At 33.8% G+C, this 144179-nt stretch overlaps 12 protein-coding genes across 17 annotated transcripts; 3 read left to right on the top strand and 9 right to left on the bottom strand.

The window, feature by feature from the left end:
- Positions 1-6142: 6142 nt before the first annotated feature.
- LOC141686444 (putative mitochondrial protein AtMg00820) lies at positions 6143-6541 on the bottom strand. The gene has a single exon (XM_074491479.1). It carries the CDS (start codon positions 6539-6541, stop codon positions 6143-6145), a length of 399 nt encoding a protein of 132 aa, XP_074347580.1.
- Positions 6542-7720: 1179 nt separating this feature from the next.
- On the bottom strand, positions 7721-9436 carry LOC141686853 (uncharacterized). The gene is made up of 2 exons (XM_074491946.1): positions 8356-9436; positions 7721-8035 (listed from the first exon to the last, which is right to left on the bottom strand). Exons 1-2 carry the CDS (start codon positions 9380-9382, stop codon positions 7998-8000), a joined length of 1065 nt encoding a protein of 354 aa, XP_074348047.1. The 5' UTR covers positions 9383-9436; the 3' UTR covers positions 7721-7997.
- Positions 9437-9862: 426 nt separating this feature from the next.
- Positions 9863-11392, bottom strand: LOC141686443 (ubiquitin C-terminal hydrolase 12-like). Its single transcript, XM_074491478.1, has 3 exons — positions 11157-11392; positions 10493-10647; positions 9863-10008 (listed from the first exon to the last, which is right to left on the bottom strand). Exons 1-3 carry the CDS (start codon positions 11390-11392, stop codon positions 9863-9865), a joined length of 537 nt encoding a protein of 178 aa, XP_074347579.1.
- A 14141-nt stretch (positions 11393-25533) lies between these two features.
- On the top strand, positions 25534-26196 carry LOC141686442 (uncharacterized). The gene is made up of 2 exons (XM_074491477.1): positions 25534-25870; positions 25961-26196. Exons 1-2 carry the CDS (start codon positions 25534-25536, stop codon positions 26194-26196), a joined length of 573 nt encoding a protein of 190 aa, XP_074347578.1.
- A 9322-nt stretch (positions 26197-35518) lies between these two features.
- Positions 35519-37458, bottom strand: LOC141687150 (MATH domain and coiled-coil domain-containing protein At3g58370-like). The gene is made up of 6 exons (XM_074492319.1): positions 37293-37458; positions 37094-37220; positions 36787-36956; positions 36221-36524; positions 35942-36056; positions 35519-35859 (listed from the first exon to the last, which is right to left on the bottom strand). Exons 1-6 carry the CDS (start codon positions 37339-37341, stop codon positions 35767-35769), a joined length of 858 nt encoding a protein of 285 aa, XP_074348420.1. The 5' UTR covers positions 37342-37458; the 3' UTR covers positions 35519-35766.
- Positions 37459-49307: 11849 nt separating this feature from the next.
- Positions 49308-55134, bottom strand: LOC141686441 (uncharacterized). Its single transcript, XM_074491476.1, has 9 exons — positions 54873-55134; positions 54094-54207; positions 53542-53670; positions 53162-53269; positions 51215-51347; positions 50823-50992; positions 50333-50639; positions 49886-50043; positions 49308-49798 (listed from the first exon to the last, which is right to left on the bottom strand). Exons 1-9 carry the CDS (start codon positions 55132-55134, stop codon positions 49611-49613), a joined length of 1569 nt encoding a protein of 522 aa, XP_074347577.1. The 3' UTR covers positions 49308-49610.
- Positions 52112-62851, bottom strand: LOC141687508 (uncharacterized). The gene is made up of 13 exons (XM_074492807.1): positions 62714-62851; positions 62481-62610; positions 62195-62364; positions 61626-61932; positions 61161-61318; positions 60966-61087; positions 60274-60630; positions 59864-60021; positions 58442-59785; positions 55054-55146; positions 53542-53670; positions 53029-53406; positions 52112-52368 (listed from the first exon to the last, which is right to left on the bottom strand). Exons 1-7 carry the CDS (start codon positions 62760-62762, stop codon positions 60445-60447), a joined length of 1122 nt encoding a protein of 373 aa, XP_074348908.1. The 5' UTR covers positions 62763-62851; the 3' UTR covers positions 52112-52368; positions 53029-53406; positions 53542-53670; positions 55054-55146; positions 58442-59785; positions 59864-60021; positions 60274-60444.
- A 386-nt stretch (positions 62852-63237) lies between these two features.
- LOC141687507 (uncharacterized) lies at positions 63238-67500 on the bottom strand. 2 transcript variants are annotated; one of them, XM_074492804.1, is made up of 12 exons: positions 67312-67500; positions 66970-67099; positions 66670-66850; positions 66242-66545; positions 65977-66140; positions 65644-65810; positions 64918-64981; positions 64697-64829; positions 64436-64605; positions 63926-64232; positions 63526-63680; positions 63238-63428 (listed from the first exon to the last, which is right to left on the bottom strand). In XM_074492804.1, exons 4-12 carry the CDS (start codon positions 66367-66369, stop codon positions 63238-63240), a joined length of 1479 nt encoding a protein of 492 aa, XP_074348905.1. In that variant the 5' UTR covers positions 66370-66545; positions 66670-66850; positions 66970-67099; positions 67312-67500. The 2 variants fall into 2 exon arrangements, with proteins under 2 accessions (XP_074348905.1, XP_074348906.1); XM_074492805.1 differs by having other exon boundaries at positions 64697-64826.
- Positions 67501-72598: 5098 nt separating this feature from the next.
- LOC141683164 (PHD finger protein ALFIN-LIKE 4-like) lies at positions 72599-84330 on the bottom strand. 2 transcript variants are annotated; one of them, XM_074487851.1, is made up of 6 exons: positions 84206-84314; positions 83977-84174; positions 83800-83832; positions 82665-82893; positions 74115-74247; positions 72599-73216 (listed from the first exon to the last, which is right to left on the bottom strand). In XM_074487851.1, exons 2-6 carry the CDS (start codon positions 84071-84073, stop codon positions 72944-72946), a joined length of 765 nt encoding a protein of 254 aa, XP_074343952.1. In that variant the 5' UTR covers positions 84074-84174; positions 84206-84314; the 3' UTR covers positions 72599-72943. The 2 variants fall into 2 exon arrangements, with proteins under 2 accessions (XP_074343952.1, XP_074343951.1); XM_074487850.1 differs by having other exon boundaries at positions 83977-84330.
- Positions 84331-85158: 828 nt separating this feature from the next.
- LOC141687306 (uncharacterized) lies at positions 85159-86951 on the bottom strand. Its single transcript, XM_074492536.1, has 6 exons — positions 86603-86951; positions 86377-86491; positions 86107-86288; positions 85912-85970; positions 85616-85765; positions 85159-85522 (listed from the first exon to the last, which is right to left on the bottom strand). Exons 1-6 carry the CDS (start codon positions 86820-86822, stop codon positions 85385-85387), a joined length of 864 nt encoding a protein of 287 aa, XP_074348637.1. The 5' UTR covers positions 86823-86951; the 3' UTR covers positions 85159-85384.
- A 148-nt stretch (positions 86952-87099) lies between these two features.
- On the top strand, positions 87100-91492 carry LOC141686920 (omega-amidase, chloroplastic-like). Of its 4 annotated transcripts, none has more exons than XM_074492019.1 (10): positions 87101-87340; positions 87843-87959; positions 88268-88492; positions 88936-89029; positions 89475-89549; positions 89883-89961; positions 90218-90305; positions 90470-90550; positions 91065-91147; positions 91235-91492. In XM_074492019.1, the coding sequence occupies exons 1-10, from the start codon at positions 87119-87121 to the stop codon at positions 91311-91313; spliced, it is 1143 nt and encodes a 380-aa protein (XP_074348120.1). In that variant the 5' UTR covers positions 87101-87118; the 3' UTR covers positions 91314-91492. The 4 variants fall into 4 exon arrangements, with proteins under 4 accessions (XP_074348122.1, XP_074348120.1, XP_074348123.1 ...); XM_074492020.1 differs by having other exon boundaries at positions 87103-87340; positions 90218-90233; XM_074492021.1 differs by lacking the exon at positions 91235-91492 and having other exon boundaries at positions 87100-87340; positions 91022-91138.
- A 36966-nt stretch (positions 91493-128458) lies between these two features.
- On the top strand, positions 128459-130315 carry LOC141686440 (serine/threonine-protein kinase STY46-like). The gene is made up of 5 exons (XM_074491475.1): positions 128459-128671; positions 128770-129051; positions 129259-129769; positions 129872-130014; positions 130124-130315. The coding sequence occupies exons 1-5, from the start codon at positions 128459-128461 to the stop codon at positions 130313-130315; spliced, it is 1341 nt and encodes a 446-aa protein (XP_074347576.1).
- The last annotated feature ends 13864 nt before the right edge of the window (positions 130316-144179 follow it).

Here is a 144179-nt window from a genome sequence, read left to right as displayed (position 1 = left end):
ATATTGATCGTCGTTGCATATAACATCGATAAGAAATAACCATTCATAACGATCAGACATAAAATTAACTTCCGTTTTTAAAAAAGGTGATATTGGTTATAGACGAACAATACAGGTCGTCTACAACAATCAACAGTCCAAAATTTTAAAATTTTTGTTTATAAAATTGCTAAGTATATCAAGGTATCATATAAGTATATCAAGGCGACAAAAATCAATAAGTCGCATAAATTTTAGGACCGGTTATTAATTTATGGAATCACAGTTGAAAATGAAGAAAACTCTAGACAAATTTACTAAAAAATATTACTGATATATTATTTATAATTTCCGCTAGTTGTGGATATGATTACTAGTAGACCTGACAATTCATTCGTGTCGTATACTTTCGTGTCGTATATTTTCGTGTTTTGTGTACTTGAATGCCAAACACAAAACCGACTTGTTTAGCGTTCGTGTACATTCGTGTTCGCGTACTTTCGTTTCGTGTCGTTTCGTGTCGTGTATGTCGTGTTAATCGAATATTAATAAATATTAAATTTAATATCAATATAAATTAAATATAAGATTTTTAGGTAAAAAAATTATAAAATATATGAAAAATATATATTTAGATCTCAATTCTATACAATATAATGAAATCAAATAATATTTTCAAAATAAATATGCTTACATTTATTATAATTCTACATATATTTATAAAAAAAAATAACATTTAATTATAATATTTATTTATATCGTATACTTCGTGTCGTGTCGTGTACTCGAGGATTAAACACAAAATTGACACTAAATCTTGACTGTGTAGTTTCGTGTTCGTGTACTTTCGTATCGTGTACTAAAAATGTATACACAAATACAGAAACTAAATTTTCGTGTCATTTCGTATCGTGTAAGTCGTGTGTAAAATTGTCGGGTCTAATTATTAGTCATTTAAACCATATTACGAGGAGGAGCTTGAACAAAATAATGTTATGCAATTGATAGGCAGTCAACTGTCGCTTTCTTTGTTGCTTTCGTTGGCAAATCCAATTGTAATTTAGTTACAGGGCACGGATCATAATTTTTGCATCAATTTTTTTCAACCCGAATTAGGCAGGGCACCATTCAAATTTCAAGATATATGTATGCAGCTTGCTCAGCCACTCATATTATGCCACCAAAAATAGTGACTTGTTTGGTGGCTTATCATCTCACTTGAGTAGCACAAAGACACAAAATGACTTTTCTTCACTAGTACAACTATTTCGTTTAATTTTAATACGAGTAGTTCAAAAATCCATTAAGCTAATAAGGATTAATCAAAAATCAGAAATTAATCCAGAATATTAATCAAAATAAAAATTGGATTTTTTTTAATCTTAAATATTTTTAATATATTTTTTATAATTACATTAATTATCTATTAGCAATTTGAAATTTTCATATTATGGCTAATCCATACACTACAACAAACAAGAAACAGGGCTTCAGACAACACTTACGCCGATGATATCACATTATTCAACGATTTTTGAGGTGTTCAGACAACGATTTATATCAACTGTATGATTCGATTTTTCTTGTAGTGATAGTAGTGCAGTTTAGCTTGCCTGTTTCCCAGTAACTTGTGTAGCGGCAACATATATAAGAAGATCCACTTGATCATCATCTTCACCAAAATCTCCTCTCCCAATTAGAATTGGCCTAAGATAGTTAAGCCACCTCAACCTACAGCTTTTCCTGCATCTGTTCAACCCTGTATTACAATATAAGTAGCTAATTATTTTTTTCAGTTAAAATACCCACACATCTACTTTATCTTTGACAAGAATTCAATCCCACCAAAATTATTTTGATGTTTAAAGTAATTTTTTTATCTCATACATGCATAGTTTCAAAATATAGTTTTTTTCATCTAACTAATATCTAAATATACAATATTGTTTATCTTGGATACTTTAGCTTAGGGCTCCAAATAAACAGATTTATTCGTAAATAAAATTTGGGATTGACTCATTTAAGTGAAATTGGCTCGATTCGTTTTTTTAAATGAGTCAGTCTTGAACATTTAAATGAACTCGGATGAGTAAACGAGCCGAGCTGAGCTTTTTGTCTTTTCGACTCAGACTCAGCTCGTTTAGCTCGGACTCACCTCGAATTCGGTAACTCAACTCAGACTCGCCTCGAACTCGGTAACTCAACTTGGACTCAGCTCGTTTAGCTCAGACTCACCTCGAACTCAGTAACTCGACTCGGATAAAGTCTATATAAATTACAAATAATAAGTTATTACTAATTACTTAAATATTTTATTAGTACATTTTTTCATTATGTATTAATAATTTAATTATGTTAGAAATTTTGTTCAGTTTTTCTAGAATTTAACACTTAATTTGTTCGTAAGGAAACTATCAAACATAATTATCACAATATATTCCTCTCCATTATATTATGGAGTTTTGGCTTAAACAAAACATGACTGGACTCTTTTCGTTTGCAGCTCCATGTTAGCTGCTCATCATTTCCCTTCCTTTTCCCACTTCCATACTTACACATTTATCTATATATATGCTTGGTTGTTCATTTGATATTAATCACCGATTATGGCATTATGCTACTTCTGCATTCATCACTTTAGAACTGCACTGAACATGCTCTAATAACTTAAAGAAAATAACTTGTTGAAGGAGAAATATAGATACCTGCTCTCTGAGGAACAAGGTGCCACTGTCCTTCTCCATAAGTGTGGATGCAGTTTCTGAGAAGAGTATCTTCACCTGAACTCCATGCACCCTTATGAAGCTTCAAAGCTTTAGCACTCTTCATGGCCTTTGGATGCCTACTGCAGTAGTTATTTGCAGACTGAAAAGAGAAAGACCCAAGGCACCGTATATATACCTCTATTCACTTCAATGTGTGGTCTATTTATTTATCCGCTAGTTTTACGGATAACCGTACACGTGGCCAATCATTAGCTTTAATCTACAACGTGCTTTTTTTATGGCCACAGCATATACTGGCATTTATTTTTTACTGAAAATAGACTGTACTATTTATTACTACTTCTTTCCTGTTCTGTTTGTCCTTTCTTAGGGCTGGTACTGCACCACTGAAAAATAATTTGGCCACATTATTTTTAAACGGTGTTAAAAGTTTATAAAAATTGGTCGATTTTTTTTTAAAATTATCGATAAATTGTTTAAAAATCATTTAAAAATATTTATTCGGTTTGATCGATTTTTGATAAATTATTGATATATTATCCGATTTTTTAAAAATCGTCCGATAAATTACAAATTGATACCTGAACTGAATAATTCCGATTTTCGAAATCTGTAACCACGCTTGAGACAACTAATTAGATATAAGACGCAGGAAATTTGTAGATTTAATTTACAAATATAAAATATTTATAATTTTACTATCATAATAAAATCTCTGATTACTCTAGCATTTCCCATTTCTGTAATGTCCTAATTCTGTATGAGAGGACCAATCTGTCTTATGTAATGTCCAAATATTTACTATGACTATGAAGTATACTACCACACACACAGAGATGTTCTCTCAGGAACTGGGTGCCATTTTTCTTCTCCATCCTTCTTTGTAGCAGTTTCTGAGAAAAAAGATACTCCCCTGTGCCAACCATTTCTTTAGGGTTTCCTTTTTGGATGTCCCACTCCCATTAAATTCTTTACATTTCAAAACTTATCAAAAATAGTCAATTTGTGCCACCATTTTCCCACTTTTCCTCCATTTTCACACTATTTTTACTTCACTATCTCCCTTTTATACATTAAAAATTAATGTGTCCCACCACTTCACCCATTTTTCTTTTTTTTTTTCACTACTTTATACATATTTTTTAATTTCCGTGTCCAAACCAAATATAAAGAATTGGTTGGAACGGAGGAGTATTACTTTCCTCGGTAAAAAATGGGAGAAATTCTCAAGTAATTACTTCTCCTATTAGAATTGCATGTGGTACAAGTAACTGTCTCACTAAAGTGCCAATGATTAAACATCTCATTTATGAATTTCTGGCATTATATTTTGAACTTCCACAAATGTGAAATCCTAAAGGATCTCCTTGACCCCTTTAGCCAATATTGTGTGATCAGTAAGAAGATGTGAACAGTCATTGTCTAATTAAACGACAGTTCCTGACTAGAACCTACCAGAAAAAGTATTTTGAAAATTTTGTTCTCTTCCAACAAGTTCATATAAAACATGATATCTATATAAAACCCGTTATGTAGTACAACAAAATTTTCGACCGTAGATATTTAACAATAACACAAAAAAACTATAATCCTCAGATTATGTTGAAAGGGTGAAGGACAAATTTAGCCTATTTTTATTCAAAATTGACAAAAATAATTCTGAAAAGTTGGCCTACTTTAGCCGATTGGATATCCAACTGTCACTGGAGTATCCACTTTATACAAGATACCCAACTGGCAGTGGAGTATCCCATATATGAAATACCCAACTACCAGTGGAGTATCTTATATAAATTGGGATACCCAACTGACAGTGAAGTATTCAATCGGCCAAAATTGGCCACTTTTTTTAGAATGACTATTTTTGTTAAATTTTTTCAAAAATCGGCTATTTTTGTCATTTTTTCATATTGAAACAACTACTTGGATAAAAATCCAGATGTTTTAAGAGAAATTTCTGATTTCCGCCTTTATCTCGACCTTTGCTTGTAGAAGTACATGTTTACAAAAGAGAAAATATATTTCATTTTACCATACTTTTTATCCTTACATGAATCCATATATATACTACAGACACCTTACAATCAAGATACCTATAATCAAGCTAATGCAATCAATCAAGCTACCTACAATATCAATTAAGATACCTACAATCTTGTCCTATCTTTGACAATATCAATCAATATCAATTAATTCCATAATCGCAACACTTCCCCTCAAGTTGGTGCATAGATGTCACACATGCCCAACTTGTCCAAAAACTTTAAGAACACTCGACTTGAAACAGCTTTTGTTAGAATATCTGCCAACTGATCTTCGGAACGAATCTTAGGTAACTCGATAATTTCCTCATCCAATTTTTCCTTAATAAAGAATCTGTCTAGCTCCACATGTTTTGTTCAATCATGTTATACTGGATTATGAGCAATATCACGAGCTGCTTTATTGTCACAATAAAGTCTAATCGATTGCGTAGGCAGATAACCCAAATCCCTCAAGAGAAGTCTTAGCCACAACACTTCACATATTCCAAGTGTCATACCTCTAAATTCAGCCTCTGCGCTTGAACGTGCTACAACATTCTGCTTCTTGCTTCTCCATGTAACGAGATTACCACCTACAAAGGTGAAATATCCCGAAGTAGATCGTATGTCATCTATCGCTCCAGCCCAGTCAACATCACTATATGCATGTACACTTTTACAATCAACATTTTTTGTGAACAAAATGCCCTTTCCAGGAGCAGACTTCAGATACCTTAGAATACGCATAACTGCATTCATATGTTGTTCTCCAGGATTATGCATAAATTGACTAACAATACTCAATGCATAGGCAAGATCTGGTCTAGTGTGTGCTAAGTACATCAATCTTCCAACGAGCCTTTGATATCTCTTTTTATCAACCGGCACCTGATCAGTCTCATCACTTAACTTCAATCCTTCTTCTACTGGTGTATCAGCTGGTTGACATGCTGACATACCAGTTTCTTGTAACAAATCTAAAGTATATTTTCTTTGAGACAAGAAAATCCCTTTATCAGATCGAGACATTTCGATCCCAAGAAGATATTTTAAGTCACCGAGGTCTTTCATTTCAAATTCGCTTGACAAGTAGCTTTGTAACGCCTTCATTTCATCAGGATCATTTCCTGTAACCACTATGTCATCAACATAAACAATAAGGGCAGTAATCTTACCATTTTGCCTTTTTAAGAATAAAGTATGATCCGAATTACTCTGATGATAACCAAAGGACCTCATGGCCTTCGTGAATCTTCCAAACCATGCTCTCGGAGATTGTTTTAGCCCGTACAATGCCTTTTTCAATTTACACACTTTACGACGAAACCCTTCAGGTATCATGCATCCTGGTGGCAAATCCATGTACACTTCTTCAGACAATTCACCATGTAAAAAAGCATTTTTTACATCAAATTATTGCAATGACCAATTCAGATTCGCAGCTAGAGATAATAAAACTCGAACTGTGTTGATTTTAGCTACATGTGCAAACGTATCTGTATAATCAATTCCATAGGTTTGGGTGTACCCTTTAGCTACTAGTCTTGCTTTGAAATGTTCAATTGTACCATCTGCTTTGTGCTTCACAGTATAAACCCACCGACATCCAACTGTTTTTTTACCTAAAGGACGATCAACAAGTTCCCAAGTTTCATTCTTCTGCAAGGCTTTCAACTCCTCATTCATGGTAGCTTTCCACCTTGGGTCAACTAAGGCTTCCTGCACACTGTTAGGAATAGATACAGTAGATAATTGATTTACAAATGACTTATTTGATTTAGACAAATGATGGTTAGACACATAATGACTCATTGGGTATTTAACTTTACTTCATAGCTCAGGTTCATATGTGGGCCTGGGAATACCTCTAGTTTGACGCGGTGGTGGTTGTTTTCTCGGTGGTTCAGATACTATAGAAGGATTATCCGTAACAGGCGATTGGTTTGGTGTATCAGTTGCATGTGGTGCGAGAGATTCAGATGGAGACTGTTCCACAACTCTATCTTCTGTATCTTCATCATGTTCATCACTATCAGTTCCATGTGATGCTATGGGTTCGGATGAAGGCTGCTCCACAACTTCATCACTATTATGGTTTTCATTTATACCACTCAAATCCAATTCACCATTATTCTCATTACCAAGTTCCATTTCATTTCCATTTAGATTGTTACCAGGTTTATTTTCATTCAGATTGTTACAAGGTTCATAGGATTCTCCTCCTATAGAGATGAGGAACTCATAGTCTAGAGCTTGAACTTCTTCCAAGTATCCCCCTTGAAGTTCTGGCTCAGAATAAAAATACATCGAGTCTTCATGAAAGACTACATCCAATGTAACAAACATTTGTTTGCTTGGAGGATGATAACATCGGTACCCCTTTTGATAAGCAGCATATCCTAAGAAAACACATCGTAAAGCTCGAGGTGTCAACTTATCGCGTTGATGTTGATGCAGGTGTACAAATGCTACACAACCAAAGACATGAAGGGGTAAGTTTGGAATGTCCGGAGCTACAACTGCTTCAGTAAGAGACTGGAATGGTGTTTGAAAATTAATAGTGCTGGACAGTACTCGATTGATCGAATATGCTGCAGAATTAAGTGCATATCCCCAATAAGATAAAGGCATATGTGCTTCTATTAATGAAGCACGAACAACCTCCAATAATTGACGATTTTTCCGTTCTGCCACCCCATTTTGTTGGGGTGTATAAGGACAAGTAGTCTGATGGGTGATTCCATGGGCTTCTAAATACTGCTTCAATTCAAAACTCAGATATTCACCTCCATTGTCACTCCGGAGTACCTGAACATGTGCATTGTACTAACTACAAATCATTTTATGAAATTTTTGGAATAACAAATTTACTTCGCTTTTGGATTTCATCAAACATACCCAAGTCATCCTAGTACAATCATCAATAAAAGTAACAAACCAACATGATCCATCCAAAGTAGGGAATTTAGATGGTCCCCAGACATCAAAATGTATAATCATAGAAGGAACTGGACTTTTATTTAGATTTAATGGAAATGATGTACGATGACTTTTTGCAAGTTCACAAACTTCACATTTAAAACTAGAAACATCAAAGTTCACAAATAAACTAGGAAATAATTTCTTTATGTAGCCAAAAGAAGCATGCCCCATACGTCGATGCCATAAAGATATCTCAGATTTATCCTTTGATCCATCAATTGTTAAAGCTCGACCCAAGTTATCTAGACTTTTGGGCACCAAGTCTAAGTAATACAGCTTCCCTCGCCTAACACCACAACCAATCGTCTGCTTTGTCCGGATGTCCTTGAATACACAAAAGTCAGGCCAAAAAATGATAACACAAGATAAGGAAATGGTTATTTGAGAAACTGATAAAAGATTATAACTCAAAGAGGGAACAACCAAAACAGAATCTAAATTCAAGGTATTAGTAAGAGACAAGGATCCTTCCCCAATTATCGGAATTGAGTTACCATTAGCAGTGGTAACAGATTTTTGTGAGGAAGGTTTAATAGGAGAAATTTGTCTGGAATCAAACGTCATATGTTCCGTAGCACCAGAATCAATTATCCATGCACTATTAGAAACAAGTGTAGAAATATTTAAAAAATTATCATCATTACCTGCTGCTGCTGCCAATGCCAAGAGCTTTTTATGATCATCATCTGTCTTTGTTTCAGTAATTGCAACAGTAGAGGCATTCTTAAAAATTTTCTTCCGGGAATCACGGTTATGATCCCACCATTCAGGATATCCCACAAGTTCATAGCATCGATTCTTTGTATGACCTGTTTGATTACAATAGGTGCATTTGTATGATGATTTGTCACCACCATTAGCATTCTTAGGATGGATGTTTTTTTGTTTGTCTTGTTGGTATTGAGAATACCAGTTTTGATTAGACCGGTTCTGAATCACCATGGCTGAAGCTTCAGCATTTTCCAATTGTCCGTTCATCACCCCGCGTCGAACATCTTCGCGACGGACCAGAGCATAACACTCTTCTAAATCAGAGATATGATCCTTCCTCAAGATTTCACCGCGCACTTGTTCAAAATTGTCATCTAATCCAGCGAGAAAGATATGAACCCTTTGTCTCTGAAGCGACTTTTGGTAGGATGCAATATCTTTCTCATTTACCATAACCACCTTATCACGATGATCCAACTCACCAAAGATTTCAGCCAGTTCCCCATAATATATAGAGAGCGATCTACCATTTTGTTTGGCGGAGAAAGCCCTCTGATTCAAGGTAAAAACTTGTAAGTCATCAGCTCCATCATAAAAGGCTTTAGACAGAGCTTTCCAAATATCTCGTGCGGTGCGTAAGCGAATGTATCGCTTCATAATCTCCGGTGACATAGACATCAATAACCATCTTTTGACCTTCTGATTGTCTGAATACCATTTTTCATAACCATCTTCTTTCTCTTTAGGCACCGTTGATGTGTCACGAATGAAAGAGAGCTTTTCTTTCTCAGCAATTTGCATCTCTAACATTTGAGACCATAGTTCATAGTTGGTCTCATTCAATACAATTCCTGCATTGAATGATGAAACTTCATGTTGAATAATGATAGGGTTTGAATCTGACTTGCTCATGGTTGATGAATCTTCGTGTTGAATGATTGATGAATCTGACGTGCTCATGGTTAAAGGTTTCAGAAAAAGATTTTTTGTGGCTCTGATACCATGTTTATAAAAGAGAAAATATATTTCATTTTACCATACTTTTTATCCTTACATGAATTCATATATATATATACTACAGACACCTTACAATCAAGCTACCTATAATCAAGCTAATGCAATTAATCAAGCTACCTACAATATCAATTAAGATACCTACAATCTTGTCCTATCTTTGACAATATCAATCGATATCAATTAATCCAATAATCGCAACAATACAGTACTCCCTCTATTTCATTTTATTTATCTCTTTATTTTTATGCACACATCTTAAGATGCATTGACCACATAATAAAAATTATTATTTTTAAAATTTTATTTTTGTAAATAAAAGTTTAAGTTATATATTTTTATTCAGGAAAAGAAAGTTTTAAAAATTATTATTTTAACTATACGGTCAAAGTACCTAGAAATGAGTGCAGAATAGTAAAGCGACTATTAAAATGAAACAGAGGAAGTATTATTTAGTATAAAGCCCTGTGACTCTCTTTTGAGCTTACTCAACAATATGAGTTCATCGGTACCCCAGACCTTACCTACCAAATCGCTGTCTAAATCCGTAGTACTAAACAGCGTGTCTCCACCTAAAAAGAGATTTAAAAATTAGATTAGGGAAAACTATGTGCCCGTTTGAGAAATCTTAAAATAAGTAACTTATGACTTAAAATGAATAAGTAAGTGATAAATATAAAAATATTTATAATTTAAATAAGTGTTTGGATAATTTTACTTAAAAGTCAGAATTTCTTTTTCTTAAATGAACTAAAATAAATATTTTAAATATAATTATCTTAATTATCGAATTTGAAGTTAGATCAATATTTAAAAATATATATTTTAAAACTGAGATTAATAAATCAATGAAAAATCAAAATAAGTTGAGGAAAAGTAGGTCATTACTAACATTCAATTTATCAGCTTATAAGTTGGATCAACAAATAAGCTGTTACGGACTTCTAAGTCATAAGTGACTTATAAGCTCCGCGTCAAACGAACCCTATGTTACATGTCTCTTCTTCGAAAATTAAGCAGTTTTCTTTAGACATGTAAGCATAAACTCTTACTCACCTGACCATGAACAATGATGGTTGTATTTTTGATTCTTTACCACCAGGGAGAAATCTGCCAATACTCTCTTAACGGTTGGAGGACTCGCAACCAACTTCAAATCCAAGCATAGGCTTTTACTTTTGATATTTCCGTCAAAATTAAGAACAAAACGCCTTCAAGTCCAGCAGTAGAAAATAATGGTCAATATATAAACAGCCTTAATAAAATAACTAGGTTCGCAGGTTACAGACTTGCAGAAAAACTGAAAAAGTGAAAATGATAGAACTAGTATTCTACTTCTCCCTCCGTCCCGGTGAGTTGTTTACGTACATTGTTTGCACGTATTTCGAGGCTTCAATAAAGTATAGTTTCATAATATTTTTTTTTTAATTTTTTTTTCTGAATAAAAGTTTAAACATGAAACTATTTTTCAGAATATTTTTTAAAGAAAAAAATTATGAAAGTATACTTTAAACGAGCATTGAAAAGCATGCCGAAAAGTAACGTAAACAATCCGGTGGGACCTAGGGAGTATGTAATTTAAAACTAGCCATAATTTTTTATGCACCTAGCAAAGAACAGTTTGTTTTATAATTTCATTGTGTTTCAGTGATACTATATGACAATATATATGTTCAGACTGTAGCACCCCTGTGATATAAAGAAACTCTGACAAACTAACCATTTATATTCTCCATCAACAGCAGTAAATACTTCGGATTCAAATCTGTCTTTCCAAATTTTGGAGAACTTGGGGATTTTCCAGTTGAAACAAACTTCTTTAGGATCCTTGATCATCTTAAAAATCTCGCCTTTTCCGTTGTATATAACTTTATAAACTTCAACGCTAAATACACAAGAATCATCAATAAGATATCCATTTTCTGCACTACTAAAAGTGTCCAAAATGAGACGCATTACTTTCATTCACAAAATGATATCAATTTTATTTTAAATAATTACGGTAATTTGAAACCCATATCTAACACCACATATGCACACATACATATGCAGGTGGCAGAAAGTGGATTTGGTAGGTTTTGATTTGGTTTGGTTCATATTCCAAAACCATATATAATCCTTTACTTGTACATTTTTGTTATGGATTCGGCTTTATTTATATCGTTATGGTTCGACATATGGATACATGCCATGATTGTCATGTTGGTCGACTAGTCGCCGACTAGTCGACTAAGCGGCGACTAGTCGACTAACAGGTCATTGGATGTTGACTAGCTAAATGTTGATATTTCGGTCGCCTGGTCGACTAGTCGACTAAGCGGTCGACTAGTCGAGCTGCTCAGTGTAAAAAAAAATCTGCATAATTTTTTTTGCATATTTGACATGATTGTAAATATTTTTTTTGTTCAGACAATTGGTATTGATTCATTGTTACATATTTTACATGACTGCAAATACTTTTCTTTGTTGTACTAAATTGTTAGATGATTGCAAGTACTTTTCTTTGTTGTCATTTATTAACTCTTCTAGCTTTTTGATCATTCTCTCCAAGTGTTGGATTCTTAATTCCTTAGATTCTGAAATAAAACAGTGTGGAAGGAGTTGGAACTTTGAACCTAGAATTTAGAAATCTAAAATACATAATATATCACATTTGTGTGTGTGGATATATATTTATATTATATTTTTAATTTATAATAATATATTATTTTTTGTCGACTAGTCTACGACTAGTCAATGACTAGTCGACTAGCGGGAGGTCCGTCAACTCGCCTCGACTCATCGACGTGACAACCATGATACTGTACATACATTGTATAGTCAAGTATTTATCCTTGTGGTGATTATACACAAACATTTGGTAAGTTACATAAGCCTCCCAACCAGAACGGAGTCCGTCTGTGATAATGGTTAAATATACAGATAAATGCCCCGTACCCCCTCTTTTTACATTTCCATAGCGAGCTGAGTTTCGAGCCGCGCATAATTCGAGCCGAAGTTAATAGAGTCGAGCCGAGCCGGCTCGTGTTATTAATCGAGTCTAAATCTCTGCTCAAACTCGACTCGTTTAATTGAAAAGATTTTTTTTAACAGATACATAGAAAAAAATGAATATATATATCGTATTTGTACCATGTGTGATCACTAGCATGAAACGTCGTTGATTTATATTTCTCAATTCCTAAATTCTTGAGCATTGAAGAAGATTCTATTTTGATCAAGCAATGGGCGGGCACTGCATCTCGTAGATATCTTACGACTCCTGATAAAAGAATTAAATATCAAATATGCTAATTTCACTTTTCCATCACAATGTCGATTTATGATTCATGCATAACTATGTAAACTAAATATAATTAGTATATAAATCCCCGTGAATGAAACTATAAGTGGGGCAAGAAATAATCTTAAACGTCAAATAGATTCACACACATCTTATTTTAATGTTGATGGAAGATCTATTAATTGATCTATTACCACAGTATTAGGAATACTGGAAATATATTTTTAGCCTCTATTTCCCAAGCAGTATTTGCAATTTATTTTTTCCTTGTGCTGCATGTTATACCCAAAATTTGGCATTGGAGTGACTCAGATCAAACGCGGGTTAAGTACAGTCAAGACCAGTATTACATTGTGGAAGGTTAGGACGCGTCCATGTAATTGGGATGCGTCTACATGTTAGAAGATGTTTTGTGGGCAGGTGATGGTGAAGCATGGGTGTGCATTGCTTGGGATGGACGCGCCCAAGAGACGTGGACGCGTCAACCTTGGTGAAGACATTTGGCAAACATGGTATTGCAGCAATAACAGCTGGAGGACGCGTCTGTCTTGCTTAGGACGTGCCTTATATAGTGGAATATTATGCATTAGGGGTTTTGAGGAGGCTATGCAGGTTTCATGAATGAGAGGACGCGCCCAGGATCTTAGGACGCGTCCAGTGCCTAGTCTATGTATTCTCAAAGGTGATTTTTGGATAAAGCTTGCATGGAGGGGAGCAGTGGAGATTATTTTTACTAATGTATTTGTTGCAGGTACTCTTTGAAGAATTCCCTCCTTGAGACGGTCAAGGAGGGGGATGTCCGTGAAAAGCTTGAAGGCCTCCAGGGGTATGCCTGATGATTGAAGGCCTCCTCCTGTATTCAGCGGGTGTCCTCGTTTGGGATGCGAGGTTAACGTTGGTGTGTGCTTTGGGAACTCTGTTCTTGTATTCAATGGGTGTCCTCGTTGAAGAACTTTGGAGTCATCCTGCACTTTGCACCCAAGAGCTTGGGATCACCTGTCCTGTTATCTGGTGGGTTATCCTCATTCGGGGGACAGGGATGCTTCCGGCACTTGGGGTGAACTGTGGCTATACCTGCGTCCGTAAATTAAGGGAAATAGCTGTAGCGGAGTGTTATCCTTGCGCAGGGAGATGCATTATCCGTGAAGTCCTGCGATTACGGACAAGCCTTGGGCCTTTGCGGCTGGGCCTCATAGTTGGACATTCCTAAAGCTAACGGAAGATGGACTTTGGATGGGTTTCTACCGGGCCTAGGAATAAGAAGTCTAAGCCCATTAGATTTCTTGTTCCACAAGAACTAGGTCAGGCTTGATCCCTATATAAAGGGTGTTGTAAATCTCACTAACAAGTATAACAACATAGAGGCAAGTGTATAAAGAATTTAACAAGTTTAGGCCAAGACCACAGTTAACAAAACAAAACATGCAGGTAAACAAAATCAGTAACTGAAATAACGTAGAGAGAAAGAAAGATGTACCCGAAACCATAGCTTTCAACAGTGACTGAAATAAAGGTTTACAGATATAAAACGCCAAGAAAATGATTACAGCTGAGTCACCAGGCCTTGCTCGAAGTCCTGGCTGCTCTTGAAGAGATTATTGCCCCCTACCTGCTGCGTTTGGGATGTGCGCAATATCTCCACCAGGATAAAACAGCTCGGAGTTTATGTTAATAGCAGCAACAAAACCTCCACTTCGACCAGCACCTCAGTCGCCGGAAAATATCAGCACTTCAGGACTTGTGGGGGAGAAATGCAGAGAGGTTGAAGAGAAGAGATGAGAATGTAGTGTATTATCTTCATTCAGTTTAGCCTCTATTTATAGGAGAGGAAAAATGAAACTGTCCACACACTTAATGTCTGAATTAAACTGCTCCATTAATGAAAAAATTAAAACTGATCAGATTTTGAATTCATAAATAAAAAAATCAAAACTGAACAGCTTATGAATTTAAATTATTTGTAACAGCTTTTCACATTAACACCCATATTATTATCAGAACTTCTGATTCGACTCATCAGTACTTAAGTTCTGATTCGACTCATCAGTACTTAAGTTCTGATTCTGATATCAGAACTTGTTAAGTTCTGATTTTATTCATCAGTTCTTAAGTTCTGATTCTTATATCAGAACTTGTTACAGATCAGATTATTTGCAGGTTCAATATATTTAGACTACTTAGCCTATTTCAGAACCCAGCCCAATAATCCAATCGCCGATAAATAAATTCGAATTAAAATAATTCTCAAATAAATAAAATCCTCGCCCAGGTCGCCTCGCGTACGCGAGACGCCGAGACATTTGCCCAAATCGCCCTTCGACCCGACCCGACCCGACCCGGTCCGGTCCGGTCCGGGGCGGGGCGGGGCGCGCGTGTGTGTGTGTGTGCGCGTGAAGCACACAACAACACAATGGACCATCACACACCTTAGTAATTGTATACTACTCATGTGGGTAATACCATATAAAGCACACAACCCCCTTTATTTATTTCAATGTGGGACAAACATTCTCAAATTTTCCAAGCTTTTCCAAGCTACTTTCAACTCTCATTTCATATGGATTTCATTAAGAAAATTCTTAAAACCATACATGAAAATTTAAGTTCAAATATCATTGAACAATTTCCAATCATTAGATTTTAGGATTAACATCAAGAACATAATTAAATTAAGCTCTAAAATCCTAATTTTCTAACAATCCCCCACAAATCCATACAGAAATGTGATCAATTTCCCATCATGACTTGTTTTTCAGAGTCGGTACCCTTCCGGGTTTGAACCCTCCTAATTCCTCTACTTCAATGGCTATCGGACTCAGATGGAATGTTTCACCTTGAATCTTAATCCGTTTAGTATAACCATATTCCATAGACGACGACAAGTCAAAGGTTATGGTGTCAATCTACGGCTTTGAGACATTAATGGTCATGTCTCGATCCTGTTCGTCGAATGCTTCAAGGATTAACCCTATCCTCTAATTGCGACCACACAATTACATTCGCTTAGCTGGGCATCTCCAGAGATATACTGCCTCTATCTCGTCAAATGACTTGATCCCATTCAGAGTTTTAACACTCTTGCTTTTCTGGCAGTGTCAGTACCTTCTAGGTTTACAGGGGATAGATTCAGATACTGTAGTATCATCTATGTAGCAAAGGTACTACCAACTCATCCTTACAGCTTGTTATTACCCATTGAATACACTTCGAGGGATCTCCTCTCATGTGTATTGGGTTCCCACTGTTGATGAATTATGATGGGTTGACAATCCCATCCCCAACCTTGACTTAAGGACCACTGCAGGTTCCAGTCCTTTAGTAAGTGGATCAGCTATATTATTCTGAGTTCCTATGAACTCTATAGCTATGATCCTATCAGTCACTAAATCCCTTATAGACTTGAGTCTAACTTGGATGTGTCTCTTAGTTTTAGCATTATGCTTTTTACTGCTAATCTTGTCGATAGTTGTTCGACTATCACAGTGAATAGCAATAGCAGGAAGCGGTCTGCTTACTACAGGTATTGCAGACATAAGTCCATGTAACCATTCAGCCTCCGTCCCTGTGGCATCAAGTGCACACAACTCAGCCTCAAAAGTAGACCGAGTAACAATAGTCTGTCTGCTTGACTTCCAGGATATTGCTCCACCAGCCAAGGTGAACACGTATCCAGTCACTCCATTGGAACCAGACTTCTTAGCTATCCAACTTGCATCACTGTACCCTTCAAGCACACCAGGAAATCTCCTGTAGTGTAAACTAAGGTACATTGTGCCTTTTAGATATCTAAGTACTCTATCAAGAGCATCCCAATGAGTTCTGTTTGGACAGCTTGTATATCTCGCCAATTTAGACACAGAATATGAAATATCTGGTCTAGTACAGTTAGCAAGATACTGCAAGCTCCCAATAATCTGAGAATACCTTAACTGAGACACAGGCACTCCTGAAGTATTCTTGATAAGGGCAACTTTCGAATCATAAGGCATACTAGCGATTCTACACTGTGAATAACCATATTTCTCAAGTATAGATTTCTCTATATAATGAGATTGAGTCAAGGTTATTCCTTCAGTGGACTGAATCAATTTGATTCCAAGAATCACACTTGCCTCACCCATATCCTTCATTTCAAAATGCCTTTTCAAGAATTCTTTAGTCTCGTTAATAATCTCAATATTGGTTCCAAACAGTAAAATGTCATCCACATATAGGCACAAAATAACACACTCATTACCTTTAACTTTAGTGTAGACACACTTATCACTTTCATTAATCTTATAACTGAAAGGCAATACAGTTTCATCAAACTTTTTATGCCAATCTCTGGGAGCTTGTTTCAAGCCATAGATGGACTTGATCAACTTACATACTTTCCTTTCATTGCCTGATGCAACAAATCCATCAGGCTGATCCATATAAATCTCTTCCTCAAGTTCACCATGAAGAAAAGCCGTCTTTACATCCATCTGATGAATGATAAGACCATGGACTGAAGCCAATGCTATAAGCATTCGGATTGTTACCATTCTTGCAACCGGAGAGTATGTATCAAAATAATCAATTCCTTCCTTTTGCTTAAAACCCTTAGCTACCAGTCTAGCTTTGTACTTATCTATTGAGCCGTCAGGGTTCAACTTCCTTTTAAAGACCCATTTGCACCCAATAGTAGAACACCCAGGAGGGAGATCAACCAACTCCCATGTTCCATTGGAAACAATAGAGTCAATTTCACTCTTGACAGCGCCCTTCCAGTGCCTTGACTCAGAAGAATCCATAGCTTGCCGGAAAGTTAAAGGTTCGTCCTCGATATTGTAAGTGATGAAATCACCTCCAAAATCCTTGACTACCTTTGCACGCTTACTTCTCCTTGGTTCCTCTAATTCCTTAGGATTAGAGCTACTACTAGGTTCCGCCCCCACATTTGTCATCTTTTCCACATGATCAGGAATAGAACTTGATGTGTGAGTAGGATCTTCCTCAGAAGTCGTTTCAGGTATTCCAGTCTTCATGGGGTAGACATCCTCAAAGAATGTCGCATCTCGAAATTCAACTATCGTGTTTGCCACTATACCATCTATGTCAGATTTTAACACTAAAAATCTCATAGCTGTAGTGGTTTCAAGATAGCCCAGAAAGATACAGTCAACAGTCTTTGGACCTAGTTTCTTTCTCTTGTGTTCAGGAACAAGCACCTTAGCAAGGCACCCCCACACACGAAGATACTTAAGACTAGTCATCCTGCCTTTCCATAACTCCAAGGGTGTTTTATCCATGTGTTTCAGAGGGACTCTATTCAAAATATGGCAAGCCGTATTTAGAGCATCTCCCCACATGTATTTAGGCAACCCAGAGTTAATAAGCATACTATTAATCATATCTTTAAATGTTCTGTTCTTTCGCTCAGCAACCCCATTAGACTCAGGTGTGTATGGTGGAGTAACTTCATGAACTATACCATTGTTTGCACAAAATTCATTAAAAGCATTACTCGTATACTCACTACCTCTATCAGATCTCAACCTTTTAAGTACCTTACTAGTTTGTTTTTCTACTTCAGTTTTATATATAATGAATTTACTAAGTGCTTCATCCTTATGTCTAAGTAAATAAACATAACAGTATCTACTACTATCATCTATAAATGTAATGAAGTATTTAAACTGGTCCTTGGTCAACACACCACCAAATTCACAAATATCAGTGTGTACTAAATCTAACAAGTCTGAATCCCTAACAACGTTATGAAAAGGTTTCCTTATCTGTTTACCAGACACACATACTTGACATTTAGAATTCTTTTCTATGGTATATTTTGGAATCAACTCTAAGTTCATCATGTACTTAGGAGCACCAAAGTTTAAATGACATAGTCTAGCATGCCATATATTTGAGGATTCAATACAGTTAACAGTAGGAATAACATTATTATTCAAACTTCCCAAAACGGGATCCGCATTAATAACAAATAAACCATTTGACAAGTAACCCTTGCCAAAGAATGTACCAGTGTGAATAAGAACTACTTTATTACACTTAAACGAAATTTCAAAACCACTAGAAACTAAACAGCTTCCACTTATTATATTTCTACGCATGTTGGGAACATGATGCACTCTCGTCAGAGATAGAATACGTCCTGAAGGGAACTTCAGATCCACGTTTCCAACTCCATGTACTTGAGCAACACTAGCATTCCCCATCTTCACAGTCAGGCTATGACTCTGTTGATAAGATACAAATAAACTAATATCAGCACAAATATGTACATTAGCTCCAGTATCTATCAACCATTCATTTGACAGATAGGTAGAAAATATCACAGGGTTGTAGGATACATACCGGTCAACGTTGGTTTCAGAAGCCATAGCCTCACCAACAACCATGTTCACTACAGGCCCACTTGCGGTTCCAAGCACAACATTTGCTTGTGCTACCTCGGTTTTCTTCGCTTTCTTCGTAGGGCAGTCCTTACTCCAGTGCCCAACCTGCCCACAAGACCAGCATGGTTTGTTTGCCTTGGGTTTCTTGGCCTTGTCCTTGTCACTCTTAGGTTTATTACTATTAGCTTTCTTAGCAAAAGCCTTCCTCTTTTGTCCTACAGTTGCTATGTTTACCTTCGAGGTACCGTGTTCAGTTGGCATCACATGTCCCTGTTTGGACTTGTGTTGTTCTTGTACCGAGATGTCCAGCATAAGGTTGGTCCAGGTGATCTCTCCTTTCTGTCTTTTCAGGGAGAGAGAGAACTCTTCCCAAGACTTCGGGAGCTTTTCAATCACACTCATCACCTTGAACTTCTCCGGGAGATTCATTCCAGACTCCTTCAAAGCATGCACTATCATCTTGAACTCATGCACCTGCTCAGTCATGGACTTATTGTCCACCAGCTTGAACTCGAGGAACCTTGCCACAGAATACTTTTCTAGACCTTGTGAGTCAGTATTATGTGTCTGGTCCAGCTTCTCCCGTAAGAGTTTTGCAGAGTAGGCATCAGAAGAATAGACATCAAACAAAGTGTTTGTTAGTGCCGCCAGAATGGCCGCCCTAGCCACTCCATCCTTCTCAGCCCACTTCGCAAAAGCCTTAACTGTGTCAGCCTTCTCTTGATCCACTACTGGTTTCTCATATTCCACAACCGGCCACAGACCCTTTATAGTCAACCACAGCTTCATCCTTTTCTGCCAGCGAGAAAAGCCAATGCCACCGTTGAATTTCTCCGGTAAACCGGTTAGTTCAACAGCCTGTGGGAAACTATAGGTGGTCCAATCAATGGCCCCAGCAGTTACACCCGAACTGCTACCACCACCAACGATAACCTCACTTTCGTTAACCATTATGCTAAATTCTAAATAACCAATAATCTCTTCAAGAATGTTGAGAATCTCACTAACAAGTATAGCAACATAGAGGCAAGTGTATAAAGAATTTAACAAGTTTAGGCCAAGACCACAGTTAACAAAACAAAACATGCAGGTAAACAAAATCAGTAACTGAAATAATGTAGAGAGAAAGAAAGATGTACCCGAAACCATAGCTTTCAACAGTGACTGAAATAAAGGTTTACAGATACAAAACGCCAAGAAAATGATTACAGCTGAGTCACCAGGCCTTGCTCGAAGTCCTGGCTGCTCTTGAAGAGATTATTGCCCCCTACCTGCTGCGTTTGGGATGTGCGCAATATCTCCACCAGGATAAAACAGCTCGGAGTTTATGTTAACAGCAGCAACAAAACCTCCACTTCGACCAGCACCTCAGTCGCCGGAAAATATCAGCACTTCAGGACTTGTGGGAGAGAAATGCAGAGAGGTTGAAGAGAAGAGATGAGAATGTAGTGTGTTATCTTCATTCAGTTTAGCCTCTATTTATAGGAGAGGAAAAATGAAACTGTCCACACACTTAATGTCTGAATTAAACTGCTCCATTAATGAAAAAATCAAAACTGATCAGATTTTGAATTCATAAATGAAAAAATCAAAACTGAACAGCTTTTGAATTTAAATTATTTGTAACAGCTTTTCACATTAACACCCACATTATTATCAGAACTTAAGTTAAGTTCTGATTCGACTCATCAGTACTTAAGTTCTGATTCGACTCATCAGTACTTAAGTTCTGATTCTGATATCAGAACTTGTTAAGTTCTGATTTTATTCATCAGTTCTTAAGTTCTGATTCTTATATCAGAACTTGTTACAGATCAGATTATTTGCAGGTTCAATATATTTAGACTACTTAGCCTATTTCAGAACCCAGCCCAATAATCCAATCACCGATAAATAAATTCGAATTAAAATAATTCTCAAATAAATAAAATCCTCGCCCAGGTCGCCTCGCGAGACGCCGAGACATTCGCCCAAATCGCCCTTCGACCTGACCCGACCCGACCCGGTCCGGTCCGGTCCGGTGCGGTGCGGTGCGTGGCGGGGCGGGGCGCGCGTGAAGCACACAACAACACAATGGACCATCACACACCTTAGTAGTTGTATACTACTCATGTGGGTAATACCATATAAAGCACACAACCCCCTTTATTTATTTCAATGTGGGACAAACATTCTCAAATTTTCCAAGCTTTTCCAAGCTAATTTCAACTCTCATTTCATATGGATTTCATTAAGAAAATTCTTAAAACCATACATGAAAATTTAAGTTCAAATATCATTGAACAATTTCCAATCATTAGATTTTAGGATTAACATCAAGAACATAATTAAATTAAGCTCTAAAATCCTAATTTTCTAACAAAGGGTATGTAGGCATATTGAAAGGGTAAGAAGTTGAGAGCTGATAAGAGAGCCACCACTTACTCTGATCAATCTCAGCCTAAAACAATCAAAAACCACCACACACCGCTTGATTTTCCGGCAAAGAACCACCGTCATAGATCTTAATTTCGGTGAGAAACCTCAATCTTTGTTGTTACCAGATTCCTCCGTCAACACTGCACATGAATTATACTACTCTCTCGAGTCTGGACATACTTGCGCCCGACAAAAAAAATCCTAGAAATGTATTCGTATTTAAAGACTCAAGCACTATTCCAAAACTAACCCAACCTAATATCTAAGCAAACTAAAATTTTCTAATAATAAAAATTTTGCAACAGTCTTGCTAATATAGCAAGTTTTTTGTCTTGTCTATTGGCAAGTAAGTTTTTATTCAAATCATCATTGTTTGTTTCTATATCATAAATCTGGTTGACACTCTGGTGGTATGGCTTCATCTAATATGAACCTGGAAGAGATGTATGCAAAACTGTCGATGACAGAGGAAGAAGAGAATGGAATCTTGGGGGGAGAAGACAACGTGGAGAAAGAACAACAAAGATTTGTGTTAGTGGGGTGATTTCTAACAGAAAGGACTGTGAATAGGGCTGAGCAAAACCGAACCGAAACCGAAAAACCGAACCGAACCATGCTAATTCGGTTCAGTTCGGTCCTAAAGTTTTCAGAAATTCAGTCTATTCGGTCCGGACCGAATAGACCGAAATAAAATTCGGTTCGGTTCGGTTCTTTTCATAAATATTTCGGTCCGAACCGAACAGACCGAATAGACCAAATCATAAATACTATAATTTTGTATTATATATATTTTACATATATCTTAATAATTATAATCAAAATTTTTAATTTTTAATTATATTTATGGAGTATTAGAACTCTACATATCACATTACTTTAATTATATTTTAAAATTTATAATTTATGATTTAATTTTTAATGCAATTTTATTTTTGAAAAAAAATTCGGTCTATTCGGTCCAAAACCGGACCGAACCGAATTATTTCGGTTCGGTTCGGTCTGGTCCATAATATAACTTCGGTCCGGTTCGGTCCAAGAAAAAATGACTATTCGGTTATTCGGTCTATTCGGTTCGGTCCGATTTTGGACCGATCGACCGAATGATCAACCCTAACTGTGAATTTCCAAGCAATGCAGAATGTGTTGGCTGCGTTATGGAGACCGAAGGAAGGAGTCGAAATACATGATCTTGGAGGACAACGTTATTCTTTTGTATTCTATCATGTAGAGGACATGGAGAGAGTAATCGAAGGAGGACCATGGACGTTTGAGCATGGGCTGTTATTGTATCATAAACTCGAGACACATGAGGACCCAAATACAGTACAATTAAACAAAATGGACATCTGGCTCCAGATATATGATTTACCAATGGGGATGCTATCAGAGAAAATTATACAAAGTATAGGGAGTTCTGTGGGGGAGGTTGTAAAAGCGGATCCGACAAACATGAATGGACTATGGAAGCCGTTTGTACGTGTTCGTGTCAAAATGAATATTGATGCGCCATTAAAATGAAGGATGAAACTCAAACGTGAAAGGGGGAAGTTTAGCTGGGTAAATTTTAAATATGAACGACTCAGTATGTTTTGCTTTCTCTGTGGTTATTTGGGACATTTAGATAGGGAATGCGCTGTGGTTTATGCTAATCCTGGAAAGGAAATTGAGAGGGCATATGGGACTTGGTTAAGGGCACCAAGTAAAAAAGTTAAAACTCAGAATATTGGTGCAAGGTGGCTGAGAAATGGATAGAACGGAGAACAGTCATGGAGCTCAGGCAGTCACAGTGGTGGGGTGGCGGAGAGATTCACGGAGAGAGATGGGATAGTTACCGAGTTTCAAGGGACAGAAAAGGCGATTACAATGAAACACCGGATTCTAGGGGATCAGGAGTCTAAGCAGAATGCTGCATTTGGGGATGTGATGGATGAGAGCGGGAAAAGTGTGGATTCTGGAATCATAATTATAGAAACAAAAAGGAAACGTATTGATGAGGAGGATATCACAAAAAATCAGGAGGAGAATAATATGATGGAAATTTCAAATATTAACGAATCAAAAAATGGACCAGAGGCGGGTACTGGACTCCAGGCCCGCCTACCTCAATGAGTTTGTTAGCCTGGAATTGTCGTGGACTGGATAAACCACGGACAATTCAGTTTTTAAAAGAAATTACCCAACAGAAAAAACCCAACATTATTTTTTTATTTGAGACGTTAGTTAAGGAGAATAAAATTAGGGATTTATGTAAGACTTTGAATTTTGCAGAGTACTGCAGTATAGATGTTCAAGGTAGGAGTGGCGGGTTAGCCTTACTTTGGAAGTACGAAGGAGGGTGTAAAGTGGTAGAAGCAACAAGCCATTTTATAGACTTTGAAGTCGAAAATAGTTAGGTGGGACGATGGAGATACACGGGCTTTTATGGATGCCCTGAACGGAGCAGGAGACGGGAGTCAATAACGTATCTGGCCAGTTCTTCGAATCTACCATTGTGTATTATAGGGGATTTTAACGATTTGATGTATGGTGATGAGAAGAGGGGTGGTAGAGAGCATCCTACTAGACTATTGTTGGGGTTTACGACAACAGTGAACAATTGTGGGCTTAGAGATTTAGGGTATGTGGGAGAAAAGTTCACATGGGAGAGGTCGAGGGGAAAATCAAACTGGATACAGGAACGTTTGGATCAGGGATTGGCTAATCAAAGTTGGCAGAGTCTATTTCCACTGGCAGAGGTGCATGTTATTGAGGTTGCTACATCAGATCACTTACCCTTGTTCTTAAACTTACATAGAAAAGGACATCGATTTAGATTCGAGAATGTTTGGTTGTGAGAGAAGAAATGTATGAATATGGTGAGGAATGGCTGGGATCTAGCTGGTGATATGGATATTATGGGCAAGATTCGAGTCTGCGCGGAAAAGTTACAGCAATGGGGAGGGGGTTTGAGTAAGGAATACAAGGTAAAGATGCAGCAATGTCGTTTGATGTTAAAAAAGTTACGATCACGGAGGGACTGCCATGGTATTCAACAATATAATGCAACGAGGTGGGAGTATTTGAGCTTGCTTGATAAACAGGATGTATATTAGAAGCAGCATTCTAAGAAATTCTGGCTGCAAGAAGGGGATAAGAACATGAGGTTTTTCCATCGATATGCATCAAGCAGACGAAAGAATAATAGAGTAGATATGATCAAGAATGCAGATGGAGTATGGAAGGAAACGAAGGTTGAAATCCAGGGAGTTATTGAGGACTACTTTTCAAACCTTTTCACGGCATCAAATCTGCATGGATAATTATCATAAAGAGAAGTGGTAAATCAGGTATCAAGTATGGCATATGAAGAGCTTCTAACAGATATAACAAGTGCAGAAGTAAAGGGGGTTGTGTTTTCGATGCACCCGGATAAGGCTGCTGGGATTGATGGGTTTAACCCCGCATTCTACCAAGCTTTTTGGAGTGTAGTGGAAAGTGATGTAGTGAAGTTCTGTCGAGATTTCATGTGCACGGGGACGTTATCTGCTGGTGTTAATAAGGCGTTAGTATGTTTAATTCCCAAGGTCAAGACGCCCCAAACTATGGGTGATCTACGACCAATATCCCTATGTAATGTTCTTGTACGCATTCTCTCAAAGGTCCTCTTCAACAGATTGAAATGTTGTTTGGGGTCGATCATATCTGAAAACCAAAGTGCATTCATAGAGGGACGTTTACTTACTGATCACCCTAGTTGCATTCGAAATTAACCATTATATGAAGCGACATACTCAAGGAAAAGTGAGAATTGCGGGATTTAAGATTGATGTGTCTAAAGCATATGACAGGCTAGAATGGGAGTTTATTTGCAGTATGATGGATAAATTTGGTTTTAACCAAGTCTGGATACAAAGAATTATGTACTTCATTAGTTCTGTTTCATATAGCTTTTTACATAACGGAGAGGAGTTTGGGTGCGTGATACCAGGCCGAGGATTGAGGCAAGGCTTCCAATATCACCATACATCTATATCATGTGTGCTGAAGGCCTCAGTGCGATTATTCGGAGACATGCGTTGAATGGGTTGTTACATGGCTGTAAGATAGCAAGAGGAGCCCCAGTAATTACTCACTTGCTATTTGCAGACGATTGCTATTTTTTCTTCCGAGCAAATAAAACGGAAGCTAACATAATGAAGAGAATATTGGAGAGATATGCTCATATATCTGGACAAATCATTAATCTCAATAAATCGGCCATCACTTTCTCTTCAAACACGAGAACTGAAGATCGTAGGGAAGTGTGTTTGCAGTTGCAGGTATCTGAGAGTGGGTGTCCAGGAAAATACCTCGGAATGCCAATGTCGATAGGTAGGAGGAAGAAAGCAACCTTTAATTTTTTGATGGATCGGGTTGAACAAAAGATACAACAATGAAAGGTGCAAAATATATCTAAAGCAGGGAAGCTGACTCTACTAAAAGGTGCTGCACAAACGATTCCTAATTTTTGGATGCAACTTTTCTTGATCCCGACAGAAATTTGTGAGTCTATCGAAAAGAAGATGAACTCCTACTGGTGGGGAAGTGGCATTAAATGGATGTCTTGGACTAGGTTGTGCGAAGTGAAGGAGGGAGGGGGTTTGGGTTTCAAGAGACTGAGGGAATTTAACATGGCCATGTTGGCTAAGCAAGCCTGAAGACTAATGAATAATGCGAATCCCTTAGTAACTGCAATAATGTAAGCCAAATACTATGTGGATGGTGAGTTTCTAAATGCTAACTTGGGCACCAATCCCAGTTATACATGGAGGAGCATCATGGCTGTGAAGGATTATATGCAGCAAGGAAGTAGGCGGAAAATAGTTGATGATAAAGATACACGAGTTTGGAACATTCCTTGGTTGTCATGTCCGGTGAATGGCTATATTACAACTGGTATGCATCATGAAGGAACAAATATCACAGTACAGGGCCTGATGGAAACTTGGCAAAGGAGGTGGGATAATGACATTCTGGTAGATTTGTTTGATGAAAGGGATCGCTTACTAATACAACAGATACCATTATCTAATCGGTATACTGGCCAAGATGGATGGTATTGGATGTGGGAGGAGAATGGAAAATTTACGGTGAAAAGTTGCTACAGACAGATTCAAGGAGAACAAATGTGTTATGACAGAAGATTTTGGAAGCTGTTGTGGGGAATCAAATTTCCAGGTAAAATGCTGAACTTTATATGGCAAGCATGCTCAAACGTATGACCTACAACAACAGCTATGGCTGTTAAGAAAATCGATGTCATAAAATCGTGTTCTTGGTGCCATCGGTATAATGAAGATGCTGTTCATGTCTTGTTTACATGTTGTTTTGCAAAAGAATTATGGAATCTGGTAGGACTACAAAGAATGGTGCCAGTTGTTGAGGGAAGCACTGTGTTACAGATTTTAAAACAAGCTTTTCAGGGTAGTACTAAAGAACAGTGTGCTCAAATTGGACTGTTGTGTTGGAGCTTGTGGATACGTCGTAATACCTGGGTATGGGACAAAAAGCTATGTCGTCCTTTGGAGTTAATGCAATGGCGATGAACTTGTTTCAGGATTGGAGAAAAGCACATGAGAAAGGAAATGAGTGCCAAAGTCGAGGGCAGATGCAGCAGTGGTGCAAACCACCTCCGGGGTGGATTAAAATCAACATTGACGCCTCTTGTCGTGTTGATTATGATTTCATAGGAGCTGGATGTGTAGTTCGAAATGAGAAGGGTGAGTTTATGCATTCACGAGCTTGCCAGATTGGGGGACGAATGCAAGCAAAAGAGAGTGAAGTTAGAAGCCTCAAGGAAGCACTACTGTGGGTCAGACAATGGAGAACTACGAAGTGTATCTTTAAGATGGATGCTAAGTCAGTGGTTGATGCTATCCATGGGGGTAGTGGCGATTCAATATTTCATACGATTGTGGAAGATTGTGTGGAACATCTCAAACACTTTGAACAAGTGTTAGTTATGTTTGCTAGGAGATCTGCGAATAGAGTAGCACACTTGTTAGCTCAAACTACTTATTCTATGTCAGGTCCTATGGAGTGGGATGATACTGCTCCGGATTTTATTTGTAATCTGATCGAGGAAGAAAGTTAATATATGCAAGTCCGATTTTTTCAAAAAAAAAAATATTCTAAAAATCAAATATTAGCAAAATTGTTTAATTGATACCCACATCTAGAGTAAAAGTGGTGTGAACTTCTAGTACTTGTCCTTCTATACGTTCTTCGTTACTTGCTCTTCTTAGTTTCCAGCAAAATCAAAATTTCGTCTTTTAATCCAAAACTTCTCGTTATGCAGTTTAGCCTTCTTCTTACACCTTAAGATTTTATAGTATTAGAGCTTGATTTAGAGAGAGGCTCATTTTCCAGTGCTCCCACCCCTATTTATTTTATTTATAATTTTGTTGTTGGTATTGGTATATATTTGATTATGTAAGTTGTGTGTTCAATCGGTACGGAAGTGTTTCTTACAATTAAGGAGCAATATTGAGTAACATACGATTATGTTGAGCCCTTCTTCTAACACCTTAAAGTTTTAGAATAACCAGTTATTTAACACTTCTAAACATAAACTGTTTAATCGGCACAAAACGTATCTTACGATTAAAGAGCATTATTGATCAGCATAGTCGAGCCATTAAGATTTTGCAATAACACATTATATAACACTTCCAAACATAAAAGTCCATATTCTTTTCATTATTTGTACTCTCTAGCAAAATTTAATTGGTCAGTTAACAATTCTAAACATAAAAAATTACTCATCCATCTTCTTTTTATATAAATAATCTTTCACTCTCTAGCAAAATTTAAAATTCATCTTTTAGTCCCCTTTTTTAAATTTATTAGTCGCGCAATAAACATAAATACTTAATCTAACCAAACACAAAGTACATGATTTTTTTATTACACTCATGCAGTGTTGTAAAAATTGGTAATAGGAGAAGATCAGCGAGCTATCAATTTTGGATTAATTGAAAATCGGAGATTAATCAGAAGGATTAATCGGAGTAAAAATAGGATTTATTATAATATTAAATTATATTTAATATATTATTATGATTATATTAGTTATTTATTAACAAATATATATTTATTACATCATAATTTCTATATTTATTCATATTTAAATGAATATAATATTATAATTTTATTAAATAATTATATATACTCCAATAAAGAAAAATTCATAAGGATTAATCAGATTTCAAAAATCGAATCCGTTGGATACCTTACAGAGGATTAATCGGATTTCAAAAATCAAATCGGGTTTTTTAGAACACTGCACTCACTCAGGAGGAATTATATCCTTGTACTTGATCATTATATGAAGAAAAGAAAATTGTGTATTAAAGGTATGAATACCTTGGTCCAAGACATTATCAGGAACTGGATTGATGATTCTTGCATCTTCCATACTAGTATTTGCTATACAACAGGTAAGTATATAATTATGAACTGTTGAAATAAAATTTAATAAAAAATATATGTATATGTAAATATTTTATGATCATGTTTAGAGAAGAAATTCCCCAATAACCAAGATTGTATCTGTAGTTGTAGTTTTCTTCACCGATATGACTTCTAGCCTTAAATATTTGTCCTAAAAGATTATCTGATCCTACAAGAAAATAAACAATGTTTCAAATAATTAATGATAGTTCATGAAGTTTCTTAATTTTAAATAAAATATAATGACACAATATAAAAATAATTATTCATACGATTTTCAATCAATTTTTATTATGTAAAAGATATTGTGAAAAAATATTGTGTGATTTTTTTAAAATCTAATTTTAACTAAGGGAGTGCTATTTTTATGATAATATTTTTTTTGTTATAAATTCATTTCTTTTCATACATTGCGTAATAAAGTCACTTGCCCAATTATAAAAGTGTTTGAATTTCTTTTTTTTAAGAGGAATTTATTTAATAATTAAAATTCATACAACATCTACAAATATAATTTAGTTGAACAAAATCATATCAAAGTAATTCAGTCTTCCTGAAAATAAATCAAACAACTTTTTTTAAGTTTATATATATACCAACCAGTTTAAACTATCGACCATAAATCTCGCACATCCTGTAATAGCTTTTAACACTATATTAAAACTTAGAAAATATCGCAATCTAACATAAAGGATATTAAAATCATACTAAAACATAAAAAAAAAACACCAAAACCTTGAGATTTAATAAAAACAAATAATATAAAAATGCAAAATTCCTTGTCCAGCCAGAAATTTTAAATTATTTTTCATTGCCCTCCTAAAAAAGTAGTTCATAACGAAAAGAAATCTGTAAATTATAAAAGGCCAACATTCATATGAAGTGAACTAAAGAAAACAAATCCCCAAAGAGAACTAATTAACTAAAAGATGACGGGACAAGTTGTAAATTTTCTGGCATCAGGCAGACCAACAAATTCTAGAGAACAAAATGTGAAAAAATGTGTCAAATTGGTTAATCAATTTTTAAGTGTCAGTAATTCTATTTTGATCTTAACCTTTGCTTGTAACAGTATCATATTATTTACTAGGAACAGGGGAGGATGTGGTAAGACGTACCCGGGACACGTGTTCCCCTTAAAATAAAATTTTATAATTTTTTATCATATATTTTTTTAAAAAAATATATGAAAGTACTGCCCGAAAATTCAAAAATATAAGGACGTATTATCGGTGCCCCCGGAATATAAATTCTGGATTCGCGCCTGACTACGAAGCCGCTAGATTAGTCAGGTCCCTCAGCCACATGAAATATGCCCAACCCCAGCCTCTGGACTCACTAGTATCAGTACTGAACCACATTTTACCTGAGAGATATTATTTAGTTAGATAATTCGATAAGTATAGCAAAATCTTGTGGCTTAGCATTGTTATTTCAACAGATATATACTGTAACATCCCGGTCTCACATCGAGGAGATTTTGGACTTCTATTTAGTTTATAAGGTGAAGTACTACTACTATGTGCACCAACAAATCATGATTTTTTGGGGGCCTGTGGTGGGCTTGGCGTAACCCAAGTTGGCTGCACTCGGGACAGTATGCTTCGGCTTATTTCGGACTCGTAATCGGGACTTGACACGGTTTTCGAAAAAGGCTCGGGATTTGACCCGGGTCCTCACCTATACTCATACCCTTTAATTGTTGATGACGATGATCGGATTTTTGATTCTTTATCACCAGGGAGTACTCTGCTGACACTTTCTTCCAAGGATCGGAACTCTCCGTCAATTGTAGATACAAAGCTAGGTAGTCTTTGCTTCTATCCCCACTTGGATAGAGCAGTGACACCTTAATTGTTAAGTAGAAAACAGAAAATGTCAGTAACGGAACCATAATAACATAATAAAATTAACATAAGGGGCTATTGAATATATTCTATTTTGTAAATATTAAAATAGTTTATGGTTTAAAGTTGTTAAAAGAGGCGGGAAACAGAAAAGTTATTTAGAAACATATAGATTGAATCTTGTATATATTTTGGATTCAAGTGAACTGTAAAATAACAATACATTTCTAATTCAAGTGTTTTTAATCTGAAACAACTTTCTCTCTCAACTTCCTTCTTCTCCCTAAAGATGAAGATATGATCACTAGCACCACGAGCACTAAAGTATGTTCTATTAGGATATCCTTATGACAAGAAGGCTTATAAACTGTATGATACTGATAATAAAAGAATTATTATCAGTAGAAATGTGATTTTTAAGGAACATATCTTTCCTTTTAAGCATTATGTTTCAGAATATGATGCTTCTTCGTTGGTTTTTCCTTCTATTGATTACTCAACATATTCTCCTGATTCTATTCCTTCATTTCCAATCACAAATACTGATTCTGGACATGATCATACTAGTTCTTCATCTTCTTCAGATCATCATTTTATTCCAGTTTCTCAGGATTTGGTCATACCTGATTCAACTAAAAATCAGATTCCTCTTACGTCTACTTCTGTTGTTCCTTTAAGAAGATCAACAAGATCTATTGTTGTTCCTCCTAAATTGAATGATTATTTATTGACAAAGCCCAGTGTTCATCATTCTCAAGCTTTTAATGTTTTCACTCAACCTGATCTATCTAGTTTTGGCTCAGCTTATTTGGCAAGTCTTTCCAAAGTTCTATCTATCTCTGAACCTACTTGTTATTCTCAAGCACAACATGATCCAAAGTGGATTGATGCAATGCATTATGAAATTCAAGCTCTAGAAAAAAATGAAACCTGGGATCTTATCCCTGTACCTTCTGGTAAAACAACCATAGGATGTAAATGGGTTTATAAAGCAAAGTTTAATCCAGATGGATCTTTAAATAAATGCAAGGCTAGATTGGTGGCCAAAGGAGATAAACAAATTAAAGGCAAAGACTATAAGTATACTTTCAGTCCAGTGGCTAGGTTTACCACTGTTAGAGTTCTTATTGCTCTTGCTGCTACCAAAGACTGGCAGATACATCAATGTGATATTAATAATGTCTTTCTATATGGTTATGTAGAGGAGGAATTGTATATGACACCTCCGCCTGGTTACAATGTTCCACCTGGTACGGTGTTAGGTCACACACACTGTAGAAGGGGGTTGAATACAGTATTTAGCACAATCAAATCGAATATAAGAACTTAAGTAACAGAAAACAGATTTTATTCAACACAATAAACTCTGTTACAATATGGAACTGTCCTCTCTCAGTGATGAACAAATTATCACGAGAGCTGCTAGAGTTACAAAGAATAATAACTTCGATAATCGTAACACTTATAGTGTTAACTTTATGCCTGTGTTTATATACTACACAGTTACAAGATAATCTTCTAATTGATATGGAATATAATTCTGCTTCCTAAAATATATCAACTAGTTATCTTTTCTTCCAAGTTTTCTATTTTTCATAGAATTCCTTCTTCATGCACAATTCTTTCTGTCTTAGTCTCGATCTTCTTTCCTTTCAATCAGCCGCCTGCCTTATCTGAAAGTCATCTTAAGTCCTGATATTATCTCCTGATAAATATCTTCTGAACCTTAAGTTCTGATAACTTAAGTTCTGATATCTTAAGTTCTGCCTTCAGTATAAGTGCTGATTTCCAGTTAAGTACTGATCTGTCTTGTTATGTAAGATCTGAAAACTAAACACAAATCATATTACACATGACATTATCAAATATATCTAACATACGGTTTGTAGATTAAGGAGATCTATCTACAGATTAAGACAAGCTGCTAGACAATGGAATGTTGAGCTTACAAATCATTTGATTGATATTGGTTTTATTCAATCAAAACAAGATTATTCTCTTTTTACCAGATCAGAATCTACAGGGGATTTTACTGCTGTTGTGGCTTATGTTGATGATTTGTTAATTACTGGCAGTTCTTTGTCTCAAATACAGAGTGTTAAACAGTCTCTTCATGATGCATTTACTATCAAAGACCTTGGAGATTTGACCTATTTTTTGGGCATTGAGGTTACTAGGACTGCTTCTGGTATACTTTTGAATCAAAGGAAATATATTCTGGATTTGTTGAAGGATTCTAATCTTGAGGAGTGTCAACCGGTTTCTATTCCTTTTCCAAAGAATTTGCATCTTAGTAATAAAGATGTTCCTTTACTTTCTGATCCAGAACCTAACCGGAGATTGGTTGGGAAGTTGTTATATCTCAACATGACTAGACCTGATATATCTTATAGTGTTAAACAATTAAGCCAATTTCTGAATGCTTCTGCTGTTTCTCATTTTCAAGATGGTATGCATGTTTTGAAATATCTCAAAGGTACAATTAATATGGGTCTTTTCTATCCTTCTAGGTCTGAATTGTTACTCAAAGGATATTGTGATGCTGATTGGGCCAATTGTCCTTTTACTGCTAAATCATTATCCGGATATGCTATTTTTTGAGAGATTCTTTAATTGCTTGGAAAACTAAGAAGCAAAAGACAACTTCTAAGAGTACATGTGAAGCAGAATATAGAGCAATGAGTTACACGACTAGTGAACTTATCTGGTTACAGGGTTTGTTGTCTGATTTGCGGATTAAGGTTCCTCTTCCTATTAATCTTTTTTGTGACAATACTGCTGCTCAGTACATTACTGAAAATCAGATTTTTCAAGAGCGAACAAAGCATTTGCGGGTTGACTGTCATTTCATTCGAGATTATGTGAGTGTTGATTTCCTCAAAATTCATCATGTAAGGTCTTTTTTGCAGTTGGCAGATATTTTTACCAAAGCTTTAAGTCATGATCAACTTCGGTTCTTTTGTTCCAAGCTTGGCCTTGTTCTGCAGCATCCCAAGACAAGTCCAGCTTGAAGGGGGGATATTGAATATATTCTATTTTGTAAATATTAAAATAGTTTATGGTTCAAAGTTGTTAATAGAGGCGGGAAACAGAAAAGTTAGTTAGAAACATATATATTGAATCTTGTATATATTTTGGATTCAAGTGAACTGTAAAATAACAATACATTTCTAATTCAAGTATTTTTAATCTGCAACAACTTTCTCTCTCAACTTCCTTCTTCTCTCTAAAGATGAAGATATGATCTTCATCTTCTCAGGGGCGTAGCCAGCTTCTAGTGAATGGTGTCATCGAAAATTTCCAAATTTTGACCCCACTAATTTTATTTTCTGTCTACGCCGCTGACTAGCAGGATTCTAATCTTAAAATTGTATGCAGTCTTAGAAGCATAAAATTTTTAACTTGCTAGCTAAAAAACATTTTCAATTTGGTTTAGTTTTTATAGACCATACTTACCACTTGTAAATTCTTCTGATTCAAGTCTTTGAGGATTAACTTTTTCTTTGAAATTTGTTGAGAACTCACGTATTTTCCAATCGAAAGTGACTTCTTGAGGATTGGAAAATGTCTATATAGTCTCGTCATTTCCAGATACACAAGAGTCATCAATCATATATCCATTTGTTGCACCTTTGAAAGTGTTCAGGGATATTAATATGTCAAAACCACTTTCTTTCTTAGCCTCACTAAACTGTTAAATATATGATCTTATTGGGGCCTTTCTCTAACATCTTAAGGTTTTAGATGAGCTGGTTGCTCAACATGGTATCAGAGCTTAGGCTGGCGCGAGAAGTAAGGTTCGATTCCCAGCCACCCCCAACATTCTCACAATTTATTATGGACACTAAAGGCAATTAATGCCTCAAAGATGGGCGTCGGTGTTCTACTTTTCGACCCATAGATGGGCTTTCGAGTGAGGGGGAGTGTTAAATATATGATTCTATTGGGGCCGTGCTCTAACACCTTAAGGTTTTAGATGAGCTGGTTACTCAACACAGTCGAAGTTGATGCACGGAATCATCTTCACAGATAACAAGTCACTTAGTAAGACATGTTAATAGGCCAACAACTCAGATCAAGAAATTCAATAAGAAATATGGCCTTAACTTCACTTGGTCACATATATTTTTTTTGCTAATTGGATACACATGCACGAAGTCGAACTCCTAACCTCCAATAAGGGTTACAAGAGCTCAATGACTGCACCAATTTTGTTGGCACTTGGTCGCATATATATATATATATATATGTACACGGAAGAAAAAATGTAAAGAGGGCTTAAAATAAACATGAGACAGAAATTTTAACACGAAGATACATGACATGATTTGATTCGCACACATCTTGAATGGTCAGGTATTGATCCTTGTTGTGATCATACGCAAACATCTTGTAGGTTACATAAGCCTCCCAAACAAGAGGGAGCGAGTCTGTCTCTAAGGCTAGATAAAGCGATATATGCCCTCGAACCCCTCTTTTTGTGTTTCCATTTGGGTAAAGAATCAACCTCAAAATTAAAAATAAATTATTGCCGGTTTGCCTTCTTGGCTCATTACGGAAGTTAAAGAAAAGTAAATTGTTAATACTTACAACTCTTTACTCTAAACTTTGTGTTGTAGTTTTCGATTAAGACCCTACTAAAATATGTCTCGTAACAAAAATAAATTTGTAAAAATTGTAAACGCCAAGATTCATCTTAATTAAATAAAAGAACACCAATCCGACAAGAAAATGTAAAGAAAACAACTTCTTCACTCTTAGATTTTTCTGGCATAAGTCAGACTAACAACTTGAAGACAACAAAGTCCTATTGTCAAACTGGTTTTATCAATTTCTAAGAAAAACTAGTGACTTTTGTCTTGATCTTAACCTTTGCTTGTATCAGCATTGTGTCATTCACTAACAATCCGCTTCCTCTTGTAAGGTTGCTCAACGACATGAAACTTGCATAACCCCAGACTTTTGATGCACCACTAGTGATGGACTCTGTTGTACTATCAGTGCTGAACCATGATTCTTCACCTGAAACAAAATTTAATTTTATTAAATAATTTGACAACTACAGCAATTGAGTCTTCTTGTTTGCGAACAAATGACAACATACTTGGATATCGATGATGAGAATCGGATAATTGATTCTTTGAGTCCGAACTAACTCTATAAGCAACGATAAGCAGTCTTTGACTCTAGAATCCCCGTTCGGGTAAAGCTGTAAACTCCTTAATTGTCAAGCAGAAGACAGAAAATGTCAGCATAGGCCTTAACATAATAGAACTAGCGCATTCTAATTTACATGTCCTACTTAGTTTTGTATGCATAAATTTTAAAACATTCTAGCTCAAGCAAGTTCTCGTGAAACATACAGAAGGAGAATTAAACTTACCACTTGCTTTCTCCACATTTAAATTCTTCAGAAACAAGTTTCTGATGGTTCAGTTTTTCTTTGCAAACTCTGGAGAATTCGGAGATTTTCCAGTCGAAAGTGATTTCCCGAGGATCGTCAAATATCTTTATAGTCTCACCCATTCCTGTATTTTTAATTCCATGTACTTCAACGCCAAGTACACAAGAGTCATCAATCAGATATCCATTTGTTGCAGAATTGAAAGTATCTAATGGTACTAATCTGTCAAAACCAAGTTCCTTCTTTGCCCGATGAAACCGTCGAGTTTTATGCACAGGGTCATCTTCACACAGACACATAAATTACATTGTAAGTCATGTTAATAGATCAACAGATCAGAACAAGAATCCAATAAGATATATATATGGCCTTAACTTCAGTTGGTCGAATTTTATTAATGAGATCCTCAATTACTAGACAAACTACATAAATTATAGACCATATTCTTATCAGAATTGAAACTACATCAGAATTTTTTTTACAGAGGCTTAAAAAAAGACATAATAAAAGCATAGATAGATAACATGATTCTGTAGCTCACACACCTTGGATGGTCAAGTATTGATCCCTATTGTGATCAAACACAAACATCTTGTAGGTAACCTTAGCCTCCCAACCAAGAGGTAGCGAGTCCGTGTTTTCAGTGGCTAGATAAAGAGATATATGATCTCCACCGCCTCTTTTTTTATTTCCGTTTGGGTAAACAATTAACCTCCTGCAAATAAACGTTGAAAAATAACAATGTAGTATTTCTCCAATAGGCTTGCACCCGTATAGTATGCAAATATTGAGTTCACAGCCTGGGTAGCGGCTGCGGGTTCATTACGATAAAAAAAATATTGAGAATGGTACCATGTATAACCGCCAGCATCAAACATAGACGACATGTATCTTTCTCCCGAATTCACAAGCTTGGAGAAAGATACTATTTTGAGAGAGTAATGAGCAGGCGGAACATCTCGTAGATATCTGACAACTCCTGTTATGAATATGGATGAAGAACAATGTATATTACGAGGTATGAATTAAATTGTGTTCATAAATAACAAACCTTGATTGGAGTCATCAGGAACTGGATTATATGTTCTGTCTTCTTCCATATTGTAATACTGAAACACGTTTACTCTTTACTATTATGTGCCTCCTGTCAGTGGCGGATTTAACTGTGTGCATGGGGTGTCAATTGACACACCATTAATCACAAAAAAGTTTTTTTTTTGGGCAAATCCAGTATGTTCCAGTTTCGTTAGCATATATTTGCTTCGGTAATTAGAACATTAGTGCACATATTTTCAATATCGGTTTTGTATAATACTTTATTAGTTTAGATTGTTTTGATTGACTTTTATTTTTTAATAATACTGTAATTATGTACATTAGAGCAACAAAGTGTTCCTTAAACAACTAATTATGTACATTAGAGCCGTTGTTTTGCTGGTTGTTTGCCTAGGTGGCAATGTTGTGTAGCACTGAAGTCATTGATTGTTTAGAATGTTGTTATAATTTGTTGTTCCAAGTGAACAACGGTTGTTTGGATTTTAAACTTATTATTTTATTCTCAGGTGACCCACTCAATCACCATCCATGCAGTGCTCCTTTACTGCATCCTTTTGCTTTACATTTTTATCTGTATTTTTAGTTTGTAGCCGTTGTTCGAACAACGGTTAATTTTTTTTTGCCCTATAAATACTCATATATTTAGCTTGTTTTTTTATCATCTCACAAATATTTCATTTCAAATGGATTCTCAGAATTCTCAAAATTCTCAAAATTTCAACTCTCAAAATTCAAATTATCCATTTCCTCAATTTATTCCAAATTCTCCACATGCTAGTTTTCAATATTCTCAATTTAATCCAAATTCTTCACCAATTAATCCTCAAAATCCAAATTTCCAACATTCTCAATTTAATCCAAATTTACCACCTACCAACTTCCAAAATTCAAATTTTCAATTTTCTGCATTTAATCAAAACTTTTCAAACTCACCTTCTAGTAGTCCTTATTATCCAAATTTGGAGATCATTTTAATTAATTTGTTATATTCAATTTGAAATAAATTTGTTGTTTTATTTTGTAATTTAAATTTTATGTAATTCAAATTTTATGTAATGTATTTATTTTAATTAAATTTGGAATAAATTTCTTATTTTATTTTGTAATTTCAATTTTATGTAATTTCAATTTCATGTAATGTATTAATTTTGATTAAATTTGGAATAAATTTGTTGTTTTATTTTGTAATTTCAGTTTTATGTAATTCAAATTTTATGTAATGTTTTAATTTTTTATTAATAAATAATCTTTAAATATTAATTATATTAATATTTGAAGGGATAAATATACTATATTAAATAATCAAGTACATAGATGCTAACAACGTTGTGAAGATTATTTAGGATTGGAGTAAAAAGTTGTTAGAAGTGAGTTGAACGAGAGAGAACATAAAATACTAATATTTTGGATGAGGTGGAGGAAGCAAACAACATTTTTAATTGTTTGCACTAAAGTTGCTCTTATTAGCTTAAACCATTTTGTTGTGTTCTGTTTTTGCAAGAGAAGTTTGTGAATTACGATAATATGCACAAAATATAGAACTTTTCACGGCCCTATACTTAAAAATGTAGTTCGTAAGTAAAAAAGGGATTAACAATGAAAATCGAAAACACATAATCTAACATCCCAGTCCCACATTGAGTATATCGAGTAGATATGAACCTTTGTTCAATTTATAATGTAAAGTACTACTAATTTTTACACCAACAAATCATGATCTTCCGGGGGCTTGTGGTGGGTTTGTTGTTTACCCAAATTAGTTGCACCTGGGCAGGTAGGATTCGGCTTATTTCGGACTCGGAATGGTGACTTGACCCGGTTTCCGAAAAATCTCGAAATTTGACCCGGGTTGTCACATATGATATCAAAGCCAACTCTCGAAAGCTTGACGAATCAAGTTGCCGGAGGTGGGACACGGATGCTTATGGTATTATTCCACAATGGCAAGAGGTCCGGTGGTGGGACACGAAATCAACCGGTATTGTCCCACAATGGCTAAAGAGGTACGATTTTGGTCTTATGGGCTGTCTGCACGGGCCTGACGAGGACGTCAGGAGTTTATGTGAAGTGGGGGAGTATGTAACACTCCAGTCCAACATCCAGTAGATATGAAACTTCTGTACAACCTATAAGGCTATGAAACTTCTGTATAGTCCACTACAAGAAAAGCGGGTAAATACGACCGGTTAAAAATCGGTTGTATTTAGTTAAATTCGACCGTTTTCATTCGTATTTAACTAAATACGACCGGTTTTTGGACTGGTCGCATTCGCTCGAGTCATATTTAGTAAATCAGTCGTATTTAGTATACGCGGCTAAATTCGATCGCTTAAATTCGACCGAAAGCGGTCAAATTTGTATTTCACCTAAAATTTGAAAATCCCGTCCAAAAATTTGAATTTTTGAAAAAAATTAAAAAGTCCGCCTAAACTATAAATACGACCGTATATGGTTAAAAATATTGTTCTAAATTCGATCGAATGCGGTCGAATTAACGAGCACCAGATTTTAAAAAAAAAATCGCCGGAAAATTCTCAGATTCCGGTGAGTTTCAAAAAATCCGGCAACCATTATGATAACTCCGATATTGCCAAAAATGAGATTTTTTCGGTTCAATTTCACACAATAAATCATTTTCAAAATCTAAAACTAACATCACCAACAATACAATCCATTTTTCGATCAAAATGAAAACTTTTCCAACCAAACTCGAAATAATGTAAAACTCGACCAAATTCAACACTCAATATCACAAAACAAAGTCAATAACTTATACAATCAATTATCAATAATTATATTAACATATAACCCTATCAAGAACAAAACAAATGATTCAAAATAATACCAAATCACAAATATCAAGTTTTCAATTTGAAATTTTCACATATATAATCCTACAATTTTCCTAAATACAAACTCACAATAAAAAATGATATAAAAACACAAAATTTTAAAGACCCATTTAATAATTTGTTCAAGAAAATAAAGATAAAAGATGGGTGTTGGGGGCTGATGTTTGTACGAATAGAAAATAAAAAGAGGTGGTTGGAAAAAAAAAGAACAAAAAAGGGGGAGGGAGGGGGTTGAGTGGTGACGGTGATAGAACAGGGGAGGGGGGAGGGGGGAGGGGAACATGGGGGAGTGGGGAACAGGGGAGCGGGGAGTGGAGTGGGGTGGTTTACCTTAAAAAAAGATATTGAATTTTATTTCTTTTTTAAAAGTAAAAATCAGCCGTTGTATTACACTTTAGTAGTTTAGTACTTGAATTTGGCACGTTGAATCTAAATTACGCGGATCTCCGGCATGGACATGATAAATACGACTGCAATCAGTTGAATTTAGAAGTGTCAATTTATAAATTCATATATTACGTATTTTCTGTTATAAAATTAAAATCCGAATAATTTCTATAAAAATAAATTGTAATTTGTTAATCTTTTTCTTAAAATATTATAATTTTATAATTTATTTTAACAACTAATTATTTTATTAAAAAATTAAAATTATGATTTGGATCAATTTTATGATAAATTCCATTAACAAGAGTGTGCGGTGAAATTTAGAATAATGTTTATTTATACTTTATTTGTAAAAATAATCGAGATCTAATGATTAAAATACATTTATTTTTTTAATTTTTTTTATCATATCACTAAAATATATAGATCTTAATATCTATAATGTTTCATAGACATATTAAAAAACATCATTATGATACTAAACACTAGTAAGAAGTACATGTCAAACTACTACTTGACTGTTAAAATAGCAAACCAAATACATTTATTTTTTTCTAAATTTTTTATCATATCACTAAAATATATAAATATTGACATCTGTAAGGTTAGATCATTCATTAACATTTTTTAAAAAATCAAAACATCGGTATGGGACTATCACTAGTAAGAAGTATTGGTCAAACTCCTAGTTGATTGTTAAAATATCAATCCAAATGCATGTATTTTTTTCTAAATTTTTTATAATATCACTAAAATATTTAAATATTGACATTTTTAAGGTTGGATCATTCATAAATATTTTTTTTAAAAATTGAAATATCGATATTGGACTAAAACTAGTAAGAAGTACTGGTCAAACTACTAGTTGACTGTTAAAATATCAAATTAAATGTATTTATTTTTTAATTTTTTTATTATATCACTAAAATATTTATATCTTGACATCCTTACGGTTGGATCATTCATAAATATTTTTTAAAAAATTGAAATCAGTATGTGACTAAACACTAGTAAGAAGTACTGGTCAAAATACTTGTTGACTGTTAAAATAACAAACCAAATACATTTATTTTTTCTAAAATTTTTATCATATCACTAAATTATATAGATCTTGACATCCTTACGGTTGGATCATTCATAAACATTTTTTAAAAACTCGAAACATCGGTACGGGACTAAACACCAGTAAGAATAACTAGTCAAACTACCAGTTGACTGTTAAAATAGCAAACCAAATACATTTATTTTATTCTAAAATTTTTATCATATCATTAAAATATATAGATCTTGACATAGTTACGGTTGGATCATTCATAAACATTCTTTAAAAAATCGAAACATCGGTACGGGACTAAACACTGATAAGAATAACTGGTCAAACTACCAGTTTACTGTTAAAATAGCAAATCAAATACATTTATTTTTTTCGAAATTTTTTATCATATCCTTAAAATATATAGATCTTGACACCTTATGGTTGGATAATTCATAAATATTTTTTAAAAATTCGAAATATCGGTACAGAACTAAACACTAGTAAGAATAACTGGTCAAACTACTATTTTCGCAAACCAAATACATTTATTTTTTTCTAAATTTTTTATCATATCACTAATATATATATATATATATATATATATATATATATATCTTGACATCCTTACGGTTGGATCATTCATAAACATTTTAAAAAAAATTGAACATCAGTATGGGATTAAACACTAGTAAGAAGTACATGTCAAACTACTAGTTGACTCTTAAAATACTAAACCAAATATATTATTTTTTTTCTAAAAATTTATCAGATCACTAAAATATATAGATTTTGATATCCTTACGGTTGGACCATTCATAAATATTTTTTAAAAAAAATTAAAAAATTAGTTTGAGACTAAACACTAGAAAGAAGTAGCGGTCAAACTACTGATTGACTGTTAAAATAGCAAACCAAAAACGTTAATTTTTTCTAAAATTTATATCATATCACTAACATATATATAAATCTTAATATTTGTTTCGTGAACAACTCGATTTGCAAATAACGTGTACAAAGTTAATAAGTTACTTAAATAATTTATTTTAAAAAAATTAAATTCTGAAAATAATTAATATTGTCAAATGCATTCATAATAGATAAATACAATTGATTTCTACTAAAATTATAATTTTTAAAAAAGCGGAAAATTTTCCCCACTTTTGCAACCAATGTTTAAAAAGTGCATGAAATTTCCCGTCATTTCAAAATATCAAAATCGATCGAAAACGGTTGAATTTAGGAGTGTTAAAAAATTGGCTGGCGGGAAAATTTCCCTCACTTTTTTGGAAAGACTAAATTTGACCGGATGCGGTTGAATTTAGGAGTACCGTTAAATTCAACTGTACACCCATTTTTTGGTAAGGCTAAATTCGACCGAATGCGGTTGAATTTAGGACTACTGCTAAATTCAACCGCATACGGTCGCATTTGTTGCTAAATTCGATCGCGTAAATGCGACCGCAAATAAATACGAACACATGCGGTTGAATTTAGCCGCACCCCTTAAATTCAACCGAAAGGGGTTGAATTTGACCCCGGTTGTATGTAAGCAGTTGTATAAGGCAAAATACTGCTAATTTTTGCCCCAACAAGTCAATGATCCTTTGGGGGCATGTGATTGACTTGTTGTTTACCCAAGTTGGATGTACCTGAGCCAGTAGACTTCGACTTATTTCAGACTTGAAATTAGGACTTGACCCGGTTTTTGAAAAAGGCTGGAGTTTTGACTCAAAACTCCAATTGTCACACGTAAATTCATCGGAATTGAAGAAAACTGATAAAGAGAATAACATCAAGACACAGGCGATAAAATTTTCTCGTTATAAAGTAAGGCCAACAACTCCGGGACAATAAATTTTCCCATGAACAAATGTAGAGAGAATTGCATTTTGCACCCCTTATATTTGGTCAAAAATTAATTTTATATACCTACTTTCAGAAATTACAGTTTGCATCCCCTTTTTGAAATCCGATCCATATTACACCTTTTTTGTCAAATTTTGCCAAATTTTTAGCCCAAATTCTTATCTTTAACAACATATATAATCTATTCGTGAAGAGAAAAAATGAGATATATTGTAGGAGACAACAACTAGGGCTATAAATTTAGGCAAACAGGGTGCATGTTAAATCGGATTTCAAAGTAGGGGATGCAGATTGGGATTTCAACATAGGGGATGCAGACTGTAATTTCAGAAAATATGTATACAAAATTGAGTTTTGGCCAAATTTAAGGGGTGCAAAATGCAATTTTCTCACAAAATGTCTACATTAGACTAAAACAAAGTACATTTGACATCATACTAGCTTATGTGTCAAATTCTCCTTACATCATCAAATTTTATGTGTCAAGCTCTTATTAATTTTGGTGATATCATCTTTCACTAACAATTCTCTTCTCATTTAATTTATCTTCAATCTCTCTCGGTCTTTCATTTATTATCTCCACTAATTTTCTCTCTTAACCATTTCTCATTTCTCTCTTACCCATTTCTCATTCTCTTTCTTTCTCATTTTTATATTCTTAAATGGATTTTTCTAGTGTTTGCCCATGAAACTGATATAGTATCAAATAAGGTAACCCAATTTCTAGGAAAGACTGGTGACTTCTGTCATGATCTTAACATTTGCCTGTAGTAGTATAGTGTCGTTCACTATGAAGCAGCTCGCCTATTTGTTAAGCCCACTCAATAACTTGAATTTTGAAAATCCCCAGCTTGTTGCTACATATCCAGTGATCGCTTCCGTGTCACTGGCACTGAACCACGATCCATTTGTACCTGAAAGGATATTTAATTAGGTTAGTAACGTGTTAGTAATACCAGGAGTCTCTTCTTGTTTAGCACCGTTGTCTCAACATATACACATACCTGTATGTCGAGAATGAGAATCGGATAATTGATTCTTTATGCCAATAGAGAACTCCGCTAACACTTTCTTCCCAGAAATCAGAAAGCAGCACAGAGAAAAGTCGAAAAAAGGTCTCAACAATTCAATTAGAGATAGATATGGTAATGGTATACATATGCAGTACATGCATGTAATAACAATGATAACAATAATAGTACTCAGGGTTTTGCATAACATGAGACATGAGCTGCTTCATTACTTTTTAGAGGCAAAAAACAAAACTCTCTATCACTTTATTACTTTTGTTCTTGTAATATAGAACACAAGGATGCAAGTAGATCAGAACAGAATTATAAATTTAAATTATGTGAAACAAGGCCTTACCTCTAAAACTGGTTAGATTCAATTAACACAATATACTTGTTTTCTTAATTTTAGTGGCAACATATGTTCACCCTTAAAATGAGCATGTCATCGAATCATTTTTCTAAGATCAGTTATTACTTGGACGAACTAAATCATGTATTTAACTGTTCAAAGCACCACTGAACACAAAGCATACTGTAAGTTATTAAAACAAACATAAAAACTTGATTTATAAATCGATTTTCGATACAAGCACCTTGGATGGTCAAGTATTTGTCCTTTTTCTGATCCAAGACAAACATCTTGTAGGATACATAAGCTTCCCAACCAGGAGAGAGTGAGTCTGTCTTCTCTATTGCTAGGTAAAGAGATATATACCCTCTGCCCTCTCTTCTTCCATTCCCATTCGGATATAGAACTAATTTCCTGCGAAGAAGCATAGTAAACAATATTAAAGACTAAAAAGTGTATTGATATAAAAAAAGTGCGCAGAAAGAAATGAATATTAGATAGCAATATAGTGACACTGACAGTAAAAAGAGTTTGTTATTCTACATAATAACAACGAAATAGAATAAACATTATTGAAAATGCATATAAAAATATAAGTAAGATCCAAGCCTTTTGATTCATAACCCCCCATAAGCTTGTGAGACTGAGTAGTATGGTTGGAAGGAAAGGATCCAAGTTTGTGACAGTGTTGAGTATGCAGCTTCACAAGGGGTTAATTATTATATGGGTCACTTAGTATGTTCTAATATATTAGATGAGTCATCATGAAATTTTTGGTCTCATTTAAATCACTCAAACAAAAAGGTGTATCATGTCGCTAAATTTTTTGACAGTCAACACTAAAATAAACGTTTTTTGGTAAGGTGGTTGACGTGTTATCTACGTGGATGTGACATAATCCTTGACCTCATGTTGTTGCAGCTATATCAGTGGGTATAATCGTTAAAATAAATATTTTTGGAGTTTAAATAACCCTAAAACTCGACTGAAAATCATATACACATGCAGGTTATGTTCTGAAATGGACTCCAATAAGGCACACTAGCCATCAGAATGTCACTTAATTATCTTTTTCCGTCAATACTTTTTAAATTGTTTAACGGAATGAAAATGTAATCTAACGAGCGATTTAAATAAGATCAAAAATTTCGCGGTGACTCATTTGATATTTAATGTATTGGAGCATAATAAGTGACCTATTTGATAACTAACCCGCTTCACAGGAAAAACCTTAGTAAGAATATCTGCCACTTGCTCAGTTGAAGGAGTGAAAACAGGGATGATTGTGCCAGCTTGAACTTGTTCTCTAACATAAAGACAATTCAGTTCTACATGTTCATGTTTAGTTCCTTCATGTAAAACTAGGTTTGCAGCAATGGAAAGAGCAGCCTTGTTGTCACATCTGAGAACAGTGGGAGGTAGATTTTGAATACCCAAATCCTTCAAAAAAGCTGATAACCAAGTGATTTCACAAGTAGTAAGAGCCATGGCCCTGTATTCAGCCTCTGGTGAGGACCTAGAGACCACATGTTGCTATTTTGATTTCCAAGAAATAGGAGAACAGCCGAGAAATATGCAATAACCTGTTGTAGATCTGTGAGTCATAGGGCAAAAGGCTCCGTCACTGTCACTGTATGCTGTCAGCTGTGCAGCAGAATTGGAAGCAAGTAAAATCCCTTGAGATGTAGTGCCAAGGAGATATCTAAGTAATCTCTTTGCAGCCTGGAAATGAACAGCAGTTGGTGTTTGCATAACTATGACAATAGTTGAACTGTAAAGGCTATGCCAGGCCTTGTGATGGTCAAATAAATAAGTTTTCCAATTAACCTTTGATACACAGTAGGATCATACAAGGGTTCACCTACATCAGCACTGAGTTTGACATGTGAATCCATAGGAACAAGAACTGGTTTTTCTGCAGACAGTCCATATTCTTTGATAATGTCATTTGTTTATTTCTTTTGGCACATAAAGATACCAGAAGCATCTCTGTGAATTTCCAGTCTAAGGAAATGTGTTAAGGGACCCAAATCTTTCATACGGAAAGAAACAGAGAGAAACTGTTTGAGGGAAGATATAGAGTCATCCAGAGATCGATAAATCATCAACATAAGCCAGAACTAAGGTAATGGAAGAGGTGGTGTGATGTATGTATAAACTATACTCAGTTCTGGATTGAATGTAGTACATTTTGAGAAGGGTAGAGGACCGCTTTTCAAACCAATTTCTTGGGGCCTGTTTGAGGCCATATAAAGATTTTTTTAGTTTGCAAACTAAAAGAGGTGTAGAATAAGAGCTTTCAGCAGAGGTTGTAGCAGTGTTTGATGTTTCTACAACCTAAGTGCGTGGATCCTGGTGGTAACTTCATGTAAACATCCTCAAAAAGGTCTTCATGCAAGAAAGCATTGGACACATCCATCTGGCAAGTGATCCAATCCTCCATGACAACAACTGCTAAGAGTGTCCTGACAGTTGTCAACTTGGCAACAGGGCCAAAGGTTTATGAGAAATCAATGCCATATTTCGGATGACAACCAAGAATGACTAATCTTGCTTTGTGTTTATCAACAGATCTATCTAGTAAGAACTTTGTTTTATATATCCATTCTGACCCAATGGCATGACATCCAGGTGGCAGAGTTGTAACCTCCAATGTGCTGTTTAATTCAACCAAGTAACCAACAATAAGACGTTCATTAGCAAAAAATTTCATACTTCTGAAACACTTACATTGTGATATTCATGATCAGTCTAACTATACTTTCATCATCCATACTCATAACAGGAGTTGTAAGATTTCTACGAGATGTCCCGCCTGCTCATTACTCTCTCAAAATAGAATCTATCTCGAGGCTTGTGAGTTCGGAAGAAAGATATATGTCGTCTATGTTTGATGCTGGCGGTTATACATGGTACTTTTCTCAATATTTGTATACCATACCAGTGCAAGTCTATTGGTAAAATACATTTTTATCGTTCAACGTTTATTTCCCGGAGGTTAATTATTTATCCAAATGGAAACACAAAAAGAGGGGGTGAATGGCATATATCTCTTTATCAAGCCATAGAGAAGACAGACTCACTCCCTCTTGGTCACAAAAAGAGGCTTATGTAACCTACAAGATGTTTGCGTTTGATCACAACAAGGATCAATACTTGAGTCTTGACCATCCAAGGTGCGTGGGCTATAGAATCATGTTATCTCTCTATGCTTTAATTATGTCTTTTTTTAAACCTCTGTAAAAAAATCTGATGTAGTTTGTATTCTGATAAGAATTTGCTCTATAATTTATGTAGTTTTGTTTAGTATTTGAGGATCTCATTAACTGATTTAAAGGCATGCTCATTGATAAAATTCGACCAACTGAAGTTAAGGCCATATATCTTATTGAATTCTTGTTCTAATCTGTTGACCTATTAACATGACTTGCAATGTAATTTATGTGTCTGTGTGAAGATGACCCCGCGCATGAAACTCGACGGTTTCATCGGGCAAAGAAGTAACTTGGTTTTGACAGATTAGTACCATTAGATACTTTAAGTGCTGCAACAAATGGATATCTGATTGATGACTCTTGTGTATTTGGTGTTGAAGTATATGAAATTAAAAATACAGGAAGGGCCAGATTATAAAGATATTTGACGATCCTCTGGAATTCAATTTCGACTGGGAAATCTGTGAGTTCTCAAAAGTTTGCAAACAAAAAGTGAACCCTCAAAAACTTGTTTCAGAAGAATTTACATTACATGTGGTAAGTGTAGTTAGTTCTCCTCTTCATCATGCTTGATCACTAGAACTTTCTTGAGCTGTAAAAATTATATACGTAATCTAGCTAGCACGTTATTAAATTATAAATAGAAAACTAAGTGCCTCATATATATTAGAATTCCGCTAGTACTATATTGATTATCGTTCTTCAAACTGCAGGGACTCTATAAACCACCTTATATCTTATTGACTTGTTAAGGCGTTTACTGCTTTATCCGAATGGGGAATTAAGAGCCAAAGACTGCTTATCTGTGTATATAGAGTTAGTTCAGACTCCTACATCTTGGAAGAAAGTGTCAGCAGAGTTCACTCTGGTGATAAAGAATCAATTATCCAATTCTCAAGTGCTATAATGTCGAATTATTTAAAAAAATAAATTTTCTTTCAGGTGAAGGATCTTGGTTCAGTACTGATAGTACAACGGAGTCCATCACTAGTGGTGTATCAAAAAATGGAGGTTTGCAAGTTTCATGTCGTTGAGTAACCTTACAAGTGAAAGAAGATACATAGTGAAAGACATGATACTGATACAAGCAAAAGGTTAAGATCAAGACAGAAGTCACCAGTTTTTCTTAAAAATTGATTAAACAGTTTGACATTCTTTCTGACAGGAGGAATTTGTTGGTCTTACATTCTGCCAGAAAAATTTAATTACTTTTGCCCATTGTTAGATTCTCTTTTTTTATTAAAAATTTTTGGATTACGAGAAAACTTTTCCTTGTAATTAATTATATACAATTTACAATTTGAAACGCCAGTGGTTAAACTCTTGTACCTTCATGTAGGAGGTTAGGAGTTCGACTTGTGTAATCAATTAGTAAAACAAAAAAAAACTTACAACTTGAAACCTACATGATAAAATTAAAATAATGTTCGGAATAAATAATAATGTTGCTTATATTACTACCTACATTTTCTTTATTGAGCATACAATTCTTCATTCATCAGAAGTGAAGAAAACTGATAAATTATGTAAGGCCAGCAACTCTTGGACAATAAAATCTCCCACGAGCAAATGTGTCAAATATGGTAACCCAATTTCTAGGAAAAACTGGTGACTTCTGCCTTGATCTCGACCTTTGCTTGTAGCAGCATCGTGTCATTCACTATGAAGCCGCTCAACTCATTTTTAAGGTCACTCAACAACATGAATTTTGCAAAACCCCAGCCACCGACTACATTTGCAGTGATCAACTCCTCGGCACTAGTACTGAACCACCATTCTTGAACTGAAAAGACATTTAATTAGGTTCGACAATGTGTCAATTATAAGACTTGTCTCTTGTTACCAATGTTATTTCAGCATATACACGTACCTGTATGTTGATGATGAGATTCGGATAATTGATCCTTTATAAGAAAAGAGAACTCTGTTAACACTTTCTTCCCCATTGTAGGACTCTCAACCAACTCTAAATACAAAGATAGGTGGTCTTTGGTACTAGAATCCCCATTCGGATAGAGCAGTAAGCGCCTTAATCAGAAAACAGCACAGATAAATCTCAAAAAAGGCCTTAACAATTTAATTACATATAGATATGGTGTATAATAGTACTGGAAGGGTTTAACATGAGTCATGAGCCACCTATTTCTCATGCAGTTTTCAGAGGCATTAAAGAAAAAAAATTCTCTATCATGTTCATACTTTTTGTTCTTATTGTTTTAACATGTTACTGTGATCGCAGAGAAGGAGAATTATATATCATATATTAGCTGAAAGTTTAGCTTTATCCCACAAGATAATGAGAAATGATCATACTAACCACTTGCATTCTCCATCTGTGAATTCCTCCGAATTAATTCCTTGACAATTAAGCTTTTCTTTGCAAATTTTGGAGAACTCGCATATTTTCCAGTCAAAAGTGACTTCTCTAGGATGCTCAAGGACCTTTACCGTCTCACCATTTCCAGTACATTTAACCTTGTAAACTTCGACGCCAAATACACAAGAGTCATCAACAAGATAACCATTTGTGGCAGCATTGAAAGTCTCTAATGGTATCAATCTGTCAAAACCACTTTCTTTCTTGGCCTGATGAAACCGTCGAATTTGTTGCACTACTGGATCATCTGTACAAAAAAGTACACACAAACTCTAAATCAAATTCTGAGATCAGTCATTGGACAAACTAAATTCGGCTTAAAATTAAGTGTTTAACTATACAAAGCATCACTGAACGCACATGTAATTCATGCAGTCTTTAATACAAACATAAAAAATTTATTTGTGTTTATATTAATCCATTCAAGCACCTTGGATGGTCAAGTATTTGTCCTTGTTGTGATCGAACACAAACATCTTGTAGGTCACATAGGCTTCCCAACAAAGACAGAGGGAGTCTGTCTTCTGTATGGCTAGGTAAAGAGATATATGTCCTCTACCCCCTCTTCTTCCGTTTCCATTTGGGTATAGAACTAATTTCCTGCAAAGAAGCATAATAAATACGGATTTTCTGTGTGGGCAAACAATAAGAAGTGATGTGTTAGTTAGTACTTAATATGTGTTTTTGGGCATACAGTAGACAAACCCTAATAAATAATATAAATGATTCCTATTACTGACTCTACGAAGAGGAAAAAAATGTACTTCTAACATATAAGATTATTGATTAAAATGAAAAGAAGAAAAAATGAGATTAATATACCATGTATAACCGCTAGCATCGAACTTAGCTGATTCATATTTTTCAACCCCTGAGCTAACAAATTTTGTAAAGGATTCTATTTTAACCGAGTAGTGTTCAGGAGGGGCATCTCTTAGATATGTTACAACTCCTCCTGCAAAAATTTAAACTACCCTGTTAAAAACAATTATGTACATTTAAATATATTTATGAAACATTCGAATAACAAACCTTGGTTGATGTTATCTGGAACAGGGTTGAAGGTTCTTTCTTCCTCCATTAGTATTATAGCAGCTAAAAGGTCACTCCACCCTCTATTCTGCTATTGTTTTGGTTCTCTGTGCATGCTGTATATAATACAGCTTCGTTTTGAAATTATACAAATAAACCTTTCAATATCTTGCAAGCACATAGATTGTTGTGGACTGTTCGGATTCCCAAAGCGTCAATCCATCCCTCGAGGAGCAGATATAAAGATGTTTTTTCGGTAATAATAAGATTATAAATTGATTTTACTTACTATAGTTATAAAATAAAATTGGAGGGTGAAATCTTGATATTTTATGTAATTTGGGGTTAAATTTGTACAACATTTTCTAAATTTTAAATGATAATAATTCAATAATGTTCGAAAGAAATGATAATGCTTTTACTATTAATTCATCAATAATTACCTTTTGTTTATATTTTTATCTTTGATTTTCTTCACATTTAGCTCACATATATCATTAAATGACTTGATCAATGAATTTCGTACATAATATTGAACTGAACTGGATGAAAGTTTTTTTTTGTCAAGAAAAATTTTCGATTGATATAAATATCAAACTAGAGGGATAGAGTTACCAATTAGGAGAAACAGAATTTCTTTCCTTCAATGAAAGTATATCATTTAACCGAAGAGTAAGCGAGTACTCAAGAAAACTTAGATAACATCACCTTTAAATGTTTAAAAAGATAACCCACAAAAAGGTCTCATTAAAACCCCCCAAGAGTAAAATCCTATGAAACAACTCCAGGAGGAAAAGAGTGCCTTATAAAAATTACATTTTATACATAAATTAAGAACAATACTAATATTTTTTTAAAATTCTTCGGATCCGTGATCCCCGGATAAATGATTGTACTTTAAACGTTTGATAAGATAAATAGCCAGCAAAACACTTTCCAACATCCTGAAAATAAAAACAAGTGAAACAAAGGAAAAATATATTAAAATAATAAAAAATCATATTCGATAAATTATTAGAAAAGGAAAGAAAAAATAAATAAAATCTAACCAAAGAAAAACTATAATTAGACACAAATAAACCAAAACAAATTGGCACACTAATTTCTCTAGAAGGCCAAAAATTATGCCGCCAAAAATTATGCCACCAAAAAGCCACCCATAAAAGGTACAAATAAAAGCATTGATCGAGCTAATAAACCCGTTAAAGATACAAATAAAAGCCTTTAATCAAGGCACTAATGACCCAAACATGAAATCCTGCAAATTGTGACAAAAAGAAGTATATGTTTGGGACACATTATTTCAACTGATATAGGTTGAACGAACGTTATCAAATCCACAGGGCCGACCCTGAGAATTGAGGGGCTCTAGGCAAACTCAAATTATGGGGCCCTTATAAATTAATAAATCAAGTACAAAATATATCGAGAGCTACAAATATACTAATAAGAGAAAAAACAAAATATTATGCAAACTAATCTTATTATATTACTTAAATATAACACGTCTTGCTTTTTTTGACGCAAAAATATCAATCAAATTTACATAATCAAAATTTTCAACCATATCCTTTTCAATTGATAACATAGCTAAGCCACTTAACCTTTCTTGAGACATAGTTGAACGGAGCTAGGATTTTATCAGCTTCAACTTTGAAAAACTTCGTTCTGCATAAGCAACAGTAACCGGTATCGTTAGAAGAATCATATAAGCAATCCAGGCATTTGGGTAGCTACCTTCCATCTCTTTGATGTATGTCAACACATCTATAGCACTCTTTATTCCTTCTGGCAAATTTCGGCGCAACATACACAAGTCTTCATACAAATCATCACCGTTAAGATCTAAATTCTCACCATAATTTGTAATGTTTGCAAGATTATCACAAAACGTCCTCAACTTTTCAGGCTCAATGGACTTTTACTTCTCAAAATTCCATAAAATTCCATAATTTTCTTCAAAACTTTGTAATTGTTGAAACCTAATTAAAAAATACATATATTAAAAATGTATGACTGATATAACTCATAATTTAAAAATAAATCATATATATTTACCTGGTACGAAATGATGAATAGCTTGATCAATAATTTTGAAATAAATCATATATATGTACCTGGTACCATAGCTTCCTGAAATCCAACTTCTCTATAATTTTGAAGAAATGAAAGGAGACCTTTTAATTCTCTGATAGCTACATCAATTTGTATGTTTTCACTTTGAAGAATTTCGCTAACATGATTAACTGCATATAACAATTGATACCAAATCACCATGCCTAACAAGAATTCAAAATTTTGAAGATTATAGTTTGCCAAAGTTTCAGCATTACTTCTTGTTTTGGCATCTACACTACTATTCACCAAGTAGTTTAAAGCTTCTTTAATTTACGGAGCTTGATATCTTATTACTTTAACACTCTCAACACGACTTTCCCAACGTGTTTCTGATAATGGCTTAACAATTAGGCCTTGCACATGATTAGTAAAAACTTTCCATTTGTTTGTAGATACTGAAAATAATGAGTGTATTCGCTGCAACACCCAAAAAAAAGACACAGCCTTGGAACAACAGTGAGCCATATAAGATAGTATTAGATTTAAAGAGTGACAAGCACACGGAGTGTAAAAGACTCTCGAATTTTTCTCGAGTAGTCTAGTTTGCACACCTTTATTCTTTCCCTTCATATTAGACCCGTTGTCATACCCCTGCCCTCTAATATTATCAATATCAAGCTCATGAACATTTAACACCTCTACGAGTTCATTATACAATCCAAGTCCTGATGTATTATAGACCTTTAGAAAATCAATAAAACATTCTTGAACTCTGATTGGACTTTCTGAGACATTCACACATCTTAAGACAAGAGACATTTGTTCATCATTACTTGCATCCGGGGTATAATCTAATATAATTGAAAAATATTTTGCATCTTTAACTCTATCAATGATTAAACCTTTGACCTCATGGGCCAGTAGTTGTATCATCTCGTTCTGAATTTTGTGGCTCAAATAATGATAATGTGTCTTACCTTGCAATAGATTCAATGTGATGTGTATTTCGTTCATAACTTCTAAGAGGTTGTGAGATGTTATGTCAATCATTAATGTCCTCATCACCTAACCGACCCACCAAATTGTTTTGGACAAATAATTTACAACAAAAGCAAAATACTTTATCTAAAGACTCTAAATTTATCACTTTCGATCCCGCTTTTCCTCATTTGGAAAATCTCTAATGTAATGTCTAGAAGAAAAACTCCTATGAGAAATATCCTTAGAAAAAGGTACATCATTGACTCTTTTCGGACCCCTCTCAACCAAAAACTCTATCTTGTTATTTTCAATTCTACTCCAATATCCTGAATTATCAACATCAAAAGAAAAATTATCCCCAACACCCAATTTTTGATTCTCTTCCTCACTTCCACTACATCCTCAATACCATTAGAATTTTGGTTCTCATTTTCATTTACATTTTCATTCTCATTTTCATCATTCACAAATTGATTTTCAACTACAGTAGCATTATTCACATCACTATTAATACTATGCCTAATATCCATTTCATCAACAACCACATTCTCTACTGTAGTTTTTGGAAAATACTTGTTCAGAGAGCCTACCTGAGTCTTTTGAAAAGCTTCTCTTCTCCTTTTCTCCTTTCTCTTCTCACCTCCACACTTGTATTTTCTTATCGGAGCCATTGATCTATTTTCCTGAAATTTGTGAATATGAAATGAGTCAAATACTTCAATATTAATACAATTTGTTGTTATAAAAAAGAAATTCACAGGAAAATTTACCTCTTTACTTATTAATCCATCCTTTAGTCATAGAAGTTTTGATTGAATGAATCTAATAGTATACTCGCTAGGTTTTTTCACTTGTCTCTTACAAATCAGAATATCAGGCCCTCCGTCTCTTTGTTTTTAACTTTACCATATTAGTACTTGTTTAATAAAACAAAAATTATTAACTTACAAAATTAATTGGATGTTTAATTTGAAAGAAAAATTAAATGAATTAAAGGCTTGAAATAGTAAAGATATGAATATTAAATACTAAAATAAATTGAATATTAGTAAAAAAAAGTTTAATAATTGAATATTATATAGTATTTTTTCAAGTACTAAAAACTAAAATAAAATTAAAAAAAATCAAATAAATAAAAAAATAATTATAAAATAATAAAAACACACTTGTATATACATACCTATAAAATATTTGGGGGCCCTTGTATTTTGAAGGCCCTAGCACAAAACTAGTCCGCCTATAGCGAGTGCCACCCGTGCAATTCTATTGACTCTTTGGCAAAGAAAGCAAAATGACATTTTTGTTCAAAACATGAAAGTTTGGGCAGCCCAATAATAGCATTCTCTTTGCTTATTCTCTGTATTTTCCTCATTCTTCGTCTTAATAATTTTCGATTTCATTATTTTACTCTAACCCGATATCATTATATTGGTTAAATTAAATTAATTTAATTATATTTAGTTTTGTGGTTTTAGTCCGGAATAGTAATACAATTTTATTTTCTATCGAGATTAATAGTTTGTATTATATAATTTTATCCCTAAGTCATTATTCTTATTTTGTATTTTTTTTTAATTTTATATTCACATATTTAAATTATTAATTCATTTAATTTATAATTTATATTTAATTTTGTTTCAAAAAAATTATAACTTATAAATTACAGTTTACCAAACACATTGTCAACTTATAAATAACTTACACTTAAAATTATTCAAACACCTAAATAACTTATGAGTTACAATATTAATATCACTTATGTGAAATTTTTCAACTTTAAGTGATAAGTTAAATTTTGTAAGAAATCTCAAACGGCTCGAAATAAATCACAACATTCATAATGAAACAAGATTAAGTATATATAATAACTTCAGCTAGCGGCAATCCCAAATCTTCTCTAATACCGGGTTCACTAAGTGCAGAATATCCACACATGAGCCAAATTTTAAATAATACGATAATAAAATTAACAAATAAAATTTTATTTAAGAAAATAAAATTATTAATGCTACTATTAAGAGAAGAGAAGAAGGAGAATCATTAATACAAGTTTGTAGAATTCTTCAAAATTAAAATGAATACTAAATGATAAACTACCATTCAAATTATATTACCAATTATCTTTTCACACCGTAACCCTCGTATCTTACCCACCATCTTTTTCAAAAACTAAAATCCTAATCATGAGGACATAAAATTGAACAATTAATAATATTCTATATACAATAAAAGTAAATGGGAATTGATCTTACCATTCACTACTCAATTAAAAGCACTAAATATCGTCAAGATACACATATCAAATAAATCAAAATTTAAGCAATCCAATATTGTAACAGAAACATAAGTATTCACAATTAATAGCAATAAATATTGGTAAACTAATATCTACAATGATGAGAGATAAGTATTAAATTAAGCATAAATCATGATGTAGAAAGATCAATATTTAGAAATTAAATCAAATAATTATACCAATGATAACAAAAATTAAGCAATATTATAAGCCCTCATAATTAAATGCAAGAAATCAAATAGAAAACTGTAATATTTTACAATCACTACAAGAAAAACTGAATCATACAACTGTTTTTCACTATGGTCTGATATGCTAATTTTCCGTTAATTATTGAGGAGCCGTGTGATATGTAATCAGACAACAGTCGTAGGAACCGTTGCTGTAATTAGTAACAACAACTGTTTTCTACCTGTTGTGCAAAACTAGGATTAATAACCGTTCCAGTAGAAGGACCATTGTTGTGAAGAACTACATACAATGGTTTACCCATTAGACAACGTTTATTAAACGTGAAGTGAGTGTGTTGATGTTCTTTTTTTTTTGTTTTTTTAAACAACGGTTTATTTTTGGTTATGTTGTTTTGAAGTCTAACCACAACATATTACAGTTAAAATTATTTTCTAAGCCTGTCTCATACATCAGTTTGTACCTGAGATATTGTAAAGAAGGCTTTGAGACAATGACTTAAAACCTTTTCCAGTTATGTGAATATGCTAGGCATAATGGTTAGTATGTTAACATGTTGTACAATGTTGGTTATCTAGCTTTAGTCAACAGTTATAACATTGTTATAGTGTTGTCCAATTACTTTGGCACAATGGTATTTTTGGAATGAAAACACAATTATCTGTTGTTGTAAAAAAATTTCCATATCAAATTGACCAATTGTAACCACCACCTGTCGAAACTTAAAACTAATTCCAATACCAAACAATTTGTTCCAACAATCAACAATAGATAACCAAAAGATGCAACACTTGAATAAATCAGCCGAACTATTAAGCAATTTATTAAAAGTATACCAACTACTAATATCCCAAAAACCATCCATCAAATCCATCAAAAGAACTACTAGTTAATCCCAAAAACCATCCATCAAAAGAATTACTAACCAATCGTACGAAATACTTAAATCTAGAAATAGATTTGAAACCAATCTAAAGCCCATTCAATCCACCGATAGATTGAGACATAATTACTAATTATAATCCAGTTATTACAAGGATTACTAGTCATTCAAGTAAACACAAACATCAATAGCACATAGCACTATTATGATCATGGATAAAAAATTACCAATGCAAGCTTTTAATACCCCAAACGTTAAGATGTCATGAAAGAACAAATTCATTACACAATGACAAGATTATATACAAAGGATCAAACATAATATAGAAAAGGCAAACACGAACAAAAGAACACGTAAAAATTATGTGCACAAAATAATATAATTTGTAAGCAAAAAAAAACAAACCAACAAAACTCCACAAAAATAGAATATGAACAATATGATCACATTCATTCCAAATCCTACTTTGAAACACTTCGTAAAGAGAGAGAAGTGATAAAATTATAATCTTTTCACGTGCACTTATATTCTGTCAATAAAATTGATAACGGGGATATGAATTTGTGAGTAAATAGTGTGTAACATGTTTAATAATGTAAAACAAAATTACCTTCTCCGATAACTAACCAGATCAATGGATTTTTGATTGGATATACCGGATTTAATCGGGACTATTAAGACTTTGGATCGGAGGCTGCCTGGATGTGAGGGAACGAACCTGAGTCCTCTATCAGCCCGAGCTCTGATACCATGTCAAGGAACGAGTTAGCCCGAGCTCTGATACCATGTCAAGGAACGAGTTACTCTAAAACCTCAAGGTGTGAGAGAATGGTCTTTTCAAGGATCTTATATTATTCTAACAGACTGCATCGGAAGTCACTCCACCAGAAGTCATATAAGCACTCACAAATTTTAGATCATTTTCACCAACCTGCTTATAAAGGTAGCCAGTTCGTACGTACTCACAAAAGCAGCTAATAATGAAAATCAAAAAACACCTGACATTCATGTGAATCGGAGAAAACTGCTAACAAAAGAATGCGAAGGCACAACTGTCAGGCTGGGTTCGAACACTGCCAAGCTCGGCTCCTTCTTGATTAAAAAATCCGTGCTCATTCACACCCTTAGGTACAAGCAATGATATTATGTAACATGATGTTAGGCCAGCAACTCTCGGATAACAAACTCTCCCATGAACACATGTGTCAAATTAGGCAAAACTTATTCTGGCAATTTCTCTGATGATCAGAATTATGCACTCTCTGATCAGATACTAGAGGCCGCTTTTCAAAATCCGTCTTTATTTCATGTTAATTAACATGTAGCAAATCGACTTACTGTGCAGCCAGTAAGGACGTTCCTTTATACGTTCATGAATAGGACACGATATGAACAAGAAGATACATGAAGAAACATATGTATACATGGTGGATATGCTTAGCCAGATATTTCCGAATTCCTTAACCGCCTCCTATTGACTCAACACAAATCTCATCAACCAAGAATATTATCTGCTAGCTTTACCATCTGACATGCCACATATAGCATGTTGATTGACCGAGGCTGTTACAAGAAAACTTGAGAAAAATGACTCGTATAAAAAACAACTGATACGTAAAAATTACTTAAAACACAGACATTCATCTAAATCATTTAAACTAAAGAAAATTAATTTTAAATGGGCAAAAGTAGTTAAATTTTCTCGCACAATGTAAGACCAACAGATTTCTCCTGTCAAAAAGTGTGTCGAACTAGTTAATCAATTTCTCAGAAAAACTGGTGACTTCGGTCTTGATCTTAACCTTTGCTTGTATCAGTATCTTGTCTTTCACTATGAATCCGCTTTCACTTGTAAGGTTACTCAACGACATGAAACTTGCAAAGCCCCAGTTTTTTGATACGCCACTGGTGATGGACTCCGTTTTACTATCAGTACTGAACCACAATTCTTTACCTGAAAGGAAAAAAAAAATTTAGATAATTGGACACTACGCACTTGGCTCTTCTTGTTTATGAATAATTGACAACATACTTGTAAGTCGATGATGAGAATCAGATAATTGATTCTTAATCACCACAGAGAACTCTGCTGACACTTTCTTCCAAGATGTAGAAATCTGAACTAACTCTATAAACACAGATAAGCAGTCTTTGGCTCTAGATTCGCCATTCGGATAAAGCAGTAAACGCCTTAATTGTCAAGTAGAACACAGAAAAATCTCAGAAAAGGTTTGAAAAAGTCAGTTATGTATAAGGTGTTTTATATAGTCCCTGCAAATTTAAGAACGATATTCATAATAAAACTAGAGGCATTCTAATTTACATGTTCTACTTGGTTTTGTATGCATAAAGTTAATAACGTGCAAGCTAGATAATGTTTTTAATCTGTAATTTGTTATAGCACTAGCAATTTCTTGTGATCATGAGGAGAACTATACGTACCATTTGCTATTTCCACATGTGAATTCTTCTGAAGCAAGGCTTTGAGGGTGCACTTTTTCTTTGCAAACTTTGGAGAACTCACAAATTTTCCAGTCGAAAGTAAATTCTTGAGGATCGTCAAATATCTTTATAGTCTCACCCTCTCCTGTATTTTTAGTTTCATATACTTCCTCAAGAGTCATCAATCAGATATCCATTCGTTGCAGCATTGAAAGTGTCTTGTGATATTAATCTGTCAAAACCAATTTCCCTCTTTGCCCGATGAAACCGTCGAATTTGATGCACCGGGCCATCTTCACAAAGACACACAAATATGGCCTCAATTATAACTCGTATAGGACTTGCCTTCTGAAAACCCTAACAAATTTGATTTAAATAAGTATGTGCCTACGGCTTATTAAGGTTTTCACTAAATAATTTATTTTAGTATCAAGATTTTTCAATCAAGTTTTCTCTTCTCAGAAAGTCAAATATCAAATGCAACTAAAATGCTAAAATTAGAAGTGCTGAGCCCATGAGAATCATCAAAACTACTGACTAGCGAAAAATCATGAAAGCCCAAGAAGATAGATTTTCTGGCATAATGCAGGAACGGTAACTTTTAGATAACAAATTTCTCCTGTCTTAAATTAGCAACTCAATTTCTAACTAAAACTGGTGACTTGTGTCTTGATTTTAACTTTTGCTTGTACCAGTAAGGTGTCATTCACTATGAAGCCGCTCGACTCGCTTTTAAGGTCACTCAGCAACATGAAGTCTGGCCAACCCCTGCCTCTTAAGTCTCTGCTACTAGTACAGAACCATGATTCTCCAGCTGAAAGGATATTTAATTGTGTCAGTTATAGAACTGTCTGTTCTTGTTTATCATTATTGTTCAACATATATACCTGTACGTTGATGATGACTGTCGGATAATTGATTCTTTATCACCAAAGAGAACTCCGCTGACACCTTCTTCACAGATGTAGGACTCTCGGGCAAATCTAGAAACAAAGATAGGTGGTCTTTGGCTCTAGAATCCCCATTTGGATAGAGCAGTAAACACCTTAAACGAAAAGTAGCATGGAGAGAAGTCATTAAAAGGCCCAAACAATGCAATTAGAGATATAAATAAAGTGTACATAAGTAGTTCCTGCAGGTAACAAATAAAAAATGTAGTACTGGCAGGTTTTTACTTAACATGAGGCATTGACTTGTTTTCATGCAGTTTTTAGAGGCACGAAAAAGAAAAAAAATCTATTGCATCAATACTTAGTCTTAGTTCAACATGTTCTTGTGATCATACTAAGGAAAATTACATACAAATTGAAATTTATCTCTCCTGAAATGTAATGAGAAATCATCATACATACCACTTTATCTTTCCACATGTGAATTCTTCGGACTTTAGATCTTCATAGTTGAGCTTTTCTTTGCAAATTTTGGAGAAGTCACATATTTTCCAGTCAAAAGTATCTTCTTCAGGATCCTCGAGAATCTTTACAGTCTCGCCATTTCCGGTATTTTTAACCTTGTGAACTTCAACGCCAAATACACAACAATCATCGACAAGATAACCATTTGTTGCAGCATTGAAAGTGTCTAATGATATCAATCTGTGAAAACCACTTTCTTTCTTGGCCTGATGAAACCGTCGAATTTGTTGCACTGCTGGGTCATCTTCACGCAAAAGTACACAGGAACAACTTAAAGTAAGCCATTAGATCAGAATAAAATCATAAATTTAAATTATTAGAAACAACGCACTTAATTTATTTGTTTATATGGCAACATATCCGCTCGCACATGTAATGGAATGAGCATGCCACTAGATCTAATTCCATGATCAATTATTACACAAATAATAGTAACAAAGAAACATCAAATTGTCTTTAATACAAACATAAAAAGTTAGCTTACATCGATTACTTTAGACACGCACCTTGGATGGTCAAGTATTTGTCCTTGTTGTGATCGAACACAAACATCTTGTAGGTCACGTAGGCCTCCCAACCAAGAGGGAGGGACTCTGTCTTCTCTATGGCTAGGTAAAGAGATATATGCCCTCCACCCCCTCTTCTTCCGTTTCCATTCGGGTATAGAACTAATTTCCTATTGAAAAGAATAATACACAATTGTAGTTCCTATTACGGGTACTCGTATAGAGAAAAGAAAAATGTACTTGATTTACAAGATTCAATTAAGATATGAAGGAAATGAGAATGTACCATGAATAACCGCTAGCTTCAAACGTAGCTGATTCATATTTTTCTTCCCCTACATCAACACGCCTTGAAAATGATTCTATTTTAACCGAGTAGTGGGAGGGAGGGGCATCTCTTAGATATCTTACAACTCCTGCAACAAGAATTTAAATTACTCTTCTGAGATTTATAACTCAATAACATATTATGATGAATGCATACTAAACTAAAAGTGCAAAACGTTCGAAATAACAAACCTTGGTTGATGTTATCTGGAACAGGATTGAAGGTTCTTTCATCTTCCATTATATCATTTGACTAGAAGCTCGCTAACTCCACTCTCTATTTTACTGTTTCTTGATTCTCTCTAGCTACATATAATATTTCAACTCCCTCTGTGTATGCTGCTATATTAATACAACATCGTTTTGAAATTATACAAATAAGCCTTTCAACATCTGGCATGCACCCAGATTGTTGCCAACTATTCGTATTCCCAAGGCGTCAGTCCAGCTACCAGATGGTTCATCCAGGACTTCAAGATTCATTTTTCTTTTTTTGATAACTTTAAAAGGATGATATTTAAGACAGTCTATGCAGTGGTGGAGCCAGGATGTAACAAAGTAGTATAACTAAAAATTACTCAAGTTAACTGATCTTTGATTACAGAAGAACATGAAGGCATAATAGTAACAAAAATTTCTCACACAAAGTAAGGCCAGCAACTCTGGGACAATAAATTCTCCCCTGAACAAATGTGGCAAATTAGGTAATCCAATTTCTAGGAAAAACTGGTGACTTCTGTCATGATCTTAACCTTTGCTTGTAGCAGCATCGTGTCATTCACTATGAAGCCGCTCGACACTTTTTTAAGGTCACTCAGTAACTTGAATCTTGGCCAACCCCATTTCCTTTGTACAGAGCCAGTGATCACTTCCGTGTTACTAGCACTGAACCACATTCCATTTTGACCTGAAAGGACATTTAAATAGGTCAGTAACATGTCAGTAATACCACTCGTATGTTCTTGTTTAACACCATTTTCTGAACATATACTCATAAGTCATACCTGAATGACTATGACCATCGGATAATTGATTGTTTATTACCAAAGAGAACTCTGCTAACACTTTCTTCACAGATGTAGGACTCTCAACCAACTCTAAGAACAAAGATATGTGGTCTTTGGTTCTAAAATCCCCATTCGGATAAAGCAGCATGCGCCTTAAATCAGAAAGTAGCACGGAGAAAAGTCAAAGAAAAAGCCTCAACAGTTCAATTAGATTTTGATATGGAGTACAAGCAGGGATCTACTTAACATCAGGCATCAGCCACTTATTTCGTTTGCAGTTTTTTGAGCCAAAAAAAAGAGTCTCTATCACGTTATGACTTAGTTCTAACATGATCTTGCGAGCGCACACATCTATATCATATTAGTTGAAAGTTCAGTGAGAAATTATCATACTTACCACTTGCATTGTCCACCTGTGAATTCCTCTGACGCAATGTCTTGACAGTTAACCTTTTCTTTGCAAATTTTGGAGAAGTCACATATTTTCCAGTCAAAAGTGACTTTTTTAGGATGCTCAAGGATATTTACAGTCTCGCCATTTCCAGTACTTTTAATCTTGTAAACTTCCACGCCAAATACACAAGAGTCATCAACAAGATAACCATTTGTTGCAGCATTGAAAGCCTCTAATGGTATCAATCTGTCAAAACCACTTTCTTTCTTGGCCTGATGAAACCGTCGAATTTGTTGCACTGCTGGATCATCTTAACAAAGAAGTACATACAAACACTAAATCAAATTCTAAGATCAGTTAGAAGACAAACAAAATTAAGTTCAGCTTAAGTGTTTGACTGTACAAAGCATCACTGGTCACAAATCAATAACAAAGAAACATCAAATTCATGAAGCCTTCGATATGAACATGAATGGAACATTAGTTTACACATCAATTTTGCTATAAACACACCTTGGAAGGTCAAGTATTTGTCCATGTTGTGATCATACACAAACATTCTATAAGTCACATAAGCCTCCCAACCAAGAGGGAGGGTGTCTGTCTTCTCTATGGCTAGGTAAAGAGATATATGCCCTCCACCACCTCTTTTTGCGTTTCCATTCGGGTATAAAACTAATTTCCTATGAACAAGTATAATTCACAATTTTAGTTCATAAAATGTACTTTTGACGTACACGATTCAATTAAAATTCAAAGAAATTGAGAGTATACCATGTATAACCGCTACCATCAAATGTAGCTGATTCATATTTCTGAGTCCCTTCATCAACAAGCCTCGAAAAAGAATTTATTTTAACCGAATAGTGGGAGGGAGGGGCATCTCTTAGATAGCTTACAACTCCTGCTACAATAATTAAAGTACCCTTCTAAGAAAAACATTGCATGTTTCAAGAATTAGGTACATTATATGTGAAACATTGGAAATAGCAAACCTTGGTTGATGTTATCTGGAACAGGATTGAAGGTTCTTTCTTCTTCCATTGTTCTCCACTCTCTCTGCATACAATAGTAACACTCTATGTGTATGTTGTTGCATACAATAGTAACACTTTCAATATCTCGCCAGCATGCATATAGATTTCATTCAGGAATCAAGAGTTTATATTTTAAAACAACACCACTTCTGATTCCTGAGATTATACCTTTCACCTATCTTACAAAAAAAAATTCATGAAAAGTAAATTTTTTTTTTCACCAAACAATCTGTACATCGCACGAGTTATAGCCTAGTGTACATTAAGTCCATTATATTATTTATTTCGATATTCATTAATTTATTTCATATTTTATTTAAGTAGAGTAGGTAAAATTCGTAATAACATTCAATAACCAGATATAACGGTCTCATATTACCCTAACGGGTCGAAAAAGGTATCATTTATGATTGTTGCAAGTGTTTAAATGGCTGATTTTGTTTGTTTATCCTTGAAACATGAGTTCAAAAACAAGGAGGTAGTATAAAAAGATTCACTTGGTCTTGGTGTCTTGAAAAGAAACCAAAGTAGCAGAGATAACCAAAACATTAAAAAAAAACTACAGTACTTCCTGGAACAGAGTATAACTAACAATTACTCTTAACATAAACTCAAGTGAACTGATCTGTAAAATTGTTCCCTAAACTTTTAAGAGAAATTTGAAACTTCTGCCTCAATGTTAACCTTTGCTTGTAGTAGCAGTGTTCTGTCTTTCACTCTGAATATTCTGTTTAACTCGTTTTGAAGATCACTCAACAACATAAATCTGTTCCAACCCCAATTCGTCGCATCACCATCTGACTTGGTAGTACTGAACCATCTGAACTGGGTAGTACTGAAACATCCGGAACCTGAAAATTATATAATTAGGATTAACACAAAAGGAAGAAACTTTTATATTTAGAAGTATGTTTTTTGCGGAAAATATGAAATTTGGAGTTTTTACTGTCGCTCTAAAATCTTAAGGTGGTAGAGGAAGACCCGAACACGGTCTTATACTCTTTAACATTTACGTACCAGCTTTTGGTTGACCATAAGTTTGGGACATTATATTCTGTATCCCGATTGAGAACCGCGCTAATACTTTCTCAACGGTTGAAGATTTCTCAGCCAACTCGAAAAACAAAGATATGGAATCTTTGCTTCCTGCAGAATTCCCATTCGGATAAAGCCACAAACGCCTTCATTGACAACATCATGATGAGAGGGAAAAAGTTTAATTAAAAACATCGATAATATAGTGTTGCACTGCTAAAATCTAATGAAGATTTGGCATACTTACCATTTATATTTTCCTACTGCAAATTGCTCTGAAACAAGTTTTCGACCATTAGGCGTCCGTTTGATAATTTTGGAAAACTTGGGGATTTTCCAAATAAAAGCAACTTCTTGGGATACCACAACATTCATCTTCAAAGTCTCCCCCTTTCCGGTATATTTAACCGGATGAATTTCCACACCAAATATACAAGAGTCATCAATAAGATATCCACTTGTTGCGTCTTTAAAAATGTCTAATGATATCAATTTGTCAAAGCCGCTTTCTTTCTTTGCCGCGTTAAATCTAACTTCATGCACAGGGTCATCTGCAACACATAATTCATCCAACTTACTTAACTGAACACCAATGAATGATATAGAAATGAACAATGAAATCAATTTTATTAATACAGGACATAAATTTATGTGTGGATTACTCTATATACGGACCTTGGATGATCAAATACTTGTCCTTGTTGTGATCATACAAAAATATTTTGTAGGTCGCACAGGCTTGCCAATCAAGAGGGAGCGAGCTCGTCTTATCTATGGCTAGATAAAGAGAGATATGCGAGAGATATGCCCTTGACCGCCTCTTTTTATGTTTCTGTTTGGGTAGATAACCAACCTCCTGCAAAGAATAAAAAAAAAAATCTTCAGCTGTTACACAGTATACAGTTGTTATCCTCCGTAAATCAATTTTTTTTATGAATAGGATTTCAAGTAAGTAGAGAAACTTGAGAATGATACCACGTATAACCGCCAACATCAAATGCAGCTGATTCATATCTTTCAATCGCCAATTTGACAAGACTCGAGAAAGACTCTATTTTTAACGAGTAATGAGCAGGCGGGGCATCTCTCAGAACTCTTGCAACTCCTGTCAAGTAAATTAGAAGCTCAGATTATATTAACACCGAGAAATTTTAGCAGAATCAGTTAACAACAAATAGGTTACTTAATTAACAACATCATAAGTACCTATAATTACTTCCATAGTTACAAGAAAACTCGTCATAATATCGTCCTATAAACTGTTTTTACAATGTTCATGACAATGTATAAAAATTTGAGTGGTACAGAAGAACTAACCTTGATGGCTGTGATCAGAAACTTGCTGTAATCCCATATATTTTACGTTAATTTGAACTACTATTGGTTATTTTAAACACGTAGATAAAGTGTAAGAGAATACTGGATGTCCTTCTTAGGGTAGAAATCGATGATTCATAGTTAATACAGAAACATACTCTTAATTGGACTAAATATTTTTTGTTAATTGGCAGGTTGTCCTTTTTAGACACTAATATGTTTAAGTTCGACCTTAAAAATAAGGGGGACATGTAAAGATTCTTGTTCAAGATTTTGCGGGCATGTGCCGAAATTGAAGCTTTAGATGTAAAGATTGTGGGAGACAACAAAGGGGCAAAGAGGGCTTATAGCACTTTAGCATCGCTAGCATTTTTGAGGTTTATTATCACCCAGCGTAATCCCCAAACTACTCTGGGTACTATTTGATGGTTAATTGCACGGTTCGGCTCAGTTTTAATCGAAAGCTGTTTATTTACTTTTCTTGTAAATTTGAATTTTGTAGTTGTTTCTTAGTTTGTAAAAATTTGCTTTTTGCATCAATAATAGATTCCAAGGTTATATAAGAGCATTTCCGATCTGTGCTCTCCTCTCCTACAAATTTATTTGTAAGAAATGTTAGATACCCAAAATCGGTTTTTAAAATTGTTCCATAATGTCATGTGTCAAGTTTTGATTGGTCACCTCAGAATTAATAATATCGATCTTCCATGCATTTATATCAATTTCATCAATTAAAAAAGCCCTAAATGAAGGTTCATTTCCTACAAATATTGGTAGATTTTGAATTTGGTGAAAATTTTGAATTTTTGGTTGTCTCTATATTTGAAATTTTTGTTATTTGGCTCCATGTTTGAAATTTTTCGCGAAATTAAAGTTCATTTCTTACCAATATTGGTAGTTTTTTAGTTGAGATTTTTTTTTAAAATTTTTGGATTTCGCTCCAAATTTGAAAATTTTGATTTTGCGTTCATGTTTAAAATTTTCATGAAACTACAGTCAATATAGGTAGGTAATAGAGTTTAACGATTTTTTTGAATTATTAATGTGAGTTCAATTATTAAAAATTAAATTAAATATAGTTGTCAGTGTATAACCTTTTACTACCCATATTGACCCTTTTTACCGCCAATTCTGGTAGGATATTCTATTAGGAAAATGACAAACAACATTTTTGATATTTCTCACCATTACTGATAGGAATTGAACATTTTTATAAGTTTATTATAAAAATATAAGAGATCAATTTTAAACAATCTAATATTTCACTTAAATATACAAAATCAATATATCTCTTCATCCGTAAATTTGGATTATAAAAAAATTAAAATTAAATATCAAAATGTGTAACCCTAAACAACCCCAAAATTATAAGTAAACAACCCCCAAAACTATGAGTATAAAATCTAACTCAAACATCAAAAAATCTCGTCCTTCCGTTTTCTAAACAATTTTCTCATTTATAATTGTTTTCTTGTTCAAATTTATTTTTTTAATTTTCTCTCACTATAAAATTACATTTCACTTTAATAGTTTTAATTTATCAAATTATTTTCATATTATAAATTTGTTTCTTAATAATTATATTTATTTTTAAGAAAATAAAAACACGAGAATGTAAGTATAATCTTAAACAACTATGACCAATTAAGATACTTCATATATAATGATCTACTAGCCTAAAACTCGTGTGATGCACATATTATTTTTAATATTACATAACTTTTTTGAATTTAATTTGAAGTAAAAATTTTAAGTTATAAAACTTATTTATTTGAAATTTTAATAGTATGATTTGTTAGATATTGGATTTAGATATGTTCGTTACTTATGAACTAAGGATCAGTGCATGCTTTATAAACTAGCAGTAGCACGAGTTTAGAGGACTTGCACTAAAATGTACTAAACTACTTTCCAAAACAACCTTAGTCTATTTCCATTTCTGAATTAGCAAATCTGTGCAGAATCTTACAGATTTGTGATCATCCTTTGTCCAGTTAATCTTGCCCCTTGATCTTGTATTCTTCTGGCTACTTTGTACACTTTTCAATCTAGTTGATAGACTGATTGTTAACTGATAATCTTGAATCTTTAACTTGTCTACATTCTGTATTTGAGAGGCATGTCGAGATCTCCAGTTTGTTCAATAAAGAAGTGACATCTCGATAAGTATAATGACTTATCGAGATCTCTGAGTTCTCTGTATGTATACTTGACTTGTCGAGGTCTCTAGATTCTTGCATGTGAAATGACTTGTCGAGATGTCTGAGACCTCTACATGTAGAAATGACTTGTCGATGTCTCTGAGATCTCTATATACACATTTTGACTTGTCGATATCTCCGAGATCTCTATATGAGAAATTGACTTGTCGATATCTCCAATTCTTCACATCTTCATTTGACTTGTCGATATCTCTGAGTTCTCTACATGCAGAAATGACTTGTCGATATCTTCAGTTCTCTACATCTTCATTTGACTTGTCGATATCTCTGAGACTTCTCTATAAGCCATTCTGGACTTCTCGATAAGTCATTCTGAGCTTCTCGAATGACTTTTCGATATGACTTGATCTGTAACTTGTCGATATCTTGACTTAGAACATTTTTCATAGAACAATTTTATTCAACTCCAAACTTCTATACTTTTCTCTGAGGCATGATCATGGCTTGATCTTCTTTCAGAGTTTATTCCGTTAACTTGAATTTGTTCACAGAAAAATCTTCTAGTCTAATCTTCTAACCTTTTTACAGACTCAAGAAATACAATACCGAATACAAAATTGATTATCAAACAACTAAATTTTAGGGTTGTCAATGTGATTTTGTCTTGTTATTGTACAGACATGTCTTGCAAAACATGATTTGATAATACTTATTAATATACATATAGGTGTATAAGTTAGTGATACTACAGTTTAAAAAAATAATGTAATGATTGAAATTTATATTTTATTGATATTTATAGGTGTGTTTATGAAAGATTATTATGTTTAATTGAAAGGAAAATTTTAGTTGAGATCAGTAGTATACGAATTGTCATTAGTCTGTTAACCGACCAAATCCAACTATTTATATTTAGATTTATGTTAGTTTAATATGTTTAAACCCGAATCAATGTTAAATTTTATGTGTCAATAGCAAAAAATTTATGTTAGCTTGATACCCGTTATATCGACCAAATCCAACTAATTATACTTACTATTTTGTTTAATTTTATCTTAACCCGGGTGATTATTATTTTATTATAGACAGAATGGATAATATCTATTATTTTGTTTTAGTTTGATGAAATTATATTGACCCCACAAATTTTATTTCTAATTTTTATTTTGTTACAGTACGGTTCAATTATATAATATTTTTAGCGGGATCAATAATATTTTTTATTTTATTTTAGCCCAATTTTTCAAATCCAACTAATTATTTTTATTTAAAATTGAATTTAATAGTATAATTTTGTTTAGCCCCGTCGGGTGATTTATATATTAATTGTTCTTAACGAAAACCATTAGACATATTATAATTATGTTATGAATATTTATCTATTTATGAAAATGTATTATTTTAAATATTATTATAATTACGGTGACTAGACCGACTACCAACCAAACTTTCATTGTTTCGTCTTTATTATAATAGTATAGATAGATATTCCTAAAACTGAAAACTAAACTACACATTGTCTTACTGGGAGTTTTTTTGGTTACCTGAAATTGTAGAAATTAGTCGAATGTTGCATTTAGTTGAATTAAGTTGAAGAAACGTTATTTTTGCAAAAACAAATTTGAAAAATAGTACTTTGCAAATAAAGGTAGTTTTGCAAAAAAAAATTATAGTATTTTTGCAAAAATATTTTCATATTGGGTATTTTCCAAAAGAAAAAACCCTTTTTGCAGTCTTTATTTTCAAAATTTAAAGTATTCAATTTAGATTTTAAAAAATCTCTACATTAGCCTTGGTTATAATTTTAACCAACCTCTCTTTGATTGATTATATTAGTACATCTATTTATAATAACTTGAAATAATGATAATATATTAATTTTAAATATAGCTAATTATATAGTTTAACAATTTAAAAAAATGTCATTGGAGATGTTAGACAACAAAATTAATTATTCACATATGATTTTCTTTAATATAGATTTAAAGTTATGTTTTCATAGACGACGTCCGTTGTAATAAAAAATATTTTTATTGACAAAATATAAGTATAAATAAAAGGAGTTTTTCCAAACATATAATATATTTTAACAAATATTTCGAAAAGACTGTCATTTTAAAATTTATTTTCAAAAATATATTTTTCCAAGTTTCATTTTCAAAAATATGATTTGCAACATATTTAACCTATTATGCAACTTTAATTATATTTTTTTTTAAAGTTAATTTTAAAGTTGATTCGGTAGCAAACTTGAAACGCGTAACCTTAAAATAAATCTTTTTAAAATTTGAAATTAAGTTGCATAACATGTCAAACATATATTGCAAATCGTAAAGGTGATTGAATTCGATAATAGGTTGCAGTGGTTGCAAACCGTAAATTTAAAATAAAATTAAAAAATTATTTTTTTAAATAACTCTAAAGATGATAGTATTTTTTTTAAAATAATTTAAAAAAAAATAGATACATCGGGTAATTTCCCTAAATAAAAACATTAACGACAGTTTACGCAATACAATAAAGAATAGAAGAATTCGAAAAATGAATTTTCTATGGTGTGCACAAGAGCACACATAAACTCACATATAAATGTGCTCTTGTTATTGGTGGTTGAATAATAAATGTTAATGACCCCCTGCATACACATCAATTCTACCAATAAAAAGAGTCCATTTTTATTGGAGTTATTTTTATTGGAGTTAGTGACTAATGTGCCCTTGGCCACACAAAAAAAGTCAGCATACAAAGTTTCAAGGTCGGTCTAGACTCTAGACCAGTCGAATCACCAATGTATCACGTGGTTGCTTGGCCATTATATCAACTTAACAAACCAGAATAAATGATGTCTTCAGTGTAAAACTTGTCCAGTGGATTGACAAGGACATACGCATGGACTGCAGATACTGTACTCAGACAGGTTAATATCAAAACAGGATTACAATAAACTGAAAGCAAACCGTGGTCACAAATACAAGCTGTAGTCTATAGACATGTCATGTCGTGCTGCAAGTACCCTATATTGAGCCTATCCAGATAAGATTACCATTAGTTTCTAGAACCCTTGATTCGAGGAAGCATAAAACAATATGTGCAAACAAGAAATAACCCAGCAAAGCACACGCACGTTGAATGAAACCAAAGATGATCATACACATGTGACTAACGAAGCCGTAAATCAAAAAACAGTTAAACTTCAGAATCCAATGCAGAAAATTATTTCAACAAAGTCATCACAGAGAATCCGTTGATATAGGTTTGCACCATGTACTCTTAACTGAGATAGTAATATTAATATCCTAATTCAAAACCGAAAGAAAAAGCATCTAATTGCAACCTAAACAACTAGTCAAACTTTAAAACTTGAAAGCAGACCTACAACGATATCTAAGAGTAATTATGAAATGCATGTTTGATCTCCAGAGATAACCCACAAATTAGCCGATTACCAGACAACAAGGTCCACATACCCATTAAGGGCGTGCCCTTTTGTTGCTGCAAGAAGGGCATTTGTACTGCTTGATATGCTCAGCCCTTGCTGGGGTAATCTTTACACACTTTCCGTGAAACCACTTCTCACAGATGTCACAGCAGATCCAGAACTCATCTTGACCATAGTTTTCTCCGCATGCTCCGCACAATGCATCTCCGTGTTCATCTTCCTCTTCTTCCTCCTCATCCTCATCTTCATCATCATCTTTTAGTTGTGGACCTTTTAGTAACTTCTCTTGATATTCTGTTATTCGCTGCTTCACCATAAAAGTATGATAAGAACAAACCAACAGAAAAAACATATTACAGCAATCAAAGCAAAACACATTTCTAACGCTAACTTAATATTAGAAATGGAAAGGCAAAATACATATTATTATGTAATTTGCTGAACCGGACTCATTCTCTTTATAATGAAGGTCTCATTTAACAAAATATTATGTAATTTGCTGAACCGGACTCATTCTCTTTATAATGATGGTCTCATTTAACAAAAAATATTAATCGTTTCTCTGAAAACATAAATGCATGAGGTTTCCTTTTGACACATAAAAAGAGCATAAGGTAATGACCATGGGGAAAAAAAGGATAGCCATTGCTGCTTCATGCATCTAAATTATAACAGAAACCTTAACCTTACATTCAATATAAGCAATACAAATCCGCGCATATTACAAGTTGAAAAAATATATAAATTAAATGCACAGATTTATGTCATAGACCGGTACACTAGACTCCAGCTTTAGCAGGAACTGGGAAAGGTTCAGACATGTAAACTTGTTGGAGCCTTTTCGAATCCCTCTCTCCCTCTCTCTATATTTATATATATTTATTCTTTTCTGGGAAAGGGAAAGGGGGGGAAGATTAGTTTTTGTATTAATTTGACGTTTGAGCAATGCAAGATGTCCCCACAAAATTTAGGGCATGATCAGAGAATTGACAATCTTTGCTGGATGCCACAAAAATTAGGTGCAAATCAAGATTTTGTTAGAGGTAACTCTGAGTCTCCGGCATCCTTAGATAATATACACTGTATTCTTTTGATTGATAAAGCATCCTCAACAGATTGTAGACCCCAATTGTACATAATTCTACTGAATCAAATATAGAATTTTATAGAATTAAGAAGGTACAATGTGGAAGAGTTAATACCTTTGGATTTGGCTTAGGTTTGCTGCTACTATGATTTGATACAGAAGATTTTTCCATTGATTGCTTCTTGGCAGCTCCTGTCACAACTTCATATATTGATGGGAGATCATTTATCATATTGAAAAGTCGCTTCCTGAAAATTAATGAACATTAGAACCAGATTGCAAATCATCCTCAAGAAGCACCGATCAATTTTTTTATATCAGCAATGAACAACTAATAATTAAGCACATGATTTAATTGTCTAGAATTCATAAAACATATATAGCCCATTGCAGATCCTTCATTACTTCTTCATTTTCCAGTTCAATAATATATATATATATATATATATATATTTCATTTCAAGTACTATGAGAATATGTAAGAAAGAGCATTCTACAGTCGGAACAGAAACTATATTTGTTAAGATGATGTAAGCATTATGAGGTCAGCGTGCTTATGTCATTTGATAGGGTTTACTATTAGAAACTTGGGGACTACGTTTTACTCCCTATAAGGAGCAGCCTCCTTCATTGTAACAAATAACACAGATATATAAAATCTATACAGCCTTTCCCTGTACTCTGTACTCTGTACTCTCTCTACTTAAATACACTGCCATACACTATCTACTAATAGCACATATGTATTACCATTCTAACATGGTATCAGAGCAGGCTTTAACATAGGAAGAGAGAGTTCATCAGAAATCTCAATCGGGCCTCCAAGTTTTTAAGAAAACAGAGAACCCAATTGCGTTTTACTGAGAAATCAGAAAATTAAAAAACACATCAAAACCGAAATACATATACACCATACAACAGATTATTGAAAGGCATCTTACCAACTCGCTTCTGGCCTGAAAAGTCCTCTGACGCAGTCACGCGCCTCCATACGCCCCGCTACTACGTAACACGCGCCGCGTGGGGAAAGCCTGTTCATTTTCCGGTGAAACTCTTTCTGGGCTTCTTGCTCGTCTCTTCATTCCGAATCTATTTGTGGTACTTTCTCTTGATAAATTTTAGTTTATCCTCCTTTTGTTCAGTTTAAAACTGGCTATATCTTACTGCTACTATATTGTCGTTGTTGCTGTTTATCCTTGTTGTTGCTTGAGTAATATACATCTGTTGTGTTTATTGTTTTGTGTGGGAGAGAACCAAAAAATAAATAAATATTTTTCAGAAACATTTAAGTAATCACTTCCGTATGTATATGAATTTATACATATACTAACTTGGGTTATTTAGTCAAGTCAAGGCTTGATTCTGATTTGAAATTTATTATTTCAATATTGATTCAATGGTGGAGGTTGTTGATACCGCAAATGAGATTATTGCTACAAGTAGCATTAAATCTGGATTTCATAGTACTCCTTATGTGAGTCCTAAAGTTGACGGAATTTTTTTTATCGAATGGTCAAAAGCTTGCACGATGGCACTCAAATCCCATAAATTAATGAAATATATTAATGGGAAAGCCAAGCAACCTAAGGAGAGCGATGCAAATTTTGATAATTAGGATTCTGAAAATGCCATGGTCTGTTCATGATTGTTTAACTCTATGGAGGTACACATTCGCAAGAGCTATATTTTTATTGATACAACTGAAGAGGTGGAATTCTCTCATCCGGACTTATTCTTTCTCCGGGAATATAGCCAAGCATATCGAGGTGAACCGAAAGATATGGGCATTGGTTCAAGGGGATCAAACACTGACTCATTATTATTCAGAGCTTACATCATTATGGAGTGAGTTGGGACATTACCCTATTTTGAGTGTAAACATGCTGAAGAACGGGAAAAATATAAAAAAATGATGACAGAAGAAAGAGTGATGAAATTTCTTGATGGGTTGTCAGATGAGTATGATTTAATTAAAAATCAACTTATCGGACAGATTCCTTTTCCTACCGTAGAGGATGCATATGGACGTGTCCGTTTGGAGGAAAGTCGAAAGCAAAGTATGACTCCGGCGTCTTTATCTGATTGATCTGCACTCTTAACGGGAAGTATTCAACAACTTGAGGCAGAAAAACCAGAACAAGTTCTGGTGGCTTTAATGGGTGAAAAATCTATCCCTCAATGTGACTATTGCAACAAGATGTACCACACTCGTGAGAATTGCTTTATCTTGCACCCTCATCTCAGAATCCGGGGACGAGGAGGACGCACCCGAGGAAATTATCGAGGTGTCTCATCTGGAAGAGGCCCGGTTAGGGGCACAAGAAGAGGCATTCCTTTTGATGCTCATCATACAATGACAAAATGCGAGTCTCCTACCGGGACGCAGACTGCTTCAGAACTAAACGCTTTCCGTCAAATGTTGTCTCAACTGAACACCACTCCACCTACAGCTCATTTTGCCCATGCAGATATATCTTGTCACTTAATCTCTGATAAATGTCCTACATCAATTCTGGAGCATCAGCACACATGACTGGAAATTCTAATTTCCTAGAATCATATCGCAGTGAAACCGACAATGTTCGTGTTGCTAATGGAGCTCTTGCACCTGTTCATGGACAGGGCACTTCTCTGTCTCTCATCATCATTACCATTATCACATGTTTTGCATGTTCCTTTTTTAACTGCAAACTTATTATCAGTTCATCATATTACTGAAAATCTCAAGTGTTCAGTAACTTTTTTCCCTTCTCACTATGTATTTCAGAATATAGCGACAAGAAAGGTTCTTGGCAGTCGTAAAGTGGTGGATGGTCTCTATGTCATGAAAGGAACTCCTACTTCTCCTTTAACAAGTTATAAGGTGTCATATAAATCTATTATTGTTTCGGAGTCTTTGTCTCAATTGCATAGACAGTTAGGTCATCCATCTTTTGGTGTTTTAACACCTCTCTTTCCTAATTTAACAAAGCAATGTTCTAAGGAAGAATTTTTCTGTGAACCATGTGAACTGGCCAAACCCGAAAGGTCACCTTATCTATATAGAAATAAAAGAAATTCTATTCCTTTTTCTATTATTCATATTGATGTTTGGGGTCCATTTCGACATCCAACACATGATGGTTATAGGTGGTTTATTGTTTTCGTTGATTGTCATTGACTTAATTGGGTTTATCTTCTTAAAGACTAAAGCGAAGTATTCGGATGTTTTAAATTTTTTCATCACATGATACAAACACAATTTAATGCCCCTGTTAAAATCCATGGTACCGAATATGACGGTCCATTTACATCTTATTTGGATAGATGTGATATTATCCATCAAACTACATGGGTGAAAACCTCTCGACAAAATGGGGTGGCCGAAAGGAAAATTGATCACTTACAACAGGTAGCACGGTCTCTTATGTTAACAATGCATGTCCCTAAATATCTTTGGGGCGAGACAATCATGACTGCTGCATATCTTATTAACTGTCTTCCTTCAAGTGTTCTACGATTCAGAATACCATTGTCCTTTGTCCCTGCACCTTCCTCTCATCCATTGCCTCTTCGATTATTTTGGAGTGTATGCTTTGTTCACAATTATTCTCCATCTCGGGATAAACTTGATTCTCGTGTTCTCCGCTGAGTTTTCATTGGTTATTCACCAACTCAAAAGGGCTACAAATGTTATCATCCTTCTTCGCGTCGCATATTTGCAAGTCATGATGTTACTTTTCGGAAATCTATCTCTTATTTCACCCCTGGCTCCTCCTCTTTGCTTCAAGGGGAGATTAACCGACACATTATTGATAGTGAAGCTACAGAGGAGTTACTTCCGTTCATCAATGTACCTAGTCCAAATACAAGCCCAAACACTAGTTCAAACACATATCATCACGTCCACGTGTGAGTAGTACGTCGGATGATCTAAATAGATTCGATCAACCAGATTTGATAACTTTTTATCGGAGGAAAAATCATAATGCCGCCACTTTACCACATCAAGAGACCTTTGACCTCGAGGCAGATTCTACAACTCCCATAATTGAGACCGATAATGGTAACACTCTTGATCCTACTCTGAATCTTCCAATTGCTATTAGAAAGGGTGTGCGCTCTTGTACTAACCATCTTATCTCAAATTTTGTTTCATATAATGCATTATCTCCCTCATCACTTTCTTTTGTGACATCCTTGTCTAGTATTTCCGTCCCACCTACTTGGTAAGATACCAAGTATGTTTTATGTGATTCTGAATGAAAAGATGCCACGATAGAAGAGATGAATGCATTAAAACACAATGACACTTCAGAGTTAACTACTCTCCCCGCTGGAAGGAAGGTAGTAGGATGCAGGGTGTTCACAGTGATACAAAAACCTAATGGGTTGATTGAAAGATACAAGGCAAGACTTGTGGCAAAAGGGTATACTCAAAACTTACGGGATTGATTATCACGAAACTTTTGCTCAAGTAGTGAAGATGTCCTCTATCCGAGTCTTGATATCATGTGCAACAAACCTTGGATGGGAGCTCCAACAGTTGGATGTAAAAAATGCATTCTTGCATGGAGACCTAAAAGAAGAGGTCTACATGGACATTCCACCTGGCTTTTCTACAACTGCAACCATCGGAAAAGTATGCAGATTAAAAAAGACTATATGGATTGAATAAGTCTCGAAAGGTTTGGTTTGGCAAATTTCAAAGAGCTGTGGTCAGATTTGGCTACAAACAGGGTAATTCAGATCATACAATGTCCGTGAAAAGAAAAGGTGATAAGATCACAGTATTGATTGTGTATGTCGATGACATCGTGATCACTGGCAATTAGGGCTGAGCAAGGATATCACGGCGCCAAGTCGACCCTCGACGCCCAAGTACCTTCGTGAAGACTTATCGACAAGTCGCCTGACTGGTCGTAAAAGTCGACAAAGTGCTCATTATACATATAATTACTAGATTTAATATATAATATAACTGAACACATTAGTTTTATATTTAAATCAAAATTAATAGAATAATAAGTTTAAAATAAGCATGGTACACCACAATTATGGTTATGAAGGGCCCATGTCAGATTACGAGACTTTTGGACGACCTTCACGTCAACTAGTCGATGACAAGTCGGGCTTCGATACTCTCAGCGCCTGAGTACCTTCGTGTCGACTAGTCGTAGACTAGTCGTCTTCGTGATAACAATGGGGCCGAGCAAAAAACCGAAAAAAACCAAAACTGAACCGAAAGCGGTAAAAACCAAGCTGAAACTGAAAATTTAAAAACCGAACCGATTTCATGGGTGCGGTTCCGGTTTTTCGTTAAAACCGAACTGGAAAAAACCAAATTGCAACGACTATATTAATAATTAAATAAATATAACATATATATATTATGTGAATTTTAAAAATAATGAAATATATTATATTTTTAAGCTGGGCCTATGCTAATCATGAGGATCTGCATGATTTTTTTTAGCTTTTAATGTTTGTGAAATGAAACACAGGTGTACTTTTACTGTTACTTTTGTTTGTACTGATAAGTATGTTTAGTTTTCAATTGTATCGATTAAATTTTGAGCACTGGCTGAAGAACAACTCAATGGATCATGTTTCAGTACTTCAGTTCTCTTTATGACTGAAAGTTTTTATTTAGTGCAAAAAGATTATTACATTTAGTTCAAGCAATGTATAAAATCTTTACCATCTGTTGTACCCGAGCTACATTGAAATTTGAATCATGGATGTCGTGTAAAGGATTTTTATTCTCTTCAAATAAAAATAAGTTTGTGTTGAATCGTTAATCTGCTACCTATTATTTTATAACTTACATTAGGTTGAATTGTTGAATTTTATATTTGTCGGTTTTAGAACCGAAACCAAGCCGACTATAACTGGACCGGCATTTTTAAACCGAAATCGAACCGGAAGTTCCGGTTTACGATTTTAGAAATCGAAGATTTATAGTTGCGGTTCCAATTTCATCCCGAAACCGAGCCGAACCGGCCCATACTCTCCCCTCCCCTGCTCCCCTGCTGGCAATGACACATGTGAGATTGCAGATGTTAAATAGAGACTTGCCTCTGAATTCGAGATGAAATACTTGGGAAAACTACGATATTTCATTGGTATTGAAATCTCTAGAAGTCCGGGTGGTATCTTCCTTTCACAACGGAAGTATACACTTGATCTTTTAAAAGAAGGATGTAGACCTGTTGATTCTCCTATAGAAGCAAACCATAAGTTGTGCGGAGATGCAGGTAACATATTGTTAATAGATTTCAATATCAGAGATTAGTTGGAAGGCTAATCTATCTCTCACGCACAAGGCCAGATATAGCATATGCAGTAGGAGTCGTGAGCGGATACATGCACGATCCTCGTCAACCTCATGCTTCAGTGATGTTTACTAATAACAAACATCTCGAGGTTGAGAGCTATACAGATGCAGATTGGGCTGGATGTATAGCTGATTCCACTTCAGGTGATTGTACATTTGTTGGAGGCAACCAAGTTACTTGGCGAAGCAAGAAACAGCCGGTGGTTGCACATTCTAGTGCTGAAGCAAAGTACCGAGCTATGGCTCGGGGAGTACGTGAATTGTTATGGATTAGTTTGCTTCTAACAGAGTTGGGACTTGCATCAGCCATACCAATGAAGCTGCATTGTGATAACAAAGCACCATTGCACATGATCTGGTTCAACATGATCGAACGAAGCATATCGAGATTGACCAACACTTTATCAAAGAGAATATTATAATAATTTTATCAGTATTCAGTTTGAAAGATCGGAAGATCAAATAGCCGATGTCTTAACTAAGGGTTTAGGTGGAATGCTCCATCCTCTTATTGGCAAGTTGCGCATGAGTGATATATATATGCATCAACTTGTGGGGGAGTTTTAAGATGATGTAAGCATTATGAGGTCATCGTCAGCGTGCTTATGTCATTTGATAGGGTTTACTATTACAAACTTGGGGACTACGTTTTACTGCCCGTAAGGAGCAACCTCCTTCATTGTAACAAATAACACCGAGATATAAAATCTATACAGCCTTTAATGTACTCTCTCTACTTACATACACTGCCATACACTATCTGCTAATAGCACATATATATTACCATTCTAACAATATTTGATCTAATCTGGTCAGAAAATATATCCTTCACACTCAACACTTTATTTTGAAGAAAAATATATGTCTCTACACATGCTTGGTCCGACTCAACCAAGCACTCTTACTAGATTAAGACAAGCAGCTAGCATCAAGTATATTTTGTAGCATGAACTTAATCAGTTACATACAAATTAGTATCTTGACAGAAAATCTGAACATTTACACTTTCCCTGTTTTGACTAGGTAAATAAATGCAAAAAATATTAAACCAACTAGTATTAAGATAAGAAAAACATTTTATGGATATTCTAAGGAAATATTTTAAGATGAATGCAATCATGCAAATATAGAGAAAAAAAATAGATCGAAGAAAAATAACCTATGATACTAAAATTATATTAACTTTCAAGTAGATAAGAAGAAAAACGCCAGTGTTGGGACATATTAATTTATCTGCACTAAACTACATAGTACCCTCCCGCGATGTCCCAAGAAACTTGTCCACCTTAACGAGCCTAACATTCAAAAATAACAATTATAGTGAAATCCCACTTTTCAGTCCATCAAATCAGATTTAACAATTTTGCCACCCATTAAGACCGTAGAAATTTACAAACTGCACCTCATGGTTACAATTAAATAATGCCTATTTTGTATGTGTCTAATGTCCAAATGCAACCTCAATATAAAATTTCAGCATCCTTGACATCGAGGAGAGCTACAATATTACAATTTCTTTGGCTGTATAACGAAGCCTTTTTAGGAGTCGCAGAATTAATGGCATTCGTCATATATTTGTATGAGGTGATACACTTGTGATACTTCAAAACAAGGCCTTCTATAATCAAAATCAATAACTTTATAGTATTGAACACTGTATACAAGCATCTAAATATGCACTGCCTATTAATTTTCCCATAATAATCAACATCTGTTAGCAGAATACATATTCGTGAAGGTCAACCACATAGAAAGATAAAATAAAAGTTGTCAACAGGCTGGTACCTCAGCAACTAAACAGTTCATCAGCTAAACAGATAAAACCAACTAAAGAAAATAGCATAAAATATACAACAATAAGACTGCCAAGCACAATACATACTGTACACGATCTGCAGTACAATTTACGGTTGAGAGTCAAACGTTGGACCTAATAGGCAAAGTAGAAATATATAACCCATAAAAGTGTATGCAATCTATTTTTGGACTGATCTAACATCCATATACTTCCTACAGTCCATTAAATCGAAGTCAACAGTTGTTTACTGGACAAATAAAACTGAAAAGTTAGGCAACAAAAGGGCCACATTGTTATCATAAAATATAATCAAACAAGTAAATGCACAAACAATATAATAAAACAGAAAACGCTAGCAGTCTTAAGATCTAATGTCACAGGGATATCTTAATCTATTTTTAGGTGATACAATGATTATTCATTATTGACATTACCTTGGCATTTGGTTAAAATAAAATATAAATCTAGGTACGCAACACCTTCATAATACTCAGAAGTTTTGCATGGGGGTAACCAGTAATAATTCACGATAGAAACAAAGAAGACATTACCTATCAACTTTATCAAATCCAAATCTTGCCCCGAAGTAGAATGCAACAGCAAGCAACCATGCATCACTGTGAACAGCAACCAAAGATAGCCAATCCTTTTCTTGCATGCCATCTCTAGCAAAATTAATACCAAGTGCAGGCTCTGGAAGCTCCGGGGGAACCTCTTCAGCAGGTAAATTGACTTCCCATCGCTCATTGGGAAACCCATATAGGCAGAGATTTTCCTTCTCTGTTATCAATACAGGACACAATAATATACAATTTGGTGTTACAAATCCATAATTTCAAAAAACTTTAGTACATTACCCCGTTTGGTTGGAAGTAATGATAATAGAATAAAATTGTCATATTTTGTGTAGATATTCATATATCTCGTTTTGCCCTCTTACATTGATATGATATGAATGTAAAATAGAGATCAGCCCCACAAACTTGGGTACAGATGCAGCATATCTACTTCTACTCATTTACGTTATAAAATTTCACTTTTCCGTCCCAGCATACATTTCTTCACATTTAGCTATATTCATAATTTTTATTTTCATTCTTCATCCATCAATGCCTTGCAACCAAAGAAAGTGTTAGAGAATAATGTATTAATAGAACAAAGGCCAGAAGCTCAGGCTAGGAGCATAAGTTCCAAATTACAGTAAATACAGTTTTTTTTAAATTATAGTAAATACAGTTCTAATTAATACTTTGTCACTACGAACACTTGAAAACAACTTACTTTTAATTTTGGTTTGGGAGATGTAAGGTCTGCTAAAATATGACATCCACTAAAACATACATATTTCGCCTTTCATTCCAACCAACGAATGAGTAAATAATTGTAGATAAACCTCCTTCTGTTCAAGCATGTGTGTGAGTGTGTGGTTTCAGATATGCCATTATTTAATTTTTTAAATTTTTTAACAAAATAGTAAGATACCTCATCTCCAAACTTGCATCAATACTTTAATGACTTCCTATGCAATGTACATGTTAATTACTACAAACAAACCTAAATCCGGGTCACACTAAACTTTTTCACATGTACTTACAAATTAATTAAAATCTAAATATAACAAAATCACAAACTCCAATTCATTCGAAAACGGTAAATTAAGCAACCAAGAACAAAACCATAACTAACCCGGGTCACATTGCTGGTAAAATTCTGCAACATCTGCAAAACCCATAAAAAAGATTATAAATTTCTAAACTTTTTTGAATAAGTCCAACAAACAACTCAATAAAAAATCACAAAACATAAGGGTTCTTGAAAAATACACACACAAATACACACACAAATACACACACATAAATATACCAGTGGTGAGGGCTTTAATCATGCCAGCTCTACGGCTCTTGAAATCTCTGAAAACCTCTTCAACAGTTCTTGGATTATAGTGTTGACCTCCTTCCATTACTTAAAAAGCTAAACAAGAATTAAAAATGGGTTCTTGAATTTGATTAAAATAGATCAAGAAAATGAGTTTCAAGAAAAAGATTTGATTTTTTTAACAGGAATGTCTCAAAGATTTGATTTTTTTAACAGGGGTGTCTCAAAGATTTGATTTTTTTAAGAGGGGTGCGTCAGAAATATGCAAACCGTAAAGAGAGAGACAGGAGGGAAATTGGTGTGGGAGAGATGAGAGAGAGAGGGAGAGAGAGAGAGAGAGAGAGAGAGAGATTTAATTGGATTTGAGGAATTGGGAAGAGTCCGGATAAAGATTTGTGTTTGATTCTTGGGTCATGTTTTGGTCCATGTTTTGATGTGGATTTAGGCCCAATGTTTTCTGGATTTTGTGAGTCTTTGTTGGACTATTGTTTTCTTTGTTAAGTTCTTGGACTCGATGCTTAAGTTTTAAAATGCAGAAAAATTTTGTTCCATTTCTTGTTAGTTAAAATTCTTAAATAATTCCCTGACGAAAAAAAGTTCTTAAATTATTTACTTTTAGTGATTTCTTTATGTTATTGCGTATGAAATAGAGAATAAAATTTAGTACTTGTTAACAATAAGATTAATCCTAACGTTAAAAAAAATATTCATGAGTACCGATAATCTTACTCCAATTTCAAAATTCAGTAAAACCTCAATGTGATAGAAAGCCCAAATTAACATTTTAGAAATAGGATTTTGAACTTATGTTAAACTACATAAATTTTTTATAGCCTTCTATCCACAAATATTTAAACCAAATCAAACTGAACTATAAACGGCTTAGAGCAGATACGTTGAAAGATAAGATATACGCAATCTTGCTCCGAAAGTAGGGAAACTGTTTTTGTGAACACCCTACTAAGTTTATAATACATAAAAAATAGTGTGGGTGATTAAAAAAAGAAATTATAATTATATTGTAAGAATAATAAAACATATATGATTATGATAGGTTTTTCTTATTTTCATGAGATTAGCAACATTATATTCTGAATAAGAGAGTTATTGTTGTAGTACCACACTGGCACATAAATTCATGCTTGGTTTATGTCATAGAAATGCAAGTAATGTTGAAAAGCAGAAGGCAGCTCAGAAACTTATCATAAGCCAACTTGAAGTTGTAATCATGTACAGGACTATTTACAAGTTATAGCACAGTACTATCAGTACTTAAATCTGCAAATTACAATACAGTTGAGTTTTTTAGTATATACATTTCAAATGTTGATACAGATAAAGACCCGAAGAATTGCAGATCAAGAGATCTCCCAGCTTGATCAAAATGCAACATTTTTTACTGGTAAGGAGCGTAAACCTCATCTTTTTTTCTCTTAAGCATCTGTAGTTTTTCCTCATCCTTTGCGTTTATTGCAGGATCTGCTGGATCAATACGCCTGAGTATTTCTCTAGTACTTCTCTCATTGGATTTTATCTGCAAAATATCGATTATTGTGACTAGACATGCTCATTTTAGCACGCGCATTTGTTTATGGAATTCAAATAAACATAGAGAAGAAGAACAGACCTTTCTAAACGGCCACCTTTTCAACCCAGCATTGCGAGCAATTTTCTTAATTGTATAGGGGGAAATTTCAAGATGCCTAGCAGCATCGTGTTCGCGGAGATGGAATAATTTCGCAATGTCTTTAATTGTCACACTTTTAACATATTCAAGCTGCATAAATCATTAAGTTACACAATGCAAATTAGTCAAACATGAAATACATGATAATATTATGAGTTGAACGAGAATTTTTTTTAAAAACTGAGGATTCAGACTAGGCAAATGCAAATCATCATAAAAAAATATCCAGGCATGACCTGCTCTTTGTAAGTCCTCTTCTTTGGTCTATTGCTCTGAGCCTTTGATTGATTCTTGTCTGCAGAATTAACCCTTTAAACTTGATGAAGGAAGTATAATAAAGTTCAACCGGAGAAAAACAAGTACTGATGAAGAAATTACAATCAGTTTAACTAATAAAAAGTAAACAAAAGGAAGTAAAATCACAAACTAACTTATATTTCCCTGAGATCCTTGAAAATTGTCACCAAGAACACAATCCCATTCGGATTGAACACACAACGCGTCATAGAACGTTTGAAGTGGATCATCTACCATACAGTAATAGGCATGTGACCGGTCTTCAAAATACTCAAACAGGAACTGCCTTACATCAGGTATGCTTGTGTTGCAAAAACTTTGTCAAAAAACAAGTAAATGTAAGGTTTTTTAATCTTTTTCACGCGGTCTTATTAGAAAAATATACAAAAAAAATCGAATCTTACTCAAATATTTTATACTCTTTGTTTGGAGCAGCCATATCACCCGTACTAATTTCAAGTATTCCGTGACAGATCATACCAAATCTACCATGAATTTCGAGTTTTGTAGTCTCATCGCCTACATAATAAAAAAATCGATAATTAAAAATGAATTAGGCCAAAGATTAACATACATGTAAACTACAATTTCAAGCAAAAACACAAAATTAGACTACATATCTGGATGCACCTTTCAAGTGGATAATATCTCTTAAAACATGACAGAAAGTGCAATCAGATGGTGCCTCGAGGACTTGAGTATAATTTTCTGGATTCAAATATCTCGCGTTTCGTCCACCACTTTGATCATCAACACCACTAGCCCCTGCTTGAAAAGGATCATTTACAAATTGAGTGTTCTGAGTTTCCCATCTAGATGGAAGATCACTATCCCTTTGCACATTTAACATAACGTTTTCGCGACGCGCAATGGTGGATTTTTCGAGGGTCTTATACCACTGAGAATTTTTCAAAAAAAAAAACTTAATTGCAGAGAGGATTTACAAAGATTTGAAACGGAGAAATGAGAGAAATGGAGGGGGAAAATCAGTTTTTACAGTTATAAAACTGTTAAAATTCAGTTAACAAAAGGCTATGATCCGGTGCAATGTGGTCCATGATAAAACATTTCAAAACGACACCGTTTAAATTTGGGGAAAAAGTGGACTTTTATTGACCCAAGATAAGTAAAAAAAACCCTAGAAAAATGAGAGCAATCTTCACTAGTTCAAAGAATCTTGGATTATTTTCAAAAACCCAATTTTCTGATTCTTTTAATTTTAAAGTTGAGATTTTTAAGAAAAATAATCTTGATTTTTGTTCAAAGAAAAAAGTAATTTGTGGGTCTGTGAGAATGGCTTCTACTTTTAAGCCTGAGCAAGCTAGAGTTCCTCCAGCAATCCCATTGCCCACTCCACCAATCACAAAAGTAAGATTTTTTCTATGTTTGTATGTATATGTTGTGTGTATAGTTTTTTTGGTTTAAAGATTGCATCTTTTTTATTAGCTAAATGAAAAGATTGTGTCTTTATGTTTTGTTTGATGATGATGATGTATGTGTTTTTAGTTCAAGATTGGATTGTATTAAGTTATATGTATTGTGTATATTGTTTTTTTTTGGTTAAAGATTGCATCTTTTTAAGTTTGTTTGATGATGATGATAATGTGTGTGTGTGTGTGTGTTTTTAGTTCAAGAATTGATTGTGCTAATATATATGTATTGTGTGTATTGTTTTTTGGTTAAAGATTGCATCTTTTTTATTAGCCAAAGGAAAAGATTGAATCTTTTCAATTTTTCTTGATGATGATGATGGTGGTGTGTGTGTGTGTGTTTAGTTCAAGATTGGATTTTTCTAATTAATATGTATTGTGTGTGTAATTGTGTTATAAAGATTTGAGCTTTTTGACAGTTTGATGTTGTGTGTTTGTAGTTCAAGATTGGATTGTGCCAATTGGCGGTGACTGCTGATAAGGAGAGGAACATAGTTCATGCACGAACTGCTATTGTCGAGGCTGCTGAGAAGGGTGCCAAGCTTGTTCTTTTGCCTGTATGATTGTGTTTTCCTTTGCTTTTTTCTTTGATAAAGATAAAATGGATACCCTTACGAAAATATTTGGTTTAGTTGTTTCAAGATCTGCTTTGATGATCTTTTCATTCGGTTTGGTTTCAAAATTAAAAACTTCAAAACAATTAATGATTTACTGTAGTGAAATCAGAAATATGTAAAGGTAAGAAGATAGTGTGCACCATATGACTGTAAAATGTGAAAATAGAAACTTCATGATTGAAAGAACAGTGGCTAGAATGACTTTTAAAACTTAATGCGACTTGTAATTCTCATTGGTCTTATATCAGGAAATATGGAACAGTCCATACTCAAATGATAGTTTCCCTGTTTATGCCGAAGACATTGAAGCTGGTAAGGATGCATCTCCATCAACTGCAATGTTGTCTGAAGTTGCTCGTACTTTAAAGATCACAGTAGTTGGTGGCTCGATACCTGAAAGATGCGGGGATAAGTTGTACAATACTTGTTGTGTTTTTGATACTGATGGGAAGCTGAAAGCTAAACATAGAAAGGTATTTTTTTGTCCATGCGTTCCTATTATCATATCTAGCTTTCATACCATAATTACGACTCATCATATGGCTGATCGAGTGATCATAGAATAGATAAAATGTACCTCAAACTTCTAAATATGGACCTTATAAGGCATACATAATGTTATTAGTTCTAAAAAATGTTGGTTACTAAGAGTTTGTGCGTATGAAATCGTAGAGGTATCTCTTATTTATGACCTACATTATCTGTTTATATTTCAGAAGATATAATTTATATATATTTATATATATATATATTAGTATCTTTGTGCAATAATAAGTAAACATCGAAAAGGTTGACATTTAGAGTAATCTGAAAATTCTATTGTGTAAATCATAACATATTCGTGCACACATATTATTACCAATATTATAATGTGTCCAGAAAACTCCTAACACAACATTTGTTGAGTATGTGACAGATACATCTCTTTGATATTGACATTCCGGGTCAGATTACCTTTAAAGAATCAAAAACCCTTACAGCAGGGGAGACTCCAACTATTGTTGATACAGGTTCGTTTTTTAAAGTTGAACAAACTATCTATGAAATTCATTTTCTACATTAGAATTCCGTATCGCAGTAATCAACAGCACCTAGAAAATACATATTTGTGATGCTATATTTTGGGGTGTTAGTAGCATATCCTGAGTTGTGATTATAATAATCAGTATGAAGCAACCACTCTGAACTGCCTAAATCTATGTTGCTCTGATTCTGAGGAAAAGGTATCATCAGTTACTGAAAGTTTCCCTTGTTAAAAGGAAAATGGCTCAAAAGTTTATGAAATTACTGGAAACTAATAGGTTGTGAGTCTGTCCCTTGGTTATTATGTTGATTATACTGAAGGATTTCCTCCAAAAGGAATACCTTCAAGTCCTTAACCATAAAAATTAGTGACCGATGCTGGTTATACCGGTCAAATTTCAGCACATTATGTAAGCATATTTACTTTTGCAGAGGTTGGACGTATTGGTATTGGCATTTGCTATGATATCCGCTTTCAGGAACTGGCAACTTTGTATGCAGCTAGAGGTTTGTTCACTCTTTGTCTATGTTTTTTATTTATTTATCATTTGCTAATGTGGACTCTATGATCTTAGGAATCATAATCATCTAATATCAACGAAAATAGTTTTCGAATTGAACAAGCTGGATTTTATATTTGTGTCATTAAAAATGTTATGTTTTGTATCCGCTCAAGTTCATCCCACGATTATGTTCCATGCATCTTTATTTTGTAACAATTAAAATGTCCATCGATATACAAGGATGCGTAAGAATCGTGGAAATTTTTTGAGTAGATAAGATCTCTATATGCAAATTATATCTTAAGATCGAGTTTCTAATTCAGATAAGTAATTCTAGGTGCACATTTGATTTGCTATCCTGGTGCTTTCAACATGACTACTGGGCCTCTGCACTGGGAATTGTTGCAGAGGGCAAGGTATTTATAATTTTTTACACGCGTAAGTTAGTTATTTAATACATGATGGTTGTATAGCTCCGCACTCTTGCTCTGTCTGTACGTTACTTCCTTCTTTGCTAATTAAGTTTCGTTTACTTTAGTGACCAAGTTTTTACTTCACTTTTGTCTATTCAATTTTTTTTTAGAATACATTAGCATGCATGATATTTTTCGTTTCCTGGATTTGTATTTCTATCTTCCTAATCATCATCTTTTTCTTTTTCTTTTTACACAGGGCTGTAGATAACCAGGTATATGAAGAAACTTTGGCCTTTCCTAGCTGTTCTGATTTATGCAACACATTAATAGATATAGATTATGAAGTACTTTATATTCTGTGAAGATTTCTTTTTTTTTATATCTTGTTTTCATTTTTGGTTTAAGGAGTAGTATATATCATCTCCAGAAGATACTTTGGAACATCACGAGGGTATTCTTGCATCTATGAGATTATTATCAGCTTATCAGTTGTCATTTGTTTTGACAGCTATATGTGGCGACTTGTTCTCCTGCTCGAGATGTTGGTTCTGGTTATGTAGCTTGGGGGCATTCCACATTGGTTGGCCCAGTAAGTATACATCTTGCTCCTCATGTATGATGTAAAATATTTCTGGCAGGGCCAACTTGCTTAAAACAATGTAACTCATAAGTCAAAACCCCATCCTTTACAATACATGATATTTACTACTTATTATAGTTTCGCATCATGTTAGCAATACAAAACAAGTGCTCAATTATTTTGAATTCTGTATTATTAAACATTTGAGTTATATCATGAAAAGATAACACTTTGATTTATTTACATGCTAGTTAGCTCTAAACAATTGAGTCTCTAATGTTACTCAAATCAGTTATATTATCTTACTATATCTTTATTAAGATCTAAACAAGAGGATTACAGGTTATTTGGTTTTTCTTTTCGTATTTTTTCAGAATTTAATTCCTCTCTTATTTATCACAAAATAAATAGAACTACTCGAAATTCATGACTGATAATATAGGCAAATGCAATCATCTGTTGCATGATTTGATTTTGTAGATATTACAACGTTAATTTGTGCATACTTGTACATATGTAACAGTTTGGAGAAGTACTGGCCACAACAGAACACGATGAGGCAGTCATCATATCGGAGATTGATTACTCTCTATTAGAGCTAAGAAGGTGACTTACCATCTAACCTCTTTGTTAAGTATTTTATCCAATGATCTATATCCTTGCTCCTGATGTTGGATTCTTTTACATTTACAGGACAAACCTTCCGCTACAAAATCAACGACGTGGTGATCTTTACCAGTTGGTAGATGTTGAAAGATTGAATTCTCAATAAATTGTATGATAAGTTGGTAACGGAAAGATAAATCTTCGGCTGTGCATGGTTATGTAAAATAAAATAGTACTCGAAAACCCGATCGAGTTCAACCGTATTCAGATGTTGAAAACTACAGTACCCAGTGCTCATAGCCTCATATTTGACAACAGAAGTACTATCTATATTTATTTTAATTACCTTGACATTTATTAATACTAGTTGATAAACCGTGATTAAAATAATAATTATTATAGAAATTAATCTCAAAGTATAATTAAAATATATAATAAATAAAATTGTACTATTATTACAATTTTTTTTTAAAACTATATGTAGTTTTTCATTGACTTAAATTTTATTAGAACATTAAACCCAATCTTATTATGTTGTTCGAAAATACACAACTAACATTTTATATCAAAATTCTAGCCAAGTATTGAGCAACACGGTTGACAGATATTTTAACAAAACATCAAATCAACATTATTAAGTAATTGCATATTATATTTCTTATTATTAGCTAGATTTGTATTTTTATATAGTTTGGGATCACATATTTTTTTCGAATAAAATATTTTTTATGTATGTATAAATTTTTATTTGGTGCTAATAGAATTTTATAAGTATGAAACGAGAAATTATAATGTATATACGCTTCCATTTATATAAAAATAATATAAATATGTGCTATATCAGAATAAAAAATGAATAATATTACATAGAAAATTATAAGTCATATGAAACCAAAAGTTCGTGAGGCCAAAGTAACCCTTAAAAGATGGATTCCCTCATTAATAACAATGTATAAATAATTTTATTTTATTATTTTAATAAAAAAAAAGAATTTTACGGAAATTAGAATTATTGTAATTATAATATGATTCCAACAATCTATATTTTATTAAAAATAACATAAAACTCTACATAAAATATACATCTAGGGGTGAAACTAAAATACGGCGTAACATGAAACCAAGTATCATATCAAGAAATAATTTAGAGTTCTACGAAAATATAATTGTAATCATAATACGGTTTGAACAATTTATTATTTTTTAGGGGTGAAACCAAAACACAGTGGTTTGCAAGCTATTGCGTGAGCCCGTAAAGTTTATCTAGCGTGCACCCGAAGGGTTGTGCCTACGGGTTACATACGATAAAAAAACACAGTTATAATATCCATATTATTTTATTAAAATGGAATTCTACCAACAAATTAAAATATTCTAAATTAAAATATTTTAAATTAAAATATTTTAAATTAAAATATTTTAAATTAAAATACATGACCTACTTACTTGATCGTGGTTTATATTTTTTGGAACCTATTTACTTAGGCCAGTATATAATCCTATTTATTTTAAAACATAAATAAAAATAGGATTCAAACCTACAAGGTGTCGTTTGATTCGCGAAATGGTATGTGGTTAGAATGAGGAATCAGATAAAGCTGGTATAGGGTTGAGGTATCATTCTTGATATCACGTGTTTGGTTGAGTGGTGGAATTCCACCAACAAATTAAAATATTTTAAATTAAAATATTTTAAATTAAAATATTTTAAATTAAAATATTTCAATTTAAATACATGACCTATTTACTTGGTTGTGGTTTATATTTTTCGGAAATTATTTAGTTGGGCCAATATATGAACCTATTTTTTTAAACATAATTAAAAATAGGATTCGAACCTATAAAAAAACAAAAAAAAACATGACTTATAAAATTCAAAAAACGAATAAAAATAATACATATGGAATTGTATATAGGAATACAAAAAGATAAAGTTAATACAATTAGAGTTATAACATGAACCATAAAAGATTGAAATCAAAAGATGGTAAAACCAAAAAATAAATGAAACCAAAATAGAACTTATATTGAGATTTCCTTTATTCATAAAGGTTAGTAAAGTAATATATTTACTCTAACATGGGTCTTAATTTTCTACAAGTCTAAAGAATTTTAATACTTTTAAAATTAGTAATCGTGCAGGAAATATACCTAATATTGGAGCAAAACGAAAAATCTGATAATTAACTTAAGCAGACAGGCATACGAGTACACTCCTGCTTCCCTCCATCCCATCAAGCAGTATATATGGGATTTGGAAAAATTGAGAGCCACATTCTCATATTTCGAGTGTAACATTTCGGTCTCATATCGATATATTTGGGATTTTTATTCGATTTATAAGGTAACGTATTATTGTTATGTGTACCAACAAATCATGATTTTTTGAGGGTTTGTGGTGTGCTTGTTGTTCACACAAGTTATTTTTGACTTATTTTTTACTTGAAATTGGGACTTTTGGGGGTCTGTAGTGGGCTTGCTTCATTTGACTAGTACACTTCGACCAATTTTCGACTCCAAAACCCCAGTTTACGAAAAAAAACTCGGTATTTGACCCCGGTTGTCACCTATGAATGCTATCAAAACCGACTTTCAAAAGCTGCATTTCGAAAAAGGCTTGGAAATAATCTCGAAAGATTAAAGAATTTAGATATTCAATGTGTTAAACAATATGTAAACAAAATGGTTATTTGTTTATCTTATTTTTTATTTCACAATCAGATTGTAATTGATAGTTCGAAGGTTTGTTGTGACGCCCTCAATCTCGGGATTAGAAAATGAGGACTCACACACCTTTAAACTATGAATAAATAAGTATAAACCCCGATTAACTAATAACAGGATCAAACAGGATTAAGTTTGAGACAAGATTACAACTAACAACCGGATAATATATATCACAGCCCAAAATAATACCAAATTTACATAATCGATTCCGACTTGGAACCGACAGATAACCCATCGTATCTTTACAAACTTTCCGACTAAGCGCTTGCTCACACACAACCTGTACTACCTGCTCTGGCATCTGGAAGCCTACAACACGCTAGGGGCCACCAGTTACGCTCTTACGAGCAGTGCGCCTAAGTCTGGTCATCCTCTTGCTTAACTGCCATGGTTAGAACAAAGCATAATATATGAGTATAAAACTCAGCAAGTAACTAAATGACAGTTCTAGGATGCAATAATCAAAATCTATTCACAATACTTTTAAGGCATTCTCTTTTAACATTCTAGGTGACAGTTTTCTATCTTTGGGCTTAGGAAGGTTTATGAAGAAATAGTTGGGCTTTCAAGAATCAAGGTTCAAGATAAGGCGAAAGCCGACATTCAGCACAAATCATCAACAGGATTTCAAGGATCTTTCAAATGGAAAACGATAATCTATTCATCTTTGGGAATCAATTATATGATTGATAACAATATTAGAATAAGAATTAGGGTTCTCACAGCTGTAAGCTAAACAATAACACAATCAACTCTTCTCAAATCATTTCATATCATTTCATTTTTCAAAGAAGCAATTGCTAAGGCAATGTATTCAATATCTTTTTATAAAGTGATAGGGAACCCTTGATTGGACTACTTCAACTTTCAATTAATGATATTAATACGGGTGATCAGCCCGTACCGACCTCCATCTGGTCGTTAAGGTACCTATGACATAATTTCAGCCTTAAATTGGACTAGCCCCGCTAGTCTCTTATATGACTGGACTAGTCCCACTAGTCTCTTACGTCTCAATACAATCCATCAGGAATTCATTAGGAAAACCTTGTGTTGGAAAAGAAAGGTTTTACTAAATTCATTTTATCATTACCAAGAATATGAAATCATTCGGACTCTTTCAAGTCGAAACTCATTCTTAAGTTCAATTTCAAGAATTCAAAGAAAGTGAATAAATCAAAGGTAAGAAAAGTTCAATGCTAAGGATCTTGATCAAATGATCACAAGGTATAAAAGTTGAGGAATCAAAACAGATCCAAGGATCATGATGGAATAAGGTAAACAAAGGAATGAAGGATCATTACGCAAGGGGGTTCATAAAGGTTCTTATAGGATTTACAAGAATTCAAGGTATCAACAGGTGATCAGGATATGAATAAAAAGGTTACTATAAAGGTTTGAACAATAATCATATCAAGTCATTATAAGAACAATAACAGGGTTTCTCAAGAATCAATAACAGGCTCACAAGGAACAATAACAGGGTTTCTCAAGAATCAATAACAGGTTCACAAGGGTTATAAAACATCAATACTCTATCATGGCATCAACAATATCCTTTCAATACACAACTTATACAAGTAGGCAGAGTTACTTGCCTGAATTCGCTTTCCTGTTTCACAAGGGTTGAACTACTGCCACCTAGTACACCTTTTCCCTTTCCTAGCCTGAATGCCCTCACGCTCCGAATCTACAAACCAAAAATCAAAACCCTAATTAGATTCCCATTCGACGTTCCCTGAACGCTTAACAATTTCCCTTTATCGTAATACCCTAGGAGTATATATATTTACTCAATCATATACACAAGGCACGCTTATACCATAACTCGTATGCTTTAAGCAAATAGCCATCGAATCACATATTGCGACGCAATTACAACACATAGCATATAATTCTTGTATCCAAACTCTATACTCGAGTTAAAATAATAATTATACAATCTCATATCAAGACGACTCAATCCTTCCTTTTAGTTCACATAAATCGAACCAAAACCACCAAATAAACCAATTAATCCCTAGTAATTTTTCATGCATTTACTTTGTGAGGTCCTATGATCAAATCAACCTCTTTTACATCCTTAACCATTCGGCCCTTACAACCAAACAGAGTCAAATGTACTCAATTACAATCATACATAATCAAACACAAATAAATCTCTTTTAGTAACATGCAAGTACAAGAATCACTTACACAATCAAGTCTCATCCTTTTTAATCCAAATACCGAATCAAAATCAGAATCAAAATCAAAAATCAAAACCCTCTTTTAATTATCAAAAATTCGAACCTAAAATCAGCACAAACACCATCCAAAATTGACATGCAACCAAGTACTCATTTCGATTATCACTAATAGCTAAAGCAATTAACATATAAACCCTTAAAATCAACTTAATCTTTTTCCAATCATAAGACCCATTCGGGTTTTAAAAAAAAAACACATATGCATAGATCAATTTTGACATGCAAGTCTTTAAATCACAATTTAAACTCATTTTAACCCTTAACTTAACCATTCAACTCATTTTCTTTACAAATCAAACTAAACTCATTTGTTTATACTCAAATCTTACATGCATGCCATGTAACTTTTCTTAGAAACAAAGATTTATACTCAATATCAAGTTTAACACTAAAACAAATAAGCAACTCATCATTCAAAATCAAAACCCCTTTTTAACTTCAAAATTTGAACCATCATCAAACAAAACCAAAGAAAACACAATACAACATCCACTATACTTCTTTTATGATTATGCACTAAGAAATTGAGATTTTCTTAGGTAAAATAAAAAGAAGTTGATTTCAAAAATATCTTAAACACTTACATGCAAAAGGTGAACGGATAGAGAATGAGAAATAAGGAAGATTGTTGGTGAAAACTTTAATTTCCAACTAGATTTAGGCTTTGCATGTAAGTGAAAGAAAGAGGGAGTGTATGAGAGAGAGAGCCGAGAGGGAGAGCTCGGGAGAGAAGAGAGAAAAGAGAGATGAGAGAAAAGAGGGAAAGAGAAAGGAAAGAGATAGAATGAAATGGAAATGACCAAACTTCTCTCCTTTTAAACTGACAAGTTAGTGGAAAAGAGAAATTACCCTTGTACCCTTCTCTCATTATTAGCACAAAATGCATGCAAGGATACTATGGTCATTTGGTTAAGTTGAATGGAGATAGTGGGATAGGAAATGACACATCTAACCTTCTCTCATGTTGTGAGTGAAAATGCATGCAAGGGCAAGTTGGTAATTTAAAAATTTAAATTCTTAATTTCCTTTTATCCTTAATCAAAAACGAATTTGATTAATATATTTTTGAACCAGAAAAGATAAACATGCCATGAATATCTATTTTAGAATATAGATCTTGAAATTAGCTTTTCATCCATATTTTAAAATAATTTTTGAGCGTACGGTTTATTTGTTATGGATTTTACAAGATTGCGCTCAAAATAGACTTATTACTCAATAAAATATTTTTAAAATACACCGATCACGAAATAAATCCATCTATAATTTTTATAAAGTCTCTAGGACTATTTTGAAAATAGCCAAACCAACTTCACACCTTGAACATACTCGGATAATTTTATAAAAACATTTAGAGGTTCAATAAACCTTATTTTAAATCAAATAAATACCTTAAAATCATTTAAAATCATCCAGATCACGTAATCATGCATACAAACAAAAAAACACATATATTCACACATCACAACTCATACTTGATCATAAAATTTTCCTTTTTATCATTACTTTCCTTTTTCGCGTAACGGGTCGCGTCCTGTCTGACGGCCCGACGCAGAGCGTTTTTCAAACACGCTTCATAATCATTCTCTTTATATCAACTGACACATCACTGGAATATAATACTCACTTAAACATTTCTATTTCACACAATAGCACATAGTTCACATTTAAATACTTTTAATCTCTTTTAAAACGGGTCCCGTTCTACCTGACGGCCCGACAACACAACTTATCCCCTAAGTTGACTCATCAAACTGGAACGGGTCATCTTACGTTCCCAGTTACTAATATACAATAAGACAATTAAGCAAAAAAATCATGTATCCCTTTATTTAACCATATAATTTATAATTACACCACAGAATTATACTTTATTCACTTAATCATGTCGTGAAATTCCCAGTCGTCACAATCTACCCCTTAAAAGGATTCTGTCCCCAGAATCTAGTCTAAGCAAATAGATGGGGATACTTTTCTTGCATTTCACTTTCTAATTCCCAAGTTGACTCCTCTACTATAGAATTTCTCCACAACACTCTAACTAGAGGTATAACTTTATTTCTGAGTGTTCTCTCTTTTCGATCTAAGATTCGAACTGGTTGTTCCACATAAGACAAATCTTGTTGTATTTCTACTGGTTCCAATTCGATCACATAGCTTGCATCAAGATTATATTTCTTTAGAAGAGAAACGTGAAACACATTATGAAGATGTTGCATCTGCGGAGGTAACGCTAATTCATAAGCCACTTTTCCAACTTGTCTAAGTACTTCGAATCATCCAATATACCTAGGACTCAACTTCCCTTTCTTTCCAAATCTGGATAAACTTTTCCAAAAAGATATTTTTAACAACACTTTATCTCCGGGCTCGAATTGCATATCCTTTCGATCTCGATCTGCGTACTTCTTTTATCGATCTTGAGCAGCAATTAACCTTTTACGAATCATTTCCACTTTCTCTTTCGTTTGTTGAACTAGCTCTGGGCCAATTAGTTTGCGCTCACCAACCTCATCCCAATATGTAGGGGATCTGCATTTTCTTCCGTACAACGCTTCATAAGGCGGCATGCCAATACTCCCGTGATAACTGTTATTGTAGGAAAACTCAATCAATGGCAAATGATCATAGGTTCGCAGCAGATCCTCGATCGTTTGAAATTGTCCTTTCACTTTGTCCGTTGGTCTGCGGATGATATGCCGTACTCATTTTCAACTTAGTTCCCAAATGATCATGAAATTGTCGCCAAAATCTCGAGTCAAATCTCGGATCTCTATCAGACACGATAGGTACTGGAACTCCGTGACGCATCACAATCTCGTCCAAATACAATTTGACCAACTTTTTCAATGAAAATCTTTCGTTGATAGGCATGAAATGCGCTGACTTTGTCAATCGATCAATTATCACCCAAATCGCATCATGATTAGACTTGGTCCTTGGCAATCCTACCATGAAATCCATCGCGATATGTTCCCATATCCATTCAGGTATGTCCAGTGGTTGAAGCAATCCACTTGGTCGTTGATGTTCTGCTTTTACTCTTTGGCACGCATAACATTTACTTATCCATTTCGCAATTTCCTTTTTCATATTTGACCACCAATAACTCTCTTTTAAGTCTTTGTACATTTTCGTACTTCCCGGGTGAATTGAAAATCTTGAGTTATGTACTTCGTGCAAAATCTCATGCTTTAGCTCCACAATGTTAGGTATCCAAATGCGCGATTTAACACAATATATTCCCTTTTCATCCTTTTGAGCTTTAACTTCCTATCCAGTCAACTTATCTTTCTCATGGTTCATCACTTGTTCTTGACAACATCGAATCTTTTCCAAAATTTCTGGTTGAAATGACATTGCACACATTGCTCCTTTTTTTTAGCTCTGGAATCTGCACTTCTATTTCCAGCTTTTCAAAATCTTTGATCAATTCTAACCACCTTCTATGTCTCATATTCAGCTCCTTCTGAGTAAAAATATACTTTAAACTCTTATGATCCGTATAGATCTCACATTTTTCTCCATATAAGTAATGCCTCCAAATTTTAAGAGCAAACACAATCGCTGCTAATTCCAAATCATGCGTGGGATACTTTTTTTTTCATGCGGCTTTAGTTGCCTTGACGCATATGCTATAACTTTTCCGTGTTGCATCAACACACATCCTAGCCCTTTATACGAAGCATCGCTAAAGATCACAAACTCTCCCTTTTCATCTGGTAACACCAAAATTGGGGCGGTTACTAACCTATTCTTTAATTCTTGAAAACTTTCTTCGCATTTATCCGTCCGTACAAACTTCTCATTCTTCCTTGTCAACTTAGTTAATGGGACCGCAATCTTAGAGAAATCTTGCACAAACCTTCTATAGTATCCTATTAATCCCAGAAAACTTCGAACCTCCGTAGGGGTCTTGGGCCTTTCCCAATTCATTACAACTTCTATCTTGGCTGGTTCTACTTTAATTCCTTCACTGTTTACTACATGTCCAAGAAACTGTACTTCCTTTAGCCAAAACTTCACACTTTGAAAACTTCACATATAACTTTTCTTTTCTCAAGATTTCTAAAGAAATCCTCAAATGCTCCATATGGGCTTCCTCCGTCTTAGAGTATATCAATATATCGTCGATAAATACTATAACGAACTTATCCAAATACTGCTTGAACACTCTATTCATAAGATCCATAAATGCGGCTGGCACGTTCGTCAAACCAAACGCCATTACCTAAAACTCATAATGTCCATATCTCGTTTGAAATGTTGTCTTGGGTATATCTTCCTCTTTAATCTTTAGCTGATGATACCCAGATCTCAAATCAATCTTGGAAAAACAAGTAGCTCCTTTTAACTGATCAAACAAGTCGTCAATTCGCGGTAGAGGGTACTTATTCTTAATCGTCAACTTATTCAATTCGCGATAATCAATGCACAACCTCATACTTTCATCTTTCTTTTTCATAATTAACACCGGTGCACCCCACGGGGATACACTTGAGCGTATTACTCCTTTATTCAATAATTCTTGTAACTGCGCTGCTAACTCCTTCATCTCGACTGGCGCCATACGATAGGGAGCTTTCGATACTGGTTCTGTTCCAGGAGCCAAATCAATCGTAAACTCGATCTCTCTATCTGGAGGTAGTCCAGGTGATTCATCTGGAAACACATCGGGAAAATCTCTTACTACTGGAATATCCTCAATCCTTACGGATTCTTCCTCTATATCTTTGACATGAGCCAAATAAGCTTCGCATCTTTGACGTAACAATCTCCTCGTCTGAATAGTCGTTAGAAATTTCTTTTCTTGTCTTTTCCCCTTAAATATCACTTCAACACCATCCTTGGTCTTTAACTTCACCTTCTTACTTGCACACTCAATTTGCGCCTCATGGTTTGACAACCAATCCATTCCTAAGATAACGTCGAATTATCCTAACTTAAAAGGAATTAAGTCAGCGGAAAAGTACCGACCTTCTATAATCAAATCGCAATTGGGACAAATTCTATTAGCAGTAACTCTCTCTTAATTTTCTACTTCTATAATCAAATTGGGTTTAAGAGGGTATGCAACACATTTTAATCTATCAAGAATACTTTCAGTAATAAAGGATTTAGTTGCTCCAGAATCCATTATCACTTTTACTTCTACTGAGTTTATAATGAGCATACCTGCCACCACATCCACATCTTGCACCGCATCTTTCATTGTCATGTTAAAGGTTCTAGCTCTGGGTTGAGCTGTTGGTGTTGGGAGAAGCGGCGGTCCAGCAATCCTAAGAATATTTGCCTTTTGAACATGCTCCTTGCAGTTTCTGGCCATATGGCCCACCTTTCCACACTTAAAACAAGTTAATTCAGGCTTTCTTGCTCCATTTGGGCACTCCGACGAATAATGCCCTTTCTGATTACACCTAAAACAAGTCACATCCAACTTATTACATCTCCCCGGGTGTTTCTTCCCACAAACTTTACACTCTTGAATCTGAGGTCTACTATCCTTCCTCGTTTCTCCGGTCTTCTGAAAACGATTCTTTTGAGCTCCATTCCCGGGTTTAAACTTTTGAAACTTTTGATTCTGACCTCCACCATTCTTACCAAACTTCCCTCTAAACTTTGAACTTCCTTGCTCTTGCTCCGAGCTCTCAAACTTTCTTTTCCTACCTTCATTTTCTCTTTTTGCAGCTTCACGCTCTCCTTCCACTATCATTGCCTTATGCACCAAGGCGACATAATTCTTGATCTCCAACGGTGCCACTTGACTCCGTATCCATGGCCTAAGTCCCTGTTGGAACCTTTTGGCCTTCTTTACCTCCGTATTCACATACTCAGGTACAAACGTAGATAACTCCGAAAATTTCACTTCATATACTGCCACCGACATATCCTCTTGTCTAAGATCCAGAAAATTCATCTCCAACTGATCTTGCATATAGCTTGGCAAATACTTCTCCAGAAACATCTCGGTAAACTTTTCCCATGACAAATCTTTTCCTTCAAGTAAAGCCTTAGAAGATTCCCACCAGAAACTTGCCTCATCCTTAAGATAATTACTCGCATACTGAGCTTTCTTTTCATCCTTAACTTCTGCTAACTCAAACGCTTTCTCCATTTCTCTTAACCACGACTGAGCTTTTATCATGTTGGACAATCCTAAGAACTCTGGGGGATGAACGGATTGAAAGTGTTTGAATTTTCCAACTTTAGGGGCTATGGGTTGTTGCAAAAGCTGAGCAAGTCGGCTCATCATGGTGGTATCTTAGTTCAGTTCTTGGTCTTGGGTTTGAATTTCTTCTTCTTGGTAATTTGGTGAGTTGGCCATTTCTTACAAACCTGATTGTGCAATTATCTAGCAATGCGATAGCATGGCATTGATATATAATAACATTTTATTAAGAAATCACTTTTGCGGGTTTTAAGCTTTACCCAACTTGCACATGCAATCCTATTACTATATAATTTCTCATATCATTGGTGTTTTCTCATGGCACGGGGTACGATTTTACGAAATTTTAAACACGGTTGTATAGAGACATGGTATACAAATCAGTTGTAAAGATTTCAGGGTCCACAATAGGAAACAAGATATATGATGGATTCAATAGGCCAAAGGTACATCGATAAAAAGTCTGATTATGACAAGTTCTGAAATAAGGTACAATAATATAGCAGGGTTAAACAGAGGAAAAACTGGAAAACATCCCCCTATCTGGCCCTAACTTCTAACAACTACTACAAAGTTCTGAAATAGAACCTAACAAATGAAAAAGGAATCCCGACATCTGACCAAGTATCCCAAAGCCTACTGTCGCTGAAAAGAAATAACAACAACTACGGGTTCCACCAAATGTCCCACCTGATCATCACTATCATCTAATAATCCAAAATCTCTCTCAACACAACCAACATCCAGCGAATGATCTTATGCAGCCTCCGGGCCTCAGCATCAGCATCACTAGTGGATGGTCCCTCATCCAATCTCCTCCGGGAAACCTGCTTCACCAACTGAATCCTAGTTTTCCACTCCTTCTTAACAACTGAAGTCATCTGCCTAGAGTCTTGAACTAGCATATCCATCAAAGCTCCCAACTCAGGAATGCGGGAGTAAACAAAATCTCGATCTTGGGCTAACTTGCCACCAACACTAACAGGCACAATCTTAGGCATCTCAGACTCGGGCTCAGGGTCTGGGGTCTCTGACTTTGGCCTCAAGGGTGATATCTGCATAGGGATCTCACTACTCTCAGATGGATCCTCCTCCGGATCTGAACTAACATACACAGGCTCCTCTGAAGAGGGTGAAATGGGGTCCACTGGGGTACCAGTCAAACAAATCTCTGAATCAGAATCACTACCACTATTGTGGTCCTGAGAAAAAAACATAAAACAGCAACCAAGAAACAGCGTTAGGGCTAAATAAGACTTCCAACTGTCTCGCACTCTAACTCTAGTTGCCACTTTAACCTATTCACTTTTCTTAGACTATACCTAATAGTCTAACTCAACTTTATATGAGTTGAACACTCTGTCGATATAGATATGTACCCAAAATACCCTTTTTCCTAACTTGTCTCAGGGACTAGATCCTGTAGCTCTGATACCAACTTGTGATGCCTTCAATCTCGGGGTTAGGAAATGAGGACCCACACACCTTTAAACTATGAATAAATAAGCATAAACCCCGATTAACTAATAACAGGATCAAATACGATTAAGTTTGAGACAAGATTACAACTACCAACCAGATAATATATATTACAGCCCAAAATAATATCAAATATACATAATCGATTCCGACTTGGAACCGACAGATAACCCATCGTATCTTTACAAACTTTCTGACTAAGCGCTTGCTCACACACAACCTGTACTACCTGCTCTGGTATCTGGAAGCCTACAACACGCTAGGGGCCACCAGGTACGCTCTTACGAGCAGTGCGCCTAAGTCTGGCCATCCTCTTGCTTAACTGCCATGGTTAGAACAAAGCATAATATATGAGTATAAAACTTAGCAAGTAACTAAATGACAGTTCTAGGATGTAATAATCAAAATCTATTAACAATACTTTTAAGGCATTCTCTTTTAACATTCTAGGTGGCAGATTTCTATCTTTGGGCTAGGGAAGGTTTATGAAGAAATAGTTGGGCTTTCAAGAATCAAGGTTTAAGATAAGGCGAAAGCCGACATTCATCACAAATCATCAACAGGATCTCAAGGATCTTTCAAATGGAAAGCGAGAATCTATTCATCTCTGGGAATCAATTATATGATTGATAACAATATCAGAATAAGAATCAGGGTTCTCAAAGCTGTATGCTAAACAATAACACAGTCAACTCTTCTCAAATCATTTCATTTTTCAAAGAAGAAATTGATAAGGCAATGTATTCAATATCTTTTTATAAAGTGATAGGGAACCCTTGATTGGACTACTTCAACTATCAATTAATGATATTAATATGGGTGATCAGCCCGTACCGACCTCCATCTGGTCGTTAAGGTACCTATGGCATAATTTCAACCTTAAATTGGACTAGCCCCGCTAGTCTCTTATATGACAGGACTAGTCCCACTAGTCTCTTACGTCTCAATCCAATCCATCAGGAATTCATTTGGAAAACCTTGTGTTGGAAAAGAAAGGTTTTACTAAATTCATTTTATCATTACCAAGAATATGAAATCATTCGGACTCTTTCAAGTCGAAACTCATTCTTAAGTTCAATTTCAAGAATTCAAAGAAAGTGAATGAATCAAAGTAAAGCAAAGTTCAATGCTAAGGATCTTGATCAAATGATCACAAGGTATAAAAGTTAGGGAATCAAAATAGTTCTAATGATCATCATGGAATAAGGTAAACAAAGGAATGAAGGATCATTACGCAAGGGGGTTCATAAAGGTTCTTATAGGGTTTACAAGAATTCAAGGTATCAACAGGTGATCAGGATATGAATAAAAAGGTTACTATAAAGGTAAGAACAATAATCATATCAAGTCATTACAAGAACAATACTCTATCATGGCATCAACAATATCCTTTCAATATACAACTTATACAAGTAGGCAGACTTACTTGCCTGAATTCGTTTTCCTGTTTCATAAGGGTTGAACTACTGCCACCTAGTACACCTTTTCCCTTTCCTAGCCTGAATGCCCTCACGCTCTGAATCTACAAACCAAAAATCAAAACCCTAATTAGATTCCCATTCGACGTTCCCGGAACGCTTAACAATTTCCGTTTATCGCAATACCCTAGGAGTATATATATTTACTCAATCATATACACAAGGCACGCTTATACCATAACTCGTATACTTTAACCAAATAGCCATCGAATCACATATTGCGACGCAATTACAACACATAGCATATAATCCTTGTATCCAAACTCTATACTCGAGTTAAAATAATAATTATACAATCTCATATCAAGACGACTCAATCCTTCCTTTTAGTTCACATAAATCGAACCAAAACCACCAAATAAACCAATTAATCCCTAGTAATTTTTCATGCATTTACTTTGTAAAGTCCTATGATCAAATCAACCTCTTTTACACCCTTAACCATTCGGCCCTTATAACCAAACACAGTCAAATGTACTCAATTACAATCATACATAATCAAACACAAATAAATCTCTTTAAGTAACATGCAAGTACAAGAATCACTTACACAATCAAGTCTCATCCTTTTTAATCCAAATACCGAATCAAAATCATAATCAAAATCAAAAATTAAAACCCTCTTTTAATTATCAAAAATTTGAACCTAAAATCAACACAAACGCCATCCAAAATTGACATGCAACCAAGTACTCATTTCGATTATCACTAATAGCTAAAGCAATTAGCATATAAACCCTTAAAATCAACTTAATCCTTTTCCAATCATAAGACCCATTCAGGTTTTTCAAAAAAAAACACACATGCATAGATCAATTTTGACATGCAAGGATTTAAATCACAATTTCAACTCATTTTAACCCTTAACTTAACCATTCAACTCATTTTCTTTACAAATCAAACTAAACTCATTTAATTATACTCAAATTTTACATGCATGCCATGAAACTTTTCTTAGAAACAAAGATTTATATTCAATATTAAGTTTAACACTAAAACAAATAAGCAACTCATTATTCAAATTCAAAACCCCTTTTTAACATTAAAATTCGAACTATCATCAAACAAAACCAAAGAAAATACAATACAACATCCATTATACTTCTTTTATGATTATGCACTAGGAAATTGAGATTTTCTTAGGTAAAATCAAAAGAAGTTGATTTCAAAAATATCTTAAACACTTACATGCAAAAGGTGAACGGATGGAGAATTAGAAATAAGGAAGATTGGTGGTGAAAACTTTGATTTCCAACTAGATTTAGGCTTTGCATGTAAGAGAGAGAAAGAGGGAGTGTATGAGAGAGAGAGAGAGCCGAGAGGGAGAGCTCGGGAGAGAAGAGAGATGAGAGAGGGGTAGGAAATGACACATCTAACATTCTCTCATGTTGTGAGTGGAAATGCATGCAAGGGCAAGTTGGTAATTTAAAAATCTAAATTCTTAATTTCCTTTTATCCTTAATCAAAAACGAATTTGATTAATATATTTTTGAATCAGAAAAGATAAACATGCCACGAATATCACTTTTAGAATATAGATCTTGAAATTAGCTTTTCAGCCATATTTTAAAATAATTTTTGAGCGTACGGTTTATTTGTTATGGATTTTACAAGAATTGCGCTCAAAATAGAATTATTACTCAATAAAATCTTTTTAAAATACATCGATCACGAAGTAAATCCGTCTATCATTTTTATAAAGTCTCTAGGACTATTCTGAAAATAACCAAACCAACTTCACACCTTGAACATACTCGTATAATTTTATAAAAATATTTAGAGGTTCAATAAACTTATTTTAAATCAAATAAATACATTAAAATTATTTAAAATCATCCGGATCACGTAATCATGCATATAGACAAGCAAACACATATATTCACACATTACAACTCATACTTGATCACAACCTTTTTATCATTACTTTCCTTTTTCGCGTAACGGGTCGCGTCCTGTCTGACGGCCCGACGCTGAGCGTTTTCAGACACGCTTCATAATCATTCTCTTTATATCAACTGACACATCACTGGAATATAATACTCACTTAAACATTTCTATTTTACACAATAGCGTATAGTTCACATTTAAATACTTTTAATCTCTTTTAAAACATGTCTCGTTCTACTTGACGACCCGACAACACAGCTTATCCCCTAAGCTGACTCATCAAACTGGAACGGGTCATCTTACGTTCCCAGTTACTAATATATAATACAGAAAATTAACCAACAAAATCATTTATCCCTTTATTTAACCACATAATTTATAATTACACCACAGAATTATACTTTATTCACTTAATCATGTCGTGAAATTCCCATTCGTCACATTTGTTCCGGCTGAATTCCAATATTTGAATGAATATTTCGTTTTTTCGTAAAAAAATAAACTTAAAGTAAGCACATAACTTTAAATCGGCTATGATCATTGTTTTCCGAAATCAGCAAAGCTGTAAAGTGTATGTTTACATGTGTATAATAACTTAAAGCATTTAGACATAAGAAAACCCCGGAAAGCATGTAATATAGTCATTCACGGAATCAGTGAAGTAGGAAGTTTTATGTTTGCATAAATGAATTGAATGAAATCTTATAGATGTATCCCATGCTCATAGCTTATACAGGTTTGTAGCAATTACAATCACCATTATGTTTATTTAAATACTCTATGTTCTTGTACGGATGGTGTTTTGTTAGAGATATTTAAGTTAAAGTTTTGAAGAACGAAAGTGAGTTAGTTGCAAGTCCGGAGTAACTAGGTAAGTTCTGTTTATTTAAATTATCAGAATTTTTTCAAGTAAGTCATTTGTTAGAATATAGCATAAGATCCTATTGATGAGCCTTACTCTAAAAATTTAAGATTTTAAATGGGCTGTTTACTCAACATGATATCAAAACTCTGGATGGCGGGGATCCCAAGTTAGACTCTCTTCTACCCCCAACATTCTCACAGTTTATTATTGACATGAAGGTAAATTAATGCCCTGAAGATGGGCACCCGTGATACACTCTATGATCCATAAACGGGATTTCAAGTGAATGAGAGTGTTAGAATATAGCATAAGATCCCATCATGATCTTTATCTAACACTTTAAACTTTAGATGAGTTGGTTAGACAACATACCAATTGAATTATATTGTGATGTATTAATATATTGATTAGGAAAACATCTAAATATGTCATTCAACAATTGTTAATCATCGCATTTTTAGCTAATATGCCAGTATGCAAGTTGTTATTCATCATATTTATAGAAGCAGAACCAAAATGTATGTTCGACTTACATTCTTTGATATTCTCAACTACCTTTTATATGTGTTATTTTGTAATTAATTTTGACATCAACAAGTCCAATATTCAAATGGGAAGGAGTGAAACATAGGTGACAGATTCAAAGTAAAAAAAAGAGGACTCCTTAACTACCAGAGAGACTGGATTAGCTATTTGTAGAATAATCGAGTTTTGTGTATCATTCTCTTTTTGGAGCAAATTTCCATGATCCGTTAAAATTCAACCTCTTTAAGTGCGGAACATTCTAGAGAAGATCGAAGAAGTCTGGAATAATATAGAATAATGTGGAATTTGGAGGAATTCTTTAGAATACATTAGAGATTTCATGAAAGTACTTGAATATTGTCGAAATTCGGGGAGTTTTGTGAAATTTTCAGAAAACTTCGAGATCTTGAGGTTTCTAGTGATTTCCCATGTACATTTGTATATTGTAGATAGCATGGCTGAATCGATTATTATGGAGGCCATGTGTCCTCATTATGAATATAGGCTAAATTGATATTAAATTAATTGATATATCTGGGAAGTAAAAAGAAAAACTTATTTGAGTTTTTTTATTTTTAAGATTGCTATGAGAGGTGGAGGCATTGTTTGGGCTTTAAAACATAAAACATTTGTTAATTATTACCGACAATTCTTTTATATTATTATGGACCAAGAAATTTGGGAGCCCTCTAAAATTTTAGGCCATGTGTTATTGGGCTAACCACACCTATTAATCGCCAGGTCTGCTCGATAGTGTAAGATCTAGAATAATCTTGTATAGATATGTTAGTAGAATATTTTAGAAGCCTCTGGGATGTACATGTTCTAGAGTTCTCTTCGACTAATAAAGGAGCCTATAAATGGCGAGACCCCTCATTTGGAGATGCATAGAAGATTATAGTATGGAAAATAAATTGATAGAGTGAATTGAGAGCAAATTGAGAGAATTCACAATGAGAATTGTGCTTCACCTGTGAGGGTGAGTGCCTGCTTTGTAATACTAGCAAGGGGTTATAGTGGATCAAGTGGATCCACATATGATAATATTGGGTTATTATCGACGAAGAGTCTTTGTTAGTAAATTTGTGTGTCTTGAATTTTATATTAAACTTATATTTGATGCATAAGTGTTTGACGATATTTAGGTGAAGGCCGGTCTAGTAGTTCATTGCATAAGTGTGGGGTGATATTTAAGGGAAGTCTGGGATCTTGTTGTTTATTCGGTAGGCGACAAGAACTAGACGCCGTCACAATTGGCTTCGAAAGGGAGACGAATTCTAAACCCATTCTTCCCCTTTGAATGTAAGTTACCTTTTTATGATTTCTACTTGATTTATCAACCAATTGTGGGATGCTTAATATTTACACAATTATTTGCATATAATTTTTTTTACTTTCAGATGATTATTTCCTGATTTTCATGCTTTCTTCTGTTTTTGACATGACGTTTGGATTCTCATTTTAGTTCCGAGCACGTGCATATCTCGACATTTTATTCATGATTTAGGGGATGTCATTATGTGTTGTGTGCGTTAGTCAATTTTTATTTTATATGGAAAGGCCATATAGGCTGTATATCTTAACACTTCATTCTATACTGAACTTATCCCAAATTCACTCATATACGAACATATCTGGATATGTCTTTCGCTTTCCTTCCCCTTTCTCCAAAAAAGTCCCTCAACTATTTTTTTTTTGTATTTTTTCTATATTTGGGTGTATTTAACTGATTTTAAAGCACATCTGGAGTACTACATAGTTTCTACAAATAGAATTGGGTGGTTGGAGGGTGATCCCGAGACTCTGAGTGGGCCAATAAGCAATTTCAAGGGATCGACAGGTTCAGAGCTCACTATATAATAATTTTAATTTATTTATGTTCGGGTATGTCATTTATATTAATTGTTGTCATATTCACACACACTTTCCCCAACAATACTTGAACCCGGTTTCCTGTCCTTATCGAGAGAAAATGGTATGCACTAGGATACAGTTCTAGGAATTAAGTAATAATATATTTAGATGATTAAATAAACAGAATTTTGCATCGCTATGGAATGCAGAATAGTAAACCCAAGAAAATGAACAAACACTTTATCCAACTTTATTAAAGATTTCTCTTTTCTTGGTACCCATCCCTCGAAAATTTTGCCAAGATTTTCATCCAATCATGGAGGCCACCCATGCTACAACTAGCTCACTTTTACTAGCTTTAGGAATCCCCTCAAGCCAGGATTGTGCCCACGAAAAACATACTCCACCCTATCTCTTTTATTCTTAAAACTCTTTGCATGCGTATAAAGAGAACTTTTTTCTTTCTTATCAAGTAACAATTGCCTCCCATCATCACTATCTACCTAATCAGTCACTCTACAACCCACTTCCCAATTAATCAAAGTTATCCTTTTACATGAATGTTATATGAGGTCTCATGTGTTAACCTCCCCCTTGAATTTTCATCATTACAAAATGATAAAATCTCCCTTGAATATTCTCCGGACTCATCATTGTACTTTAATAATATATCACTTGGATTTCCTTCACTAGTTATTGTAAATTTACCATAGGATTTTCTTCACTGTCCTCGTCTCCAGAAAGTAGTTAACAACAATTACTCAAACATGCACGCAAAATTGTTTACTCCACAAAATTCAAAAAGAAAAATAAAAAGGGTAACTAATGTAAACTGTTTGTTGGAGATGAGGATAGTGAAGGAAATCCAATGGAGGATTTACCAATATAGTTAAAGAATTCTGAGGAATAAAATACTAACGTATGGTGAAGATCCCGATGAAAATTTAACGGAGATGTTATCAAGGTGTAATGAATTAAATTCAAGTACCGGCGTATAGGTGAAACCTTATTGGATATTCATATGGGAAGGCCAACTTCAATTAATAGGGGCGCGCGGTGTAGAGTTAATGGTCATTTAGATAGTAATGATGGGAGGCAGTTGTTATTTGATAAGAAAGAAAAATGTTATCTTTATACAAATGCTAAGAATTTTGAGAATAAAATGGCTAAGTTTGAGTATGTTTTTAATGGGCACCATCATGGCTTAGGCAGTTTCTAGAGCTATTGAATTTGAGCTGCTTTCACCTGGATGGCCTTCATATTTGCTTAATAATTCCGGTGAACCTTTCATAGGACGGGTACCAAGAAAGGAACAGTCTTTTACGACATTGGAAATTATGTACTCTTTCTCACTGTATTTAATTTGAAGAGTACTATTTTTTTAATCAATCATATGATAAAATTCCTGAGATACTCTTAAGAGTGTAGCCTAGTGGACACCCCCCCCCGGTCTTCTGGTAAAATGATCCAAGCGTATGGATGTCAAGTTTATTAATAATTGTACATGCACGCAAAAAAATCATATTATAGGTTCGACAGTTAATATTTTATAATAAAAATATTCGGATTAAGGACATAACCAACTACTACACGACTAAAACCAACCGAATTCAGTCGATTTTTATTTAGCTCAAAAAAAATATTATTTTTCATCAAATTTGAAGGGGGAATTTGATTTCTTTTAGAATTTGAATAACCTGTCATTACAAAATCAACCACTTAATGAATATAACCAACCGAATTTAGTTGGTTTTAGTTTAGCCTGAAAAATTTAAAATTTTATTAAAAATTTGGGGGAATTTGAATTTTCATGAAAATTTGAATAACCCGCCATTACAAAACCAACCACTTAATATGACAAGTCACTTTGTATAAACGGATGTTGAAGGCAATGATGGTGAAGAAGAAGATGACTCACTTCTGGAGAAGGTGATGAATTTGAAGATGAAAGATTTTAACAATTTAGTGTATAATTTAGTTCTGTTGTAATTTAATTTAGATTTTAAGAAATAATGTATTTTAGTTTTAGTTGATTGTATCACTTATTATTTTACGATGATAATGAAAAATATTTGTATGATTCTATTTTTTTATCGTAGGGAAGCCGCAGCCACTACTCTTCGGGTGCGCACTGGGTAAATCCCACGGGCTCACGCAATAGCCTGCAAATCACGTGAACCAAGGTAAACCGCATTTAAGCGACATGCTCTGGCTCAGGAGGCATAATCATAAATTCTCCTCCCGTGAGATTCGAACCTGTGACTAAGAGGATAGTTATCCCCTTTTTAACCAACTGAACCAACCTTGCGGGCATGATTCTGTTATTTGCATTCAAAAGAATTCGATTGTTATGTATATGTCGTGCAAACTACCAAATTATTGAATCTAATTTTCCATACTTTGCCTTTAAAAGCGACCAAATTCAGGATTTCCAACCACCTTCTTTACCACAAGCGACCAAATTCAAGTTATTTACAAACGTCTTCTTCAGCAAAAATGACCGAATTCAAGTCATTTTCAACCATCTCCTTCAACATTGGCCGCTTTTGCTAAGTCTCTTTTAATTTGTAATTTTCGGCCTACTGTTATATACACGACCAAATATAATCGATCAATTTTTTTGTGTCTATCTACAACTAAAACTTAATCGTAAATAGTTCTATATTTGCGACCAACCTTTTTTGACCAAAATATAGATTAGTTGGTTGGAAATAGCTATGACGTGGCTTTACATCGTGGCATGCAGCGTCATATATTAAGAAATACAAATTTTAAAAACAACCAACAAATTGGTCGGTCAAGGGTGTTTCAACCCATGATTCAAAACCAAATATACAGACACACACACACAAATATTTGATTATTACTTATGGCATTTTTAATAGTAAAAATTATACTAGGACTAGTTGAAATTAGTGGAAAAGAAACACATTGAAATTAATTTATCTTTTTAAAACTCCTTTCGTAAGGTGGGGAGATAAAAGAAATAAAGAAATTGATGGAGTAAAAAAGTAAAACTCGTAATATTAGTAAAGAATATATTATTTTAGTAATATAAAAAATATAATAAAGTTTTAATAGATGAACAGAACGAAAAAAGTAATAAATAATATTAATTCAGATGTGAACGCAAAAGGAGGGATTGATCTTTTACAAATAGAACTTCATCTTTGAATTTTAATCCTAAAATTCTTTTTGAAAAAAAATTATTCAATTTCGTTGCGTAAAACTGAATATCAAACATGCATGGGACAAATTATTGCAAAAATGATTTTATTTTGTCATGATTTGAAAATTTATATGAACGAGTCATTAAAAAGTTGAAATTTTGTATCAATTTAGTCATTTCTAGATGATCTTTATGATACAAAATTTCAATTAATGATTGAGTTGAGTCACTTTTAGAATAAGGGATTGATTTGATATATTTGGATGAAATGACTGATATTATTTTTCTTACTTTGTTTACTGAAATGCACACAAAATTAAGGGACGGGTGGGAAAAAGTATAGTAGTACACTACAAGAAAAATAGTCATTTCCTGCCATACTTTAGGTAGGAAATGGCCAAAATATGTTAGAAAATGGGGTCAATTCCTACCAATGGATTTGGTGAGAAATGCTAAGTCGAAATTACTACTTGATAGGAATTAGTGCTTGTTTCTCAAATGGCCCCACTTGCCAAGTGGATGCCCGCTCGGTCACGTCACTTTCTACGTCACACAAATAAGGCATGATTGATGAGTTGACATGTAGACTCATTCATGTGTCCTGCCAAGTGGAGCATATCACTATTATAACATATAAAGTTAAAATGTACATCTTCATAGCAATTGTTCAATATTAGAAATGATAATTCATTACAATAACTAATAGATGTTTAAAAAGTTTAGACTAACCATCTTCAAGTTTTCATCATCATTGAATCATTTGCCTTCATTCGTTATAATTTCTTCATTTCAGTCATTGTTTTTCCCATTTTCTTGGCCTTAAATGAATAAAATCTACATAAGAAGAGTAAATAAATGATAGTAGTCATTAACACACATTAACGATAATACATGTAGTAAAAAATAAAGAAGTAATTATATAAAAATAAATCAATCAAGATTAAAAATATGTTATGAAGATTGAAATGCATACATATATAAGAGATGGTTAAAATGAAGAAGGTGAATATATTTACCAAAAGAGAAGAAGAAGATAAATAAATTGTGAAATGAAATTTTGGTAAACGAAAATGAAAGTGAAATGAGAAATATAGTAGTTTACATGTTCAAGTCACCTATTTCCTATATTGGTAGGTTTTGAGTTTCGTGAAAACTTTGAATTTTTTATTTTGGCTCCATGTTTGAAAAATTTGATTTTGGCTCCCTATTTGAAATTTTCGTGAAACTAAGTTTCGGTTCCTACCAATATTGGTAGGTTTTGAATTAGACAAAAATTTTGAATTTTTTATTTTGACACCATGTTTCAAAATTTTGTGTAAAAAGTTTTGATTGGTTGATTTATATTCTATCAGTATCGGTAGGTGGGTTTAACGAATTTTTTAAATTTTGAGTGTGAGTGCAATTATTAAATCTAAATTAAATATAATTTTCAGTGTGTGATATTTTCGTACTACATTGGGCCATGTTCCTACCAATGAATATTTGTTTTATAGATTTATCATAAAAACATAATTGCTTAATTTCAAAAAAAATTAATATTACACTTGCATATACAAAATCAATATATTTAATCATCTATATGGTTGAATATCGAAAAAATAAAAATTCAAAAATCGAAATGTGTAACCATAAACAACCCCTAAACTATGAATATCAAACCTAACTTTGAACATTGCCCCTCTTTCATTTTCTAAACGATTTTCTTATTTATAATTGTTTTCTTATCCATTATTTTTCTTAGTTTTCTTTCACTTTAAATGATATTTCAGTTTAAAACTTTTAATTTATCAAAATGTTTTCATATTTAATAATTTTTTTATAATAATTGTAATTTATTTAAAAAAAGTCAAAACACTAAAATGTAAATATAATCAAATAAATTCTAGAATTTCACTACTTAAATGATAGATGCATATGGTTTTAGAATTTGATCAAAAAAAATGTGACAAATGATCTACGAAAAACACTCAAAAACATATTTTTCTCCGTTTTCACCCATTTTCTACAAGTTTTAGACCTATTTCATACCAAATTTGGGTGGTGAAATACAAAGAAACAATTCAATCTAAGCAAATAATCATTTCTTTCCCCAACTAAACTGCAATGTATAACCACCACTCCCAGGAATATAGAGGTAGAGTCCATCATGTCTCACACTCCACTTGCACTCATCACCACACCTAGTAATATCTCTTTGGATTTCAAATATTACGAACACCCCAGACAAGTCTTTAGAATTAGTTGTCAGTTTACATAACCAAAGGTAGCCAGGAAAATTAGGGTTTACCCCCAAGGTAAATTAAATTCGTACCTGGACTCAATATTTTCTCAGGTAAATGCTCCCCCATGGTTGAATTGCACAACACACTTAGGCTCTCATTAGCAATGTCGTTAGATAGATTTATCTGAGTTGGAGCAGAATGAACTGAAATAGAAGATTTGATGAAAATAATATAAAGCACTGCTATGATTTGATTGGTAAAAGAAGTCATTTTTCTTTTCTGGACTGATTACACAATTTAGTTTAGATAGCTTGTGTCTGGTGCTTGTTGTTGTGTATTGATTTATATTGCCAATGTTGATGGTTTAGTATAATAAATGCTGATGAATTACTATCTAATAACCGTTTTCTTTCTAGCATGTAGATGGCTTAGTAATTAATAAATTTTGCTTAATAACTACTCTCCCTCTGTTTGAAAATAATAGTTTTTTTTTTTACTTTCATGCACGTACTTTTAAAAGATTTGCCAATGGTTAAAAATATTATTTAAAAGTAAATAAAAATATAAAATTAATATTTAAAAATAACATTCAAAAAATATTATTTAAAACTTAATATTATTACATATATGATTAAGTGCCCGTTTGGGAAATCTTAAAATAAGTAACTTATGACTTAAAATGAACAAGTAACTTATAAGTGATAAGTAGATAGACACTTATAAGTTAAATAAGTGTTTGGTTAAACGTCAGATTTTTTTTTACTTAAATAAACTAAAATAAATAAATTTTAAATATATTTATCTTAATTCATAAATTTTAAATCGGAAACACATGTAAAAACATAAATCTTAAAATAAAAATTAACAAAAAATCGAAAAACAAAAATAAGTTGAGAAAAAGTACGTCACTGCTAACATTCAACTTATCAACTTATAAGTTGTAAATTTAACTTATAAGCTGGGTCGACAAACACTCGTCGATAAGTACTTACGAGCTTATAAGTTAATAAGCCACTTATTTTTTTTCCCCAAACAGACCCTAAATCAAAAAGTCAAGATACTATTATATCTAAAATAAAGAGTGTATCTAATAATCATTTTTCTTTCTAGACTAAAGCTTAGTTAACATCCTAAAATAGTATAAATCCATATCTATATTAAATGTAAACATGTTAAACAGTCATATCTATATCTCAAGAGTGAATATAATACATCTCTAATATACTTTGAACTTATTCCATTTGAACTTATTCCATTAAAAAGATATAAATAGTTATAATGCACTAGATTGATAGCTTATTTAATACACATAGCTAACTTCCTTGTGCATGTATATATGCACCTGCAATGAATGGCATAAAATTAGATAACATAGGAAAATAAAAATTCGATAAAATAGCAAACTTTAGTTGTTGATATTAGGTACACAAAATGAACTATATATCTAATCATCTTATATGTAATATTAAATTATATTTTAAATTTTTCATTTTACATTATTTATAATTTTAATTAAATATTAAATTCAAATAATGAAATATAGTAATAAATTAATATATAATTATTAACTTATTATGTGAATTTTAATCTAAATGATTACATGGTGTAAAATAATATATATTTATTTGTATCTTTATAAATAATAAAAGAATAATATAAATGATTTTTTGTTGGTGGGATTCGAGTTTGAAAACTTATTTGAATCTCTATCTATAATAAAAATATTTGTTGTCGATGGGATCCGAACCTGAAAATTTGGATAGTGTATATATAATAATATAAATATGTGTTGTTGGTGGGATTTGAAATTGGGAACTTGGGTACACACAAAATAATCCTCAAACTTTCACCAAATGACGTAGCATGATATATGGAGAGTTTTGATTTGTGCCGCATGTTTATGCGCGGGTCTCATATTATTATTTCGGAAGTTAATATATATATACACATAGACACATCATTATTTGGGGAAAGTTTTGGGGAAAAAATTGGGGTCCGTGGCATTTTGCTTCTTTTATTATTTTGATCTAACGATCTTAATCATTTGATTAAGAAGATATGACGGTCCTAATTAAAAGGATAATCGAACCAACAAAAATGAGGGGTGTACCAAATTATACCCCACACTACAAGAAATAGGGATTTTACCGACAGTCATTTCGGTCGTTATAAGGCCAAAATCAGTTGGTATTTTGGAAATTTCGGTTCTGGTTTGGATCTTAACTAATTCGAATCTGGTTCGGTTCTCATTTTTTATAAAATTTCGGTTCTCGGTTCGGTTCTGTTCTTAACATCCTAAAATCGTGAGAACTGAACCGAACTGTATATTATATATATATATATATTATATTTTAAATCTTTATCATATATAATATTATGACAAAAGTTCAGTGTAGTCCGTATTTTATTTGGAGACTTGGACTCCTGTTTATAGGCCGTTAGATTGGATGAAATGGATGACTCATGTTATATTACAAGTGTATAAAATAAAATCTAAAACTAACTGTATTACTTTACATAGATCAAGTAGTTTATTTTTCCTTACTCAATATAATTTTTTTTATCTATAAAAACTTTTTATTTATGCATAAAAACCTTTTTTTGTCATTTACTCTACATCAAATATATTACGCTATAATTTTTATTAGGCTAAGTTATGCATTAGAACTCTATTTTTGAATATAATTTTCAAATATTATTTGTTTATTTTAAATTATATTTTTTATTTAGATTTTAAAGTACTACACTTTATATATAAAAAATCTAAAATATGTTCCGCACTCTATTTTTTTTAAATATTTCACATAATATTTTATTCTGCATGCTGCATTATATTTTTTATTTATAATTAAAAGTACTAAATTTTATAATTTGAAGTACTACACTATATTTATAAAGTTGTACAATATGTTCTACACTCTTTTTTTTAAAATAAAATTTTCACTTATGATTTTAATCATGTTACAATTTAAACTACTTCACTATATTTACAAAGTTCAACACTCTATTTTTTTAATATATTTTTAACATAATATTTATAGACATGTTACATTACATTTTTGACTTAGGTTTATAAGTAATATTAATCGTGTCTCTCACTCATCTGTACCCCACAATCTTACAAAAATGTAACAGTAGTTATATAACTCTCCAGGTCTCCAAATAATATTGGTCTCCACTGAACCTAACTCATAATATTATAATATATTACGTGATAAAAATGATGTTATACTACATTATTCATTTCTTTAAATGTACATGATGTATCGATTGTTATTACTAATATATTTATATTACATTTTAAAAAGTAAACGAATGCAAAATGATCTACCCTATTTTTTTAACTAAGTTATCCTTAATATATAATCAAATTATTCAAAATTAAGAAAATTAGGATAAACAATAATATATAAAATATAACTAAATTTAAAAAAAAAATCGGTTCTTTCACTTCGGAACCGAGCCGAACCAAAATTTTACGGTTCGGTTCTGGCTCGATTTTTTTGTAAAACAGGTATGGTTTGATTTTTAAAATTTTCCTATTTTAATTCTTGGTTCTTACAGTTAGGTTCTTATTCGTTGCTCACCCTATCATTATACTAATTTCATTATGGTCGCTTCCAATAGTTGGCTCTCAAAGAAAATTAAATTATAAATTGTTAAAAGGAAATTAAGATATTTCATGTGGGACTAAATAAATTATTAAAAAGAAAATTAGAATTTATTCAAACTATATACATATAAAAAGATAGAAAATTAAGATATAAATTAAATTATAATATGAAGCATAAATTATTATATAAGACCATTTTTTAGTTTTAGTGGGAGTTAAAAAAAATTTATACTAAGTTTACTCTAATCCTAGTTCCAGTGGGATATAGTCCCCAAACCCCAATGTATTTAAATTAAAGGTTTCAATGTCTACTTCAAATTTTATATTACTTCATTTTTAGTTTTTTAAATAAAGTAATAGAGCTCCAAGGGTGCATAATTTTTATCTTTAAACACTGCTTCATATTATGCACTGTAGAGATAAAGCCAAAGTTTTTTTCACCAAAATACCATACGGAAACTTATATTGCTACAAATATATACCATACAATACTTGTATCATTTATGTTTGGAGAAAATGGTGATAAACTAGGAGATGTTGATGTTGGAGACTCGGTAACATGTAAATTGCCTTGTGATGAAACAAAGTTACTAGTTTGTGTTTGATGGTACGGGGTTGCATTGCTATGATCATCTCTAAATTTCTCTGTGTTTTTAAGAATATCCCAAACTCAAACTTGAAGCCTTTGTCAAATTTTTATCTCATTCTATAAATGTGAAATGGTGTAAGATGAGTTTTTTAATCGTCACAAGCAAACCAGGGATAAAAAAAGCTCACACTACATTTCGCAATGCACTTATAAATTGAGGGTGTGCACATATCAGCTCCCATTTGAAAATAGAAAAATAAGATGTAACATAAAAAAGGTGGGAAAATGAAAATAAAGTTGTTTTATTATAAAATGATTATAAAATGAAAGTAAACTAGTATTTGAAGGGATATCAACAACGAATGAGCAGAGAGTAACATTTGAGTAAAAGATATGAAAGAGGGAGGATCCTCCAATCCAACTCCTGACAACACCGACCAAGGTTTGTTATTTCCAAGCTTTACACATTAACAAAATATGAAAATAATGATCAAAATCAAACTTTACAGGATTGGTAAATTTTCCAAAGGATGCTCTGCCAGCCTATTACCCAGTTAAAATAGACTGTTTCTCAAGGCTACTTGATTTAAAGATCGAAAAATAAAAATATGATTCTGCTCCGTTTCATGCTAGCGGTTTTAAGTGGTAGAGTTTTTTTTTTTAATCATAGTTAATCCGCAGCCGCTAGCCTTTGGGTGCATACTGGGTAAACCCTATACAAACCACGTGATAAACCGCATTTAAGCGACAGCCTCTGACTCAGGAGGCATACCTGTTACAACCGGTATTTTCGTGTAATATTATTTGTGGATTTGGTATAATATTAAAGCCGAATGAAAATATATTCAATGATTGTACGTTTGTGTGAGTGCAAATTTCTGCATTATAAATTTGCTTTATGTAGTATATGATTTTTCAAAGCAAGAGTTTATTTAATTTCTTTATTTTTGATTTATAAGGAATATTCTAAGCCTTGGAAATTTTTTCTTTTAAAAGGTATTTTGTTCACAAATTTTGAAAATAATTTTATAAAGTCTCTAAAAATCCAAGTTATTTTATGGTATAAATTTTATAATTTTTGAACTTGTATTTTATTTTATAAAAATAAATCATTATAAATTTTAGTTATCATATTTAGCAAATTACAAGAAAACCCTTGAATGCAAACCACCCTCTCATTCTTTTCAAGGACAAAGAGGACAATTCCAACCCCACTAACTCTTATTTTTCTAGCCAATTTCCTTCTTCACCCTTGCATGCAAAATGAACCAAGTATAAGTGAAGGGATAGTCTTGTCAATTCTCTTTTCCACTCAAATTTTGTCAAATCAAATACCATAAAACAAACAAAGTGTCATGATCATTTTCATACTCCACTCACACCTCACTCTCTCCTCCCTCCCTTCTCCCTCCTCTCGGCCCTCCCTCTCTCACTCTCGGGTTTAGCCGAGAACCACCCCTCCCCATTTTTCTTCATTCCTCAACCAAGCTTCTACTCTTTATACAAGTAAATGTTATTTCCCATACCATGATCATTCATATTTCAAAGAGTTTTGAATAGAAAGTTTAAGTTTTGAAGTTGCATGTTAAGGCTCTAGTTGAAACTCAAAGTACAACCTTGATTCTTGTGAGTTTAGGGTTGTTTTTGAGAGGACTACAAGGAATGGAGAAGTGCCAAGTCTTGAGAGGGAAACTCTTGAAGATTAAATGGCCATTCCCATCCATTTTATTCGGCCATGACCATATGGGAGCCGAATGAATGGTCCTTAAGACTATTCTTGTTGCTTAAATCAATTTTTGCATGTTTATGTGATAATGACTTGAATTTTGTGGTGAAAATTTGATAAAACTCTTTGCATGCTAAGTGATCATTTAGGTATAGCTTATACTAGGCTTGCATGTCAATTTTATGATAGAATATAGGTAGAAAATGTGTTGTTTTGGTTTGCAAAACCCGAAGACATGCATGCATGTGGATTTCTCTTAGAATGTTATAAGATTTTGATCATTTGGAAAGATTTTGTTAGTAAGCCTTAATTTCAGTAGGAATAATGTGTTAATATTGATTTATGCTTCTTGTTGCATGGTAATAATTCGTGGTTATCTTTTATAAAAAATGCATATCTTGTTGTTTCAAAAGCATGAAGATTTGTGAGTTGTGAAATGTGGTTTCTTTTGTTTTGCCATAATTGTACCTTAGGTAAGGATGATCTCGCCCAAGGTTATTTTGAGAATAAGGGAGTTAGTTCAATAGATTACCATGTTTAAGTCTTGGTTTGAGTATTGGGTTGTTGGTAGTTGAGTTTGTCAAGTCAAAACCTTGGAGAAATTAGAGTTATAGTTTTTGCAGGAAATCAGTTTAGTACACTGAGGTTTAGAGTGAGTTTTGACCATGTCATTGATGTGCACTTTGAGGCCCAAGCCACCAGAAGTTAGTATTGGGAGTATATAAAAGGTTTTAGGTGTTGGTTGAAGGTTTGCATGTCATTTGGTTAGGTGCACAAGTAGAATAACAAAATCTGTCCAGCAGGGAACAGTTTTGTTGCAACTTAGAAATAGGGAGATTTGACCATGCCATGGGTAGGCCCTCATTAGGCCCTGTTGGGCCTTAGTTAGAGGGAGTGTCAGAGAAGTTTTTCCAACCATAGTTCATAGGATATGAGTTAGAACCATGTGTCACAAGTTAATTCAAGTCAGGGCGTTTTCTGCCCAGAAAAACAGGGGAACCTTGGACTTTTAGCTTAGGCCCAAGAAGGTCCAAGCCAGGCCCTTGAGCCACATCAAGTTTGTGAGATGCCCTTAGGTCAGGAGAGTCTTGTGTAAAAGTTTTTGAAGGAAAACTTGTAGTTTAAGAGTGTCTAATGCACTCAAGAAACCATAGTTGTCATTCTGAAATTTGCACCAGTGAGCACTTTCACTTATCACATAGTTTTAGAATACTTAGAAGTGAGTATTAGGTCGACCACCATAGTTGTAACATAGTATAAGGCCAGTAGAGCAAAAGGCACAAGTGAGGGTCAATAGGTTTTGGATAGTTTAGGAAAGGCACATCGAGTTAGGAAGCCAAAATTAGAAGACTTTGTCTAGTTTAGCGACCAAGTGACTTAAGTTGTGAGTCGAGATCATCCAAGCCTAGTGTTGCATTATGGTATATATGGTGTTATTTGGTGTTAATATATGATATGTGAATATGTGGCTATGTGTGTACTTTTATAATTTAAAAGTGAATATAAAATTAAGTGCGTATAGGCCTAAGTGCCATCCGTGTTTAATTTCAAGTTGTAAATAGGTTAAGATGGTAAGAATATATTATAATGAGGATTATTATTATTTATGTAGGATCTCGAGACGAGGGAAAACTTGTCATAAAGGTCGAGTGAATCTCCAGCTGCTCCTACCAGTCAGACCAGACCAGCCTTTCTCAAGGCAAGTGATTCAACTTGACCTTCGTATTTATTATAAACAGTTTATATATATATTGATGCAATTATCCTGAGTCATTTGATATGTTTTAAATCAAGCGTATCTTTCGTTTATCTTTGAATTATATAGAAATGCCATGAACACTCGAGTATGTATTGCAAGTAGTTCAAAAGCCTTTTCATGATAGTTAAATGCCATGATAAAATGAAGAGTTGATATATTACTTGATTGATCCTCTTGATTAACATGCTGATGATTCCTAAGTATTGATATCTCATCCTGATACTTGAATCCCTATAGAACCTTACTTTGAACCCTGAAAGTCAGAAACTTATCAAAGTGATCCCTCATTGATTGATACCCCTCTTTCTTATCCTAAAGCTTGACAACTCTGATATGTCCTGAGCTAAAGAATCATTTCTTCATACCTTAACACCCATAGTATTCATGAAGCTTATCTTCTTGATGATCCAACACATGTACCTTGACGAGAAACCATTGCTTTAAGCCCAATTTGGCATTACCCCTTTATATTATCCATTAGTCTCACTAAATTTTTCTGTCCAAGTTCTGACATATGAAAACCTTTTGGTTACCCTAATAGAGTAAAATTTTGTAAATCATGGCCCTGAGATTTAGTACCATATTTCCCGTGTTTCGAGTTGATCTATAATCCCTTAATAAAAATGTTTATTATTAAAAGAGATTTTGTTATAATTCGGCATCAGTTTTTGAAATAAATAAAATATGGGTTTTCAGTCCCAAAGGAGGATAAATGTTTTCCTTGAATAGTGGATCTGGACTAAGACGTGAGTCATTTCCACACTTTTATTAGGCTTAAAAGTTGCCTAGGGATCCCTATAGATGTTTTAGAACCCAGCGAGGTTCGGGATTACTTCGCGGCTGATCACCGGCTGTAATCTGTAGCGTCATAAAATGATTTTGATTAAGACATAATTTTGAAATTGTTTTGATACAAGTAAAAATGATGTCATCACTCATAGTTTTATCCCTCGTTATCATTAGTTATGTCTTTCCATTGTCATTCTTTAATGAATATCTCGATTTATGTTTTGTATCGTACTGGTAGCACTTGTTGAATATTTGGCTCACTCCTTGCTTTATCCTGATATTACAGCTAGCAGCTATGGTTAGATTCAAGCAGACTGCCCGTAAGACCTGTGATGCTGATGCTTATGTTCGAGCTCAGGTAGAATAAGTGATAGTAGTTTGTGTGAGGACTCGATATTTATAATCAGTTGTAATAGATGGTAGTGTTGGGCTGTTCCAAACCCTAAACTGTAAGATCGTGGATTTGGTTGTGTTATCTCTTTTAAAATTTTGTAATAGTTATATTTAATTTGCTGTTTAAGTTGGGGGCGTGGCAATAATCATAAATTCTCCTCCCGTGGGATTCGAACTTGTGACCAAGGGAATAGTTATCCCCTCTTTAATTTCATGTCCTCTCCGTAGATAATTACATTTTCTGTTCTGTATACTAGTCAAGAATGTGCTGGCTAGATGGATTAGGTATAAAATCATGCATTTGTAAATCAATTGATGTGCATCCCTCAATTTTTTGATTACAGCATCCTCACTTTTCTAAAGATATTCATGAATGTAGGTTTAGAGTTGTATCTATGTGCATAATGGTTCCCTTAAAATCTTGTTTTCTTACATATGACTAAGTGAGTCATTTGTGTTTGTTTTATATAGTGAAGATGATTCAGTGCATCAAATTGGACGATTTCATCAGGCCAAGAAAGAAATTGGTTTTGACAGATTGGTATCACTAGACACATTAAGGATACAAATAGTTTAGTACTACGGAGTTGAGTACTGATGTTTCCAGTCGTTGGGGATGTTCAGAGTTGGATGCGAGATTTTGAAACTTGTTCACATCAGCTGGCAGCATTTCCGTACAGGCAAAGGTCAACATTAAGGCAGAAGTTACAAATTTATCTTAGAAATTGAGCAAGTATACATCACGTTTGCAAAATAGTTGAGTTTGAATGATTAAAATCTGTTTTTGTAAACAGTTGAGGTACTTATATTGCTATGTATGAAACTCTAAACAAAAGAGTCTACCGATAAATAAACAGGGGGCCTTGTCGGCAGGCTGACTACTCCTATGTCTACCACCTCCAAAATACAAGGGCCCCCAAAATAAATATTTTATAGATCTGTATATATAAGCATGTTTTTATTATTTTATATTCCATTAGTCCAACTATTTTTTTATAGTTTCCTTTTTAAAATGTCTCATCCAATTCTTTATATTTCAAAATTTATCAAAAATAGTCGATGGGTCCCACCACTTTCTCCAATTTTCCTCCCTTTTCACATTACTTTTACTTCACTATCTCCCTCTTCTAAATTAAAAATGAATGGGTCCCACCACTTCACCCACTTTTCTTTCCCTTTTTTACTATTTTATACATATATCTTAACCTCCGTATCCAAACCAAACATAAAGAATTGGTCAGGACGGAGGGAGTAATTATTTTTATTTATTTGATTTATTTTTTTAATTTTAAATTTAGTTTTTAGTACTTGAAAAATTAGTATATAATATTCAATTATTAAACTTATTTTTTTTTACTAATATTCAATTTATTTTAGTATTTATTATTCATGCTTTTACTGTTTTAAGCCTTTAATTCATTTAAATTTCTTTCAAATTAAACATCCAATTAATTTTGTAAGTTAATAATTTTTGTTTTATTAAACAAGTACTAATATGGTAAAGTTAAAAATAAAGAGACGGAGTCCCTAATACTCTTATTTGCAAGAGACAAGTGAGAAAAACCTAGTAAAGATACTATTAGATTCATTCAATCAAAGTTTTTACGACTAAAGGCTAGATTAAAAAGCAAAGAGGTAAGTACATCTATTGTAAGCCGCCTCCCTCCTCTTCTCTCCTCTCCTAGGGTTTGTTTATTTTCAAGTAAATCAAGGGGCTTCCACTGGTTTTTTCCGGTGGAAAGCCCCAACCCTTCATTTTCTTTTATCCTTATTAATTTTCCTTCAATAAAACCCAATTTTTTGGGTGTTTGCGTGTCTCTCCTTTTGGAGTGTGTGTTTTGTCTCTCCTTTTGGAGTGTTTTGTTATGTTTTTGTTTAATTATGATTGGGTTTATTTCGTGTTGAATCGGTTGAGAACGAGTTTATTGATATTCTTGGTGGTCTGCAAAGCCTGCGTCGAATCTGGAGCGGTGTTAATTATTGCAAGAGCTCACCTTTCACAACCAAAGATTGTTCATCTTTCACGTGTTTACACTTTCGGCATGTCTATAGCTGGTATCCGGCATGTAGATAGCTGGGGTGTTTTCGGCATGTCTATAGCCGGTGTCCGGCAAGTCAATAGCTGTGGTGTCGTTTTTCCAATCTCAGTGATTGGTGTTTTTGAACATTGGGCTAACAATGGTTTTTATGTGATATGGTCAATTGCGATGTTGCTATTTTCAGAGATGTTGGCACAATTTGGATTGCTCGGGATGTCTTTTATTTCGTTTTTAATTTCAAGAATTTTTAAATTCTATGTGTTAAACGATCAGGAAACAAATCATCTAATTGTTTTTAGTATGATATTTGTTTTACCACCTGGTTGTATCGACAGTTGGGGGTTTGTCCCGACTGTATTATATTGAAGTTAATGAAAGTTTTCTGCATTTGTCAAAAAAAAAAAAAAGCAAAGAGGTAAATTTTCCTTTGAATTTCTTGTTTATAACAACATTGTATTAATATTGGAGTATTTGACTCATTTCATATTCACAAATCTCAGAAAATAGATCAATGGCTCCGATAAGAAAATATAAGTGTGGAGGTGAGAAGAGAAAGGAGAAAAGGAGATGAGAACCTCTTCAAAAGACTCAGGTAGGCTATTTGGACAAGTATTTTCCAAAAAATATAGTAGAGAATGTGATTGTTGATGAAATGGATATTGAGTATAGTATTAATAGTGATGTGAATAATGCTACTGTAGTTGAAAATCAATATGTGAATGATGAAAATGAGAATGAAAATGTAAATGAAAATGAGAACCAAAATTCTAATGGTATCAAAGAGATGGAAGGTAGTTACCCAAATGTCTAGATTGCTTATAGGATTCTTTCAACGATACCGGTTACCGTTGCTTATGCAAAACGAAGTTTTTCAAAATTGAAGCTGATAAAATCCTACCTCCGTTCAACTATGTCTCAACAAACTATGTCTCAAGAAAGGTTAAGTGGCTTAGCTATGTTATCAATAAAAAAGGATATGGTTGAAAAACTTGATTATGTAAATTTGATTGATATTTTTGTATCAAAAAATGCAAGACGAAAATGCAAGACGTGTTGTATTTAAGTAATATAATAAGTTTAGTTTGCATAATGTTTTGCTTTTCCTCTTATTAGTATATTTGTAACCCTCAATATATATTTTGTACTTGATTTATTAATTTACAAGGGCCCCATAATTCGAGATCGCCCAAACCCCCTCAATTCTCAGGGTCGGCCATGAAATAAACCAGTTGTATTGTCTCACTGAGCTCTTTGAATCCTTTCTTAATTATCCCGGTATATTGAAAACGACTTGAAAGTCCTATCAAATTTATGTTAATAAGTACACGTTGAAGCAGAATCGTAATCAGGGATTAAGTTAGAGCTGGGGAAGGAGGTGACACCATCAAACCTCTGAATTATTCATATTATCATACACTGGTTTTTGTCTGTTATTTAATGTGCCTCTTCATAATTATTCCTTATATTCAATCTTAATGTGTTGCTAGACATTAGATGATATAACACACATGTATTATATATTTGTATGCACATACAAGTTTTGATCATATCGAACTCCTTGCTAATCCTCAGTTAAATGCGACAAGACTAATATATCAGAAGAACAATTTATAATTAATTGACCAAGCTACCATAGTTTCAAAATGTCCGCCCATAAATCTGTCTTGACATGCAGCAACTATTGTTACTATTACAGAACTAATTGATAACAAGATTAGTCTCTTGATCTCCAGCTCCTGTATAAGAAGCACCAATTAGCATAACATCTACATTTACATAATGAATACCGGTAGCCCTGCACATCAGAAGAAAACCTCTCTGTTCAGTCTGTGGCGGTCTCCAGTGGCAACTACTAGCTCTTCAAAGGTCATTTCATCGTCGTCGTCACCAAACCACTCTAGCAGCTGTTGCAGAGGGTTAAATAATTGTGAAATATTGAATGGTACTGTTGTTACACAGCCACATCAACTTTCGCCTAAGCATAAGCAACAGGTATACTTGAACATTATTGTACATGTTATCAATGTTTATATTTATGTTTGCACATTGTTTTATAATTTTATATTTTTGAACTTCAAATTGTGAATTAGTTGGAAGAACTAGAGACTGAGCTGGAGAAACAGAAAGAATTGAGGGCATTGTATAAGATGAGGATGCAAAGAACACAGGACTACTTAAGGTATTGTCTTGAGATAGCCCAAGAGAAAGGCTTCTTAAATAGTATTTTAAATAACAGCGACGACATAAACAACGACATTGATGAAGATGCCATCAAACCTTCAGTGCTCCTTCCTCCCCTGCATCACCATTCTGATCTCTCAACCGTCGTGGATCAAGCCATGATTAACGGATGGTACATTGAAACACACGAGGTTCGTATGCTTTGCTTGTCAAGCTTCAGGAATATATGTTTACTTATGTAGGTGTTTGTTAATGCAAAATAATTTATCCTACAATGTACAAACAACTGATTTGTACAACTTACCGGTGCTTAATTGCAGTACTATGACCGGCCATGATATATACTTATATTATGATTGTAGTACTCAGTTCTTAGGGTAAATTGTTTTGCTCTGCAGATTGAATTGAAAGAGAAAGTAGGACAAGGAAGCACAGCAGAGATATATAGAGGCATATGGAGGGGACTAGATGTAGCAGTTAAATGCATAAACCCTGAATTTTTCGAATCTAATGAAAATGGAACTAGCTACTTTGCTCAAGAAGTAGAAACCTTGTCAAGACAAAGACACCGGTTTGTGCTACACTTGATGGGGGCATGTCTAGATCCCCCTAATCATGGATGGATTGTTACCGAGTTCATGAGCACAACATTGAAACATTGGATGCATGGCTCAGGCAACCGGAGAAAAGAAAGGACAGTGGATCTTCCGCCAATGCCAGAGAGGGTTAAAAGGGCACTGGAGATTTCTCAGGCCATGCAGTATCTTCATGAACATAAGCCTGTAATAATTCATCGAGACTTGAAGCCTAGTAACATCTTTTTGGATGATGCATTTCATGTTAGGGTTGCAGATTTCGGTCATGCTAGATTCTTGGCTGATGGTCAAATGGCACTAACTGGAGAAACAGGTAAACAAATTACATAAACAGATTATATCATAATTATTACGATAACACCAAACTAGTAACTTGTGACATGGTTAATGCAAGTTCACGATAATCTAATGCCAGGAACATACGTATACATGGCTCCGGAGGTGATTAGATGTGAGCCTTACAATGAAAAATGTGATGTATATAGCTTTGGAGTTATACTTAACGAACTCATTACTGGTGAACATCCCTACATCGAGACAGATTATGGTCCTTCGAGGGTACACATTTTAATTCCAAAGAATATTCTTAATCTGAAATTTTTTACTGCATTTAATTAGTTGAGACTTAAGAAGTTATGAGTGGCTTAATATTCATGACTTATAACAGATAGCTCTGGAAGTTGCAGATGGCAACTTAAGGCCGGCACTTGTTCAGCACCAAAATGACCAATTACTCGAAGAACTCATCGAGCTCATACAAATTTCTTGGGATGAAAATCCTGCAGACAGACCTTCTTTTGCAACAATTACTTGTCGTCTCCGAGATATTCAGGAGAGTTTAACTAATTACGAACTTTAGCCAACTTTCATTTCTCATAATTTATGCACATGATTAGTAGAACTTCACGAATAAAATGCAAATGGATGTGTAACAAGAATTATGATGTTGGGCTAGCGCTCTCCAGGATTAGTCGAGGTGCACTTAAGCTGACCCGGACACATGGTTATCAAAAGAAGAGTTGTTAAGCCTTTAACGTTTCATTAATTCAACTTGCAGTCAGAGCTTATTTTTCAAACTGTACAATTTTTTTAGGCTTACCTGCATCATTGGCTTTATAACCACAAGCATCATACATGACCAGAATCCGACTAAATTTTTTATGCTTACCTCCATCATTGGCTTTAAGGTTTTGCTGGATTAACTTTTTAAATTCCCCGAAATTTTAGTGTAAAATTTTGAAAAAGTATAAAAGAATTTAATTTCGCCCCCGAAATATCGGTCTCCTTTAAATTATATTTCTGGTTCCGCCCAGCATACTATGCATAGAGTAGGAAACCAGGGAAGCAGCTTTATTAATCGGAATTTGTGCAGGGTGCGACATCAAATATTCTAGCGCAAAATGTGGTAATTGGGCCAGTCCATCTGAAAAACAATTGGGCTTGTTACAAAGTCAAACTTGTTCAAACAATTGGGCTTGTTATAGCTTTGTGAAATATTGCAAAGTTGTGATTAGGGACTAGAAATTGCTTCGTTATTAAGGAGCTTTCAACCAATCAAATTTTTATAACTCATTTATCTTTATTAGCATATGCTCATGGACACACACTAGAAAAATCCTTTAATAAATCGAGCAGTATATTTATGAAGTTATGGTGCAAGTACTCGATCTGTTTGATCAAATGCTCACAAGAAAATTTTAAAATTTTCGATTGTACAAATTTTTTCTAATTGTATTCAGTTTTACTTTTGAAAAAAAAAAATCGCCCGAAAATGCAATAATCTATCAAACATTATCATATTATTTTACACAAAAAAAATTGCAACATAATGATGTTGTTTTAAAAAAAAATACGTTGGACGGATTTTTTTCGCTAAATCCGTCACTTACGGCTAACTTGGGACTTATTAAGCAGTGATAACAAGAACATATTGAGACCGTATAAATTTCATGGGACGAAACGTTCTTGATGAAGGCTAATGGATATATTGAGGGGGATCACCAGGACATGAACATCTATTTGGATATTGCTTGCAGCACTTTACGCATGTTGGTGTGTCGCATATACAACATACTCCGCCGTGACATTTGCTGTCGCACACTGCAAAATTATTAACAAAACTCAATCAATATAACTTCGCAAATACAATTAGAATTGATACTGATCACAAAAAATTCAGTATAAACGTATAAATAAGGATTAATAACCTTTTCTACCTCAAAAATTGTACCAGCTTATACATAAAATTCTCAAGTTTAAAAGTGTACATTTTTAGTACTCAGATATCCAAAATGTGATTTTTTATCTTTGGACTCGAAAAAAAAGGTGAAAACCAGCCGGTCTGAGGGTTAAAAGTTACATTTTCTTACCTGTGAGGCAAAAAAGTACGTAATAAACTACAGATGGGTGTAATGGTGCAAAATTTGAGGTCTAAAAAGTTATTAAACCTATAAATAATCAAGAAATGAGCAAGTAAATATAGAATTTTTGTTTGATTAAGCCATCAAAGTTTGATAAATTCAAACAGAATATAGTCAGAGCTTCGTTTTATATTGTAGAAACTTTGGAGGCTTACCTGCTTCGTTGGTTCTATAACCACTAGCACGAAACATGGCCGGATTCCGGCTAACGGCAGCCTCAGTATCAACGTAAAAGGTACAAAACATTATGAAGACAATGCTGATGATCGTAAGCCTTGAAGATGCCATCTCTGTAATAATATTATGTGTTTACTTTTATGTAATATAATCAGGAGTATATATAGAACAATACTGAATATGGAGGCGTATTCATTTTGGATTTTAGGTAAATATTTGTTTGAGATTTTTATTTGATTTTTGTTGATTTTTAAAATCAGGGTTATTCATTAGGGTGAAAAACCAAAATATCCACAATTTGGGAAGATTTGCTCAAAATACCCACCGGCGGGAAAACCGCCCAAAATAGCCATTGAATACGCATTACCATCATGCGTATTTTATTTTTTAAAAAAAATACAAAGAATACGCATGTGAGACATGCGTATTCACTCATAGAATACGCATGTCTCACATGCGTATTCTTTATATTTTTTTAAAAAAATAAAATACGCGTCTGTAACATGCGTATTCAGTGGGTATTTTGGACAGTTTTCCCGCCGGTGGGTATTTTGGGCACTTGAAACTGAAAAGTGGTGTATTTTGGGCATTCTTTCTATTGATTATGGATTTTAAATACTTTTTTAAAAAATGCAGGTATTATGGGTATACAGATGAGATTAAAAATGAGAAATATTATAGTTTCTAAACGGTTTGTAAAACTGTTTTCAAATGTTAAACGTTTACAAAACCGTTATCAAATATTGATTTGTAAGTTGAATACTTGATAACTTTATTGATAATATGACGCAACCATGCGTGCATACATATTCGTCAAAAAATTAAAACGTAACAAATATTAGGGTCACGTCTTTCTAAAAAATTTCGGGAACCAATTTGTAGTAACTAATACTACTCATAAAAAAATTAAAAATGTGTAGGTATTAAATTGTGATATTAAAAATTCAAAAAATCTCAAGATATTCAAAATTTAATGGATTCTATAAGTCATAAATTTTGAAATATTTGTTAAAAAAATTCATATGTAAATCAGTAACGTGCATAGATTTTTAAGAATTTATGAATTATAACGAATTCTTAACAAAATATCAAAAAATTAGAATATATATGAATTTATGATATATAACGAATTCTTAACAATATATCAAAATTTTAGAATTTACAAATTTTTATACCCCCGTTTACAGTTTAAAGCAAAAATTAAAGTGAAATTGTGTTGTGCAGGTTTATTCGCTCACAAAAATCTTTTTTTAGGTTTTTTGTGCCTGATATTATGGATCGATAATTTTGTACACGACACGAACAACGAATAATAATTTTGGGTTTGTATTTATCTTTGGGTTTGTATACTTGAATTACTACTTTCTGAAAGTCTGGAGTGCAAATAATACATGTTTGTCACTCCTGGTTAGTTTCGAATTTTATTCAATTCGATAGCACATTTTAGGATATTTAGTTGCGTACACACAAAAATATGATTAGTGTTTGTGAAGATTAAAAAAGTGTTTTAAGGAAGTAATTTTAATCCCAAAACGAAAAAAACCCTGTTTTTGGATAACATGTGTTAAACTGAAACAATACCTATAAATTAAAACGAAAAGACAATATTTGGTAATATTTTATAATATTAAGGGAATCATTTTGAACCCTATATTTGGAGATTGCTTCAATAATTTACCAATATATACAAAATTAAGACATATTAAAGTGAAATAACAGCTATAAATGAAATGAAGAAACTATACTTAGAAATAATTTCCAATATTAAAGAACTGGTTTTTTATTACAAGTTCAATAAAAAATTATGTGGCGTTAAGAGAGAGACGACTAAACAAGGATGCCAACTTTTAACTTCGATTAATGATTTAATTGATTAATTATTTATGAATCTATATCTATATCTATACTATATTATAATAACCGGAATGGTGTATAATTTATATTTTGGTTAACCCTCATTTTGGTTATCCCTTTTCATCATGACCGACGGATTTTTTTCTTCAAATAATCAGAGTCGTTAGATCCAAATACTAAAAAATACACTACACAAGGTCTTAGGTTCGAATTCCGTTAAAAACAAATATTTATATTATTATTTATAAGATACATATAAGTTCTCAAGTTCAAATCCCGTTAATAACAAATATTTATATTATTATTTATAAAGATACATATAAGTTTTCAGGTTTGAATCTCACCAACAACAGATTTTTACATTATTATTTATGAATAAGATCCCATCAATCATATATTATTTATACTATTTGAACTTAATTTGAAATTATAAACAATGAAATTATAATTATATAATCATTATTTAGTATATAATTATCTATATAAAATTTTAATAAAATATATAAAATAAAAATAAAAAATATATAAATATTAATCAAGACCCGTGCATCGCACGGGCAGTAAGCTAGTTATACTATAATAACAGGAATGGAGTATAATTTGGTATCGGCCTATAACCCGTGTGATGCACGGATTGCTTTTAACACTTAAATGATTTTCAATAATATATTTTATCTTAAAATTATTTATATTTTGATATATATTTTTAATAGTTGGAAAATAAATTGAAGCACATAATAAGTTATAATAATAAATATTTTGTGATAAATTGAGACTTAACTGAAAATAAATAATATAATACAATATGTTGTTCACGGGACTCGATCCCTGAACCTTTAGAATTTGTTAAAATAAAGAATATAAAAATTTTAATATAATAAGCTGTTGTATAATATTACTTTATTATTGCATTCAACGGTTCCCATCTATCTATCTGACTTTAAGTCTGACGGTTGTTATTTATCGTATAAAACAACTGTACCGACCAACAACCAACAATTAGACCTCATTCTGCTTATAATAGTATAGTATAGATAGATGACTTTTTTGGTTGGTTTGGTTATCCTCATTTATGATCGTCGGATTTTTTAATCAAATGATCAGAACCGTTAGATTCAAATACTAAAATGATATACATTATTCAACTCTCAAGTTCGAAACTCGCTAACAACAAATATTTATATTATTATTTATACATACTAAAACTCTCAGGTTCGAAACTCACCAACAGCAAATATTTATATTATTATTTATACACTACCCAGATTCAGGTTTGAATCCCGCTAATAACAAATATTTATATTATTATTTATGAATATACTAATAAGGTAATGATCCAACCAGAAATTTATTATAATTTTAAATAATATAAAAATTAATGAAGACACGTGCATCGCACGGGTTGTAAAGCTAGTGATTATTAATACTCCCTCTATTTTTTAAAATATGACATTTGACTTTGTGGCACACATATTTAGGAGGTTTGACCGTATAGTTAAAAGTATTTTTTTCAAAAAATTCTTTTTGTAAATAAAAGTTTTGATCTCATATTTTTATTCAGAAAAAGATTTTTTTTAAAATAATAATTCTAACTATGTGGTCAACCGTTTAAATATGTGTGTCAAAAAGTCAAACATCATATAATAAAAACGGGTTTTCTAATGTGTGACCAAGGGCACACAATAAGCACTAACTCTCAGCGGTTTAATACATTTTGATTGGTCCTCTAGTTATAATTATTGATGGACCCCCCCTGCATTTACAACAACTCCACCAATAAAAATACATCAAACTCATGGGAGTTAGTGTTTATTGTGTGCGCTTGGATACACATTAGAAAGACCGTAATAAAAAACAGAGGGAATAATGAACGGTGGCTCAATCCCCGAGATTATTTTATGGGATAAATATCAAGTTCATGACTGATTGCAGCCAAATGACTCAGTTTGGTCACTGACTACAAATTTGACTCTCTTTACTCACTCATTTAATTAAAATGTACAGGCCGTTAAAAGTCAATGAAGAAATTGGTCAGACTTAACGTTAAACGTTAAGTTTTCCGTCTGACGACACCTGTCGTTGATGTGGCAACACATGTCGCTGAAGTGGCAACACCTGTCGCTGAAGTGGCACATGTCCAAGTTAAAAATTAAAAAAAAAAAAAAGAGAATCAGTTATGTCAAAGAAAGGGAGAAGAAGCGGGAATTGAAAGAGGGGAAGAAATGAAACCCTAATCCTCTTTTTTCTTGGAATCGATCGATTGCTTGCGTTTCTGGGTTGATTGTGGAAGATTGAAGAACAACTAACTGATTGCTATCATCAAAGCACCGTATAAGGTATGTATTGATATATATATATACACACTTACGATTTCTGTATGACATGCATACTAAGTTGTGCTTATTTGACACCATATTTTAGTTATTCAGTTGAACATCATCTCGTGTTTGCTGTTTACTTCGTTTGTTTGTAATAAAAGTGTGTAATCGAAGTTATATAATCTTTGTTATGTAGGAATGTCTTCTAGGGTTATCCTTTATTTACATCACCATGGGGTTTTTAAAGTTGAACCCGTGAAGGGTAATGCTGGGTATGTGGGGGGGTCTGTAGAAGTAATTGAAAATGTTGACACTGATGTAATATCTGTACTGGAATTTGAAGATTATGCAGAAAAATATAATTATAGCCCAACTGATTTGTACTACTTCCAAAATGATGGTCATAGCTTCAAGAAAGGTATTAGATTATTATATGATGATGTCTCTATGAGGGATTTAACTAAGCTGTCTCTACCATTAAAAAAAATGAATGTTTATGTGGATCATCAAAATCAATCTACTGATAAACCACCAACTACTGATGATATAATGGATGAAGATGTTAGTGGTTCTGCTGGTGGTAGTGGGGGTCATAGGACAGATGAACATGTTGAAGAAGTAGAAGAGTCTTTAAACGAAAATGATGAATTTAGTGATGAGGACAGTGAAGATTTAGATTATGAGGGGTTGACTGATAAGGAAAGTGATGAAGAGCTTGTGGAGGCAAGAAACCTGAGGAAACAAGTTATACCTGATACCGATAGTGAAGGGAGTGATTATGATGAGGAAGACTACAACAGTGATGAGTTAAGGTCTGATGAAAGTTCAAGTGAAGATGAAAATATCAAACAGGGATACATTGGCATTCCACTTGGGAACAAAAGAAAGAAGAGAACAAAAGTATTTAATCCAGATAAAAGTGAAGGGATAGTAAAATGGGAGGTTGGGATGAAATTTGCATCTATTGAGGAGTTCAGGAAAGTGGTAAGAGAGTATGGAATTAGAGAGAAGAGAGCTTTGCATTTCATAACAAATGATAGTAAGAGGGTGCAAGTAGGTTGTGAGAAAGGGTGTCGGTTTTATTTATGGTGCAGTAGGCTAGAAAACGCAGGAGGAGCTGTGCAGATCAAGACATGTCTTGATAACCATTTGTGTACAAAACCTTATGAAAATAAACTGGTGAGTGTGAAAGTACTGACAGAGATGTATGGTGAAAAAATCAGGAAGAATCCACAGTGGAAGGTGAAAGAAATGCAGGAAACAATAAGGAAAGAGCTTGAAATAAGTCCCTAGGATAAAGTGTTCTAGGGTTAGACAAGCTGCTCTTGCTGAGGTTATAGAGACATTGAAAGACCATTATGCCCGGGTGTGGGATTTTGGTTTTGAGATTCTAAAAAATAATCCAGGAAACAGGGTTGACATAAGGACAAACAGGATAACCGATGATTCTCAGAATAAATTTCAAAGGATTTACATATGCTACCATGCATTGAAAGAAGGATGAAAGTTGGGATGTAGACCAATTTTAGGTGTAGATGGATGTTTCCTGAAAACTGTGTATGGGGGTCAGTTGCTGAGTGCAGTTGGGAGGGATGGTAATAACCAGATGTACCCAGTTGCATATGCAGTGGTCGAATCTGAAAGTACTGAAAGTTGGAGATGGTTCCTTGGACTACTTAGAGAAGATCTTATTCTTGGAAATGGAGTTGGACTCACAGTGATTAGTGATCAACAAAAGGTATGCTTTATTTATTTGCAACTTACATTACTATGCTTTTTGGTTGTTGTTTCATATTGAATGCGTATTCTTATGGTGTAATAAATGCTAGGGACTTGAAAATGCAATGAAGGAGTATCTACCCCATGCAGAACACAGATTATGCACAAGACACTTATACAATAATATGAGAAAAAAGTAAGTAGTTACATTATAAAGATATTTCTATTAAAGATGGCCCTAACTGATTTTGACAATTCTAAGTATTATTATATGTGTAGGTGGCCAACTGGATTAGTTAAAAATTATTTTTGGATGGCTGCATGTGCAACATACCCAGCTGGCTACCAGAAAGCAATGAAAGCTCTTCAAAGGCACTCAAAATCAGCATATGAGCACCTCTCCAAACTGGATCCCAAAAGCTGGTCAAAAGCATTTTTTCAGAATAAATGTGATGCTGACAATGTGGAGAATAATATGTCAGAGTGCTTTAATTCCTGGATAGTTAATGAGAGGTACATTATCTCACAATTATTTATTGCATATTTTCTGATTTCTTTTATATTTATCTGATTTTTTTTTTAATAATGTTTGTAGGTACATGCCAGTTCTTACAATGTTGCAGGAACTTCATTTCAAAATAATGAGGAGAATCAGGACAAATAGGGAGGCTATGCAACATGCTGACATTGTCATTTGCCCCAGAATAAAGGGTAAGCTTGACATTTCAGTAAAAAACTCTAGAAAGTGGCATGCCAGTTGGGATGGGGACAAAAAGTATATGGTAAAATTTGGCACAAAAGCAGTGACTGTCAACTTAGAAGATAGGACTTGTGATTGTAGGGCATGGGACCTAACAGGGATCCCATGTTCCCATGTTGTGGCTGCTATACATGATAGGAGACATCAACCTATCATGTATGTTTCAAAGTATTACACTAAAGAAATGTATATGAAGTCTTACAATCAAACCTTGCAAGCTTTAAGAGGGGAGGATTTTTGGGAGATGACAGACAAAGCAGTGATGTTGCCACCTGACATTCCTATGAAATTAAGAGGGAAGCCCAAAAGATTAAGGAGAAGAGAGCATTGGGAGGGGGGTAGTCAAAGTAAATCTACAGAGGGAGTGCCTGGTTTGCAGAAACTAACTAGTGGGAAGAAAATGCATTGCAGTTTGTGTAGACAAGCAGGACACAAGAAGCCTAAGTGCCCACAGAAGCAACAAAACAGGGGGGGAAATGAAGCTGAAAAACAAGATGAAGGTGGTGAAGGTGGCCAAGAGGAAGGAGAATCTGAACAGAGACAGGGACAAGAGGAGAGGCCTAGGACTAAGTTGCCAGTAAGGAGGGCCTTACCAGGTATTGTCATTGGAGAACCAAGGGAAACATCCAAGGTTAAAGCATCTACTGGGAAAGGGAAGGGGAAAGAACAGATGAAGAACAAGTCTCAAACCAAGAGAAAAGATAGGCCCTTCTGGATGGCCAAAAAATGTCAGCAAAAACAAATTGAACCAGTGATTGAGGAGGAAGAATTTGCTGGTTAGCTAGAAGACATCCTTGCAGCCTATGATGACAACATTCTTCATGAGACATATGATGACTTGATTGAGGCTTCTAAAGAAAGCAACAAAGTGCCTAGCAACCATGAAACCTTGACTACTCAACCTACTCCAAGGACTCAGTCATTTCAGGAAATGCTCTTAGGAGCTTGTGGAGGTAAACTATTCATGCCTAATCCTGGGTTTGTGTCAACAGGCCATATGCCAAATGGGACTCCATGTGTTAGTACTCCACCATTTAAACATGGTGATGCACATGTAACTCCTACTATGGCAGCAGATGGACCAAGTACAGAGAAAACCATGGAAGGCCTTGTTGAAGAAGGTGCCGAAGTAGACAGTGGAGAAGAAGGTGATGAAGAATCTAAAGAGGTAGATCATGAAGAATCAGAAGGAGAAGAAGAGGGTGATGAAGTCATGTCTGGAGAAGAAGAAGAAAGCAATGAAGATGAGGTGGAACCAGAACCAAGGAGGAGCAACAGATTATGGTTGAAGACAAAGTTCACTTTTAAAAATACGCCGGATGATCCTGTCAACCTTGATGATGAATAAGGGTTTTTAATTATGAACTTTATATTTTTGGGTTTAGTGTAATCAGTCCCAAACAATGTACTTATGTTAAGTATGGTCAGTTGAATCATAACTTTGGGATGGCTATATTTTTGTCTTAAGTATGGTCAAGTAGACCTCATTTTGGTATGGTTAAGTATGTAAAACTTATGTTTCAAAATTTGGGACCATGTAATGACTGAATGAAGTTATCTACATTAGCAGCTTATTTCACACCAATCTTCATAATGCTATAATTGCATTCATTCCATTCATTTAAATATTGCTAGTACATGGACACTGAGCCATACTGATGCATTACAATTGCACAAAATTCATCAGTGGCAACACAATATGAAGCCATCCACTAACTGAAATTCACACCACTAACATACAAATTACATAACATAGAGCCATCCACCATTCACATTCTTCTTCTGCTGGGACTTCATCACCAACACAGCAATGAACACAACAGTTACAAATCCAAATATCTTTAGTATCTTCCAATACTTGCCAAATTTCACTTTCTTCTCCCTGTTCTTTTACTTCTTCTTTGCTACTTTTTCTTCGAGCATCACAATCTTCTCTTCGAGCAACTCTATCTTTGCTTCTAAGTAAATTCTTCGATTATTGAGATGAGTGATAACTTCAGCATACCTTCCCCGAAACTCCGTATCATACCATTGAAAATAGTCACACCTGCTATCCTGCAAGTTTCAAATTTTAATTTTTTAATTCAAAATTAATTCACTAACATCATCTTTAATGCTATCACAAATGTCTTACTTGGGAGTGAGAACACGTATAAAACCTTTGTCCTGGATTTCTCAAGGACCAAGACGTATACATTTTCCCCCTATCACCACAATCGCAAATGAACCCAGAAGAGCTTCTTGAGGACATGGGGTGAGAAGATCTTGCTGTGCTTGTTGTTGCCATGGAAAAGAAGAACCCTAAAATATTTAGGGGATAAATATCAAGTATGGGTTGTATGTATATGTATGTAAAGGGCAGATGTAGCCGTTGTACAGTCCACGTCATCTACAGCTCAGCTGATTGGTCTCTGTTCATGCCACATCAGATCTGACCGTTACAATCTTCATTGACTTTTAACGGCCTGTACATTTTAATTAAATGAGTGAGTAAAGTGAGTCAAATTTGTAGTCAGTGACCAAACTGAGTCATTTGGCTGCAATCAGTCATGAACTTGATATTTATCCCATTATTTTATCGGCCATTCACACTTGATGAACACTTGATGAGTCGGTCTTTAACATGTCAGAAATTGAATCTTAACTTCTTTTAAAAAAAACTAATACCTAGATCACTACACCAACATTTGGTGACATTCTTGTATACTTTATTTAAATTTAAAAGCCCGCCCATAATTAATTAATTACTATCTTTAAATATCGATAGATTTACACTCTCTGGAATCAAAAGTCGAAACCTATTTTCAAGATCCTATTTTCATTCGGAGGGGGTGGATACCCCAAAAACCGCAAAAGACGGAAGTGTTATGTATATAAATTTTTGGGACAGTTAGGATTTAGGAATTAGGATGGCTCATTTTCAACTTTTGGATGCAAAGTGTTCAATTTAAAATCTTCATCTAGTATAAAAAACAAGTTAGTAGGCAGGTAGTTATATACTGTAATAGATTTCGAGGAGCAGTTGGGTGAGGAAGAGAGACTTGCCCCTAAATTTTTCATAATTTAATGATATCTCTTCGAAAATATTGAAAAGGAAGTAAAAAAGGTTCAAATAAACACCGATCATTGAATATATAAGGCTTATTAATCTTTTCACCCGCGTTTCTATCCATAACTCTGCGAGCATAGCCTTTGACATTGGAGGGGCAAAAAAGACATTTGACCAACGAATTGTAGGGTTATAAGGATTAAAAGGTACATTTCTCATAATCTGAGGGTGAAAAGATACACCGTACCATACTTTAAGGGCTAACCATTATAGCAGAAAAATGCAACAAGCATGTGTTAAAAAATTGGATTTTAGATCATAATTTTATTATGTTCTAATTAATAATCCTAAAATCTAATAATTGGAAGTTGTTCCATAATATGTGAACTTAAACTTTCGTATATGGTTTTAACAATTTTGCTTAATGAAATTCATAAATAATGTGACATGAAGTTAGCTTGAAAAGTTTAGAAAAAAGATAGTGTATTTTTTATACCACATTGAAAATAATTAAAGGAGGTATAGGTTTTATATGGTGTCACACACATGGGTAATATATAACTACTAAGGTGTGTGATGGTCCATTGTGTTGTTGTGTGATAATGAGGAAGACGAAGCACAGTGGCACGCAATTTATCGTACTCGTTTACTAGAGCTTGGAGCTCTTGAGATTTTTTTTAGTGCAAGTTTTAAAGAGGGGCAATGCTGCGATTTTTCCTGATTCTGCATTGCTCTTATCTGCAATATGTTTTGCGGATAGGAATGTTCCGGTTAATGAGGGAGCTGCAGCACTTCAAATTGCCAAAGAGCTGCAGCACTTCAAAGCCTTTGCAGCTATGGAACTTTAGGCAAATTTTATTTATCATAATTCATACATAAATTATCGATCAAATGCTACAGACAGCATCATGTATTATTTTCAAGGCTAAAATCCAAGTACAAGATGGAGATGTCGAATTTAAGACAACGGATGAAGTCTAACGTTTTTTTATTTATCCTAGTTGGTGATGATGCGGCTATCCTCATTTTCATCACATATGCAACGAACGCATTTAGGAAAAGGAAATTCGCAGATACAACAATGTCCGCTAGGACATTGGCTGCCGCAACCTGCACAAACTCGATTCATAAATCTCAGACAAGTAAAATAAAGATCAATGCCTAACAATATAATCACAGCTTACTTTTCATAATATCATTGGGTTTGTAATCAGTAGCACCGTACGTGACCGGAATCCGAGTAAATGCAGCCTCGGTATGAAGATAGAAAGCAGCAGAGAACATTATGAAGACGGTGCAGGTGATCAGAAGCCTTGAAGATGCCATTGCTGTCTGTGTACTTTCTGAAAGTCCTGGAGTACAAAATAATACTGATTCTACAATTTATAATGTTGTCAATCACTCCCAGTTAGTTTCGAATTTTATTCATTTAGATAACACTTTTTAGGATAATTAGTTGCGTAAACACAATATGATCATTTTGTATATGTGAAGATACAAGTGTTTTAAGAACGTAATTTAACCCAGAGAAAAGACCCCAGTGTTCGGATAACATATGTTAAATAGAAATAATAACTACAAATAAAAAGAAAAACTAATATTTGGTAATATTTCATAATGTCAAGGGAATGATTTTGAACCATACATTTGGAAATTGCTTATAATGTATCAGTATATTAAACTGAAATGGTAGCTATAAATAATATGAAGAAACTACATTTAGAAATAATTTACAATATTAAAGCATTGATTTTTTTTACAAGTTCAATAAGAAAGAGACGACTAAACAGATATAATTTTTAACTTCGATTAATTATTTAATTAAGTATTTATGACTAATAATTCTACTGATAATTTTATCGGCCATTATCAATGTTACACTTTTTAAAGCCCCTTACCTCAATCAGTCAATTATATATATGATCACAGGCACATAATCGCTATCTTCAAACCTTTATATTAATGTTGTTGTGATTAAAATCAGCCTTGAGTCGGATTTATTACTCATAAGAAAATTTGATAGATTGTTAAAGGAAATTGGGCTTTGTAGATGGTAAAGTAGGGGTATTGGACGTGAATAGATTAGTATGACGAAGGTAAATGAAAGTTGGTTACCGCCTGTCGGAAAGGGTATTAATAAGGGGCAGTTAGAAACATACTTAGTGGTTGGCTAATATCCCAGGAAGAGGCATGTAGAAGTAGAGTTCTAGTTGGAACAAACTCTACCGTAGGACAGGAAGAACCTACAACTACTTATAAACGAATTTATATGATGGATAAATACGATTATATGAAATATAATTAAGGATTTGTGGCATATTAGGAGTAGAACTCTCTTGATTTAGCCTAAAACTAGTGGGATAAAAATTGGAAACAATTATGCGCTTTGGGAAAAACATGGTTAGCCCATTGGAAGGGAGTCCTAA

Source organism: Apium graveolens, chromosome 9 (assembly GCF_009905375.1).
Source record: "Apium graveolens cultivar Ventura chromosome 9, ASM990537v1, whole genome shotgun sequence".
Classification (NCBI taxonomy): Eukaryota; Viridiplantae; Streptophyta; class Magnoliopsida; order Apiales; family Apiaceae; genus Apium; species Apium graveolens.
The sequence above is the reverse complement of the archived record's forward strand: the minus strand, read 5'-3'. Positions and strand labels throughout refer to the sequence as shown.

Coding starts and splice junctions, on each gene's coding strand:
- LOC141687507 (XM_074492804.1), bottom strand. CDS start 66,369: ATGAATGTTGTGGTATCCCAAGAAGTTGCTTTTATTTGGAAAATCCCC. Junction 66,141..66,241: donor GCAGTAGGAAAATATAAATG/GTAAGTATGCCA, acceptor TTGTCAATGAAG/GCGTTTGTGGCTTTATCCGA. Junction 64,606..64,696: donor GATGGTAGCGGTTATACATG/GTATACTCTCAA, acceptor ACTTGTTCATAG/GAAATTAGTTTTATACCCGA.
- LOC141686920 (XM_074492019.1), top strand. CDS start 87,119: ATGAGAGCAATCTTCACTAGTTCAAAGAATCTTGGATTATTTTCAAAA. Junction 89,550..89,882: donor AACTTTGTATGCAGCTAGAG/GTTTGTTCACTC, acceptor AAGTAATTCTAG/GTGCACATTTGATTTGCTAT. Junction 89,962..90,217: donor GAATTGTTGCAGAGGGCAAG/GTATTTATAATT, acceptor CTTTTTACACAG/GGCTGTAGATAACCAGGTAT.
- LOC141687306 (XM_074492536.1), bottom strand. CDS start 86,822: ATGTTAAATGTGCAAAGGGATAGTGATCTTCCATCTAGATGGGAAACT. Junction 85,766..85,911: donor AGAGGACTTACAAAGAGCAG/GTCATGCCTGGA, acceptor TGATTTATGCAG/CTTGAATATGTTAAAAGTGT. Junction 85,523..85,615: donor AAAGGTGGCCGTTTAGAAAG/GTCTGTTCTTCT, acceptor GATATTTTGCAG/ATAAAATCCAATGAGAGAAG.
- LOC141687150 (XM_074492319.1), bottom strand. CDS start 37,341: ATGGAAGAAGACAGAACATATAATCCAGTTCCTGATGACTCCAATCAA. Junction 37,221..37,292: donor TCCTGATGACTCCAATCAAG/GTTTGTTATTTA, acceptor TATTCATAACAG/GAGTTGTCAGATATCTACGA. Junction 36,957..37,093: donor GATGCTGGCGGTTATACATG/GTACCATTCTCA, acceptor GTTTATTTGCAG/GAGGTTAATTGTTTACCCAA.
- LOC141686443 (XM_074491478.1), bottom strand. CDS start 11,392: ATGCGTCTCATTTTGGACACTTTTAGTAGTGCAGAAAATGGATATCTT. Junction 10,648..11,156: donor GTTGATGGAGAATATAAATG/GTTAGTTTGTCA, acceptor CTGGACTTGAAG/GCGTTTTGTTCTTAATTTTG. Junction 10,009..10,492: donor CCATCATTGTTCATGGTCAG/GTGAGTAAGAGT, acceptor ATCTCTTTTTAG/GTGGAGACACGCTGTTTAGT.
- LOC141686440 (XM_074491475.1), top strand. CDS start 128,459: ATGAATACCGGTAGCCCTGCACATCAGAAGAAAACCTCTCTGTTCAGT. Junction 128,672..128,769: donor CGCCTAAGCATAAGCAACAG/GTATACTTGAAC, acceptor ATTGTGAATTAG/TTGGAAGAACTAGAGACTGA. Junction 129,770..129,871: donor GGCACTAACTGGAGAAACAG/GTAAACAAATTA, acceptor ATCTAATGCCAG/GAACATACGTATACATGGCT.
- LOC141686853 (XM_074491946.1), bottom strand. CDS start 9,382: ATGAGCACGTCAGATTCATCAATCATTCAACACGAAGATTCATCAACC. Junction 8,036..8,355: donor GGCATTGGCAGCAGCAGCAG/GTAATGATGATA, acceptor TGTGTATTCAAG/GACATCCGGACAAAGCAGAC.
- LOC141686444 (XM_074491479.1), bottom strand. CDS start 6,541: ATGAGTCATTATGTGTCTAACCATCATTTGTCTAAATCAAATAAGTCA.
- LOC141683164 (XM_074487850.1), bottom strand. CDS start 84,073: ATGGAAGGAGGTCAACACTATAATCCAAGAACTGTTGAAGAGGTTTTC. Junction 83,833..83,976: donor GATTAAAGCCCTCACCACTG/GTATATTTATGT, acceptor TGGGTTTTGCAG/ATGTTGCAGAATTTTACCAG. Junction 74,248..82,664: donor GGATTTGATAAAGTTGATAG/GTAATGTCTTCT, acceptor ATTAATTTTCAG/GAAGCGACTTTTCAATATGA.
- LOC141686442 (XM_074491477.1), top strand. CDS start 25,534: ATGTGTGCTGAAGGCCTCAGTGCGATTATTCGGAGACATGCGTTGAAT. Junction 25,871..25,960: donor CGGAATGCCAATGTCGATAG/GTAGGAGGAAGA, acceptor TATCTAAAGCAG/GGAAGCTGACTCTACTAAAA.
- LOC141687508 (XM_074492807.1), bottom strand. CDS start 62,762: ATGGAAGATGAAAGAACCTTCAATCCTGTTCCAGATAACATCAACCAA. Junction 62,611..62,713: donor TCCAGATAACATCAACCAAG/GTTTGTTATTTC, acceptor TTCTTGTTGCAG/GAGTTGTAAGATATCTAAGA. Junction 60,631..60,965: donor TAGTGAATGACACCTTACTG/GTACAAGCAAAA, acceptor CAAATTTGTTAG/GGTTTTCAGAAGGCAAGTCC.
- LOC141686441 (XM_074491476.1), bottom strand. CDS start 55,134: ATGGCTCCGATAAGAAAATACAAGTGTGGAGGTGAGAAGAGAAAGGAG. Junction 54,208..54,872: donor TGAGAACCAAAATTCTAATG/GTATTGAGGATG, acceptor ATAATACATCAG/GACTTGGATTGTATAATGAA. Junction 50,993..51,214: donor GATGCTAGCGGTTATACATG/GTATATTAATCT, acceptor GCTTCTTTGCAG/GAAATTAGTTCTATACCCAA.